The sequence below is a fragment of the Myotis nattereri genome (assembly GCF_964212035.1).
Source record: "Myotis nattereri genome assembly, chromosome: 1".
NCBI lineage: Eukaryota > Metazoa > Chordata > Mammalia > Chiroptera > Vespertilionidae > Myotis > Myotis nattereri.
The window spans coordinates 197,043,034-197,164,837 of NC_138075.1; the positions used below are offsets into that span (position 1 = coordinate 197,043,034).

A 121,804-nucleotide genomic window follows, 5' to 3' on the forward strand; every position below is an offset into this window, starting at 1 on the left:
GTAGCTATCATCAAAAGAGAGCACACGAATTATATAGTTATTTTACTTTACTTACATTTTCTCTTCCTGTGTTAATTAATACAAGTGTAGCTTCGGGGAAGTTGGTTGTTTTACATTTTATTAATGGTGAGATCAGATTCTTTAAAATTGTGCCTAATAGGATGAATAGGCAGTCACACATTGCACTGAGTTTCCACATTTTCAATACTGTAGAATCCCATACCGTTTGCAACTCCAAGTCCACTTGGCGTGGCAGTGGCATGTGCTGTGATGTACTAAGTGAACTACTATCTAAGTTTAACGAACTCATAAAACACAGCTGTTTTGTGGACTGGAATCTGTAAGTCACTCCTTTTAGAAAGCAGATATGATAAGCCAGGGGTTCAGAGAGCACAGCCAGCAAGAGCCAAGAATGTAGCCTGGTTAGGAAGTGGCGGAACCTGAAGGCAGTGCCCAGGTTAGCTCTGGGGCAGGACGATGGCCTTGGGCAGTAGGAATAAGGACCTGGGCGCGTTGGGCACGATGCCAGGGTGTGGGCTCTTTCCCTGCTTGCCATATGCTGCATTCGGCTGAGAGTGTGTGGGGAATATGTGACCAAACTCTGATCACAAAATACGTAGCTAATGTTCAGTAGAAACAAGAGCATTTCAAGAAAACAGAAAATTTGAGTACAATGCTTCATCTTGTCAGCAGCTACTCAAGCCAGCTGTTCCCTTTTTTTTTTTTTTTTTTTTTTACTCACTCACTCTTGCAGACTTACAGACAGAGGGAAACCAGCACACCAGAGTCCCCTGTTCATGATTTGGATCGCCTCCAGGCACCCTGTCTCAGAGAAGTGCCTGCTTAGGCACTTCTGTCAGGCGAGTGAATTCTTCCCAGCCATCAGGAAAACCTACACAGTCAGATCCCAGGTGTCTTCACTCCCTTGCTTTTCTCAGAGTCCCCATGAGCTGAATCACTTTTGGTGAAGAATTATTTTATTATACAGTTGACCCTTGAACAATGCAGGGGTTAGGGGCGCCAACCCCCATGCAACTGAACATCCACACATAACTTCTGATTTTCCCAAAACGTAACTACTTATAGCCTACTCTTGACCAGAAGCCTTACCAGTCACATAAACTGATTATCAACACACATTTGTATGTCTTATGTATTATATACTGTATTCTTACAATAAAGGAATCTAGAGAAAATATTAAGAAAATCATGAGAAATACATTTACAGTATTTATTGAAAAAAAAATCTGAGCATAAGTGGACCCATGCTGTTCAAACCCTCACTGTTAAAGGGTCAACTGTACTTCCATGATTAAGGAGTTACCACCTGAGTTAATTTTATGTGGAAAACTGCCCAGCTCTGCAGCTGAACAGGGGTGGGGTGGGGTGCCCCAAGAGCTTCCCAGTATTCCTGAGGCCAGGTGGCTCGGGGGAGCCAGATTTATGCGCACAACAGAGTAAGAGGCTCAGCATTCACGCTCCAAGCAGGGAGGCTTGGAGAGTGAACACTTGCTGTGCAAACCATCCACAGACAGTCAGCCCTGAACTTGGGGATTATGGCCAACACTTCACGGTTAATGACTCCTCCCATCCGAGTCATGCAGCTTCTCTGGGGTACCTGTCCTCGTAATGCCCACTCAACACGGAGGGAACAGTTTGAGAGAACAGGAGAAGGGGTGTTATGAAGGTGGGTACAACGGTGACAATGTACCTCTCACAGGGGACAGAAGGCTTAGAGAACTGATTCCAGTTACAAAAAAAAAAAGGCGAAAATTCTCCCCAGGAGCTCCCGCTGGACTTCCCCATCCATCACTCAGGGCTAAGCTGGGCATCTCCCCACTCCCTCCACAGCCAGGCCCTCCTGCGGCTCTAACCTTCCAGTCTCAAGCTGTCTTACCTGAAGAGTTTTGACTTTGCCCAGGATGTTGTCCTGTGACATTGCTTGAACTGTCTGCTCACTTTCTGCTCCCCCATCAGGGATAAAAATACTGTCATGGGAAAACGCCCGGGCTCCCATAGAATAGTTGAAGGACCTGGAATGCAAATCATGTGCTTCGTTTTATTAGGATGATAAAATTTCTTTTGGCAACTAGCGTCCTGTTCCTTCTGAGGCGGGGACTCCACCCACATCCCTGCCTCGCCCAGCTCTGGGTCTTTTTCTGCTATGGGTCAGCCAAGTCGCTGGGCAGACGGAAGGGTCCCACAGGAGTAAGGGAGCCTGCCTCCAACACAGCAGCGTTCCAGGGCCGCTCACGGAGAACGCAGGCAGCTCTGTATTTGTCGAGGGCCCGGCAGAAGGCACCGCCAAAACCTTAACTGGAGGGGCCTTCCCCTGAGGAGCCATCACTATCGGTTCTGCCCCAGCAGGTCCTGTCAACCAGCACTTTTTAAGTAACATTCAGATCTAGAAGAAGGAAGAGACACGCATTCCTTTCTTTCAGATTACAATAAAATTAGAAGACAGCTCTATACATCTAAACCAGTGGTTCTCAACCTTCCTAATGCCGCGACCCTTTAATACAGTTCCTCATGTTGTGGTGACTCCCAACCATAAAATTATTTTCGTTGCTACTTCATAACTGTAAACTTTGCTACTGTTATGAATCGTAATGTAAATATCTGATATGCAGGATGTATTTTCATTGTTACAAATTGAACATAATTAAAGCATAGGGATTAGTCACAAAAACAATAGGTAATTACATATGTGTTTTCCGATGGTCTTAGGCGACCCCTGTGAAAGGGTCGTTCGACCCCCAAAGGGGTCGTGACCCACAGGTTGAGAACCGCTGATCTAAACCAAGGACTAGAATTGCTGATAGGGTCTACAGGAATAAAGAATCTCTCTTGTAACTGCCTAGAAATTCAGAGACAGGGGAGAGAATGTGGATGGGGCAATCCTGATGGGCCTCCTGCACTGATCAGCTTACAGGAGGCAGGTGGCCAACAATAAACACTTCAGGTGAAGGCTTGGGGTTCAAGAAGTCCGGACTTCTACCTGACAGGGAAGTAGAGGCAGGGTGACCTGTAGGAACGGGAAGCAGCAAAAGCCAACTGCTCTTCCTTGATCTGGGAAACAAACTTATTTCTGGGGAATCCACATCCAGGCTGTTCACAGGGCAGGCAGAATCGCATACCCTTCAGGAGGCAAGGCAGGCACTCTTCCATGCCCCCCAGGGTGAGAGAATGCCACTCCCCTCCCTCCTCCCCTCCCCGGAAAGGGGCCCATTGGAGGTTGTATCAGGGACCAAGTGCTAAATGCAGTGGGCAGGGTCCCAACCAAGGGTAGACCTAGTTGGGCAGACTGAGCACCAAATCTAATTTGCCAAACCACAGGCAGCATGGTGAGAAAGCATATGAGGCCAAGAAACAAAAGACCTGGATGTGAGCCTCCTGGCTATGTAACAACGATGAGGTCCGGAAAGGTGAAGAGGGAGAATTGATCAAGATAGAGCTGAAACAGAACTCAGGCTCCTCACTCACAGCTGACAGGGTCTTCCATTTGAACACAGTGTTCATAGATGTCTGGATGTCTTTGGGAGCAAAGATGCTATATGAACAACAGCTGCTGGACCATGACAAGACAGTAATGCTACGAGAGTCCCAGTTCACCCACAACTGCAAATCTTACACAAAATAAGGTAAACCGATTTTATTGCTTAAACACCAAATCTGTTAATAGCAAATAGGATTCCAGCATCCATGAATTTTTTTCATATTTACATAATACTGACTGAGACTTTTTTACTGTGGTAAAATACAATATATAGAACATAAAATTTACCATTTTAATTATTTTTTAAAATTTTGTTTTATTGCTTAAAATATTACAAAGAGTAGTACATATGTCTCCTTTCCACCACCCCCCTTGACCTTCCCCCGGCCTCCCCTACCCCCAGTGTATTGTGTCCACTGGTTATGCTTATATGCATGCTTACAAGTCCTTTGGTTGATCTCTCCCCCCCCCCGCCCAACCCCCAACCCTCCCCGGCCTTCCTGCCATTTTAATTATTTTTAAGTGTACAGTTTAGTACCATTAAGTACATTCATATTGTTATTCAACTATCACGACCATCCGTCATCCTAAACTGAAACGCCCATACTCATTCAACAATAACTCTTCATTCTCCCTTCCTCCAGCCCCTAATAACCATTATTCTCCTTTCTATCTCTATGAAATTAGACTCTCCCATGTACCTCATATAAGTGGAATCATATAATATTTGTGCTTTTGTGTCTGGTTTATTTCACTTAGCATAATAGCCTCAGGGTTCATTCATGTTGTAGCATGTGTCAGAATTTCATTCCTTTCTAAGGCTGAATAATTCTGGGATATATATATATATATATATATATATATATATATATATATATACATATATATATATATACACATATACACATACATATACATACATACACACACATATCTATATATCACATTTTGTTTATACATGTACATTTGAGTTGTTTCTACCTTTTGGATATTGTGAACAATGCTGCTGTGAACACTGATGTTTTAATCAAGATTTTAAAAAATGTATGAATGAAGCATTATGACGCATAACTATGTGTAGGCATGGCTGAAAGAGAAGGTAGGTGTTCCATAAGTCCTCATTTCACACCAAAGGTTTGATATCACTTCCATATGCTCTACCCACATTAAACAGTCACTATCTATAAAGATTAGTAGAGACTATGGGACAAAAGAAGAAAAAGGAGGAGGAGGAGGAGGAGGAGACTGAGGAGGAAGAGAAAGAAGAAAAGCAGAGAGGTGGCAGGAGGCGGAGGAAAATGAGAAGAGTAAAGAAGAGGAAGAGAATCCTTCGTGTCTGCCTAAAATCCTGGGAAATTCTGAAATGCAGAACTAGTACCTGAAAAGCTGATCTGGGTGTCTGATTCTCAGAGCAGCAGCCCCTGGGTTCCATCCCCACCCCTCCGCCATGGAGGCTTAGACACCAGGAACAGGACCTACTGACTGGAGAACAGAGGCTTCTAAATCTAAGAGAAAGTGTATGAGCACTAAGACGACTTGGAGTGGCTTAGGGGGTCCTACGTCCTGGTACATTTAAGCCCTCGCACCTAAGTCAATGTGGCTTTGGAAGGACAGGAGCAAAGAGACGCTGCTGTTTCTGCCCTCCTCCAACTCCTCCTCTTTTACTTCCCCAGAGATCGAAGAACTGTCATAATTCTACCTAGAAGCTATAAGAAAGCGTCTTAAAAATCAAGAATACAGTACTTATGAGCACACTTTGGCAGCACATAGACCAAAACACAGGGTTGTTTGAAGGGCCTAAAAGTTGTGAGTGATCTCAGGAAACCCAGCTGAGGCCCCGATGGGTTATCCCACTCTGCTCTAACGCACAGACATTATTATGCTAATGATCATGCCAAACCAGTGGTTGGCACACCGCGGCTCTCTCGAGTCACATGCGGCTCTTTGGCCCCGAGTGTGGCTCTTCCACAAAATACCACGTGCGGGTGCGCACGTACAGTGCGACTGAAACTTCGTGGCCCATGCGCAGAAGTCGGTTTTTGGCCTGGGCGAGTCTGTTTTGAAGAAGAGGCGTTAGAAGAAGTGGGGGTATGTTCACTGAGGTCGACCCCTCAGATTGAGGACTTTTTTGCAAAGGCCAGCTTAGGAGTACCCTAATTAAGTTAATAACAATGTACCTACCTATATAGTTTAAGTTTAAAAAATTTGGCTCTCAAAAGAAATTTCAATTGTTGTACTGTTGATATTTGGCTCTGTTGACTAATGAGTTTGCTGACCACTGTGCCAAATGCAACATAAAGCTCATACTCTTTAAGCTTTTATTTTCATTATTATTTTCTATGTTGAAAGCATTTAAGACTTACAAAAACACTGCAAGTGTAGTGTGAAGAACTTTTGTTTTCCTAGCCCAAGCTGCTGGCATGATGCTCTCCCTCCTGAGCCAGGCAGGCAGTGGTGGCTCATACACTGGAAGATGTGAGAAACCGCAGGGAAAAGTGGAGCAATCTCTGAGGGCAACTGAAGGGCCAGTGAGTGTATCATTGGTCCTGTTGCCTTGGCTTTACCCTGAGCCGACTGTAACATGACTGACATCTATAGATGATCTTCAACTGAGGTCCTCTCCAATTCTGCTCTCTAAACATGAGTTCATCTTAAAGCAGTTAACTTGCCAGCTCAGAAACCTCCATTGGTTCCCTGTTGCCCAAACCCTACCAGATGAAGCTGCCATGGTGGCTTACCCGCTCAGGCTCTTCATAGTGGGGCTCTAACCTACTCTGGGCAGGCCAGTTTCCTTACCTGTAAAGGGGGATGACAAGAGGTCCTACCTCATCGATTTTTTAGGATTTAAATGAATCCTGATATGTAAAGCACTTAGAACAGTGTAAATGCTTACGTGTTACCCATTATTATCAAATGTCACCCTACTTCAACCCCCACCGCTCAGTTCCCCAATATCCTCTCTGGGCTCTATCAGTGCACAGGCTCTTCCTCTCCAGGGACAGCCCAAGGCCAGTCTCTCAGTTCAGGTCCTACACCCCCTTCAAGGTCCGGCTCAAGCATATCAACTCCACACAACCTTTTCTGCTTCCCTGGAAGAAAGGGATCGCTTCTGTCCCCCAAAGCCCCATGCATGTATTTCTTGCTGTTTCATGTTATGGTTACTATAATCATGCCTTAAATGAGAGGGAAAACAAAAGTGCTCTGCATATTGTAAAGTGCTATGCAGATGTGACTCTAATAATAATGGCATCATCATATCTCCACCACACTAGGAGCTGTATGAGGGCAGGGATCAAATGTATGATCTTTCTTTCTCCCAAAATCCTTCATACAATAAAATTTGTGATGAGTAAATGATTAATTGCAGGGAGCGGCTATAGCAGGGGTGGGCAAACTTTTTGACTCGAGGGCCACAATGGGTTCTTAAACTGAACCGGAGGGCCGGAACAAAAGCATGGATGGAGTGTTTGTGTGAACTAATATAAATTCAAAGTAAACATAAAAGGGTACGGTCTTTTTTTTTTTTTTTTTAGTTTTATTCATTTCAAACTGGCCGGATCTGGCCCGCCGGCCGTAGTTTGCCCACGGCTGGGCTATAGGGTTAAGCCTCAGACTGACCTGTTGGCAAAGCCACAAAACAAGTCCCAGCATAGAGAACACAGCCCTCTTAGCATAATTAGGCTTGACCTTATGAGGCTCCCTAGATCTTATCTGGGAAGCTAATGGGCTGTGGGAGGTGTAGCAAGTGCTGCCAAAACAAGTGAAAACTCACAAGAACATTGTAACTATGGTGACCACTACCTTGTTTACCTCTGGCTATAAACTAAAGGCTCGGCTTGCTGTCTGGATCCCCTCTCTGTGGCCTCAGCCAGGCAGAGGAGATCCACCCAGACCCAGCTTATTCTCTTCGTCTGTCTTCTCTTTAATCCTTCGATGCCCCCCGTCAGGCTCACCAAACCCTTGGCTGAGCTGGCCTGGCACAATTAATATTGTAGGGTAGTTAGTTTATCAGATGGGCTTCTCCCATTGAGAGGTCACTGAGGGGATGCAAAGCTTGATGCAAACATGTTGATAGGAGGATGGGACTGTTTTGAGATCATGAGTATATTTCAGGTAGGGCAGGCCTATATAGGAGGCCATTGTGGAAATCTCCGAGAAGCCAAGGGATGGGCAATTCAGGAGAATGTTCAGCATCTCTTCTTAAAAGGTTTCTTCTGAGCCTTCTTTTCAACCCAAATCAGGAAACTGCTCCAGGCTTTGCTTCCCACCTCCTACTTCAAACCTCCCTCTCACCAAGTTTTCCTGGTTCCATTCTGGGTCAGCTACAGCTCTTGAGTCGCAAGCAACAGAAACTATGTCTCACTCAACCAAAAGAATATTTACTGGAAGAACAATGGGGGCTCAAAGAACAACGGAAGCTAGCGATGAGGCTTGGAAAAAGGCTCTTGGAAGAGAACTCTAGCAGTCTAGGCAGTAGGACCCACAACAATTGCCTCGACCCACCTGTCAAGTCAAAGCCCAGGAGAGAGACTGATTGGCCAGGCTAGGTCATGTGCTCAGGCCAGGCTGCAGTGGGGAGGAAGTGGCCCTTTGGCTTCTGTCATAGGAAGCTGGTACTATGTCCTAGCAGAGGTAGGTGGAGTGAGGCAAGTTTGATTCCCAGAAAGGAAATTTGGGTGCTGCCGAGAAGGGGAACCAAATGGTAACAGCTCAGTTACTAAAAATAGCCACCAGTCACCACACTGTGCGTTGGGATCTGTGCCTCGATTCTTTCCCATCTAGCCCAACTGGATGCACAACTATTTGTACAGCTCTCCCATGTTTTGATTCTCTTTGAAGCGGTTGCCTTTCTTCCCTGGTGGCAAGTGATGCTGCCTGAGAGCAAAGGATGCCATACTCCATGCTACTGGGATGTCCGAGCCCAGGTCCACTGTCCCATGTCCATGCCTATCAGCAGGCAAGACGGAGATCAGACAGGGTGCTTGATGGCCTGTGGCCTAGAGCTCAGGGCACTAGAAAGTCACAGGAGAGAGAAGGTGAGAAGCAAAACACAACGAAGTTAGCCCTGTAGTCATGCTATCCCTCCACTCCTCAGTCCCTGTCACTTAGTGCTGAGGAGAGCAGGGCGGAGCCGAGAAGAGCCACCTCCACTTCAAGCCCTGTGATCTAGAAGTACCGTCTGCAGCAGGGTCTGTGTGCAAGGAACAGTGGAAAATTGGGAGGTGTTTCTAGGAAAGTCCTCCTCATTCGCAAACCATGACACAAGACAGGGATGGTCCCCTTTCAATGGTGTTTGTCAACTGGAATATAGGCCATCCTGGGCTATAACGGGCAAGCCTGGGGAGAGCCTGCTCCCCGAGGAGCCTGCTCCCCAAGGATAAGAAATCAGACTGGATCTTGATGCTGCTGCTGGGCTGCTTCATTAAGGAACTTTGGAACTTGGACAGTTCTCCAGACTTTCAGATACAGCAGGTAGTGTAGGGCACAACTGTTGAAGGTACCAGTAGCTGTGTTTTCTGTTTCCGACACAGCCTTTTGGCCACTACTGCAGGCTTTGGGCGCATTCTAAGACCCACCGACACCGTCTAACCTGGCGCCTATGGAGGGGAATTCTCCCCACCCAGAAAAGAAGCTTTCTGCAGCTGCCACCTTACCACGTGTCTCAGGCCAGCCCCCCCCCGCCCCCCACCTCTTCCTTTATCCTTTGTCTTTTTTGGAGAAGCATCATGTAATTTGGCGCCATAGATATTGGGTAATTACCATGGCAATGATTAGGGATTCACTTCAGGAATAAAGAAATATAATTATAGTCCCACTGCAGCCTGTTTCCATGGCAACGGGGGCAATTGCAATTGATCAGCAGTTTTCTTCCTAAACAGATCCGTGAGTCTCATTCAAATGAAATGCTGAAGAGCAATTAACTGTCCTCATCAAACAAACTGGAAGTGCTGAAAGAGACTGGAGTCAGATTACATTTTGTGTAGCATCTTTGAGGCTCATCCCCAACTTGAGTATTCCATGAATTTATAAGGAAACCAGTAGGCTACAGCATACTCAAATACATCATAATTACAACAGAAACAGGATGCATCATTAAACATTCAAGGAAGAGGAGAGAAGTTTAGAATCTTAGAACACAGACACTTAGACCTGGAAGTTGAAGGTTCACCTACTCCAGCCACAGGACAAGCCATCACCTCACCTGCCTCCAAGGCTCTCGAGGGACTCCGGGGCTTCACCCTGACTATTCCACTCCCCATTTGCCCCAGCTGGAGAAAGACCTTCTCATAAACATCTGAGCCATCAGCTAAGTCAACTGAGTCTTGGTCTATGCTCTGGAAACAGGAAACTAGTTATCAACCTCCTCTTTGTCTCCGTAATAATATTACCCTGCATTGGTAAAATGCTATTTCGGAGCAGACAGTAAGATGTCACACGCATTTTTTAAAATAATAAAAATATCATCCTGGGAGAGAGCACATCCCTGTCACCGATGAAGGAGCTGGCTTGGTTGAGGGCACACAGCTCAGAAGGGAAGGCCCCACCTTCACAAGAGGACCCTGGCTCCTGATCTGCTCTCTCCCACACACTGTATCTCCAGTAACTGCTGTAACCGATTCATCCGCTCTCTTTGCCCCTAGACCCGTGGCCGGCAAACTGCGCCTCTTTGGCCCCTTGAGCGTGGCTCTTTCACAAAATACCACATGTGGGCGCGCACGTACAGTGCGATTGAAACTTCGTGGCCCATGCGCAGAAGTCGATATTTTGTGGAAGAGCCACACTCAAGGGGCCAAAGAGCCGCATGTGGCTCGTGAGCCGCAGTTTGCCGATCGCTGCCCTAGACTTTATCAGCTCAGCTTCATTAATCCCCCTGCTTAGTCCCTAATTTTTATTCATTTAAGGGTTTTTGCACCTCTTCTCTAACGCCTGTTCAATTTCAGCACATGCCAGGTTCCTATGGGCCGAGGATAAATGGCCAAGTGAAATCAGTCTTTCCCGACTTCATCTTCTGAAAAGCACAAGGCCAGGTGGCCTGCGGCACCCACTAACCAGGGAGCCCGAGCTTCACGGGAGTTCACTGGGGACATGTTGTCTCATCACGCCAGCTGTGTAATTTTCCTTCTCCGGCTCGTCAGAGGGACAGTGATACTCTTTACCACGTGGGAAACTGAAGGATAAATCAGATGAACATTGACTTGTCCAATGGGAAGAATCCAGTGGTAAAAAGGGCAGCATTCGTGAATGCCTGCTGTGTGCCAGGCACCGTTCTGGAGGCGAGAAGTACAGTGAAAGGCAAGCTTACAGGCCCATCCTTAGGGAAAGGGAAAAGAAGCTGTGAGAACGGTGACCTCAGGCTTCATCTAGGCTGAGGAGGACATAGAAAGCTGGCTCTACGGAGGAAGGCACATTTGTACAAAAAAAAAAAAAAAAAGAAGGATGGAGAGCAATTAGCTGAAGGAGGATATAAGAATGGGGGATTGGGTTGTTCCAGACAAAAGGATTACTAGTACTCTGTGCAAAATCAGCTGACAGATTCTAGTCACACCTCTACCATTAACACTGGTAGGGGCAGAAATAGAATGTTAGGGAACCAGCTAGAATTGTAAGAAATATTAATCATGCTCTGTTAACCGTGATTGTCTTATTCTGATTAAAGAAGGCACATTCCCACCTGGCTGGAAGCCGCACTCCACTGGGGACCTGGGAGCTCACCTGGAAATGCAGCCCTTTCTTCCTATTATCATGGAAAGACTAACAACCTTGTTGCAGAACCAGAGCCAGAAACCGGAATCGCCAGCCCTTTGAAGACCCCAGGCTTTGCATAACACCAAGCCCTTTGAAGACCCCCAACCCTCTGCTCACCTGTTAACTGCCCATTTGGCCTACCCTTGGCTGCTATTTCCCCATGTAACCCCAGACCTTTGTGCATACCTGTGGACTGCCCATTTGCCCTTTTGCCTACTTTCCCATGTAATGCCAATATAAGCAGCCGGCTTATGGTGGGGGCAGAGCAGATTTCTGTGGACGACCTGCTGCTCCCCCATTCTGCCAGCACTATTGGAATAAACACTCATATATGATTCGACCCTGTCTCTGCTTATAAATCAGTGGATTTTAATTGAGAGTCAATTGGCTTGAGTAGTGACAGGCAGCACGGACCCATTGATTGTCCGGTTACAACAGCACTGTCATCTCTTTCAGCCTCAGTTTCCCCATTTGTAAAGTGAAGTTATTAGGTCAGAACTAAAAAGTACCTTAAACCTTTAACATTGATATGTGTGTGTGTGTCCACTGAATAAGGTTATCATGTAAGTAGAGAGCAGGGTTTATATTAACTTTGGGGAGGGGTGTGGAGTGCATGGGGTGAAACCATAGGCATACAGTTTAAGTAGACAGTTTCAAACATGACCTGCATATCACTTTCCCCATCTCTTCTCTCCCATCAAGTATCGCCTCCCCATCTCATTCCAAAGCAGGGACTCAACGCCCTCAACACACGGGAAAGCTGTCTGCCTTCCAAGCCAGCCTGCTCTGCTCTGCACATGAGCCCTCTTTGTTCCGTTCCAAATATCAACCTCCTATTTTAGGGTTTTAGGGAAGGAAATAGGCCCCTACTCTCTCCTGCCAACATGAACTTATCGCCTCAGCTAGACCTGACCGTTTTAATGCCATGTTCATTCCCCTTTTTAAAAACAACTCTGAGATATAATTCACATATCATATCAGCCTTTTATAAAAGTACATTTCAGTGATTTTTACACATTCAAAGAATTGTGCAACCATCAACGCCATTTAAGTTTAGAAGATTTTTATCACTCCCAAAAGAAACCCCATACCCATGAACAGTCACCCCCATCCTACCTCGCGCCTGGCAACCACTAATCCTTCTGTTCTACCGGTAAGCCTATTTGGTCTTTTGTATAAATGGAATCATACAATAGGTAGTCTTTTGTAACTGGCATCTTTCAACTAGCATAATATATTAAAAGTTTATTCACGTCATGGCATGGATCAGTATTTCACTCTTTTTTATTTCCAAATAATACTCCATTGTATGAATATACACCACATTTTATTCATCCATTCATCTTTTGATGGATATTTGGGCTGTTTCAACTTTATGGCTATTATGAATAATTCTGCTGTGAGCATTTGTGTGCAAGTGTTCGTGTGGACATTGCTTTCATTTCTTTTGGGTTTATATCTAGTTTAACATTTTGAGGAACCGTCAACCTGTTTTCCAAGGCGGCTGTACCATTTTACATTACCACCTGCAATGTATGAGGGTTCCACTTTCTCCACTTCCTCACTAGCACTTGTTATTCTCTCTTTTATATTATAGCCTTCCTAATGGGTATGAAGTGATACCGCATTGTGGCTTTGATATGCATTTCTTTGATGGCGAACGATGTTGGCCAAGTGTGTTTTCATATGTTAATGGACATTTTTATATCTTTCGAGAAATGTCTATTCAAATCCTTTGCCCATTTTTTTAAACTGCTCTGTTTTTGGGATCTTTATATTAAGTTATAAGAGTGCTTTACTTATTCTGAATATAGTCTTATCAGATAAGTGATATGCAAATGTTTTCTTCCATCCTGAGGATTTTTTTCACTTTCTTGATATTTTTTATTTATTTTTCTTTTAAAAAAATGTTTTTATTGATTTTTAAATAGAGAGGAAGGTAGAGAGAGAGAGGGAGAGAGAAATATTGATGAGAAAGACACATCAATTGCTGCCTCCTGCATGCTCCCTACTGGGGATCAAGCCCACAACTTGGGCACGTGCCCTTACAGGGAATAAAGCCCAGGACCTCTTGGTCCATGGGAAGCATTCAATCCACTGAGCCACACCAGCCAGGCCACAAAATTCTATGTTTGGTGAAGTCAAATTTACCAATTTTCCTTTTATCACTTGTGTTTTTTGGTACCTAAAAAAATCACTGACTAATCCAAGGTCATGGATTTACTCCTTGGTTTTCTCCTAAGAGTATTACAATTTTAGATCTTCATTTAGATCTATCATCCATTTTGAGTTCATTTTTGTGAATGGTATAAGAAAAGAGTCCAACTTTATTCTCTTGTATGTGGCTATTCAGTTGTCCCAGCACCATTTGTTGAAAAGACTATTCTTTATCCGCTGACTTGTCTTGGCACTCTTATTGAAAATCACCTGACCACAAGTGTGAAGATTTATTTCTGGACTCTCAATTAAAACTCACTGATTTATACAGTCAGTACCACACTATTTCAATACATTTTTATTGGTTTCAGAGAGGAAGAGAGAGGAAGAGAGAGGAAGAGAGAGATAGAAACATCTATAATGAGAGAAAATCATTGGTGAGCTGCTTCCTGCATGCTCCCTACTGGGTCCGCAGCCTGGGCATGTTCCCTGACCGGAAATCGAACTGTGACCCCTGGTTCATAGTCTATGCTCAACCACTGAGCCACACTGGCTGGGCAACTTATATCACATTATTTAAATTACTGTAGCTTCGTAGCCAGTTTTCAACTCAGGAAGTGTGAGCCCTTCAAGACTGTTTCGGCTATTTTAGGTCCCTTGCGTTTCCATGTGAATTTTAGGACCCACTTGTCAATTTTAGGACACAGGTTTTGATAGGGATTGCAATGAATCTGTAGCTCAATTTGGAGAGTATTGCCATCTTAACAATATTAAGTTTTCTGATCCATAAATATGAGATGCCTTTCCATCTACTTAGATTCTTTTTGTTGTTGTTAATCTTCACCTGAGGATATTGTTTCCACTGATTTTTTTTCTTTTGAGAGAGAGCAGAAGGGAGGGAGGAAGGGAGAGCAAGAGAGAAACAAGATGTGAGAGGCAATCGATTGGTTGCCTCCCACATCCACCCTAATTAGGGCGGGGATCCTGCAACCCAGGTACTTGTCCTTGACCAGGAATCAACCATTGAGCAAAACTGGCCAGGGCTATTTAAATCTTCTCTAATTTCTTTTTTTGAGTATATGCTTAAGTAACTTATTTTATTGAATTTATTGGGCTGGCATTGGTTAGTAAGACTATACTAGGCTTCACGTGCACAATTCCGTAATACATCACCGGTACGCTGGATTTTTTGTAGCTGCCCTTTATTAAGCTACAGAAATTCCCTCCAATTCTATTTGCCATATTCATTTGAACGTGGAAGTCTCTGCTGCGGTCATTCGGGATCTGAGATGTCTGTGCCTTGTCTCTTAGCCACTCCAAATCCCGCCCATCTCCTGGAGCCAGCTCAGGGCTCCTCATTCCTGACCCTTCCCTGACAGCTCCAGTCCCAGAGTGCGCTCACCCTCCTTGGAGCCCCTTCAGTTCTCACTGCGGCCTACAGCTGGCACTCACTATAGAGTGCTGTAGCTGTGCATGGCACGGCAGTAAATGCTGCATGTTAGGCAGAAACTGGAAGCAGGACAAGTGGAGTCCCAGTGAGGAGGAGAGCCTTGGGCAGGCAGCTAAGGGCAGGAAAACACCTGAGCACGGTGCCTCAGGGCCACGTGACTAGCTCCCCAGGAAGGCTGCAGCAGAACAGCGGATGGTTCAGAACGGACACTTCACACTGGAGCAGTGGCTCAGCAACTTACCAGCAGTCACTCTCTGGCCTTCGTTTCCTCATCTTTGAAATGGGGACGAGAATGTCAATCTCAGAGTGCCTTGGTAAGTATTACATGAGTTTATCTATACAAAGCACATTGTACTGCGTTCAATAAGTGGCAGCTGTAATCTATGCTACAGGATAGTCTCCATGAGAGAAGGGTTTGTGGCTAAAGCAATGTTGGGAATGCTCGATACCAGTGGTTCTCAACCTTGGCTGCACATTAGAATCACCTGGGAATCTTTTTAAAATCCTGTTTTCTGGGCCTCATCCCCCGGAAATTCTGTTTCTTTGTTACTAATGTTGTGGCCCCCACCCCATCACAAAGAAACAGAATTTCCGGAGGATGAGGCCCAGAAATCAGGATTTTAAAAAGATTCCCAGGTGTTTCTAATGTGCAGCCAAGGTTGAGAACCACTGCTCTATACTCTATTCTTTTTGCAGATTCTAAGAGTAAATCAGCATAGTGAAGGAAGGCTCTCTGAAGTCCTATGTAAAGGATCCTATTTAATTTGTTTTGGCCCAGAATTTCCCAAACCTGTTCATCAAAATGACCCTTTCTCCCCTTTTAACATCCACGTAGTTGTATTTAATTAATAAAGGGAGTCACGTTAAGTTGTTAAAAACGGGTCATGTTTTACTGTTTTGCTTTTCCCACAGGCATGTATAATTTAAAAGCAGCAGCCTAGGAAAAATGAAGGCTTCTCACCTAGAGAAAGAATAGAATGCTGTAAGAGCCCAAAGGAAATGAGAAATTTCAGACAGAAGGAGCAGATCAATAATGAGCTATTTTTGGGCATGGAGACATTTCTAAAATTGCAGCTTTTCGGAGTTAAAGTTCAGCTCCTTTAAATTCCCACCAGTGCCGAAATTCCCCTTCATCAGTCCCGGCCCCTGCTGGCACACACTCAGCCTCCCCAATTTTAGGCAGCTCTCGTAATTAGGAAATCCTCCCTCACGTCGGGCTGAAATCCGCCTCCTGGGAACCTCCACCCAAGACGAGGTTAACAGAATTTTGTGTTTTAGTGAGAGCGGCCTATTTTGGAGACGGCAAATAAAAGGCGCAGAAATGTTGTGAATCATTACACAGTGCAACGTCACACACCCACTGACGGAGCTGTGAACTGAAAATCAGAATGACTGGAAACAGCACCTTTCACCTTCTGCATCTGTGAACGGGACAAATAACCAGCAGTTTAGCTGTACTGTAAGCAATGAACACTCTGTGGGTGGACTTATATGGCAATTGGCAATTGCTGAGAAGAAAAGGGGGTACATGTTTTAAAAGACGTCTATATTCCCATCCTTTTTAATTTTTAAAATCTGTAAGGAGACATTTTAGAAAACTCTTTATCCAGAGCTTATCCTTCCAGCTTCATTATAAAGAAAAGGGTCAATTAAATATAGCATTTGTCTCACAAATGTGGGTTTAACAAGAGTCGATAATAAGAACAGGTGATGTGACCTGTATTTTATCGCTGTTTGATCCAGTGTGGAATTTTACAAGGCTCTGTAATACCTCAAACCTAAGGGAAACTTCACGGGGTGAAGGAACAGAACCTGAGTGAGAAGAGAACAAGCAGGGTCCAGGCACAGTTCAATAAGAGGTCGGGGACTTGGCAAAACCACGGAAAGGACCAGCTGCGTCTTCATAGGACCGTCCTCCCAAAGGAGAACTCCCTAGCCCAGCTCAGTGGTTGAGCATCAGGCCATGAACCAGGAGGTCACAGTTCGATCCCTGGTCAGGGCACATGCCCAGGTTGCAGGACCCCCTCAGTAGGGGGCGAGCAGGAGGCAACCCATCAATGATTCTCTCTCTTCACTGATGTTGCTCTTTCTCCCTCTCCCTTCCTCTCTGTAATCAATAAAACTATATTTTACCCCTTCTCCCCCCCACAAAAAAAAACACACACACAACAAAGGAGAACTTTCTAGATTCAGTCCCATGTTGCATTGCACAACTATTTGGTACCATTTTGGTATCTGTACCTCATTCTGACACTGAGAGGCAAAAAGGCTCACATGCCTAATTTACAACTGAGGGATTCGTCCTGGACAGTCCTCAACAAGGATCCGTACTGACATTCCAACAGCTGGGTGAGGTCAGTCTAGCTGTGTTCACCTTCCAGTAAAATCATTTCCTCCAGTTACAGTCAAGTTTTCTTACTATAGTCAACGGAAAGCTAACATGGCCTGTGCAAGAAGAGAGGCAGCACTGAGACCAACAAGCACTGTCGGTGAGCACGTGTGGGACTTCAGCACAAGGCTTGCCTGCGGATTCTGTAATTTGTGCTCCACTGTGGTGTCTATTCGAATTTGCTCACTGACACACACCACAGAGGATGCTTCTGTCCCTGTCTTTGAAATACAGTAAGAATATCACACATCACAGCACTTCCACGTGCACTAGTAGGACATCATTCTTGTTGAGAGGTTCTTAGAAGCGGCAACTTTAAGTGAAACGACACATAATGAAACCAATTTTACTACAGGTGGCTACAAAAAAGAGTTAAGATCCATATTTCTGGACACAAAAACATCACTAAATTCTTGTGTAATAAAGAGGCAATATTTAATTAGATTGGACGGCAGACTGACCTTCTGGAACGACCTTCCTGAATGACCAGTGGGTGGGGCCGCGAGGGCTGGGCCCCTTGCATGAATTTCATGCATCGGGCCTCTAGTTTCTAAATCAAGTCCCCAAACACTTCTAATATTAAACGTTAACATAAATGTGAGTTATACATCCATTTAAAAAAGACTAATAAAAACGAGTAAAATCATTCTTTTCCAACCCGTTTATTCCATTTCATGGTGACAGGTGGCTGGAGCCTATCCCTGCAGCTCAGGGCACAAAGCAGGACCCAACCCTTCCTGGAAGGGCCACTCACACTCACACCCACACCCACACTCCACCCATATCCACACTCAGCCTGGGACAATGTAGACACACCAGCTCAACTCACGTGCACGTCTTTGGGATGGGGCTTAGAAACCAGAGAAAATCCACACAGACTTGGGGAGAAGGTGCAAACTCCACACAGATAGTGGCCTGGCGGGGAATCACATTTTCTCATCAGTGTTATAATGAAACGATGTAGAAGGAAACGTTAGTCAAGGTCCAGCTGAACTACATCAGTGCCAGGCACTCATAGGAAACACCTTTTGAGCACCTAAGATGAGGCCAAATAAAACCTGGTCCCTGACTTCCTGGACACTAGCAGTCGAGTGAGAGAGACAACCAAGCAAATCAATGACTTCCATACGAAGTGACAAGTGCCAGCTGGAGGCAGGCAAGTCTCGGAGGGACTGACTTCTAAGCTGTCAGCAGCAACATCTCTGACTTGACTCCAATTCCCAGCACTCAGGTGAGAACAGACCTTCTGACCCTGCCTTTCTGAGTTCCTTACGCTATCACGGCCAGATTTAGCGCCTGTGTTTGTTCTGAGAGAGACGGGGAGAGGCAGAGAAGAACACAGAAAACAAAGAACAGAATCTGAAAGCTCATCGCACCCAGACAGGTTCTGGAAGTTGCTAGAGATGGCCAGGGGTAGGAAGGGCGACCACCCTGTGCCTGGGCAGCCCGCATCCTCGATCTGGGTGCAAAATCTAATCTAGGACCCACCTTTCTCCTTGCAGAACAATGAGACAGAGAAAGGAGGTCTTCCTCCATCCAAGGACACTTGTGGAGCCAAGCCCATTATAGGCTGCCTGCCACGACCAGCGAGGGCGGCAAGAGGAAGGCGCGGAGCCCAGGGCTCTCCCAGGGGGCGAGGCCACACTCCTCTACCAGCTCCCTAAGGCGACTCCTCCACAGGGCACACCAAGCACCGCAAGTCTCCCACCTTCCCGGCGGCGATGGAACACACCCTGTGGGATCCACTCCCCACCCGGGCCCCACAGGAGATCTACAAACAGGAAAGGTGAGTCGTTACCTTAGGCTGTCCTCCAGGGTCTCCTCATCGGAAGAGAAGGTGCCATTGCTGACGCTCTGGGGAGAGTGGCTCTTCCTTCCTGCCTCCGCCTCCCGCGAAATCGAAGTGTCTTTCTTTTTCCTTTTGCCAAACAACTTCTTAAAAGGCTGGAATTTGCCTCCCTTCTTCTTGTCTGCGGATTACAGGATAAACACTCGCTGCGGTTTGACAGGGCTGCACCCCGGAGCCTCAGAGCAAATTACAGCTGAGCTGCCTCGGCCCAGGGAGCTGGGGCAAAGGGCAGCCATCACAGGAAAGGGGCGGCCAAGCCTGTGCCAGGAATGCCAGGGCCTGCCCTGTCCACGCACAGTCAGGCGGAGACAAGCAGGAGCGCAGCGCGCGTCGGCCTCAGGCTCCCAGGAAGCACCTGGGACAGCACGAGGGGGTTCTAAGCCTCCAGGCGCAGCACCCCTCGCACAGGCCACACACCGGTGGCGTCTGCTTTCTTAAACAAAGCAGGTGGCCCGTGCCCTTCTCCCCGGGAGAAGCTGAGATAACGCATAAGCCACACGGCTGTTTAAGAAAAAGTGTGTATGTGTATCATCTCGTCTGAGAAGCACTCGTTCAGCCTTCGCACACAGAACAAAACCGCTAATGCTTGGTATAAGCGTTGCCCCCTATCCCCTCCATCCCCATATAGTTCTAGTTTCTCTCTCTTGTCTCCTTTTAAAACTACTGCGAAGAGCCCCACAGGAATCGTTATGAACATTTTTCCATTCATTGCTTCATCCAGGCACAACCCAGGCTCACAGCCAGCATTGCCTACAGGTATTGTAGGTAATACCTTCCAGTTCAGTTTCAGATACAAATTCCTCACATCACTCCACTCCCACCTCGGCAAAGGAAGTATAAATCACCCCATGCCAGGGCATCTTCTCAGATCTTCCCTTTAAGAAGTTTAAAGAAAAGAAAAAAAAAGTTTAAAGAACACGTATCCAGTGATCAGGCACTCTTTTTCTTAAATTATTTAACCCTTACTATGCATCACTGCTCTAAGAACTTTACAAACATGAACTCAGTCCTCACCACAATTCTGTAAGGTTGGTAGCATTGACATCCCCATTTTACAGATGAGAAGCCTGAGGTACAGAGAGATGAGCTAACTTATCTATGTCATGGGAAACATCGTTAAAGCTGGAGTCAGGAGCTTTGAGGGAAAAGGAAAGTTGAAACATTTCTATACACAACGTGTATAGAAAAACATTGGTATAAAACACAAAGGTATAGGGCCCTCAAGTTAGTATCAGAGCCCCCAGAACTTTGCTCGACAGAGAGTCTACAGAGAGATCTGGGTATAAAAATGAGGTTACTGATGTTCAAAGGTAGTTGCCTCATCTCTTCTGGTGATCTTCAGCTCTGGCTTTTCTGAGAGAAAATCTGAAGGGTGGAAGAAGTGGTTTAAGTCACTTTGCCCTAAGCAGTGGCATCAGACAGTGAGGAAGCAGATACAATAATCACCAATTACAAAAAGACATATACTGGGATCCTTAGTACAGATGCAAACAGACCTTCAAGCGTCAGCGGTCCCTGAAACAACACTGTATCATTTTACATTGAAATGGAAGGCAGATTTCTAACACACGAGATGCCTTCCACACCCAAGGATTTGTGCTAGGCATGTAGTCCTCAAAAAAGTTAAAATTTCACTCTGTATTATTTAAAAGACGATAAAGTGTGCAATACAATTGAGATAATATCGGTAAAAAATAATTAGAAGGTTTGATTTCAGAATGTTTGTATGCTTTCAGTGGTCACTTATTCAGGAGTATAGGCCAGAGATTTTCATGACATCTACTTTTGGTATCCATGAGCAAAATCTCCAGTGGATAATTTTAAAAAATTACCACCAGAGGATTTTGAAGACCAGCAAAGAAATTGGGCAAGTGTTAAAAAAATTGGCCTTATATAAAATGAGTCAATTAAGTATCTTAAATTTTAAAAAATTCTATAAGGCACTACAGGTATCATTACATTATTATATAATTGGTCTTTGGCACTGACTGATAAGTCAACATTTTCTTTTTGACTAACCAAGGCTCAAAACATGTAAATGACACCATTATTGTGAATGGTCACCATGATAAATGGTCAAACAGCCACTTTCACTTATTTCTGAGATAAATTCTTCCTTCTTCCCTTTTTATCAATTGCCTTTTTCTCACTGCAGAAATATCTAACCCTAAATTGTCTAAACAGGAATATTCTCAAAGACCATAGCAACAACCTAAAAACATCAGTTATGAATCATTCCTCCCAGCCTGGGCCCACTGATCCAGCTTTTAAGTTAACTAGAGAATTTTTTTATTATGTCAGAATTTATTGATAGAAAAAAAGATCATCATTTGCTCTTAAGTCAAGGTGGATGTGGTGGCGTTCAGTTGAGCTGGAACCAAGGGAGTGAACGATCATCAGAGACAAATTACAGTTTCTTGAACAGGTTACTTGTGTATTTAACTAACGGGTGACTCGGTCAGTCAAGAAGGCGGATGGGGTCCTCTGTGTGGCCTCCATGTCCAGAACGGTGGCAGCCACCATATACAATCTTTGTTGCATTGGTCACATTGCTGGGGGAGACAGAGAGTAAACAGAACCTGGAAAGAGCTAGAAGGATGGGACAGAAACAGCCTTGGGGAGATGCCAGGATGAGGAGCCTCAGCTCGGAGAACCTGCTGGGCTGCAAGCAAGCAGAGAGTGGCCTCCCTCAGGGGGTCTCGTCTGCAGAGCTGGCCCGTTGAGGACTGTTTGTGAACCAAGCACTCCAGCACTTTGTGCTGCACTTTAGATGGGCAATGACTTGGCATGAGTACACACGTATTATCCTGGAAGACGTGTCAAAGTCCAAATGTCAGGGAGCACACAGCTCAGAAGTACTCGGGAAAGGCTGTTTCAGCAATCCCTTGGTTATTATCAGGAAGGTAAGAGGACAATAAAACCTACCTGAACTACCCATCCGACAACCACTCCTTCCTGCTACGAGGAAAAGAGCGTCTAAGTCCTAAGAATGCCATTCTCTCTTGGGAGGAGGGGTCAGAACACGGAAGCTTACAGTCTGCTCCGAAGACTTAGTGTTTGGTCACATCTCGGCTATAAAAAGTAATTTCCATCGTCCTCATTTGCAAAATTAGTAACATACTTTCTGTCAAGATATCTTTACATTTTAAATACAATTTAAATGTGTATTTTAAATGCTATTTTTACTAATGACTGTGGCAATTAATTAATGTTCCAGGGCTAACTTTATGGAAAGTCCCAGTAACTACATTTGGGCCCCCCCTACCTTCAGACAGCAAACTGTGATTAAGCAACACCAATAGGAAATGAGCCTATAAGTCAGAGGAGGAATTATACTCTTTCTGAGTTGATTCCCCATATTCTCAAAGTTCAGTATAAGATTTCTCACATCCAAAAAACAAGTACCTAATTTTGTTGTTGTTGTTGTTAATACTCACCCTAGGATATTTTTTCCATTGCTTTTCAGAGAGAGAGTGGAATGGAGGGAGGGAGGAAGAGAGAGTGAAAGAGAGAGAAACATCAATGTGAGAGAGACACACCAATTGGTTGCCTCCCACATACGCCCCGACCGGGTGTGGGTAGCAAGCCCACAATGCGGGTACATGCCCTTGACTGGGAATCAAACCCTTGACCCTTCAGATGCAAACAGACACAATAATGGTGTCATTTAACACTTGCCTAATGTTCTTTGTGAGGGCCAGTGCTCTAACCACTTAGCACACTAGCCAGGACAACAAGTACTTACATTTTAGGAAACATTTGCAATTCTATGCCACAACACCCATTATGAAAACCTGAGATGAGCCTATAAATATGCATTAAATGAACTATTTTATGATCGATTTATGATTTGGGGGCTGTATTAACAGTCTGTCTCCACAGAATCAACTGGCTAAGTGCATGGTCATCAGCAGCGGCTCTTTTCTTGACAGATGACACCGACTGTTGCCATGAATATTTTTTGTACAGATGGGGCCTAAGAGATCAAAGCAATTTTAACGATGTAGTAAGGCAATGCTGCAATGCTGATGCGAAATATTCCCACAGACAAATGCCATAGAGCCGGAGAACAGGTTAGCCATGTTTTCTCCAATAGAGTATTTAAGATGGCATTTTAGAATTTTACAACACAAATTTAATTTGGTTGGGTGGTTGGGGTAGTGGGGAGAAGGAGAGAGGGAGAAGGAAGAAATATTCCCTCTACTAAATTGTGTCTTTTTAAAAATTGCCTACAGCTCTAGTTAAGGGTTATGTACATGGGCCCCAGAGATAAGAAGAGTTGGCTCAAATCCTGATTCCATTTCTTACTAGCTATGAAACATCTGCTTGCCAGCCTCTCTGGAAATGTACCATCCTAAGATGTAAGACTGAATTTATTGGGGAAAAGACAGTGGGTGCCACATTGTCTTAACATCTCACCATTTTTGTGTTATCATTTTTCACATGAAAGAATGTACATATGCATATACACTACCCTCAGGGATCATGGTAATTTTCATTCTTTTTAAGCACTGAATTAATGTATTGTCATCATCTAACAATTATATTAGGGATTTTTTTCCATTTAAAAAAAGTGCTCATTATCCATTACTTCATAGATATAATTATGTACTGGCTGCATCATCATAATTGTTAGTTTACATAGACGTTTCTAAAAATTAAAAATCACTGGGCAAGTCAAGCAAATCTGATTCGTTTTCCATTTGTCATAAGGATGCAATTCTTACATTTCATTTCTAAACCTAAAATAATAGAAGCATACAATTTCTCTGCATTGGATTATTCATATGGTACGCTTTCAAATGAGAAACAAAATTTCCTATCATAGTTCACTTGGAGATCATAAATGTTTTCGTCTGGGGCTTCTCAGACTGGGCTGTGTGTGTCGGTACCAGGTTCTTATCCAAAGACCAGTTCATTTGAGAACCCGGGTAAAATAAAGTTAAATATGTTTCTTTACCAGGGACCTTCCAGGGTCTTTAATATCCTATATCATGATTGCTCTCCAAAGGAGCAGAGAATATGCAGTGCTTCCCAAAACTTGTTGGCTATGGAGACTGGGCTATTTAGACATCCATCATGGCTAGTGTTCTTCTGAACATTCTCTGGGAAACACTTGCCTTCCATATTTCTTACCAACAATTTTTAGTTTCTTTAGGTACCATATATTTCATGCACATACCTCCCTCAAACTCCAGAGCACCCTGCTCAGGAGACCCAAGTGAGCTGACTGACACACATTTTGGTTAAATAAACCTACCATTTGGGGCCAAGTTCTGATTTCAAACATGTATACTTAACACATGTGAATAGCATTTATTAAAACACAGAACACAGACAACTGCCTGGACTGTATAATTTTACTATGTAAGCCGGGGAACTTCAGAACCTTTCCTTAGCTCTGGAACACTGGATACTTTGGAGAGGGAACTATCTAATTAAACAAGATTACTTACTGAAGGACACGGTGATACACAAATACTCGGTGGCTATCACGTTTTTACTGGACTCCTGGAACATTTTACAATCCTGGAACATTTCAGTAAAGACTAGGAGTTGGCAACATGGCCGATGGGCTGTGCTCCCTGGGACGATGCAATGACAAGACTGCGATTCTCCTTCCGGAGAGAAGGGAAGGGGGGCCATGGCCTCCTGTCAGGTTACGTGGGTGGAGAAGGAACAGTTTGCTCCTTTACTGGGGAAGCACAGAGGGAGGAAGATATTTGCTGCTGTGCTAATTCAGACAACGAAGAGACAGGATCAATAATTCATTCTCATTCTCTCTCTCTCTCTCTCTCTCTCTCTCTCTCTCTCTCTCTCTTTCTCTTTCTCTCTCTCTCTCCCCTCAGACATCTGCAATTTGGGCAGGGCTTGTCAGGGAAAGCTTGTTTCTGCTCTAGCACATCAGCTGGGGTGGCTTGACGGAGGGCAAAAGGACTCATTTCCAAGATGGTGCAATCAACTGGTTGGCATTGGCTGTCAGTTGGGAGCTCAGATGGAGTCGAAGGGTAGGAACCCTGGGTTTCTCCCTGCACGGATCTTTCCATGGGGCCTGAGCTTCCTCGTGGCATGATACTCGGATTCCAGAGGCAAGGACAGAGGTACAGCTAGACATACGCTATATGGCCTTTATGACCTAGCCTCAAAAGTCTCATAGCGGTCCATCTTTTTTCTATTGTTAACCCTAAACTGAGGATATTTCCCCGCTGAATTAACACTCCTTTAGAAGAGGGCAGGGGCTCTGGAACAAACGGCAAGAGGCCCAGGGTGGCAGTGACTATAGCTTTCACCAGTGGAGAATGTGGTAACCAGCCCATATCCAAACCCTAGGTCCTGGCACCGGGGTGGATGGGCTATGGCATACATTGGAGACTTCTAAGGAAGGCGTAGAGCTTGGATTTGTGTTGTTTCCTCATCCAGAAATGTCATTTTCATTTTTTTTTTCCAATGGGATAAAATCCTATTCAAAGACCCAGGTCCTCGAGGCTGTTCCCAAGTCCCCAAAGCCCAGTGATAACTAATCACACCTCCCTCTGGCTTCCGTGCACTTTCTCATACTTCTGCTGTGCCACTCCACGTATCAGGAGCTGACCTGTGCCCCCCAACATTCTTATGTTGAAGTCCTAACCCCCAAGCACCTCAGCATGTGACTATTTGGAGAAAAGGTCTTTAAAGAGAGAATTATGGTTAAAATGAGGTCATTAGGTGAGCCCTCATCCAATAGGACTGGTGTCCTTGTAAGAAGAGATTAGGACACAGACACAGGCGGGGGGAGGGGGGGTCATGTGGGGCACAGGGAGAAGAAGGCCATCTACAATCCAAGGGAAGAGGCCTCAGAAGACGCTGATGACACCTTGATCTTGGACTTCTAGGTCCCAGAATCATGAGAAAATCCTTGTGTTGTGTAAGCCGCCCTGTCTGTGGTCCTTTGTTATGTAGCCCCAGCAAACTAATATGATTTTGTGACTTTACACTTTTAAACATGGTCTTCTTCTACCTAGAATGCCTTTCTCCATTGGCCCAGAGAACTCCTAACCATCTCCCCTAATACATCCTTGGTGTCACATTCTCTTGAAAGCCATCCCTGAGCTCTCCAGCCCAAGAGAATGATACCTCCTCAGTTCTCTGTGCATGGAACAGACGTCTATTACAATACCACAAAGTGTGCCACAGCCCTTCGCCGGCAAGTTCCCTGGGTGCAGGGCCTGAGCCTTGTTTATTCTGCACCCACAGCACCCATCCTGATGCCTGGCACAACGCAGCACACATCAATATGGATCTAATGTTCGCTGCCCCCTCAGGGCCAGATGTGTTTAGAAATCAGAAATGTTCAGATTGTAAAAAGGTACATTTAGACCCCAGTGGAGTCTATGACAGCACTTTATAACAAATGCAATACTTCTGGAACACATCTATATTCACCTTGGGTTTTGCTACCAAATGAATTTGTTACAAAGAACTCTGGGGATGGTGATATCTTTACATAGTACAGACAGTCCTGCAATCACACTTGCTTTGAAAATGCAAATCTGTTCCAATGTGATTGATCTATCTTATCCCTGAGAAACACTAGGTGAATGCAGAATACTGCACCCAGCTGAAATGAGGTGTGCAGGAATACACATTCACACACACACCCCTCAAATATTTACCCACTACCCCAGATTGTCGCCCCGTGTCATATGTACCTACACATGTGGTGTTACAGTTTTCTATCCAATTTTGGATAACCTTCCTCCCCCACCTCACAATAACTCACAGCTGTCGCCTTCCAACCATTCCCCAGGCCACAAGCAAACTTCAGGTCTTTTGCAAGGTAAAATGCTATACTTATTGAAGTATTTATGAATTTCATTACCATTTATGTAAATATAAAGAAAAAACTGCTGTATTTTTAAAGTTAGGTTGCTATCCTTTTAAAATGTCACAGATACATTTAAAAAATGTTTTCATTGATTTTAGAGAAAGAGGAAGGAAGAGAGGGAGAGAAAGAGAAACAATGATGTGAGAAACATTGATTGGTTGTCTCTTGTACACACCTCAACCCGTTATCGAACCCACAACCTGGGTATGTGCCCTGATCGGAAATCCAACTAATGACCTTTTGATGCATGGGACAATGCTCAACTAACTGAGTCACACCAGCTAAGGCAGTCACTGATAAATGTTTTTGTGTTGTGTTCCTACCCCATTTTTTCCCATTAGCTATTGGTTTCATTTTGCGGTTTTCCATAACATGCTGATGTTTAGCAACGTATATGTTATGTTATGGCAGAATTGACTGTGCATTTCTAAACAGAACCTACTGGAATATGTTTATACTTACCTAGGTCTACGCAAGGACCTGTCAATTTAAATTACTTGCCTGTTTCTTAGGCTCCCTATTTCTTGAAACCACATCAATTTTTAATTTTTCTAGTTTTTCCCATTGGTCTGTCTCAGAACCCCTTTTATATGTTTCACAGCAATTCAAAAGAGATAGTATTTAGAAACAGCAACAGAGGCAGATCCGATTGTTAATGTGCAGTCTTAGTGTTTGGCCACATTGCTCCCACGTACTAGAAGATGTGTGGGTGCTGATTCTACTCACTGCCAAGTTCTGCCACTTGAGTTTCAGAGCCGCTCCCATTTCTAGCCCTTGATTCCTGGAACCACTGGCTGGGAATCAATGCCAACTCTGAGTGGAAAATAATGGTTGGGGAGCTGCCTGCTACCTTGACCTGCATAGTTCCTTAGTGCAGTAGCAAACTACCTCAACAAAGAGCACCTCCGCACGAGGGCTGAACACACTAGATTCATTTCATCTCAACACACTGAGCTCCCAGCACCTGCAGGTTTGGTGAGGGCCCGGCTGATGGCACTGACAGATAAAGCTTTAGGGACATCAAGGCTATACTGATCAGGTTTAATCAGAGAAGCAGAACTAGTAGATGTGTAGGCATGTGTAAGATATATTAGGAAATTAATTGCCAGGAGTTGGTTAAGCAAGGTGGGGACTGGCCAAGCAAGTCTGAAATCCATAGGGCGAGTCATCGGAAAGGGCAGGCTGAAATTCATAGGTACAGGTTGAAGCTGCTGTTCCCAAGTGGAATTTCTTCTTTTAGGGAAGCCTCAGCTCTGTTTTTAAGGCCTTTAAATTTACTGAATCAGCCCCACCTAGATTATCTTGAAAATCTCCCTTACTTAAACCAACTAATATGGACTTTAATTACATCTACAAAATGCCTTCCAAGCAACAGCTCAAGTAAATAATATTTGTGTTTGATTTAAAAAACTGGGAGCCCTGGCTGGGTGGCTCAGTTGGTTGGAGCATTGCCCCATACATTGATTTCCTCCCCCCCCCCCCCATCAATAAACATATCTTCAGGTGAGGATTAAAAAACAAACAAAACTGGGGGCTACAGCCTAGCCAAACTGACCCATCATAATGACCATCCCACTCCATCCTTTGTCCACTTGGCACCCATACATATCTCCTTAAACCATACTTAATTTCTAAAAAAAAGTCAACAAAATAATATAACTTCTATTGACATGATACAAATACCCTATGTACATCTGAAAACACACTGACATGTTTCCCAGATGAGGATGCAAAGTCCCTGGGTGATTGATGGTTAGGCTTCTCCTGTCGTGTATATACTGAGATACAAAGTTCTTATTTAATACATCTGCTGTCAGGTTAGAAGGAGATAAGAGATGGAAGAAAACAAAATATTTGTGTGATATATATATATATATATATATATATATATATATGAACATATTAAAAACAAAATAAAGAAGAAATACCCTTAACTATTATGGTCCTTGTTTCTACAGCTGGTCATGTGGTCATAGCTGGTCTTAATAGCCATCTTCTCCCTCTACCTATTCCACATTCCTTTTGCCCTCAGCAAGGACCTCAGCTGGTTGTGGATTCCTGAAGAACCTGGCCACTAGCTGTCCTTAATTGGGTTGTCACAGCTTTTGATTACCTCACAGAACGTGGGAGCACTAGAGATGCCCTAAGGGATCTCCTGTTTTCCAGACACACTCTTTCTGACATCCGCTGCGTGGGAGCAGCCCAACTTTCCCTTGGTAGTCAGGTCAATCACTCTGGTGAGTACAGTAACCCTCCTTGCCTGTTGACTGAGAGGCATGAAGAGCTAAAAGCGGCTTGCTGGCTGCCTCAACTACCAGCTCAATGGAATGAATCACTGTTGTGCCTCCTGGTGAAAAAATTCTTCCCATTGGAACTAAGAACTCTAGACAAGCAGAACCTAAAATCAAGGGGATGGGAAGCAAATGTGTTCCCAGGAAGTCACTAAGGTTAATTAATAGTGAATGGAGCCACTCCCATTTCTACCCCTTGATTCCTGGACCCATGAAGCCTGGTGATGAGAGAAATAGCACCATAGCTTGGATACTGACTTATACTGCATCCTAGAGGGCACAGTCCCAGCCCGACAAAATAGCCAGCACTGTCACTGAGTCTTCTAAAGGCCATTCCACTATTTTATGAAGCCAGCAGCTCCAGGATGATGGCGAGTGTGGTGAGACCAGTGAATTCCATGAGCATGGCCTATCAACTTCCTAGACCAGAAGTGATGTCTGTGTGAAATACCATTACAGTGGATAAGGTATTCCATAAGTCCATGGATGACAGTTTTGGCAGAAGCACTGCATGCAGAAAAGGTAAATCCATATCCAGAGTAAGTATCTGTTTTAATAAGAACAAAGGCCTGCTCCTTTCACGATGGGAGTGGTCCAATGTAATCAATCTGCATCAGGGAGGTAGCTGATCACCCCAGGGGATGATGCTATGGAGGACTCAGTGCTGGTCTCTGTTGGCCATGGCGAGTGGGTCAGCATTGCTGAGCTCATGAATAAATTCTATCCCTCCACCAGAGCCATTCTTCATTGGGCCATTGACAAGTGGCTGGGTAAAGAGGCTGCCAAGCAGCCACAGAATGGGTCCCCTTATGGACTTATTAAAATCCTCCTGAAATCCTACTTTGGTGATCATTCACATGAGACACAAATATCTTTAAATCCTTTGTCCATTCAGAAAGGTCTATCCACACACCTCTACCCCAGACCCCTCTGTCAACAGATTTTCTAATCATATTCTTTCCAAGTCCATGACCATCTGCCAAACCACTGGCCACTACCTATGAATTGTTCTAGACTTGTACCTCTGGCTATTTCTCCTAATATGCAAAATGAACAATCAGATGTACTGATTGATGTTCTGGCCACTGGGAGAATTTCCCATCACCACTGTCCTTCAGCGATATCCCAGAATGGGGCTAAAGCATTACAGCTTTCAAGCGGTGCCTGAATATTATGCAAAACCATCCATAAACCAGGCCTGAGCTTGCTCTTCCTCAATCAACTAGTCACAGGGAATTCTCCATGAGGACACAGGTGCAGACCGGGAGAGAGAAGGGAGTGCAGCAGGAGTGGGGACCATGGGTATTCATGCAACTTACCTGTGCCTTCAGGGCCTGCTCAAACCTGATCTCATAGATATCACTGCTTTCTTTTTTTAATGTCGTAAGTTTCACTTAAAAAACTTCAGTGTACAATACAGAATGAAAATGCCGTAAACTGGTCATAGTTCAAATAAAAAAGACTTGGGATTATAGCTGATTCCAGGAAAGTAAGTTTCCTAGAGTTGCTGTTAAAAACTACCACAAATTGGGTGGCTTTAAACAACAAAAGTGTATTCTCTCACAGGTCTGGAGTCTAGAAGTCCAAAGTCAAGGTATCAGCAGGGCCGCAGTCACTCTGAAGGCTGCAGGAGGATCTCCCTGGCCTCTTGTTATTTCTGGTGTTCATTGTATACCACTTCCTTTTGATAAGGGAGTGCTGCTAAGCACACCCAGCTTTATGGCTTGGTGGGTCAGACAACACCCAGTTCATGATGGGCAGCTCAGGTCATGTGGTAACTTGGTGGCCCATGGTAAGCCGTCAGTTTCTACTAAAACCCATTAGCAAGACAAAAGTTGTTTCTCAAAAAGTGAGTAGCTATCTGAAAAGGATGGTAGGGTTTTCCCCCAAAACTGAAAGGGCCAGTGCTATGATGAACAGATAGGGACCTGCCAAAGGCTCCGCATAGCATCCCTCTCTGTCAGTGACACCTCAAGCACCATTGGATCTGCTGGATCATATGGCCCAAATGGCAGAGCAGTTTGCTCAGCAGCCTGGACCTATGGCAGAACCTTCTCTTACTCTGGGCACTACTTCTTAACAACAGTGAGAAATGGTCTTCTTTTTTTTTTATTAAATATATTTTATTGATTTTTTACAGAGAGGAAGGGAGAGAGATAGAGAGTTAGAAACAACGATGAGAGAGAAACATCGACCAGCTGCCTCCTGCACATCTTCCACCGGGGATATGCCCGCAACCCAGGTACATGCCCCTGACCGGAATCGAACCTGGGACCCCTCAGTCCGCAGGCCGACGCTCTATCCACTGAGCCAAACTGGTTTCGGCAATGCTCTTCATTTTAACTGGTCATGTGAAGGTGGGGAAAGGAGCCCCAGAATCTTACAGATCTGTGTTTCTTTAGTCACCCCTGCCATTTTCTAGCTTCTTGGGACCTCAGTTTCCATACCTGTAAAATGGGGCGACTAAAGTTCATACTATCAAAAGTCCCTCCCCAATTCTAAAGTTCTATGAACTGTTTCTTTAAAAAGCTAGGCAAGTTTTCAATATACAGGGTGTCCCCCCCTCAAAAAAAATGTATACACACTTTGAATAATTATTAATGCCAATGGGTTAAATCTGAAAAGAAAGAAACATCAATTGAGCTATCAGTTATTAAGTGTGATACTACATTTTTTGGGACACCCTGTATATTGGCTCATAAAACTTATTACTCTTTTCATAAATTTCTATTAATTATGTCCATTATGCTTTCTCCATTCCTGTTTGGTCTCCAAATTATGCTGGTTCTGTTACTATCATACTTATTTAGCAAAGGTAAGGACCTTCAGGGCTTGGGAGAGGCAGTAACGTAGTCTGCAAGTCCGTAAAGGGGGGCCAAGCCATTCCATATCTTCATGTCAAGATCCAGGTCCCTATTCCTAGGAATGACAATGCGGATGGAGAAGGTCCTAGAACTGAATCCCCAAGCCCCACCTCTCACTGCCATCCTTGGGTCTGACTCAGTGATTTTTTGAGAAAGGTGACTAACGTGTGAGCCTCAAATCTGGGCAATACATGTGGACCTGCCTTCAGACACACTTCTAGGATATCAGTGACATTAGCCACTCAGGGTTCCTTTTAAGTTCTGAGGGACAAAGTCAGATGGCCTCGGACAGCCTCTGACTTATGGACCAATGATACACATGAAGACAGCTTTAGTTGCTGATCAATTCTGCCCCAGTAGATTCAGATTTGCTAGCCCTGCATTGGCCTGTCTGCTTTTCTTGGTGTCTTGTATATCCAGGAATGTGCGCTCTACCTGGACTCTTATTCCACCTAATAATCCTACAACTTCATATCCTGTCTATTAAACTCAACCCATCTATGGCGAAGCAGTGTTTTTCTGTGCAGCACAGATCAGCACTACCTCTGCAAGAGCCATGTCCATAGTGCTCAGCACAGATCTGGGACTATGACAGATGAACAAATATTTACTGCAGTCCTACTGTGTGCAGAGCACTGAACTAGCACTGGCACATCACAGGAATTATTGAGTTCCTGATGCCAGCTAAGAGGAAGAATTAGTAAATTTAGTACAAAATAAATTAATAACTTGACTTTCAAATTCACAAAGTTTTCAGGATTCTGGCCTCCTATGAGAAAAAGCGGAGTTTTGCTGGGTGAAAAAAGCCCTGGTAGCAGCTGATAGGGCCCTCTCTACCTGAAGGTCTAAGGCAGTGATGGCGAACCTATGACACGCGTGTCAGAGGTGACACGCGAACTCATTTTTTTGGTTGATTTTTCTTTGTTAAATGGCATTTAAATATATAAAATAAATATCAAAAATATAAGTCTTTGTTTTACTATGGTTGCAAATATCAAAAAATTTCTATATGTGACACGGCACCAGAGTTAAGTTAGGGTTTTTCAAAATGCTGACGCACCGAGCTCAAAAGTTCGCCATCACTGGTCTAAGGGCTTAGGGGTAGGGGTAAAGGTCATGATGGTGTATGTGTGTATATGGGTGCAGGTGAGCTAGAAAGATGGTATAATGTCTTCCCTCAAGGGCATGTGAAGCCCAGGGCAGGTTTGGACTAAAGGCAATCCTAGGATCAGTGCTCTCCAAATACTGCGTGACAGTCCCTTTAGTGCACCCTGCAATCAATGTAGTGGCCCACGACCAAGAGTCCTTGAAAACAAAGTAGAAAAGAATAGAGTGGAATACAAAACCGAGTACTAGTTCATGAAATTTCTGTTTCTAGCCACTCAGGTTTTTAGTTTATATGTGTGTTTGTGTGTGTGTGTATACACAACTTCATACACACATATGTTCCAATCTAAAACATGTCTTGCTCTAGATCCAAGACACAAAATATTTGAGAAACGCCAATCAAGGAAAATGACCACATTTCCCAGTAAGTTGGGCATTTCGATGCAAGAGTCAACAACTGTTTATCAACACAAGCCATTGCATATGTGGCAGTTGCTTTGGCTTAATGAAGATGAGAAAGCACTGCACGCAAAAACAAGCTGAGAGCTGCCAAAGCCATTAACTAAGCTCCCAGACACTGCCAAAGCCAGAGCCAACGTTCGTGCTGCTGAAGTCTCTATTTTGGCTTTGATCATTTGGCTTCTCAAGTACGGAAACTCTATCTTCAGAGAGCAACATCATCTTCCATTTCCTAATGGAAGAAGGAAGAAAGCGCTATTAAACTCAAGACATTGTGGCTGACGAGCTTGGTGTTGAAGCATAACTTAAAAACTCATAATTTGTGGCGTAACCTTAAAAAAGGATTATGCTTTACCTTTTGTATATACTCTCTTTCAATAAAAAAATGCCTTCACTATAAAATTTCATGCAGTCCATCAAATCTGCACGCACCAGATTCATTTCTGCTGAATTGTATAACTTGATATTTCTCAAGCGCCTTCCCTAGGACAATTTCAAAGACATGGGAGTGGCGGTGAAGTCACTACTTGCTTTCTGCATCAGACTAGAGACGCTAACTTAGCTGAACAAGGTCAGATGCCCAGTGAAGAAACCAGGTCTCTGAACCCATCTCCAGCCACCTAACGAGACAGGTGCTCGGATCCAAAGGCAGGCAGCTGAGGAACACTCTATTCCTCTCCCTCAGAATCTCAGGGTTCCTCCCCTAGACCAGTGGTCGGCAAACTGCGGCCCCTTGAGTGTGGCTCTTCCACAAAATACCACGTACAGTGCGATTGAAACTTCGTGGCCACACTCAAGGAGCCAAAGAGCCGCATGTGGCTCGCAAGCCGCAGTTTGCCGACCACTGCCCTAGACCAATAGCCACAGTATTGATGAAGCCTTAGGGCAGTGGTCAGCAAACCTTGGCTCACGAGCCACATGCGGCTCTTTGGCCCCTTGAGTGTGGCTTTTCCACAAAATATCACGTGTAGGTACACACGTACAGTGCGATTGAAATTTTGTGGCCCATGCACAGAAGTCGGTATTTTGTGGAAGAGCCACACTCAATGGGGCCAAAGAGCCGCATGTGACTCGCGAGCTGCGTTTGCCGAGCCGCAGTTTGCCGACCACTGCCCTAGGGTATCAGGCAAAAGACTGGAAAAGATCATTCTGGAACCGTTAAGTGGAAGTGCTGTATAATGCTCCTTCACACATCGTGTGGAAAATTTTGGAACTTGTCATTAACCTCCAAAACTCACAGAATGAAGACATGAGTAGATTCAAGAAAACTTTAGACCTATTAATTAATGATAAATTCCCAATGTTTACAGAGGACACAAAGATATTTCATAATATGTTTGTAATTAAATAAAGTTGATAGCAGAGGGGGCAAATACTATTTTTCCCCATAAATAGTAACGCTAGCAAACTTTATTAAACTTTGGGTATGTGCTAGGCATAAAGTTTTACATGCAATATCTCACAATCACTCTGTTAAGTTCTTTCCCACGTTTTAGAGATAAGGAAACGGAGGCTCAGAGACGTGAAATTTTGTGCCCCTAAATAATTTGCTGAGCCTTGATTGAACTTTAATATTTAAAAATCCATGCGCATGTTGTCTCTCCAAGCTTAGTGGAAGCTCCACGAGGGCAGCGTTCCTATCCTCTGCTTCCCTGCACCCTTGACGCAACTAACCCAGCTGTGGTGGAAGCAGAGTCTTCACAACTACTTCCTGGCTGAGTGGTGGTTCTAGCTCTTTTTTTTTTTTTTTTGGTTCTAGCTCATTTAAAGTGAGCAGATTGTCAAAAGTTTCAAAGACAGTCTTTCTGTTTTGTTAATCCTCACCAGAGGATGTTTTTTCCATTGGTATTTAGAGAGAGCGGGTGGGACAGAGGGTAAGAGGGAGAGAAAGAGAAAGATCGATGTGAGAGAGACACGGGAAACCCTTCGGTGCGTAGGCCGTTGCTCTAACCACTGAGAACACCGGCCAGCAAGACACAGCCGTCTGAGCGCCACTAGTTCCCGCAAATGTGCACTTTTCCTAGGACAACACCAGTGCTGACTCAGGACAGGTTATTTCGAGAAATATCCTCTAATAGCTTGAGTGGAGGAAGCTCTCTGAAAAGCAAGTTGCGCTCCCCAAGGCCCCCAACTTTTCAGTGGGAAACACGTCACGCTCCTGGTCTGTCTGCAAGAAGAGCCTGCATCAGGGCGATAAGCAGAGTATTCCCTGACGGGTCCCACAGCCTTGCCACTTGAAAGATTAACTCCACATTCTGGCCCTGCCGTGATGTTTTATTCATTTGCTTATTTATTTTGGGGGGTGTAGCACACAGAGTCCTCAGCCTCGCCGAATCCACGCTCCCTGCGCTGGCCTGTGTAAGTACAAAGTGTCCATGCAAACCCAACCGAATCTCTGGGCGAGTCTCCCTCTCCCACTTGCTCACTGAAAGGCTTCCCACTAGGGGGGAGAGGAAAGGAGCTGAGATCCCTCATGTGACTCTGAAAGCCAAAATGAGCTTTCCTTTATTTTATTTTTAAAAAATATATTTTTATTGATTTCAGAGAATAAGGGAGAGGGAGGTAGAAGCATCAATGATGAGAGAGAATCATTGGTTGGCTGCCTCCTGCACCCTCTCCCCACACTGGGGATCAAGCCTGCAACAGGGAATTGAACTGTGACCTCCTGGTTCAGAGGTCGACACTTAACCACTGAGCCATGCCAGTCGGGCCAAATGGGCTTTCCTTTAGATTCCAGAGTTACTGTCAGCTGCCACTCAACAACTGCTAGGTCACACAACTGCCAAAGTAGCTCACAACACAGGAAATAAGGCCAGGTGAGAAAAGGCTATCAGTCATCGTGTAGGACGGATCTAGCAGAGAGACTCAAAAGCTTCAAAAGACACTGATGGCATCTGTGCCTCAACTCTTAGCTTATGAGGCAGCAAGAGAAACTATAGTTTGCAAAAGCGTCTCATGCCACTGTGGCTTTTAGCCTTACTTTTCGCACAAGCCCCATGACAAATCGCCAGAGTACTGTGCTACATGCAATTCCCTTGCCAGAGTGACAATGCACCCCTTTCTCTCATATTCAACAAAGCTTATTAAAAGGCATGTTAATGAGAAGGACTTATAGGGGGCTAACTCTGACTGCATTCTAACTCTTTTGAGAATTTAAGTACTTTACTAAATAATCACAGAGTACTTGGGGGATACACCTTTGTAGAAAATGGCCATAGAGGCAAGGAGCTGGAGGTCACCCTCTGATGTCATTATTAAGGGTAATATGGCTGCCTATTTCACACACGCACACACCCCTCCTCCCATTTCCCAATTTCAGAGGATGAGGCCAGGGCCTTTCTTCACATTTCACGCGCTTACCTTTTGCACTGACGGAAGCCTAAAATTTCCCAATCAAACAAGAGACTCTTCCATGTGGTACTTTACCCCAAAGACAATGCCAGATGGGAGGATGCGTGACTGGCCCACCTGATGAGCTCAGCAGGGCATTTGGTATGTGACTATAAAAACGTCTACAGTGTGACTCAGGGTAAGTCCAGGCACCGTTGGGTTGGCTCTTGGTGTAGTTCTATTCCAGTAAGGAGAAAACCGCCAGTGGAGTCTTCAGCTCAGGATTCTGCCTCTGACAGTTGCTCTGAGAAGTGGTGTGTGCAACGGCGTAACTGCCCTCCATGCACCCTGCCTGCTCTCCTTCCTGCCCCAGGTTATCTATACCTCTACTCACTTCATTTACATTCACCTCCCACATGTGGCCCCAGGTGAAGAGACATAATCTTTCATTACAAGAGATCAATAAAAAAGGAAGGGAAGTGAGAGGGAAGATATTAGATAGCTAAATTCCATTCAGCATTTTCTAGCTTCAGAGGATAGGAAAATCGCATATCAGAGAAGTTTTATTTCCCCTCCGACAAAATAAAGCTTTGCTGAGAACTGCACTGCAGAGCATGGGTGCTCAGGCAGGCAGGGTGGGGCTGGCAATCAAAGCCTTATGGGCCCTGCAGACCTTGGCCAAGGCCTTCTGCCCATCCCCCTCTCCATCAGAATGCCCGTAGGGCGCATGCCAGACACTGATTCCAGGAAAAATAGACTGAGTCAGAGTCATCACCTGAGGAACCTATCTATCACAGCCAACATTTTGCCTGAATCTCATTTACAAGAAGAGAGAAAAAGCAATCAGATGCAAGCCAGGAAAAGAAAATCTGTCCAGATACCAAAGACTCCAGTGCAAATTATTTGCAATCTCAACCAAACATTGCAAGTTGATTTTTACTTCACTTCTCTGAAGGGCAACGGGAGAGCGAGTGTTAGAGAGAGATTATCAGCAGCAAGGCACCACTCTGCTCCTGCTCCTGACTCGGGGGCACACTTGTCCCAGCCAAAGCCGTGACTCATCCTCCGCTGCCAGTCACAATAGGAGCTCGATTTGCTGCAGTTCCGCACACCGCGCAGCACTCCTTACAAGAAAGAGCTGTGCTCTAGCATTTCGGAAAGATTAAAGTCCGCACAGAAAATGGAAAATTACTATCACCGTTTTACGCTAAAGAGAGATGACCAAGACACAATTTGAAAGCACCCAAAGCTTTAGTCCAGAAAATCAGCAAACATTTCTGCATTTGTTTATTTTTATTTTTTTGGTATGCAGTGGATATTATATAATAGGAATCAGACCCAGAGAGATTATTGGTTATCTAAGATTATTCTACATAGCCATTCAAGGGAAGTGAATAGAACTGCTAGCAAGTGTATTCCAAAGATAATTGATAGAGTCCTTTAATTTACATTCATACTTCCATTTGCTCAGCAATTATTTATTGCCTGTCCGCTATGAAAAAGACTTGATACGAAGCACTAGGATACCCCTAACATGAGGTAAGAAGTAGTATGTTCCACTACTACATCCAGAAGGGGATGGTTGTTTCAAGGAGGGGATTATCATTTCAAGATGAGGAAGGCTTTCTGGTACAAGGGGAAAATGAACGGATGAAGGAAGGATGAATAATACTTGAGACATTCAGAAATCAGGGAAATCTCTTTCCGAGTAACGTGCACAAAGACATGAAGGCGAGAAGCGGAGGGAATCTGGGAGCGGTGAGTAGATCCAGTGTCAGAGCAAGTTGCCGGGGCCTCAGCAGGGAGTGGCACTGGATCTGTGGGAAATGTGTGCTGGCTTCAGGAGCCGCAAACGGGAGTCAAGTGAACAGTTGTAAGAGTCAGACCAGCCAGGATAGCTACAGGCCTGCGAGGGGGAGCTGGAGGCCCATTTCTGGGCCAGGTGTTAACTGTTAGTTGCTGGACTGTCGGGGTTGTCAAGGAAGACTTACCACAGTAGGGTGCTGGGGGAGGGAAGCATTCAGGGGGTTGGGAGATGTGAGTACAGAGTATTTCTGAATTTTACCAACCAATACAGCCATACTGGTGGATGGCAGCTGAATTTCAGTTCTGTCTATTGTTAAAACATAAAAAGTCAAAAGTTAATAAAAACTTTTGACTTTCTAGTCAACTTAGATACACATGGGGGCAAAAGTAGGTTTACATTGTGCATATGGAAAATAATACAATAAACAATAAATAATAATACAAGAATAAACTCTGTGTTTCGCATACTCACAATTGTAAACCTACTTTTGCCCTACCCTGTATAATACTTTAGGGATTTAGTTGAAATACAGTCAAATGTGGTCCTAGCCAGTTTGGCTCAGTGGATAGAGCATCGGCCCTCAGACTGAAAGGTCCTGGGTTTGATTCCAGTCAAGGGCACCTGCCTTGGTTTTAAGCTTGATCCCCTGCCAGTTGGGGGCATGTGTGTGGGAGGCAACCAATTGGTGTGTCTCTTTCACATCGATGTTTCTCTCTCTCCTGTCTCTCCCCCTTCCTTTCACTCTCTCTAAAAATGGAAAAAACATCCTCAGATGAGAATTAAAAAAAAGAAGAAAAAAAAATACAGTCAAATGTGTTCTTAAAATGTATTAATTTAAAATATTACATTAATTTAATAATGCCTATACTTTTGTTAGGTAATATATCAACTTGGAAATACCATGCTATTCAATTCTGATATTTTATAAATAAAAAAATATTCAAATTGTCTTAGATAATTATCCTTACTATTTTCTCTTCTCACTCTTTCTGAAACTCATATTAGTAATATATCAGACTCAATGTAATATTCTCCACTTTTTTTATTTCTCTCACCATTGCCCATCGTTTTGTTCTTTAATTTTATTTTTTGGGGGGAAATTTCTGCAACTTTATCTTCCAACAGTTTTATGGAACTACTTGACTCTTAAATGATTAATTTCCAAGAGTTCTTTTTTATCCTCTGAGTGAGTAGCAATCTGCTTTTTTCATGTGCCTAGTATCTTTCTCCAATCTCTGAGGACATTTTCTTTGCAGTCCTCTTCCACTTCCTGCATTACTTCTAAGTCCTCTGAGTTCCCTTTTTCTGCTTCATCACTTGGGTTGCTGCCTTTCATGCTGGGTGCTTTAATCAAATGTCTACTGATTCTTAGCTGTCCGTTCGTATTTAATAACTAGAGGCCTGGTGCACAGGATTCGTGCACTGGTGGGGGGTGTGGCCTATGTGGATTGGCCCGCTGTGGGAGCACCGCTCATCCTGGTCAGCTGAGCGATTGTGGACCCGTCCTCTGAGCCGCTGCTCCCTGGCCCAGCATATTCCATGGAGCCGGAGCACTTGCCTCTCCAGGGGACCCGGTCGGGGCTGGGCCCAAGGACAATAGTACCGAGAGTCGGCAGAGTAGGCCTCAGTCCCGTGGCAGCCACGGACTCTGCTCCCAGCCTCCGGGGTCAGCTCTGGGAGCCCGGTGGTGGCACTGTGCGGCCTGCGGGCAACGGGAGGAGGCAGCAGGGAGTGAGGAGGAGAAGCCTGAGGCAAGGAGGCGATGATCGCAGCCTGGGTTCCTGCCTGTTGGCCCGGGGTTCACAGTGGGAGTAGCCCCTCATCCCGGTCAGCCGAGCGGCGCTCCCACTGTGGTAGCGCACTGACCACCAGGGGACAGCTCCTGCATTGAGCATCTGCCTTTGGTGGTCTGTGCGCATCATAGCGACTGGTCCACAGACTGTTCTGGTTGTTCCGCCGTTCGGTCACTGGGCTTTTATCATATAGGATGAAGCACTAAATGTGAACTGGTAGGCTTCACTATAGAGTATTCAGACAAAATACCACGTTTGTTTTAAAAAAAATGAAGCACATTAGTTAGGTTATAGGCTAAGTTGCTACATTAAAGAGGCCCCCCCCCCCCAATAGAACAACTCAAACAAGTTAAGATTTTGTTTCTTTCTCTTTTAACATTCCATAGTTGATGTGTGATGCTTCATAAGTGGATGCTGCTGCTCTTTCTATTCTAATTTTCTGCTCCACTATCCCCAGGGTCCTGTCCTTGCCTCACCAGCACCACACCCACACCCTACCCTTGAAGGGTACAGAGAAAGGGGAAGACAAGCAAGTTTGTTTTAAAGCAGTGATGTAGAAGCTGCTCATACCACTGATAAGAATTTAGTTAGTAGTCTAACCCAGTGGTCAGCAAACTGCGGCTCACGAGCCACATGTGAGTGAGGCCACGAAGTTTCAATCGCACCGTAAGTGCGCGCCCGCACGTAGTATTTTGTGGAAGAGCCACACTCAAGGGGCTGCAGTTTGCCGACCACTGGTCTAACCTCACTACAGGGGAACCTGGGAAATATAGTCCTATCTAGGCAGCCAGGTTCCTTCCAAACTTGGGGGTATTCTATTAGTTAAAAGGATAAAAGGCAGAATAGAATGGGGAACATTAGCTTCTTCCCCAACTTAGGGCCTCTCAAATGCCAGTATCTCCAGGTTTTTCTCGGGGGTGGTTCATTTTCTCTAGAGATAGATCCTTCAACTTCTTCTGCACATCCAGGTTGCTGGTATTCACTGTCTGGTCTCCAAGCTCTGGCTCCTCACTCCCACCTCCTTTGTGCCTGAAATCTCAGAGTCTGCTGACCTCTGGTTTACCTCCTCCAAAGAATAAACTTCTGATTATATGTGGGGGTGGAGGAGGCCTGATTACCTGTGTGCAATGGGGTACAACTGCTCCTTGGACAGACTTTCTCCTGAACTCCCTATTCTCGGCTTTCCACCCCAGCCCTGTCTCCATTGGTCTCCGATGCCTTTTTTTTTTAAGCTGTTCACGGGTTCTTTGGGTACCTGCATTGTGGGAACGTTGCTCTCTTAGAATTCCTGTCACTTTTCAATCATCACAAATCCTAGCATCCTCCAAGGTGACATCTGCCTTTCTGTTTCTTGTTCTCTTTACCCTTTAGGGGATTTGAATAAAGAGAAGGAAGTGAAAATGGCTTTACTATCTTGAAACTAAAAATATGTTTTCATCTGTACATGATGCTATCAATGGAAATTTTATCTCATGCCACAAACATCCATTTGCTTAAAATAAGAACAGTTTTATTTTTCCGTTTATCCTGTGGGTATATACTCATGATTCTCCACAAAGTAACCACTAATTGTATTTCATTTTAAAGTGATTTTTAAAAGGCTTATTTGTAATGATATCTAAGACTTGCAATTGTGAAGTCATTTCCCACTCCCTCCCCCCAAAATATTTACTACATCTATATTGAATTTCTTTGCTTCTTTTGTCAAGCAACCTCTATAAACATAGAAACCAGTGGTGACAGAGGTAATCATGGGCCATTGTATCTCTCTTAAACAATTCTATGTGGTCCAAAATAAAGTAATTTGAGAGAATGCTCTGTAAAATAAAAGGTTTTTAAAGACCTGCAGATAAGCCAACTCTCTTTGTTCTGAAAGATAATTTTTAGAAACAAAACTTTATATAAAAACTACAATTGGGCTTAAAAAAAAAACAACTGCACTCTCTTTCACTTCCTTATTTTTGCCCACGGCCGGCCATGTTCATGGTACACCTTCCTCAGCTTCTCCCTCTGGCTACCTCCTACTCATCCTTCAAAACTAATTTCCGGGGTCAGCTCCTACAGGAGCCTTCCTTGACCATCTCTCAGAGCTCCCCCAAATGCTGATCAGGTGCCGCACCCGGCGTTCCCTTTAAATATCATTTATTATATAGTAATCACCAGTTTATTTGCTAAACTGTGGGCTCCTGGAGGACAAGGTCCGTGTCTTATTTATCTTTACATTCCTGGCATCTATAAAATCATGCCTGCAACACAGCAGTTGCTAGTTACATATTCACTTATTGAATGAAAAAGAGAAATGCTAGTTTTCAACTGGAAGTAAAAATCCCTCAATGAAGTCAGAAGCAGAGAAATCAGGAGGGATAATTCACCTTGGTTAGTTTTAATCCCTCCTTCCCTCAGCGGCTATTAACTGAGCCAAGAAATAGAAAACTCAAGTAAATGGAATTTCAGAACTAGACATACCTGGGAGATTTAAGCCACTGGCTTGCTGGCCAGATAAAAAGATGCATACACTTGTACTTTTGGTATCTGTATCAGTCAAGGCCTTTTGGTTGTGATAGATGGAAATCCACCAGGTTAAAAATGGGGGTTAATGAAACCAGAAGACACAAAAGTTCTATACTGAGCAGCCACTCTGAGGAGAAGAGCCACAGAGGGTGAGCATTTCAGTCTGTCCTTTTCCATATGTCAACTGGGTACATGGAAGAAAACGGCAGCTGCTCTAATAGCTGGACTTTGACCTGTAGATTGCTTTGTTTTTGTTTGGGGGGAGGCAGCAAAAGTTATACTCAGAGACTCTTTCTGTTGTTGCCAGTGGTTCATTGTGGAAATTGTAATACTTTCACAAATGTACAGGATAATCTCTCTTACTAAGCCAAATAAAGAGATACACCAAACAAATGACAGATTAATCATACTATTGTTCCAGGCACGGGGAGGTGAAGGAATAAAGTCCAAATTTCATGAGGTGCACCTTTTTTTTTAAAAATATTTTTTTTTATTGTTTTTTTTTACAGAGAGGAAGGGAGAGGGATAGAGAGTTAGAAACATCGATAAGAGAGAAACATTGATCAGCTGCCTCCTGCACACCCCCTACGGGGGATGTGCCTGCAACCAAGGTACATGCCCTTGACCGGAATTGAACCCGGGATCCTTCAGTCCACAGGCCGACGCTCTATCCACTGAGCCAAACCAGTCAGGGCGAGGTGCACCTTTTTATACGAGGAGCACTCAGGCTACTTGGCAACCAACCAAAGAGCTGATTTCCACTGTTGGTAGGTGGTCAAGATGAGGAGGGCCTCGCCAGGATAGACGTGAATGCCCCGAGGGCCCTCAGAGAGTTTTGAGGTCAGCAAAGAGTTGCCCTACCCAAACTCAAATTCTCAAACAGTCCTCACAAACTCTTGGTACTTATAGTCCAAACGTTCCCTTGTTTCGCCACCTGCTTCTCTTAATACGCCCCTCCGCAGCTGGGCGGGCCCATTTACTGACAAGATAGTGAGTCATGAATCCAAAATTATAATGAATCCAGTTCTTGCACCTAAGATCCCTTTCTCTGATACGTTGTTCTAGCACCTTATGTGCAAATAAATGAACATTAGGTGCAAACACACAGACTAATCACACTCATCGTTGGTTCGCGCCTGGCTCCCTTTATTTATTCATACAAAAAAACCACAATTGTTCTTTCTTTTTTAATAAAAAGGAATTGGACTAAAAAAGGGAATTAGACTCTACAAATAACTCTTCAATTTGCCTTTTTTATTTTATAACGTGTCATAGATGTATTACATTTAATATAGCATATCCCTCCACGTGACAGTTTGGCTTTGACTCATTCTTTCTAATAGCTGTACTATAATTTAACTTTTCTCCCATTAATGAACCCTCAGGTTGTTCCAGTTTCTTCTTTTACATCACTACAAGCAACACTCAAATAAATATTTTGGCTCATTTATCTTCGGGTGCTGATGCTTTTATTTCTATAACAAATTCCAAAGAAGAATGGCATTGCTGGGAGAGTGTTCTTACATTTTAATGTAAAGGCCATAGCAATTCATATTTCCACCAGCAATGTTTGAGATTTCCCTGCACCCTGAACAGCAACAAATCCCCCGTCCCCAATGGGTAGAAAATGGTCTCAATATTCTGCACTTTTTATGTTTAAGATATAAACTACGTATCATATGTTGCAATTTTTTTTTTTTTGCCTTTACACTAATGGCATACTTTGCAGCACAAAAGCTTTAAATTTGAGATGGTCAAATGTATCAACCTTTTCCTTTGTTTTAAAATCTGAATATACTGTCAGTGGATTAGCACCTGTGGGCATGGGAGTGGTCAGAGAGACTCCTCGGGACAGGTTGTCCTTTCAGCACTGAGTGCCTGACGTATGACCCTCAGGTAGTACCGGGCTGCCACTGTCCGGGAGACTGCACACTGTGTGACTGAGTTCTAGGGGTGGTTTGCCTGATACCGTTGTTCAAAATGAGCAATTCCATTCCTCAAAGAACTTAGCTGTGCTGATGGAGATGTGAGCTGGTATTTAATGAGTCTGCAGCACTACAAAACATGCTCATCTATTTCTTGTTCCTCTAAGGAAATAGAAATAATCTTTCCATAGACACCTCACAAAATGCAAGTTTCTAAGTTCTATCATTTCTTTTTTCCTAAACAGAATCCTTTAGTGGTTTATGCAAATCCAGGCAGCTTCAGCTTTAGAGGTCTTATCTGTTTTTGATGAAAGCCATGACTTGACAAATGCCCCATGATTTATTGCTTTATGGCATCTGGTCAGATATGAATTAATAAGAGCTTTTATAATTTCTTACCCTACTCCCATTTTATCTTTTCAAGGCCATAATCTTGCATATATTTTCCTTTTTTTTCCTTTTCTCTCATTTCCCATCCTTTGTATTTTATGTAGATTTTAAGTTAACTGATATAGGGCCCATATTAATTATATATGACCAATATATATGACCAGATTATATAACTCAGTTATATATAATTAGTGGATGAGCTGATTCAAGACATAAAAGATTATCAACGTATAGGGTAGTGTGTTAGTCTGTTATGATTCCAACTGCAATTCTTACAGCACTATTTTAAATGTGATTTAGAGCATATTGCTTTATCTGCAGTTTTCTCCCATATAAACTGTGCGCAAACTTAGGAAGATGGCATCAACTTGGCAGAACATCAGAAATAAACACCAGGATGACCATCAGGAACCCAGGACAGTGTAGGAGTGATTGATTGTCATTAAGTGGAGGATCTATTAGCAGATTTTTTCCCTACTTTTCTATATTTTCTAGGGTGTCTGACCATAGTATATTGAACATGCATTTTGATGTGAATCCAAACAGCACCTAACTGAAGATGCCTATGATGTTTAGAAGGTATGACCGTCTCCAATTTGCAAGGCATTTAGTGACTGTTGAATGACAGGTGACAGAATTCTATGTCACACCTCTAGCACATGCTTATATGTATTCTTATATTTTGTAGCAAAGTCTTAGGCTCATGGAAATCAGAATTGGAGGAGATGTTAGGACTCATTAGGTCCACTTGCTTGCAAATACTTTTAGTTCTGGAAGCCTTTATCTGGAATTTTATATAGAAACCTACTCCATCAAAGTAAGAGACTTAGAGCACGGGAAGAGGCCTGGGAGCCAGAGCCCTACCTACTTAGCCCTGCGAGGTAAGCAGGTCCTAAATGTCAAAAATCTTTAAGAGACACTGTTTGAAAACCATTGATTGGATTCAACCCATTCATTTTTCCAGAAAAAAGCAGCTCAAGCGAGGTCATGAAGCCTGTTAGCTGCAGAATCAGATCTTCTGATTTGGAGTCTAATCTTTTCCAACACAACACCGCTTTTCCAGTGGCCCAATGCTCTCCAGACACAGGAACAATGCCTCAGGCCTCTGTCTCCCGCCCAGGCCAGCCCAGAGAGCAGTGCTGAGAGCATCTTTTTTAACCAAATAATTGACATATACCTGTTATTCAACTGGAAAAGGAGAGATGACCACCCAAGGTTAATTATATACAGAAAGAGCTATGCATGCTTTTTAAAAAAGGAGCTAAGGATCCTTTCAGTCTCCATACCTAACCTCCTCAGTTGGCACCAAGGACATTTCCCAGTACCAATAAGAGGAAGATTAAGAAGTTAAACAACAAAGCAGCTGAGGTATGTAATAGACTTTAAAACCAAAAGCAGGAACAAGATGTATATTGAAGAAACTTCTTCCTGCCCAGAGCAATTAATGTGGTGAACACATGGGAGGGGAAGCAAATTATTTTCAAGCTTTAAAGGGAAGATAAAAGACATGAAGAAATAATAAGCAGTGAGCCCACAGGGCAAGGGCAAACAGGAGGGCATGTTTTTCTTTCTTCCAAAAGATATTTTTATTGCTTGTAGTAATTGCCCAAAGTTTTACACTGTTCCTTGTCTTCCATCAATTACGGAGAGGCAGAATAAGACATCCAGAGGGAAACTGCATAGCAGAGACATCAATGCAAGCAATGGGGATGAAAACGAGCTCCCGAAATCTGGTACATGCCTTAGCCCTAGCTAAGGTTACAAAAAGGCAAGCTTCCCTTTATTCAGAAGGTAGCATATAGTTCTCTTAGAAATGACGACTATAATGAGGATCATGAAGTGGCATGTGTATCGGTGAAGAAACCACAGGGTATATGTTCACTTAAGTTTGATTTGGAATTTTCTGCTGTGTTGCAGCTATTTCTGCAGCCCATACACAGCATAGCACAGGTTCTCTTAGGTCCATTCATGTGCTACTGGGACAGGCTTGCCTCCTATGTCTAGTTTCTCCCATACAATTCATTTTGCTCATGCATATTCATCCCGATTTACCACTGTCATAATGCCACTGTGATTTCTGACATACGTAGAGAACTTTTTTGTATGACTTACAGAACATTTTCTCATTTTACCTTCATGACATCTCTGTGATGGGTGCTTGCATGTGACAGATAAGAAAATTGAAACTGCAGGGATAACAATGATGACTCCAAGGCTTAATGGTTAATAAGCGGCAGGATAAAAATACAAACCTTGAACTTTTGGTTTTTATTCTTCTACTAGAAGCCCGGTTTCCTGCACTCGGGGAGTCCCTCAGCCCGGCCTGTGCCCTCTTGCAGTCCGGGAACCCTTACGGGATGTCCGACTGATGGCTTAGGCCTGCTCCCCACAGGCAGCAGGCCTAAGCCAGCAGTCAGACATCCTTAGCACTGCTGTAGAAGCAGGGGAGACTCCCACAACTGCCGCTGCACTTGCCAGCTGTAATCCTTTCTTAAATGGATTTCATAAATTTTCTCTTATCAAACCGGTTTGGCTCAGTGGATAGAGCGTCGGCCTGCGGACTGAAGGGTCTCAGGTTCGATTCCGGTCAAGGGCATGTACCTTGGTTGCGGGCACATCCCCAGTAGGGGATGTGCAAGAGGCAGCTGATCGATGTTTCTCTCTCATCGATGTTTCTAACTCTCTATCCCTCTCCCTTCCTTTCTGTAAAAAAATCAATAAAATATTTTAAAAATATTTTCTCTTATCAACAGAGTATATAAAATATAATTTAATCTTTAACAATTTTTTTTTTCTGACTCAAAATCATCATAATGAAATTATCGCATTACAGCCCTCTGGGGCTGCTAAGGAATGGAGGTTAACTGAGCTAACACAAAGGAGCCAAGAAAATTGATTTCATAGTTTTTTTTATCTGCTTTTCTCTTGCCTTCACTCTTAGGAGCCATTCTGCAGTGGATTGACAAGATTGGGAAGATGTGATCTAAATCAATTATCAATCTCATGCTGAAATTCCTCGATTTAAAAAAAAGTGCCCATCTAATGGAATGGTCTTTGTCTTGGTCTGTTCAGGTTGCTATAACAAAATACCATAAACCAGGCATCCTCAAACTACGGCCCGCGGGCCACATGCGGCCCGACGAAACATTTATCCGGCCCGCCGGGTGTTTTTGCCGCCGCTGCCTGTCCTGCTTAGCAGCCGACTCATCCCGGGCCTGCAGTGCGCATGTGTGGAATGTCTGAGGGACAGTGAACTGGCCCCCTGCTTAAAAAGTTTGAGGACCTCTGCCATAAACTGTGTGGCCTATAAACAACAGAAATTTATTTCTCTCATTTCTAAAGGCTATAAATTAGAGATCAGGATGCCAGCATAGTTGGGTGAGGGCCCTCCCGTTTTAGTCTCACATAGTGGAAGGGGCAAGGGATCTCTCTAGGGTCTCGTTTATGAAGGCACAATAATCCCATTTATGAAGGCTCTGCCTCATGACCGAATCATCTCCTAAAGGCCCTGCTTCCCTAAACCATTACCTTGGGCATTAGGATTTCAACATATGGATTTTGGGAGAAGACACAAACATTCAGACCACAGCAGTCTGGTCTAGTTTAATTAACCAAATCATAAAATAGTTACATTATGACTCCTCTGGGCCAGTCATAATGATATTCAAAGATGATCAAGACATGGTTTCTGTGCTTATGAAGCGTAAGATTCCAATATTGGTAGAAAGCCCAATGTTGTTCTCATATAAGATTGTATGTGAATAAGAAGGGCCCACCTCTCATAGCTTCACATTTTGCTCATTCAACTCTATCTGATAAAGCCATTTTGTTTTCAGGCTCCATCATATATATATATATATATATATATATATATATATATATATATATATATATATATGGCTAATATGCAAAGTATCCCCTCGGGAGTTTGACTGGGAGACTGGGAGTTCCATTGCTTGCTATGACGTGTGCTGACCACCAGGGGAGGGCGCGGAACGAAGGAAGGTCCCCGGCCGGCAGCCTAGGAAGGGAGGGTTCTGCTGGCAGCCGGGAGGCCCTGATGGGGCCTGATCGCCAGCCAGGCCTAGGGACCCCACCTATGCATGAATTTCATGCACCGGGCCTCTAATTTGTTGTATTTTCTAATGACTTTGAGCAATGTCTAAATAGGTAAGAAGAAAGTTCATAAAAATATAAATAAATAAACCTGGGGGGGGGGGGGCGGGGAGCAGAAGGAAGTTCATGAGCGGTCAGCACACTTGCTTTCCAGGATCAGGATTTTGCCTCATAAAAGCTTTGCAATGTGGTTTCCAAGCGTAAGTACTAGCTAAAAATGAAGACTTCTTTGTGTTATAGAGTAATACCTCAAAGAGTCGTTTTACAAAAACTAATATCCTCATCTTGAATTACTTGCTAAAGGTCCAAGAGGACATTAGGTAGACTTCGACATGACACTCCCACTGCACCAATTTAAAATTTCTGTCTCCATTTCACAATAATGAGCTGAAATATTTTTATTACCTAATAAAGTATGGTAAGCCCAGCTGTAAGATTTTTCCTTTATAAGAAGAATTTACCACATCATGATTCAAAATCAAATATAACACAAAGAATATGGGGTTCCTGGGAAAGAGAAAGATGGAAGGGAGAGAAGAGAAACATAAATGAAAAGAGAGTTAAGAAAGGGTTCAGGAAGGCAGAGAAAAATAGAGGCAAGAAAAAAAAAGGATAGGATCAAGAGGAGAAAGACATAAGAGATAAATATTTAATCAAGGTGTCTTTATTCAAAAACTTACAGTGTTGTGAGATCACAAATGAAGAACTATTTACTTAATTTCCTTACAAGAATAAGGGTGTGAAGAGCCTAAGGTTTACCCTCAAACACCCAACCCTCCGTAGATCTGATACCAACTGATCACACCTGGCTCCCAGCTCCAGGGCAAAGGAAGCAGGTATGTCATCTGCTGCCAGGTAGTGCTGGAAAAGTTGGACTCAAGCCAAAAGCAACCATGTGGTAAAACAGTCCTAGCAACTGAGGAAATAACAGGTTTGAACCAGGATTAGGTAAGTGGAAGTTTAGCCAACACAATAGAAAAGGAATTAGATGGATAAAAGACTGGGATAGAGTAGGTTAAATCATCACTATTTACAGATGATATGATAAAAAACCCAAGAAAGTCAATGAGAAACTACTAAAACAGAACAGAATTTAGCAAGTCTGATGTAGTATGAATCAAGGCCATTCATAAATAACAAACAGATGTAATAGATGAAAACACCTCAGTTATAATAGCCAAAACAACAAGACACATCGGAATAAACTTAATGAGAATCTGAAGGAAATATATGAGGAAAACTTCAAGACACTTCTAAAGGACAGGCAAGTGACCAAAAGGAAAGACATACTGTGGTCTTGGGTAGGAAAACCTGACATCAGAAAGATATCATTCTCCTTAATTAGAAGTCAAATGCCAATCACAATAAATAAGAATAGTAAGGGAAAGCGCTGGGAAAAAAGAGTAATAAATGGAAACTAGCCCTATCAGATATTAAGATGTTTTATAGATTCTCAATAATCATAACATTATTGCATGAATTATAGATAAATCAATAGAACAGAATAGAAAGCCCCAAAATAAATCCGAATGCATTTGGGGTTTTAATATATGATATGAATGGCATCTTAAATCAGTGAGGAAGACAGGCCAGTCAAAATAACTTGTTGGGATACCTAAATAGACAACTGGAAATAGATAAGTTTTCCTATACACACGGTACACCAGGTTAAAATCCAAGTGGAGCAACGATTAAAGTGTTAAGAATGGAAGAACACACCATCTATGAAGTAATCTTGAAACAAAATCGAATCTAAATTTGATAGCACTTGGCTTGATCCAACTACCAATTTAAAGAAAATATAGAGGACAGTGGAACATACAAACTACACTGCAGGCATGCAAACAGCAAAATCCAGACTGTGGGAGACTCTATGGATACACTCATGGTGTAATTCTCCAGTAAAAAAAAAAAAACAACAAGAAGAGTATGTCTGGTAGACGTATTTGTTATAAGGAGGGAAATATAGATGAATATACTCTTGTATATTCATAAAGATATTTCTAGAGAGATTCACAGAAAATTAAAGCTGTGGTATCTTGGAATGGGAGAAATTGTCATGAGAAATATGGTAGGAAGAAGAATTCAGTTTATAATTTAAAAACTTTTGAATTTTTGACCTATAGAAATTCATTACCTATTAAAAAAAAAACACTGAAAGAAACCAATGAACTTCAAAAAAGCAGCAGCTCTTACCCTTGTAATGACCATGAAAAAGCTCCTGTGTAGAAGTTACTGAAGAGGTTAACAGCAGCCAAGGAATAGTGAGCACCTGAACTAAGGTAATATATCTTGCTTTTTTCACTGGAATATCTCAACAATTTCCAAACTTATTTTCTTGACTGAAGTCTTGTACCTTCCAAACCATACTCCATGTGGTTATTGGGATGACCTTCCTAAAATGAAGTTCTAATCATGTTTAAAAACTTTTGAGGGTTTCCTAAAAAAATTAAAAATAGAACTCCATATGAGCCAGCTTTCTATTTCTGAAACTGACAACAAAATTCCACTTCTGAAGAAAATGAAAACACTAACCCAAAAAGACATCTGCATCTCCATGTTCACTGTAGCATTACTCACAACAGTCAAGATATGGAAACAACGTAAGTGTCCACTGATGGCAAATGGAGGAAGAAAATGTGGTGTGCACACACACACGAACACACACACATATGCAATGGAATATTATTCAGCCAAAACAAAAGAAGAAAATCTTGCCATTTGCAACAACACGGATGAACCTTGAGGGCATTATGCTAAGGAAAATACGCCAGACAGAGAAGACACATACTGCATGATTCCACTTACATGTGGAATCTAAAAAAGAAAAAAAAGCACAAGTTCATAGATACAGAGAACAGACTGGATGCTGTCAGAGGTGGGGGATAAGTGAAATGGGTGAAGGGGGTCAAAGGTATGAACTGCCAGTTATAAAATAAGTAAGTTATAAGGATGTAATGTACAGCATGGTGACTATAGTTAATAATACTGTATTGTATGAAAGTTGCTATGAGAGGAGATATTAAAAGTTCTCATTATAAGAAAAAAATTATAACTATGGTGACAGACATTAACCAGACATTGTGGTGATCATTTCATAATACATAAAAATACTGAATCATTATGTTGTACACTAGAAACTAATATAATGTTATATGCCAATTATTCCTCAATAAAAAAAAAATGTCTCTCTCTCTTACCCTACAGGACTAAATTCAACTCCCTAGCAAGGTGTAACACTCAACATCTTTCATAATCTAGCCTTAACCTACAGGCTTTCCAGAGATTTGCCTTGTCACTTCTCACTACCAACCCTACCTCCCACATCCTCTGAATTACTGATACAGCTAAAATGCTACATCCCTTTTATCCCAGCAGAAGTTTCAGGAACCATGCTCATGCCCCCTACAAGAACTAATTTCCCTTTTCTATAAGGCTCACAGAATGCTTTGTTCAAACCTATAATATAGTGCATGTTGTAACAATTATTTGTTCTAGTTGGTATTTAATACATGAATAATCATGCCTTATGACCAACCCAACTCCTTTTTTAAAGGTCCTAAGTTCAAAGAAAAGGATGCCCCAAAAAAGAATGTCAAAAGCCAGGCTTACAAAAAAAATTTACTAGTCCACTGAAATGAATTTATTGGCTTGTCTTCATTCCAGATGGCCCTTGAAATCAACATCCTGTACTATTCACACAGCATACCAAGAGCTGTATCCAGGCTGTGTTCTTCAACAGGCTCCAGCAGGCTCTCCGACTCCTTCAAATAAGAACAAGTTTCCCTCAGGCATTTACCAATGAAAAGCCCACCATCTGTTTCCTAGGGAGCAGAGTGAAGCTCAGAGAGCGTGTTTATAAAGAGTCAAGTTGGTCACAAGCGCAGAAACTAGACATCACAAGTGCTCCTAATTAGGCAGATCCCTGTGCTAAACTAGAAAGCAACGGAAGCTTGCAATCTTATTATTATTTTTCTTGCATGTCCAGGATATCTTTGCCTATGGAGAAAGTATGAATTTGGCTGCAGAAACACACTTGAAAGGTGGTCATGATACAGGTGTGGAAGCTGTTCCAAGTGCTGGAGTAGGAGGAGGCCCCTCACACCAGTACCTGCCTACTGTTCCTATACATAGGTTTCTGAGCACTTTTACTCCTCTTTCTGTCGCTGAAATATCATCCTTCAGTCTTCTTTCTCACATTTCTTACAACCAAATTTCCCTAGCTAGTTTTCTCATTTTACCTCCCTGTGGTGTTACACTGTGAGCTTCAATGCACTGAATAATCATTTATGTCTTCACAGATTATGTTGAATCTCTTACCTAACACCTTCTAAGACTTCACCCAATCCATATCTGAGCACTGACCTAAATCATCACTATCTGTCTGCAGAAGAGCCTTACGCAATAGTAACCATGGAATCGCAGGGCTTTAAGCTGGAAGCGCTCTGACAGATGCCTAGTGATCCAAAGCTCAAACTGCTCGGTTAGTAAACAGAAAGAGGAACTGACTTGCCTGAGATCCGGTTGCTAATATCTAGTTCAGCTATTTCTACCCCACCAAGCAATCCGCATTCCTTCCATTTATTTCCTTAATGTTAGATATGGTTTTTAAATTTGTTTCATAACAAACTGTGGTTTAGATACCAGAATCTTCCAAGGAATTTCCTGGTACCAGGAGCATCTTCTTGAATTATATCCAAACTCCTTCATGCAACAAGTAAGTAGGAGTGGATGGAGAAAGAACATGAATTCATCTTTAATTCGTCTACCAGGTAAACAGTTCTGAGGTGGCCTGCCAGTATTGATTTTCCCTAGTATCTTGCATTCCGTGAGTTGTATTCAGGGCAGTGAAGGTCACAAAGCAAACCAAGCTGCACCACAAGTGCTTGGCCAAATATGAGGGCAGACTGTAGATTTCATTGCTCTATGTTACAGCCCAAAATAAATGAAAGGAACACTATCATTACAAAATAAATAATTCTTGTGAAAGTCTCCTTGTAATTATCCAAAAGCATTTTTTTAATATTTTATTTTAAAATATATTTTATTGATTTTTTACAGAGAGGAAGGGAGAGAGATAGTTAGAAACATCGATGAGAGAGAAACATCGATCAGCTGCCTCCTGCACATCTCCTACTGGGGATATGCCCGCAACCCAGGCACATGCCCTTGACCGGAATCGAACCTGGGACCTTTCAGTCCGCAGGCCGACGCTCTATTCACTGAGCCAAACCGGTTTCGGCTATCCAAAAGCATTTTAGGGCACCAATTCTTTGCAACCATTGTAAGAAACAATTTCCTGCATGTTCAAGTAGACATTTGTTCTGGGTTGAATTGTGTACCCCTTGAAAAGATGTGTTGAAGTATTAACCCTCAGCACCTCAGAATGTGACCTCATTTGACAGAGCCTTTACAGATATAATAATCAAGTTAAAATAAGGTCATTAGGGTGGGCCCTAACCCAGTGAATCCAGTGTGACTGATGTCCATGTAAAAAGGGGAAATTTGGACAGAGATACACACGGAGGGAGGGCATTCTGAAGACACAGGGAAAACATCACGTACAAGTCAGGGAACACTTAAGGGTATCAGAAGCGAGGAAAGAGGAATGAGACAGATTCTCCCTCATAGCACTCAAAAGGCATCAACCCTGCCGGCGCCTGATTTTGAACTTTTATCCCCCAGAACAGTGAGACAATCAATATCCGTGGTTTCAGCCACTCGAGTCCATGGTACCTTCTTATGGCAGCCCTAGCAAACCAATACAATATCTGATGACCAACGGCTCTCCAATACCTCCTAGCCAATGCTGGCAGGAATCTTCAGATTAACAAAGGGTCTGCCTCTGAAATGTTAATAGAAAGTATATAGCTTATCGTAGAAAAGAAATCCAAGAGATTTTTCCACTTTAGAATAATTGACTAATTTATGCAAAGGCCAATAAATACCACACCGCCACTTTTGGCAAACCAGAGTACAAAAAGTGGCCACACACACACACACACACACAGAATATCCCTATATTTGGCCTTGAATAGATCGGAAGTTCCCATAGTTGCTGTGACTATGATTCCAATAATGCCTGTCAGTTCGGCAGATGAGACTGAAGCAGCTGCATCTTCAATACATGTCATTGTCTTAAAAAGATGCTCAGTGATTTACAATTAAATTACAGAGCTGTCAAAAAGGGTTATAATTATAGCATATATTCACCACATTTACAAGGCTAGACATACACAAAAAGAACTAGAAGCTGAAGAAGAAGAAAAAACCTACTCCACATTACTTACCTCAGCAGGAAATTTGGTTGAGGGAAAAGAGGAGCTAGTTATCATGCAAAGAGCCCATTTATCGCAACAACAATGCTTTGTGCTTCCAGAGGGTCTTCCATTCCAGAAGTCAGAGGCACTTTAAAACATCTGCTGGTAGCAACTCATTTCTCTTTTACAACTGGGAAAAGGAGGGCCAGTAAGGTGGCCGTGACTCACCCACAGTTACAGACAAGCAAGGGAGGGGCTGGGACCTGAACCAAGAGCAAGGGCAACTCCCGCCAGTAGGCTGACCAAGGAAAGCGAAATCAGGACAGCAGATCCCTGCTCTCATCTAGAAGAGGGTGTTAATTCATCCAGAAATTATTTATCTCATAATAAATACATTATTTATTGTGCGCCTCTTAGCGAGGCCTGAAAATTGTCCTTCACTTCTCCTGCCAAAACAACGCAAGGGAAAAGAGAGGAAGAAAATCTTCAACTGACATTTGTGCTAGTCAATTCTGCACCTAATCAATAATGCATTCAGAATCACCGGAAGAATGGTACAATTCACTTAGTCACCTTCAACCTCAGCATCCGAAAAATAAATTGAGGATAGTAATGCTTATGCAGTCAGCAAACTCCTTGAATACAAAAAAAAAAAAAGAAAAAGAAAAAAAAAGCTAATTTGATCACCACGCATAGTTGCAATCCAGCAACCAACGAATATCTATTGCACTCCCCCTTTGTGTGTGCCAGAGACTGTCAGGGTCCAGAGAGGTGTCATATTTAGACTAGTTTCTCAAGAGCTGATAGCTAAAGGGACACACAAAGAGAGAAAGCAAAACAAGGCAATAAATACACAGTATTTTAATTCAGTCATATAAACAGGTTCAGAGCAAGGAGGAAATGAACTAATTCTTTCCAATTTGTTTCTTACCCTCTCTTCCCTGAATATGACCATATATAAGGGTGGTTTTCTGGTGTCTTCAGGTAAATGCACCTGAGTGTTCTAAAAATTTATTTCAATTGGTCATTTAATTAATCCGTCCTTCCCACGACGTGTGCTACGTGCCACTGAGTGGGTTCTGACCCCCGGTGACCCTCTGAGAGAGTGATGTCTGCAATGTCCTGTCCTCAGCAGCCCTGCTCCGCTCCTATGGCCTCTTTTATGGAATCAATCTGTCTCAGATTCTGTGTTCGTCTTTCCCTGCTGCCTTCTATTTTTTGCAGCATTACTGTCTTTGCCAAAGAACCCTGCCTTCTGAAGATGTGCCCAAAGTAGGACAGCTTCAGTTTCATCATTTTTCCCCCCAGCGATGTTTCAGGCTTCAATTCGTCTTTCTGGCGGTCTGCGTATCCACAGATCTCTCCTCCACCGCCATGCTTCAAATGAATCAATTTGTTTCCTATCAGCCCTCTTCACTGTCCAAATTTCACATCTGTACATAGTAATTGGGAATATGAGGATGTCAGTGATCTTAGCCTTGGTCTCTAGTGACATATCTTTGCTCTTGGGGATCTTTCCTGATTCTCCCATTGCTGCCCTCCGACTCTCAACCTTCTCTTGGTTTCTTGGCAACAGTCTCCATTTGAAATGATGACTGAACCAAAGTAAACAAAATCTTTAACAATGTAAAAGTCTTCATTGTCTATGTTAAAGCTGTGTGTTTTTTTCCTGTGGTCATCATTGTTGACTTCTTGATGTTCAAGTGCAGCCCTGCTTTGGCACTTTCTTCTTTCACCTTCATCAGAAATCATTCCAAATCATTGCTACTTTCTGCCAGGAAGATGGTGTCATCTACATAGCTTAAGCTATTGATATTTCTTCCACCAATTTCCACTTCTTCCTCTGAGTCTAGCCCAGCTTTTCGTATGATACAATCTATGTACAGATGAAACAAAAGGGAGATAACATGCATCCTTGTCTGATGCCTTCACCTACAGGAAAACATTCTCTCTCCCCATATTCTGTCCTGACAGTGGCTTCCTGTCCACAGCACAGGTTACTCACCAGGGCAGCCAATGCTGAGGCACACCCATTTCAGAGCGAGCCTCAGGATTTCATGATCACAGTCAAAGGCTTTACTCTAGTCTATAAGACATTGACTAAACTTCTGAAATTCTTTGGTATCCTATATAATAAAAGGGTAATATGCAAATAGACCAAACAGCAGAACAACCAACCAATCAAAGGGTAATATGCTAATGATATGCTAAGGCTGCTCAACTGCTTGCTATGACATGCACTGACCACCAGAGGGCAGATGCTCCAACTGGTAGGTTAGCTTACTGCTGGGTTCCAGTGGATTGGGACTGAGCGAGATGGGCTGGACACACCCTGGAGCCCTCCCACGGTCTCCCCTCCCTCCCCCCCTCATCCCGGCCCAATCCTGCACTGGTGGGGTCCCTCAGCCTGGCCTGTGCCCTCTTGAAATCTGGGACCCCTTGGGGGATGTCAGAGAGCTGGTTTCAGCCTGATCCAGCAGGCCACTCCCCTTGGGAGGACGTCAGATGCAGGGCTCACGGCTGCTGAGCACTGCTGTGGCAGTGAGAGCCTCTCCCAATCGGGACTGATTGGGCCGAGCCCGCAGCAGGCACAGTGGGGCCAGGATGAGCAGGAGCGGCAGGGAGGAGCTGCAGGTGACATTCGACTGTGGGTTTCGGCTTGATCCCTGCAGGCCACCCAGAGGGACCCCATCTGTGCACGAATTTGTGCACTGGGCCTCTAGTTTCCATATAAATCCCCAACTCATCCCTCATTTTAAACCCTTGTTTGGTGGCAGTGGAATGAATCACTGAGGGAAAAAGAAAACATCTCTCAACAGTGAGGCTAATAAGTTTTTCTCTGAATTAAGACTAAGTATAGCAAATAGATGACCTTATTCTCCTATCCTATGTCCAGGACAGGCATCACTAAAAAGTTTATGGCTCAATTCTGGCTAATGGGATAAAGGCAATTTCCAAAATATGTGTTTTTAAAGAAAAGGCATATGCTGTTTTCTCCCCCTTCCCCCATCTGGGTGCCCAGGATATGGACATGGTAACAGGCCATATGGGTGAACACACACTAGGGATGACCAAGCAGCAAGCAGAAGGAACTCAGGCCCCTTATGGAGTGGACCCAGTACTATATTGTCCCTGGACAGTCTAGCTCTGAGCAGTTATGAGAGAGAAATAAATTTCTGCCATATTTAAGTTACAGTTATTTTGGCCCTGCTCTTCATGGAAAAAGCTTAAATCTTAACTAGTAAAATGAGCACATGTTAATTTATACTAACCTAAAGATCCAATTCCTTTGATCAGTAACAAAGGAAGAGTAAAAGGCAGTTTCTAACTGATAATAAAGGAAAATATTCTTCTAGTTTTCCTTAGATATTTTTAGTGGTAAGAATCTCATATTCCTATAAATTCTAGATTTATCTAGAGAAAAGATGAGCAAGCACACATGCGCATATTATGTATCATTGTTTATAAATCTGTATAAGTTCGTAGGTACAATACTGAGCCATGGGAGTACTGAAGTCTGCTTCAAAGCCATAGACCCTTAATTTTCGCTGCCAAAAATGACAGGCAAATCTGAAACAAATCTGAGAATCTAAGTACGTAAATAAAATAAAGTATTTTTTTTCTATAATGAGCACTGGATTTTAATTTCTAGCCCTCCCCCCCCACACACACACACATGCAAACACATATGCATACATCTTGTACACACACACAAGCATATTCACATACATATGCACACTCAAAAACATTTAAATGTGTTACAAAAGAAAAGTTTAGAAAAGTTCATGGGAGCTCAGTAGTCAATTTTGGATGATTTCGGCTCTTTTAAAGTACATCCTTATTAGTCCCTGTCCCACCTCAATCTACTCTTTGGTGCTTCTGCAGTCTGAATACTAGGCAAGCGGGTTGTGTAGCCACTCAGCATGGCCCTTCTGCTCCTCCAATACCATTTCATGGTAGGTTTATGCATGGAGTTTAAAAGGCCAATATAAACAGAATTCCATCTCCCACAACTGCTTCTGGGTGTGTGCATGATTTATTTTTGGTGGGTGTGAAAAAGGAAGGGATTCTGATGACTTTTTAATTTTTAACCTCAGAACTCAGTTATAAAAGCCGCTCAAGAGCCTGACTTTGCTTGCTCTTTTCTTCTCTCACCCCAGTCCTCGCCTTGCCCTGACTTATTTTTAGGCAAAGCTGGCCAGGAATTACAGAAGCTATAAAGATTATAGTAATTCATTTTCCTCTTTTTATATTTCATTAATTTCTTTTCTTTTTTAAAAAAAAATACATTTGTCATTTTAGGAGTGAGACTTAAAACCCCACCAACTTAGAACAGAAAGATGACAGAAGAGTCTAATGCAGGGGTGAGCAAACTTTTTGACTCGAGGGCCACAATGGGTTCTTAAACTGGACCGGAGGGCCGGAACAAAAGCATGGATGGAGTGTTTGTGTGAACTAATATAAATTCAAAGTAAACATCATTACATAAAAGGGTACGGTCTTTTTTTTTTTTTTTTTTTTTTTAGTTTTATCCATTTCAAACGGGCCGGATGCGGCCCGCGGGCCGTAGTTTGCCCACGGCTGGTCTAATGGCTCTGTTTGCCTGCTCTCAAGAAACTCATCTAGTGAAGCTAGGCATATGGACTGCCGGATCCCTATTTTTCATCACAAGGAAAGGAATTTTAAGAATAAGTAAGCAAAACAACCAATAAAAAGGGTGAAGAGCTATAGCCTCAAGAGCAAACCAGAACAGCCTAGGTACTCAAGGACCCCAGATCAAGGGATTGGATTGTCATGCGGGAACCATTAAGGAGAAAGGGCGTTCAGCCTGGCGATCTTGCCACTCTGTGGGCAAGGGAGAAGCCAGGTTGTCCCCGAGGCAAGGTGGCTGTGTAGGACTATGCAGGCTGTTTCCTACATGAGGATGCCCAGCCAAGCATGCTGGAGGTGAATGAAATCCGGCCTCCCTGCCAGTCACCGCGTGCCAGGCTAGGTGCCCAGCTAGGGTTCTGTCTGTCTGAAGGAAGGGCAGTCTTTTTTTAAAAAATTATTATTATGCACAAGGTTTCAAGTCATGGGCCCATAGGCTGCATCTGTCCAGAGAGGACACAGTAGGATAACAGAAAATGCCACCCCAGAACACACCCCTTTAGCATAAGGATTATTTTGAGCTGAAAGCAATTGAGAAGCAAATTCAAGAAAAACTCTCTGTCCTCCCCCTATTTGCCTAAGAGTAGGACATAATTTACAAAGGTGGTCACTCCCCCGGCCACACACACACCAGAAAGGACAAAAGTTAACTGTTGGAGACAACTTTAGACCCTCATGAGCCTCGAGATGGCATCAGAAGAAACTATATAACGAACCTTACTAACCAGCTCTGACCTTCCATTAGTTTCCCCACAGATTTGCCTTCCAACAATTTGCTGCCCCTAGAAACTCAGTCCTTGTCCTCTGGCTTCTGTAAACGTTACAGTTCTTTTGCTAAGATGCTATATAAGCCCAAGTTCTACCCACGTCTTGAAGATACTCATATCTGCATATTCCCAAGTGTTACGCACAATGCATGTGTTAATAAACTTGTTTGCTTTTCTCTTTTAATCTGTCTTTTGTCAGTCTAATTTATAGGGCCCAGACACAGAACCTAGGAGGGAAGTAGAAAAAATAGTTTTTTTCCTCCCCTACAACATCTGTCCCTCATTCTCAAATAGTAGTTTTGTCCCTAATTTAAAAGGCAGTCGCCCCATTGGGAGGTAAGTACTAGATGACATCAAAACAGGAAAAGAGGAGGGTAGGGATACTACCTATGTGCCCTCTCTCAGTAAAAGAATTCCCCTGGTCAGGATGTGAGGCGAAGGTGACCAGAGCCAGATTCTTGGGCATACGATGTGTATTTTGGGTTTGAAAGACACAGGCAGAAGAAAAAGCCGAAATCATTCATAATGTAATCAAATGAAAAATCATGTAAAATAAAAAATAAATTATCTCCCAACCCCAGTTTTCCTACACATCTGTGCTAGAAAGTACATATATATTATGTACTTTAAGTATTAAGTACATTATTCTTTTAATGTCAGTCAAAACCAGTGGTTCTCAACCTGTGGGTCGCGACCCCTTTGGGGGTCGAATGACCCTTTCACAGGGGTCGCCTAAGACCATCAGAAAACACATATATAATTACATATTGTTTTTGTGATTAATCACTATGCTTTAATTATGTTCAATTTGTAACAATGAAAATACATCCTGCATATCAGATATTTACATTACGATTCATAACAGTAGCAAAATTACAGTTATGAAGTAGCAACGAAAATAATTTTATGGTTGGGGGTCACCACAACATGAGGAACTGTATTAAAGGGCCGCGGCATTAGGAAGGTTGAGAACCACTGGTCTAAACCATGATTTATTTAGCCAAATTTCCTATTGCTGAGCAATAGATTGTTTCCAATTTCTTGCTATTGCAAACATGGCTTCAATGAATATATTTGTACATGTCTTTTTTACATAATATTATAATATCACTGCTGCACAATTCTTAAGAGTGCTATTCTTCAATTAAAGAGGATAGACGTCTTAAGTCTTAAAAGCCATCAAATTAGCCTCTTAAAGGTTGATTAATTATACTCTTAGAGCATATAAGTACCCCATTTTCCATATCTTTTATTGCACTTAACATCAATTTTTCAAACATTCTTAATTTAATTCTGGAAAAAAATGTTTTCATTCACATCTTCAGAGCACCTTCTCACATATTTTTTGGCCATCTGTGACACTTCCGTAAATGTGTTCAGACCTGTGGTCTATGTTTCTACGGACTGGCTTTCTCTTGTTCACTCCTACACGCTCAGTGCTCAGTTCCTCCCCTTGATGCTAGTTGAAATCACTCCTGCAACATGTCCAGTGCTGAGCCTGCCCTTCGTCTGAGGGGACAGCATCACCTAAGGAAACTCCAGCTTTATCAATTAATATAAGCTTTCAATGTGTTCACACCTTAGCACAAAGGAGTAAAAGATATCTACCCACTACTAATGAGCAAAAGTCTAAAGCTGTAACAGTATTCTGGAATATTCAAATACCAAGAGAGATGGCTTAATAAAAAGCAACACACCACAGCACACACGGCCATGAAGTTATTTTCTGTACTTGAATAATTTCATGTGTATACACAGCAGTAAGAATCACCGCACACCTCATTACACTGTGAGTTCCGTTAAAGAGACAGAGCCATTGATTGTAAAATAAGGGCACAGGACACTCTCTGTAAAATTATCTGGATGCAAAAAATAAATAAAATGTACAAAAAATGACAAGAGTTTGGTTTGAATGGTGACTTTGGGGGATATTTGTTTTTCTTTCCATTTTCTAAATGGCATTTTAATTTCCTCATTTAAAAGTAAATTTTAATTCTGAAATTAGAGAGTGGTGATGGTTGCATAACTCTATGAATATACTAAAACACACAGGATCATGTACTTTAAAATGGCGTATTACATCTCAATAAAGTTGTTATTTTTCTAAAAGTAAACTTTTTAAGTTAAAATATTACCCTACGAGGGCAAGAGATGCATGTTTTGCTCATCTTTGTTGTGAACTCAAAATTGCTCTAAAAAGTGTCTTTTTAAAAAAATTATAGTCCATTCTTTGTTAATTTTCCATTAATTTTATGTTGAAAAACTCTGGAAGGCAGTGGAATACATAAAAGCTACAGTATGGTAAGCCTACTTGCAACCCCTTGTTCTTGGCAACTCTATGTGATGAATTTAAATTGATTTTTAGAGAGGGAGGAAGGAGGAGGGTGGAGGGGCGGGAGGGAGGGAGAAACAGGGACAGACAGAGACAGAGAGAGAGAGACATCAATGAGAGTGAAACATTGATTGGTTACCTCCTGCAGTCCCTTACCAGGGCTCAAGCCCAAAACCAGGGCATGTGCCCCGACTGGGCATTAAACCGGCAACCTTTTGTTGCACGGGACAGCACCCAACCAACTGAGCCACACCAGCCCGGGTAAAAGTGACTTCTTGAAGTATCAGTGAAATGACCGTCGGCATATTCAAAAACTGCTGGGTGACATTTACCCTGGAACAACTTGGAGACCCTGTGTAGAGTGATATATGCTCCCCCTCTGCTTATTTGTATTAACATTGTTAATGTTGGAAGGGACTATCCATTCCTTCTCTTCCTATTCTGTCTTAGCTCTGGGGTCCCAGCTGATAATTAATGAAAATTTTATTGTGTAGAACTATTTCACATAAAAAATGTTCTAGGTTAATTAAAAACCCACAGAGAGTAAATTAGCTCCATTTATCACTTGTGTGATGTGATGGATGAGGGCGCTCTGGGCTGGCTTTCTCTTTGAGTGCTGAGCCAAAAAGTAAGGGAGAACGTGCAACAAATAGGGCATGTAGGATGCTAGACAAGAAGCCAGAGTAATACCAAGATGCAGGCAAAACTGTTTCATTATAATGGTTTCGGTAAAATGAGAAATAGACTTCTGAGTGTTTTAAAGTTTCTTACTCTTTGAAAGGAAGTAAAAAGAAAATCCATTTTTATTCCCAAATGATGAATGAGAAGAGAAGAATATTACTGTGTTACGGCAGGTGTGGTCCATGGAAAGAGCCCCTACCCCAACTTGGGATCGTAAAAGTCACAAGTTTAAATTAACTTTCAGTGATGTGAAATCTGTTCTTGGAAGCTCAGTGGAGAGAAAACTTCTTTCTGGGAGGGAACCTGAGAAGCTCTGAGGGAGCGAGGAATAAATCGCACCAATACGGTTAGTCTTCAAAGGAAGGGCAGAAAGAAATGTCAGGGTCTCTCTAAAGGAGCCTGTCGCTCACACCCACATCAACATACCGCTCAAAGCATGAAAAAGACCTTAACAGTATTTGCCACAAAATGTTAGCATTTCTCCTACTTTCAGTTTGCGACCTTGATAGTCGTGTTTTGGATTAATTCTCATCCACATCTCTGCTTTTTAAGATTGTCTTCCCTTGCCAGTGTAACTTAGGGGGAGCATCAGACTGGAGACAGCCCTCTTTAGGATTTGTCTTATCGGCTGTGCACCAAGCTGTGCAGGCTGACCTCCCCCAAAAGCCACTCTGCTCTGGAAAAACTGAGGAGGAGCCCACCAAAACGCAAACAAAAATCCAGAAGCTGATAAAATACAAGGTAACCCACTGGATGAGTGAAAAACGTAGGAAACGTTTGACTGAACCTAAGCAATCTATGGCTGCTCAGGTGACCCTAACTTTGAATCACCAATCACCAAGACAAAAACTGGTACCCTAAGTTTAATACGCTGGTATAATTTTGAAGTATATTATTGTTTCTATGCCATTTATTTTCCCCTTTGACTTTTAGGGCACAAATCTTCTGCCTTTTTGTTTTTTGCGTCATCACTGGGACAAATTTTCTTTTCTATTCTGCGGACACTAAAAGAACGTGGCTGTAAGAAAAATACCTGTGAAACAGCGCTAGCGCACAGACCCTGGCGCACTGTAGGTAATTAAAAACTCATACGCAGAGAACCAGGGCTCTGCTTATGAAGGTTTTATGTACCTACTTCTTCTCAGGTGCTAAGCAGTTCAGCTCTTTCTTCCTTCCTTTTCTCCCTTCCTTCCTACTTCCATTCTAAGTACTACCTTTTACTCCATCCAAGAAACAGATAGAAATTTCTTGCTGTATTAAAAATGAGATCATTATGAATCTGTTTCTTCCCCAATCAAATAGTAGCGGCAACTTCTAATATCAAAGACCTATACTAACGCAAATTCCCTCAGGAAAAAGTGGCCAATGAGCTGCACAATTTCTCGTATCTCAAAGAAATGGCAGCTGAAAATATGTGGCAGGTGTACTGCTATATGGCAGTATGTATACTTTTTTTTTCCTAACCCAAAATGAAATTGGGTTTGTTTGGGGTTCAAGTAACAGAAACTTGAGGAATAATCCCTATATATTCCAAATGACAACAAATAACTGTGTAGAAAAATCCCACAGCAAAGTAAATTTGTGATTTCCAATAAGGAAAGATAAGAAGTAATGTAGTCAAGGGAATCATCTAAACAAGACAAATAAAATACATTTCTTTAAAAAATCTCAACCTGCACAATAAGGAAGTAAGGAGACCTAATAGACTTTGTAACCTCCCTAGAGAGGTAGTAAAAGCTTCATAGCCTGAGTCACATAAGCTGTTCTGGGGCTAGGCTTTCACAAACACACTGTCACGTCATGCTGGCCGGGGTGCATGATGGTGAGTGGAGGGTAAGGAGGGAGGGGGAGAAGTTTACTGCGAGCATAATGCAGACTGTCTTCCAAAGTTCTCATTTGCTCTAATTTTGATATCTACTTTCCAAAAGAGAAAAGTGTATATAACATCCAAATAAGCTAATTTCAACCTGCTATTTTTTTTTTAAAGGGAGAGAAACTGTTCTGCATAAAATAAAACAAAAACATATAACAGCCAGGAAATTAGCTAGCAAGAACGAACTAGTATATGCATATCTTTTTTATCTCTGCCAAGAAAGGTAGGGTAAGCCCAATCATTGGTGGTTTCCATGTAACTCATTTGAAGGAATTAAAAAAAAATTGAAATGGGAGTTTAAAATCAAAATGTTCTGATCAGTAGTAATAAGAATAAATGTATTTTAGGGCTCACCCAATGCATTATATTATGATAATTCTCATTTATATGGTAATAGAGGCCCAGTGCATGAAATTTGTGCGGGGGGGGGGGTGTCCCTCAGCCCGCCTGCACCCTCTCGCAATCCAGGACCCCTTGGGGGATGTCTGACTGCCGGTTTAGGCCCGATTCCTAGCTGTCCCTCAGCCCAGCAGACATCCCTTTCGCAATCTGGCTCCTAACCGCTCACCTGCCTACCTGATTGCTCCTAACCACTCACCTGCCTCCCTTATTTCCCCTAACCACTCTGCCCGCCTGCCTGCCTGATTGCCCCTAACCACTCATCTGCCTGCCTGATCACCCCTAACCAGTTGCCTGCCTGCCTGATCGCCCCCTAACCGCCTCTGCCTTGGCCCCTGCTGCAGCAGCTTCATCTGGAAGGATGTCCAGAAGGTCGTTCGGCTGTCCAGTCTAATTAGCATATTACACTTTTATTATTATAGATTACTGAAGGATGAGGGTAACTAAATGTTATCCCTATTAGTATAAAAAATTTTAAAACAAAAGCATTTTTACCAGAAATTTTTCTATAACAGATCATACAGTGAACAGAATATAAACTGTACTTGATATTTTGGGGCTTTTCCTATGAAGCTTAGATGTAATAAAATGGTATCTTGGGGAGAAATTGAAGAAGACAGGATAGTCTGTGCCAATGCATGGTCCTTCTGCCTTGAACATATCTGTGCCTATTTTAAAATAAGTACTCTGGGGTGGAGGCCACCCAGTCTCAAACTTGTGAGCAGACTTAAAGCTCACCTCGCACAATCACCATCAGCCTTCCCCCACATCACCTACCAACCCTTCCACAAAACAAAATAAAATAATAAATAAATAATGAATAATAAGTATTCTGCCCCCTTTGACGTTTCTGTCACTTCTTATGAGGCTGGTGACTCTGATTCTCATAATCCCTTCTCCTTTCTAATTCAGCACAGGCTTATTACGCCTGTGAAACAGGAAACTGGATCACCAAGCAGGACAGGATTATTTGTGGAGAGAGACTCTAAGTGCAGAACAAAAGCCTAAGAAGCTTTCCCCTGGGTTGGAGGACGCATGAACACCTGTTCTGGCTGTCTCTGTTTTGCTTTGCTTATCCTTCTGGGTACCTCTGCTGTGCCCCAGGCAGTGGAGATTAATGGACAAGTCAGTGATGGTTAAATCTGGATATTTTGGAAGCTGCAAACAGGAAAAAGACGGCTTCTGTCTCTTTAATGTGCAACTCAGAGTTTGTACCATACCTGAAACATCAGCACTCAGAGCCTCATTATGGACATTCTGTATGAGTTTAATTTCCTCCATGGCCATGGTTTTGTTAAATGTTACTGAAATAAAAAGCACAGCATGCAATCTATGAGCACAAAGCTTACGAAAATGCGGGGGAAGTGCCCCACACTTACACGGTCAATTCTGCCCTACATCTTCCACTTGAGTGAAAGAAAGCACTCTGTCTTTCAGCATGTTGATGCATACAATATGTCACACACAATGGAAGAGATGGAGGAAACGCAACGATACCTGTAATAAAACACTGGAATGATGATTACATTTCACAGTCTCTAACAACTGCACATTCACCCAATTACAGTCCCCATCAAAATTGCTGGCCCCCGCCCTAGCTGATTTGGCTCAGTGGATAGAGTGTCAGCCTGGGGGCTGAAGGGTCCCAGGTTCGATTCCAGTCAAGGGCACATGCCTGGGTTGCGGGCTCGATCCCCAGTAGGGGGCATGCAGGAGTCAGCCAATCAATGATTCTCTCTCATCACTGATGTTTCTATCTCTCTCCCCCTCTCCCTTCCTCTCTGAAATCAATAAAAATGTATTTAAAAATAGATATAAGTTGCTGACCCCTGCACTGGGGGGAAATTGATTATATTCCTAATACCTGGAAAGGAAAGGCCAGATTAGAAGGGACCCTCTCCTTTTTATTATTAATAGAGTCAATGTTTATACTGGAAGAAACGACATAATTCCCAAACTATGCATAAGAAAAATACATCTCGCCAGATTGACAATCCTCTTGCATCTCATCTCTTCTGTTTCAAAATGCCCTCTAATATCCAAAGATTTGTATTGTTATTAAGATCTAATGTTTCATAACATTTTAGAATAGCATAATAGGTTTATATCACCATCATAATTCTTTTGTTCCTGCATTATTTTCCACGTACTTCAAGATTCTGTTCAGATATTTATTCTCATCAAGGTTGTTTATTAGAGAAAAAATATCCTGCACTGACAAACTAAGGCAAACATTTCAACTATATAAGGCCAATTTTCACCCTCCTGCTTTGCCAGGTATAACATTTCCATTTTAAGTTTTGTTTCTTTAGAGAAATTAAATTCCATGTGCTTTCCTAGCTCATGTCTATATGTTCCTTTGGCATCCATCTTCCTACTTGGTATAAATAATCATCTAAATTGTCTTAATACCACAATGCTATCTTTTAACCTTACTTACACTTTTTCAAGTACATTTTTGAAGCATTCATTTCTCTGAATTTTCAAGTTTTGCTCTTTATAATTTGTATAGCTGTTGTCATCTGTACGACATTTTGCCAGTAAGTATTTGTGCATCTTTTCCCTACAGACTCATAGCCATTGTTGACTATGCTCCCCTCTGTGCCCTGAAATGCCTCTACCCTGGCACAGTGGCTGGATTAAGCAAGCTGTATATGCCCCCTACTTCTGCATCATAGTATGAAGTATTTCCTTAAACTCAAAATATCCTTTTCGTGACCTGTTCCTTTCCAAGGTTGGTCTTACCATTGGAATCACACCACTTACAAAAAATCTCAAATAGAAAGGTGCAAATGAATACCTTTCTTATACCTTCTATCAGCAAAGTCTCTTCCTTTAATAATCTCTAAATTTATTACTTCCATCCTTCTCTTAATGTTACTGAATTTATTGCTATGACAATTAACAGTCTCAACACAAATGTCATCTCTCCATTTAGACTTGGCCAGATGTATCCAAGAAATTCAACCCACTGGAGGCGGTCAGTCAATCTTCAGAGAATTATCCCTTTTCCCCATGTTTTCACTTTTCGTTTTGAAACATAAGCTATAATATTAATGGATCCTTATTCAATTTTGATTCCTTTTATGTATCTCTTAGTTTCTTCTTTAGCTTGATTACTCTGTTAGGGGTAACCTGAAATCCCATTATCACTGAAGAACTGGAGAGTCTGAAGCTTCAATGTTCTTTTTAAAATTTGTTACCACTGTCATATTGCAGTGAATGTTACAACATTACTCTTGAATGCAATTTCCTGGGCTTGACTTACAAATGTCCTTTATTAGATTGGCCTGAAATCAGTTACATTTTCCTATTATTGGATCTATTGTCACTGTATTCTGCAAAGTATTGCCTATAGGTTGGCCTTTTATAATTTACAGATCTGATCATGGAATGTTAGCAAAGAGTTGGGAAAATATATCAACAAAGTTCATTGTATATGGGAATGTGTTTCTAATTATTTTATGCTTATCCACACTGACTTTTACAGTGTTCATATTGGTACATTTTTCTACCTAATCCAAGTCATCAACTACTTACTGAATGCCCATAAAGTCCACAATATTAAACTATGCAAATTGAGGATAAAAAAAGAAAGGTATGCCCTGGTTGGGTGGCTCAGTTGGTTGGAGCATTGTCCCATATACCAAAAGGTTGCGGGCTCAATTCCCAGTGAGAGCACATACCTAGGTTGCAGGTTCGATCCCTAGTCAGGGTACGTATGAGAGACAACTAATTGATGTTTCTCACATCAATGTTTCTCTCTCTCTCTTTTTCTCTCTCTCTCATAAAACAACAACAACAACACACATACATGCCCTCAGATTAAAAAAGAAGTGTAAGTCATATCTGTCCTCAGGAAATTTATAATCTCAACAGAGGCAGGACAGAAAATGCTCTAATACTAGAATAAAAAAAAAAATCTTCTTCCTAATCTTCTAAATAAAACATAGTAGCCTATAAACATTCATGTTTTAGTATTTGCCAATCTGATTATATTCAAACTAGAGGCCAGGTGCACAAAAATTTGTGCACTCGGGGGGGGGGGGGGAAGAGGAGGTCCCTCAGCCCGGCCTGTGCCCTCTTGCAGTCTGGGACCCCTCAGGAGACAACGACCTGCTAGCTTAGGCCTGCTCCTGGGCGGCAGAGAGCAGGCCCAATCCCTAGGTGCAGCCCCTGGTCGGGCTCAGAGCAGGGCCGATTGGGAAGTTGGGGCGCCGCCCCTGTCATGCACAGAGCAGGGTAGATCGGGAGGTTGTGATGCCACCCCTAGTCATGCTCAGGGTAGGGTCGATTGGGGGGTTGGGGCACCGCCCCCTGTCACACTCAAGGAAGGGTCGATAGGGAGGTTGCGGCACCACCCCCTATCACTCACAGAGCAGGGCCTATCAGGAGGTTGGGGCACTGCCCCCTATCACGCACAGAGCAGGGCCCATCAGGGGGGTTGGGGCTCCGTACCCTGTCACACACAGAGCCGCAGGGCGATCAGGGGGTTGGGGAGCTCCCCCCCCGTCACGCACAGAGCAGGGCCGATCAGGGGGTTGAGGAGCTCCCCCCTGTCAGGAACAGAGCAGGGCGGATAGGAAGGTTGTGGCCCCGCCCCCTGTCACACACAGAGCCGCAGGGCGATCAGGGGGTTTGGTCACTGCCCCCTGTTACTCTGATCCCGGTGCTGGGAGGCCTCGCTGCTCCGCTGATCCCGGTGCTGGGAGGCATATTACCCTTTTACTATATAGGATAGAAGCCTGGTGCACAGGTGGGGGCTGGCTGGTTTGCCCTGAAGGGTGTCCTGGATCAGGGTGGGGGTCCTGCTTGGGTGCCTGGCCAGCCTGGGTGAGGGGATGATGGCTATTTGCATCTGGTCACACCCCCTTCAGGGTGGGGGTCCCGCTTGGGTGCCTCGCCAGCCTGGGTGAGGGGCTGAGGGCCATTTTCAGGCTGGCGGGTGACTGAAGCTCCCAACCTGTCCCTTTTTCCTTTTTTTTTTATTCTGGGCCAGCTTTAGCTCTGAGGCTCGGCTCCAGCTATGAGAACTCTGCTGCTGAAAGCAGGTTTCTGGCCTTTGTTTACCCTTCTGTATTTGAAACAATGTTGCAGTCCTGCTGGCTGAAGCCCGGGGTTTTGTTTAGCTTCTATATTTGTTACAATGTTGCTTAGAGTGCAGCTGAGAGGCCGGCAAGGCAGGCAGGGAAGCTTGGCTCCCTCCATCACTGAAGCAAGCAAGCCTCCCTGTTCAAGTCAGCTGCCTGGCTACTTGCCGCCATCTTGGCTGGCAGTTAATTTGCATATCTCCCTGATTAGCCAATGGGAAGGGTAGAGGTCGTATGCCAATTACCATGTTTCTCTTTTATTAGATAGGATGATTTCCTGAGATTATGTATACAATAGCAGTCAAGAAGTTAGCAATTTGCAATTTAGTTGAAGAATGATTCTCATTACTTAATATCAACATCTGAATCTCAATATACTCTTGTTGTTCTCTACTCATAGTGCATATGTTTTTTTGTGTGTGGAAAATTATATGATGTAGTGAAATGAACAATTTGGGAATGAAGAAAAATTTCGAGATGTGTCCTTTGAAAACCTCAATCGTCTACTTCATATCACACTCCTTCTCTTGTCAGTTACTTTCAAATAATTTCTTCCAACTGAATTAGTGCTGTGATGTGCAGGAAGGGACTAACTCTGTAATCATTTTACTTGTTAAAAAAAAATAATGGCAATACACCAAACGATGTGCTAAGGTTGGGGACTCCAAGATTAATAGATGTTGTCTCTGCCCTGGAGGGACTCAGTTTTCTGAGACACTGCTGTCTGTGTTGGTGAAGGAAGGCTGATATTAATCAACCTGATACCACTCCCCTTTGATGTCTGATATCAAGTTCTATGTGGAATTTCAAAGGTCTTTTATGCTTCTATTGTGTAAAATAAAGTTCAGTTGTTTTTTAAAAAATCCTTACCCAAGAACATGCTCAGAGAGAGGAAGGGAGAGAGAGACACAGAGAGACAGAGACATCGATGTGAGAAAGAAACATTGATCGGCTGCCCTCTGTACATGTCCCGATAGGGAATAGAACCCACAACCTAGGTATGTACCCTGACCAGGAATCGAACCTGCAACCTTTTGGAGCACAGGACCACGCTCAGCCAACCGAGCCACTCTGGCTGGGCAAAGTTCACTTTTTTGAGACCGGAGAAAATTCATCTCACTCTACTTATCTGAAATAAAATATCTTCCTTAAATTACTTGGTTTCTTCCGGAAAGGGCATGGTTTATGTTTTTTATTTTTCCCAAAGCTTTTCAAAACATGACATGTTAGATTTTAAGGCATTTTTCCATCCCTTGATTAGCTCCCTTTTCTTCTCTCGTTCATTTCTCTCCTCTTCCTTATAGTCAACCTCTTCCCACAAGTCTTCACAACACTATATTTTAACACTTGTCTCATGCCCTCCTCACAGACTGGAGAATGGGGGAGGGAGGGAGGGAGGGAGGGAGGGAGGGAGGGAGGGAGGGAGAGAGAGAGAAGAAGAAGAAGAAGAAGAAGGAGGAGGAGGAGGAGGAGGAGGAGGAGGAGGAGGAGGAGGAGGAGAAGGAGGAGGAGGAGGAGAGGAGGAAAAGTAGGAGGAGAGGCGAGGAGAGGGGAGGGGAGGGGAAAGGAGAGGTGGGAAGGGGAAGAGAGGAAGGCCATTCTGAAATCATAGCATCAGGATGAGCAATTTTACCTATTATAGGCACTACTCAACTCAAGAACTTAGTTGCATCTAGATGCAGAAAGCAAGACAAGCCTTGGCAAAACGCATCCTTATTTGTGTGACAATCAGAATTCTAAATTGGAAATTATGAAGTCCCACAAAACACCAATATCCATCACAAATAAAAACAAATACACAGATACTTTTGAAATATATAAGTCTATATAACCAGATACTTAACATAAAATTTAGGTTCAGTCTTAAATGCTCCTTTTGGGAATATTTTTCTGCATGGAATGGACTTTCTAAGGTTTCTTAAAATATGTGTCCAATAAAGTTTAGACTAAATATGTTTTTTCCTTTTCCTGATAAATCTTCCAGTGGTGAGTAATACAGCCTTCTTCATTATTCCTTGGACCTCTGAATGTCAGTTTAGAAACGAAGTCATCTACTTATTTATTTTTTTCAAAATTGAAAACATTTGTGTTTCTTTTTTTCTTTCTTCCATCACCGTCATCTATTTTTAAAAGTTTCAGTGCCAATTCTGTGTGCATGGATGTAACCGAAAGACTTTGCTTTCAGAGTAAACGGTAGAGGAGCTGTGCTGACATTCGTTTGGGGTCAACTTGAGTCTCCTTGGGAGCAGAAACTGTCTCACTGTTTGTTCTCTGTGCGCCTAGGCCCTAGACTCAGAGCGGAGCCTTTTTTGCGGGAGGCATTCAGTGTACGCCTGCCAGCGGGAGGGGTGAAAGGCTCATGGACGCTGAAGGGATTTCGGCAGCCGGCTCCAGAATGTGCCATTTTGACGGGTGGATTGTTTCCAGCTGAAGACGATCAGGCCCAGCAGACTCAGGAAGAGCCTTTTACCTTTCCCTTAACTGCCCCAAAGAATTTAGATAGGGGGGCCTGTTACCATAGAAAACATATCGAAAAGATTTACCTGCGTGCATGGCAAACAATCACTGTTTACCACACATTTGCTCTTCCCACCTTCCTGTGAACCACTTTCCTGCCCTCTGAAGTCCCAGACGCGGCCCCTTCTCCAGTGCTAGGAGGGCAGACACGCCTCCATAGCCTCACTGTCTGCGAGCCCTTCATGTCTCCGTGGGCTCCTGGACGTACACAATTAAATTTGCTTTTCTCCTGCGAATCTGTTTAATGTCTATTTAATTATTAGGCCAGCCACAGAACCCAGAAGGGGGAAAGGGAGAAGTTTTTCTCCCTCCAAAGTGAAATTTCTCCCTCCAATTTAAAAAAGAAAATATCTTCTTTTCCTACTTATTTCAATGAGGAAAAGGAAGCTTAGAGGAGGTGGCATTTTGGCGGTAAAGAACTCAGTAGAATTCTTTGCGCAGGAGGGGCTTTGGTCCCTAGAAAAAACAAAGCTATGACTTTCAGGAGAGATGCCTGTGCTGTCCCTGGGCTCGATCCACAGCTACTGGCAAATCAAGCGGTTATTTCCCAAAGTTTCATTAAAGAAAGAAAGGGCGGGATTTAGAGGATCAAAGGGCCCCTCCCAACAAAACATTTGTGTAGGTGTGACCTCGAGATTGTGCGCCCCCCTTGCTTGTCTGGCAAACACTTTCTCATCTTTCAAGACAGCTCAAATGACACCTCTGGGAGGCCCTGGCTCCCGGTGGCAGTAGTTACTCTGCCCCTCGTGCTTCCCGGCACTCTGTGTAAAACTCTCTCAAATATCACTAATCGCATTTTATCCGGTTATCTGTTTACATATCTGAATTCAACTCAGTGAAGTTCTGCTAGGGCAATGCCAGATCCAACGGCTCAAAGCAGGGCCAACGCTGGCCTTGGGAAGCCACTTCCTACTCTGGGAGTCAGACAAGTACACAACTACAGTTCACGGTAACAGCAGGGAAACACAATGCAGTAGGACAGAGAACGGGAAGCAGGGCGTGACCACGACCTCCTGGATGGCAGGGTCTTTATATATATTGACTTCAGAGAGGGAGGGAGAGGGAGAGAGAGATAGAAACATCAAAGATGAGAGAGACCACTGATGGGCTGCCTCCTGAACGCCCCAACTGGGGATTAAGCTCGCAACCCAGCCATGTGCCCTGCCCAGGAATCGAACCTTGACTTCCTGGTTCATAGGTCAATGCTCAACCACTGAGCCCTGACAGCCAGGCCACGGATGGCAGGGTCTTACTGCATATCCTTAACCTTTAGGAGGTGTCTGGCACATAACAAGTTCCATACATAGAAATGGAGAGAGGGAGAGATGAGAAAAGGAAAGGGAGAGAGGGATGGAGAGAGAGGAAAAGAATAAAAAAGGCCCCACCCCATCTCCTCCACTCTATGTTGTCAAACCCATTAATTACCCTAAAGGTGCTATTTTCAGGCTCCTGGAAGAGGTATTTTGGAGCAGATAGCTGATGATTAAGTCCCACCTAGCACATGATACAGTACCTGATCATCACCATGGGAAGGAGACAGGCCATAATGTGCCCTGTATTTAACTATCATTCCACAGCACATGCTAATAACACTCCTGGGGGGGCCTGGAGAGACTCACAGAGGTTGCATTGGCTGACACCACTAGCACAGCACCAACTTTATTCTTGGGTTTTGCAATATTAGATCAGCAGGCTCTTTTGCTCCTGCAAAAGGTTTTAACTAGGATTTCGGTCCCTTCATAACCTTGTTTGCCATCCAGTTCCCTGTTTCTCTGCCAGCTTCATCTGTGCAACTCATCTTGGGTTACGTCTGGCAGATGGAAAGAGGAATCTCATTTCAATGCCTCTTCTGTCTGCATCCCAGAGCCCTCCCTGAGCAGCCTCTATTTCACCCGGGAGGGAAGAGAAGAGGGGGGGATGATCAGCCTCCCCAAGAGATGAGAGTGTAAAGTATTTCTCAAATTTTCATCTTCAACGGTTGGTATCATTTAACTCCCCTGGCTGGGGGGTTGCGGGGGGGGGGGGGAAGACTATGCTTTGTTGCTTAGGCTAGCAATATAATCTCTGGCTATCCCAATGCCAAAATATCAATTACAGGTTCATTTGGATGATGGCATAAACTAGTGCTCCGACCACTAGACAAAGACATAAACTGGAGGTGGGGGGAGAAGGTGCTGGAGGAGGTTGAGTCTCAGGACAGAAATGAAACTCGGTAAAGATGAAGTCTTTAGATCCTTGCAAACGAAGGAACTCAATTCTAAACTGCTGTTTGTCTCATGAAGAGAACCCCACCAGCAACAAACCTGAAGCAGGTATTCCTGAAGCAGGTTTCTTGCTGGAGGCTTTAATGAGAAAGAAGTGAACGCTCCCATAGCACCCACCTTGCCCTGAGTAAACCATAACGGAAGACGGAAAACATACATGACTTGCAATTAAAAATAAGTATCTCACCAAGCACAGCGAGTCAGAGAGTGTTTGATTCCATTTATATAAAATGGCTAGGGGAGAATCCATAGAGACAGAAAGCAGACTGGGAGCTGGCAGGGTCTGTGAGGGGAAGGAGAAATGGGGAGTAACTGCTTAATGGGTACGGCGTTCTATCCTGGGTTGACGAAAATGTTATGGGATGAGATGGAGGTGGTAGTTGTGCAACATTACGAATGTATTAAATGCCAGTGAATTGTTCAACTTTAAGATGGTTACTTTCATGTTATATGAATTTTACCTGAACAAAAAATAACCAACAAATATTTTATAATGGTTTCTACCTAAAGGCCTCACTATTTCTCATTGCTCAACAATCTACCACTACTGGGAGATAAGGAGGATTTTATTCCTATTCCACAGTGATAAGAGGGATTAAGTAGGTTTCTAAGTTCTAATATTTGTCACCTTTTGGCATTTCCTGTGAAAAGCCTGGTATTTGCCCAGAATGTCTGCAGCTGGGAAGCAATTCAAACCAGTGACCCTGCCTTGCTTGGCCAATCCCAGTCAGCAGCAGCACCACCGGTTTACCTGCAGTTGCAAAGTGCCGGCCAGATAATCCAAAGTGGACAGCGTACATCTGTGTTTACTGGCCTCTGAACCCCGGACAGGCCCTTGGAATCGAACTGTGTTCTCAGGAGGGGTGGTGGCCTCAGACAATAGAAAGAGGGGAGGTCTTTTAATTCAGTAGAAAAATATAAAGGCTTTGCTCTTTGCACACACTTTCAGGATTAAAAAAAAAATCGATTTCCACAAAGAGTAGAAGCATCTTTGGAAGAGAGGCAGCTTTCCCCCCTCCTTCCTTTTGATACTAAAGAACATTTGCTCCAACACACAGATCCAAAGCCGTCAGCTGTCAAGTGGAAAGAGAAGCCCAAGAACTTAGGGGGAATAAAAACATATTGAGAACAGAGATCAAAAGAAGGGACCTTGAGAAGAAACTATAAGACCATGTAACAACAAAAATGGCTAACAACCCTGTCTAGGAAAAGCTGGTAGGGGACTGGCCAGGTTTACCCAACACCTTCCACTCCAACCCCCACACTTTACAGTCAGAGACAGAGACAAACAGGTCTCCCCCACCTTCTTCCCCATTTTTAGAACCATTCGATTTATCCCTCACACCTCCTCTTCATGGAGCTCTGATCTTTCCAGTTTTGTTTTGTTTTCCAACCACTGTTTGGTCTCATCTCCCAGACTTAGGACTTGACGGAGACGCTGATGTTCCTGTGGGACTACAGCCTTTGGTGGCTGCGCCCACTTTCCTCCTGGTAAAGTGTTCCGTATGTTTTGGGGTGTCCTTCCTTTTCTCAGGTATACACCTCAAGACAAAGTCTAAAATAAGGCTCTCCTGTTGATTTCAGGCTCACAAATAGCTAGCCAGATTTCCTGTTAAGAAGGAATTGCTAAATATAATGAGAAAACAAAACATGTTCAATGCTTCCAAAATCCCCTGTTTCTACTGCTGTATTCCAACTGACTCAGAGCCATATATTTTTTCCCCCATTTCATGTGAGAAAAAAAACATGTGGTCCTGTCACAAAATGCTCACACGCCACAGACGCTGCTTATTTTTCTGGAAAAATTCCTAAAGCAGGGAAAAAGCATCTGTTTCCTATGCTGGTCATGCCATGGAATGAAAAGTAAAATGGGGGGCGGGTTATGGAGGGGCCCTCCGTTTCCCTTTTAAAGGAATGCTGAAACAGAGCACCCGTTTTGAGCTCTGTTGGGATTAGGCTGTATGATGCGGATGGGGACTGCGATGTTGTATGTGTGCAGGGCCTGTCCTGAGCCACGGCAATTCCGTCCCCTCCATCCTCACACGCAGGAGCAGCATGGTAACACTGCCCTGGCCTGACTCTTCTGCTTCCTGACTCTGACCGTGGGCATGTCATTTAAGCGTCTGAGCCTGTGTCTCCACTTGTAAGATGGAAATAGTAATGCGTATTGTTCCCTATTTAAGGTGGCTGTTAGGCATTGAGCTGTGTCCCCCAAAATGCATCCCGAAATCCTAACTCCCGGTACCTGCAGGGTTGTTGCAGATGGAAGAGGTGAAGTGAGGTTGGACTGAAGGAACGTGGGCCCTTCAACCTACATGTCTGGTATCTTTGTAAGACGAGGGAAGATGGCCATTAAAGACACAAACACACAGGGATGATGCCCTGTGACCAGAGAGGCAGACGCCGAGTGATGCAGCTGCAAACCAAGGAACGCCAAGGACTGATGGCCACCACCAGACGCCAGGGAGAGGCGAGGAAGGATTCCTCCCTACGCGGCTCAGAGGGAGCATGGCCCTACCTTGACTTTGTACTCCGAGCCTGCAGAACTGTGAGACAATACATTTCTGTTGTTTTAAGCTCCCCAGTCCGGGGTACTTCCTTACAGAAGCCGAAGGACACTAATACAGTGGTCATTTAGTAATTTATTTAGGGTGCGTGTGCGCTCGTGTGTTTTAATTGTAGAGGAAACACACTAAGAATAAACCAGGTAGACAAAAAAACAACCAAGGTAACTTTTCCTCCTTATCTAAAACTAGGAAATGGCATTATTTCCTCGAGAGCCAACACTGCCTCTCCAACTCACCCCCTAACACTCCTTCCCATGTAACCTGCTCCAAGACGCGGGCCTTCAGTCTGTACTGTCCTTAGGGCCTCTGCATCAGCTTCTTCTTCTGCCTGGACCACGCCCAGGGCGAATCCCTGACCTCCTGTCTTTCCCCAATGAGGCCAAGCCTGGCCACTCCTTTTAAAACTGCAATTTGTACTCCTGCCCACCCAGCACCCCCAAATCCTCTTACTCAGCTCTACTTTTTCTTTTTCCCATGTTCTTATTGGCTTCTAATATCCTAACAATTTACTTATTTCTTTAGTATGTGCGTTATTTACTATCTGCCTCCCTCCACGCTACAGCATAACCTCCATGAGGGAACAAGCATTCAGAACAGTACCCAGGTCATAATATGTGCTCAACAAGGGTTTTAAAAATACATTATTTATTTTTAATGAACCAATGCCTGCCATGACAATGCATACAGTTGTTGTTTTTCCTTTGATCTTGTCCTTTACTTCTATCCTGCCCCCTAACTTCCAAAAGTACTTAGCAGGTATCTGCAGCCCAAAGAATGGTATGAGTTATACTTAGAGGGCCGGCAGGTGGGGAACAAGATGAAGCTCTCCAATTCACAGCACCAAGTTCTATGGTACAAACACACCATGAGGCACAGGCCACTAACTATTCCACAGAATTTTATAACAGCAGTAAAAATACTAAACAATGATAACTGCATTTTTGTATTACTCTGTCCCATCTGTAAAACATTTTCTTATGAAATTTCCCTTTACAGATGGAAGAAGTGGGGTTTAGAAAAAAATAAGTGACTTGTCCAAGTTTACTTAGCTGGTAGGGGAAGAGCTGGGAATGAAATCTAGAATTAGAAGATCTTCAGTGATAAAGACCTTTTTCTCTTTTTTAAAAATTAAAATTTTACTTTTATTGATTTCAGAGAGGAAGGGAGAGAGGGAAAGAGAGAGAGATAAAAACATCAATGATGAGAGTGAATCATTGATTAGCTGCCTCTTGCACCCCCCACTCCAGGAAGCCCACAATCCAGGCATGTGCCCTTGACTGGAATCAAACCTGGGACCCTTCAGTGCACAGGCCAACGCTCTATCCACTGAGCCAAAACAGCTGGGGCGATAAGGCCTTTTAACTTGGTATTTAGTGAAATGTGTACTATCCATTTCTGGAGTCCCACTCACAATAAGGAAACGCTCTTTAGTGTTTTCTCTACAAGTTACTTCTCTTCTTTCCCCATCCTCTAAACAAATGACTTACCTACCGTAACAGCCACACGTCCTTCCCTTGTTGGGTAGCTCTCCACCAGAATTTTCTTCTTGTTAAAAGGAGAATTCACCCTCAGTGGTAAGTGTGCCAGAAAATGAGGTACATTTCGAGAAAGCCTGGGAATCACCACCCTCGTGAACTGTTCAGAAAAAAAACAAAAACAAAAAGCCACAATTCAGCAAGAGTTTTATATCTTCAATTCTCTCTGGGAATGCCTTCAACATGAATGTCTTTCCCATTCTTTGGCAAGTCAAAAGAGGTTTTTGCTGAGACTTCCAATTAAATTTACTAACCGTAAATTCAAGAAATGTGCATTCCTTGCCTAAATTTATTTTAGTGCCTTAATAACATTTATTATTAACTGCCTCCACTTTTGAAGGGATTGAAAGAATCATATCCATGAATATTGAGCTTCCATCCTTCTTTACAGAATTCTCACATTTATTCTTCATAGCAGTTTAGCTAAAATTCAAGGAACTATCAGACACATATTCAGCCCAGCAGAAGTGAAGGCAGTAATCATTCGATTATCTCTTCTCCTACAGATACCGAAGGCACCTTTTTATTCAAATGCTAATCACATTCAAACTAGGCTAATAGGCTCCCCCTCTATGTAGGGTATGCACAACCCTTCCAAACATGCTGGGATGCCAACCCTGACGTCATGACTGGAGACTGTAACTGGATGGAGGTGGAAATGGCTGATTTGCAAAAGGTCATTCTGCCTTTGCAAAACCCAGGAGAAGGCGGCGACTTTCTGGGGTAACGATACAGGAAGAAATCACTTCTAATCTCAGGATGACAATGGTTGTCGGCCTTTGTGGGGAGATCCCTGTGTGGGTTTAGAGAAGAAGATCCTGTCCTAGCTTGTGTCAGACCACCTTCCCATTGAACACAACTGGAAAAGCTGGATAAAGATTATGTTAAAAACCTGTTTAAAATACTGGAGTACTACACCAAGGCAGCCAGGACATAAGAGGCCAAGATCTTAGGGAGAAGAGAAATGAAACTGAGGCAACACCTGGTACCACTTTTCTTCTCAGGACACCTACTGATCTTTAAGAGGCCCAGCGCAGAACTGCTGAGAAGCCAAGCAGAAAGCAGCTGTGCAGAGGCACCCGAAGTGAGCCATTCTTTGGCAGAGCAAGGGAATCCCAGAGAGAAGGGACATGTAGAGAAGTGAGCTCAACATTCTGCTTCTCTAAGCATTTGCTAATTGAGAAATGGGATAAACCAAGCAGAAAGCAGCACCAACAGGTTTGGGAATTAAACAGAGCTTTGGGCAGTTTCATGATGTTGGAGGAATTCATATTGGAGTTCAGGGCCCCCCAGAAAGGGAAAAGCTCAGGTACATTTCCTTAGGACCCCTGAAGGGCACCACCTACCATGAAAGCCTAAAATAATACCAGAACTGAGTCTTCAAGCAGCTCAGTTCCTTGTCGGATTAATGTGGTCTGCCCTACCCTAACCACCTCTCAGAAGCAAAAGTAGCATCTGGAGAAAGATACCATCATCTACAGTGTTTATGACTCTTTATACAAAATGTCTGCATTCAATCAACAATTGCTAGGCATTCCAGGGCATGGATTCAAGAAAGAGAGACAGCAGAAAGACCCAGACATGACCCAAATAGAGTCATAGGACATGGTCTTTAATCCTATATCATAAACCCCTAATACGTAAATAGACTGAACAGTAGAATGACCAGCAGAACGACCGGTTGCTATCATGCACACTGACCACCAGGGGGCAGACGCTCAATGCAGGGGGCAGCTCCTGTGTTGAGCGTCTGCCACCCCCTCCCCCAGAGGGAGGTGACAGGCAGTGGCAATCAGGGGACAGGGTGGGGCCGGCCAGTGGGAGGTGCCAGGCCGCCAGCCAAGGTGGGTCCCTGGGGGGCTCCCCAATCACCCTGCCCGCTGGTCGCCCCACTGATGGCCCTGATCGCCAGCCAGACCTAGGGACCCTACCCTATATATTGGGAACAGTCTCTTAGATTTAAAAATTAAAACCTGGCAAGGCTACTCTAACACTGAAAAAACAGGATGATGCAGCGATGACATGCATGGACTCTGGCTTGCACATTTTGTGGTCAGCCCTGATTCTGACCCTTATAATTGTGTGGCAAAGCCAATTACTTAACTTCTCTCTGCTTCAGTTTTTCCACCCATAAGATGGGGAAAATGGTACTTCTGCCTCAGAAGGATCATGTTCTGTACTACTTTTTATAATCAGAGCAAAAAAATGTAGCTGCCCATACAACAGCAAGATGCCTTTCACCTGTATGAAAAGTATGGTTACTGGTGCATGCAGCATCCCCAATTGTGAGAGGGATGTCCGACTGCTGGTTTAGGCCCAACATCCCCCGAGGGGTCCCAGATTGCAAGAGGATGCAGGCTGGGCTGGGGACTACACCCTACTGTTCATGAATTTTGGGCACCGGGCCTCTAGTATAACTATAGTTAATATGTTCAAAATTATAAAGATTGTAAAATATTTAAACTCACAGAACAAGCCAGAAAAAATTAAGTAGGGATACAAAAGATTTGAATAGCATAATTAACGAACTCAACTGTAGTAACAGATATAGAATACTGTACCCAACACTGGTACTACACATTTTTTTAAGGTGCACATGAAACATTTACAGAAATTAACCACATATGGGTCATAAAGTATGCCCCCAGATATTAAACAAATGGAAATTATAGTGTACTTTTTTGTACTTATGACTTTGAAATAATATAGATTAGATTCATAAAAAATTTAAAAAATAGTATTTTTTAGACAGTCACTTGGCCTGGAGGTCAAATCCCCCCTAGTATTAGCTACAACAATCAAGGCTTAACTACAAGACTGCACACAAAGACCACTAGGGGGTGCACCAAGAAAGCATAACAAAATGCGGAGACAAAGAAACAGGACAAAATTGTCAATGGAAGATATAGAGTTCAGAACCACACTTTTAAGGTCTCTCAAGAACTGTCTAGAAGCCGCCGATAAACTTAATGAGATCCTCGAGAAATCTAATGAGACCCTCGATGTTGTGATAAAGAACCAACTAGAAATTAAGCATACACCGACTGAAATAAAGAATACTATACAGACTCCCAACAGCAGACCAGAGGAGCGCAAGAATCAAGTCAAAGATTTGAAATGCGAAGAAGCAATAAACACCCAACTGGAAAAGCAAAATGAAAAAAGAATCTGAAAATACGAAGATAGTGTAAGGAGCCTCTGGGACAACTTCAAGCGTACCAACCTCAGAATTATAGGGGTGCCAGAAGATGAGAGAGAGAAAGATATTGAAAACCTATTTGAAGAAATAATGACAGAAAACTTCCCCCACCTGGTGAAAGAAATAGACTTACAAGTCCAGGATGCACAGAGAACCCCAAACAAAAGGAACCCAAAGAGGACCACATCAAGACACATCATAATTAAAATGCCAAGAGCAAAAGACAAAGAGAGAATCTTAAAAGCAGCAAGAGAAAGAAACTCAGTTACCTACAAGGGAATACCCATACGACTGTCAGCTGATTTCTCAACAGAAACTTTGCAGGCCAGAAGGGAGTGGCAAGAAATATTCAAAGTGATGAATACCAAGAACCTACAACCAAGATTACTTTATCCAGCAAAGCTATCATTCAGAATTGAAGGTCAGATAAAGAGCTTCACAGATAAGGAAAAGCTAAAGGAGTTCATCACCACCAAACCAGGATTATATGAAATGCTGAAAGGTATCCTTTAAGAAGAGGAAGAGGAAGAAAAAGGTAAAGATACAAATTATGAACAAATATGCATCTATCAACAAGTGAATCTAAGAATCAAGTGAATAAATAATCTGATGAACAGAATGAACTGGTGATTATAATAGAATCAGGGACATAGAAAGGTAATGGACTGACTATTCTTGGGGAGGAAAGAGGTATGGGAGATGTGGGAAGAGACTGGACAAAATCGTGCACCTATGGATGAGGACAGTGGGTGGGGAGTGAGGGTGGAGGGTGGGGTGGGAACTGGGAGGAGGGGAGTTATGGGGGGGAAAAAGAGGAACAAATGTAATAATCTGAACAATAAAGATTTAATTAAAAAAATAGTATTTTTTAAATTGAGGGGAAATTAACATACTGTACAATACATACTGCTCTAAAATGTACAATTTGATAAGCTTTTTTTGTTTTTTAAATATATTTTTATTGATTTCAGAAAGGAAGGGAGAGGGAGAAAGAGAGAGAAACATCAATGATGAGAGAGAATCACTGACTGGCTGCCTCCTGCACACCCACTACTGGGGATCAAGCCCGCAACCCCAGGCATGTGCCCTTGATGGGAATCCAACCCAGGACCCGTCAGTACACAGGCTGACACTCTATCCACTGAGCTAAACCAGCTAGGGCCAATTTGATACATTTTGATAAAGAAACCCAACTGTGTAACCACCAACAAAATAAAAATATAGAGCATTTCCATCACTCCAGAAAGTTCCCTCATGCTCCATTTGGTAAATCCCCAAATCTCAAAGACAACCACTGTTCTCATTTCTATTTCCATAGATTAATTTTGCCTGTTCCTAAGCTTCATACAAATTGGCTCATATAGTATGTCTGTGTCTGGCTTTATTCACTCAGCGTGTCTCTGAGATTCACCTACACTGTTGGGTGTATAAATACTTTACTCCTCTTTATTCCTGAGCAATAAATAGTCCATTGTATGAAAATAGCACAACTTATTACATATTCTTCTGTGGATGGAAATTTGGTTGTTTCCATTTCAGGGCTATTATAAACAAAGCTATTATAAATATTTTCATACAAGTCTACTTGTGAACATATATTTTTATTTCTCTTAGGTAAATACTTGGGTGTGGAACTGCTAGGTTATAGGATGGAAAGCATTTAACTTTCTAAGAAACTGCCAAACAATTTCCCACAATCTATGTGTGGCTGCCACTGGGACTTCAGTAGAGTTACATACTGCAATTAATACAAAGACCACTGTCTGAATGACCGCCCTCTCTCCAGACACGGTCAGCTTTGGTCTCTGTTCCGTAGCAGCTCTCAGAGATGCTGCTCTAAGTGGTGGTTCCCGCCCAGTAACAGCCGAGAGGAAATGTGACCACAGTTGACTTTTCATATTCTAGAAGTGTCAATTACACAGTCCGCCATTCCTTAATAAACACCTTTAAAGCAATAAATACATAAATACATAAATAAATACATACATACATACATACATAAATAAATAAATAAAGTGTTACAAGCATTGATTTTAGGGTTATAAATAAATTTAGCCAGCAGGCAAACTGGTAAATATAGAATCTAGGAACAATGAGAACTGACTGTTCCAGGTCTGAAATCTGGTTATACTCTTTCAAATTTCTTCCCATTTAGATAAAGGAGGCCTGGTGAAGCCCCAGGTACGTTTCATGACTCCCAGGAAGGTGTTGGCTCAACTAAACTATCCTCATGGAAGCTCACTTACTGTCGAGGTAGCGATTTACAACTTGTCCCAGGTTGACCACTTCGCCCCATCTCTGCTTATTTCTTTTCTCAGATGCTCGGGGGGAACATTACAGAACACTGGAAATGTTGTTTGTCTATAAATCACGCATAACTATCTGGGCACTCATTTCAGACACAAGAACACAAGCAGCAATAATGGGGCCACCTGTGCTTGGTACTACACTCTGGAGACTGACAGGAAGAGAAGGAGAGGGAAGAAACGTGACCCTCCGTGGGCCCAGAGTATGCATACCCAGGTAAAGAAGTTAGAAAGTGGACTCTTCCTATTTGCCATGGCCACGTATGGGATGTTTCACAGCCCCTCCTGTCTGTGGGCCCACCCTAAAACCAGGTGCTAGGAATCAGTCCAGCAGTCAGGAAGACCTGGTGCCAGGACCACGTCTCCGGGATTCACTTACTTCTGCAAGTCATGATGCCTGTGACCTGCCACTTGAGAACAGACTGTAACAGAAACTACAGCTGCATTACTCAGAGGGTTTCTGTCTGGAGTAGAAACTGTGCTGCGGGGCTGGCCAGCTGGAGTTGGGTTTCCATCTGGGTGACTTGGACTTTGCAGACCGACACAACCTGGTCACCTTGAGCACTATATTCTCAGCCCCTTCTCAATAGCAACTGGCAGGAGGAGCTCTGACACCAGTTTTGGTGGCTCTCAGTGAATAGCAGGACCCAGGTAGTCCTCCCTTCCTCCTCTAAGGCGCCCAACCTGACAGCAGGGTGCAGAAATGATCTGGACTTCGGGCCAGGAGACTCATATTCCGGCTGGATATGAAATTATACTGTGAAGTTGGGAAAAAAAAAGATATAAATTACCTCCTTCCCATTCTCCTCTACTTCCATGCACTAGTGAGAAGAGTAGTAAAAATCTGCTCCTTCATCCCTACCTCCCCAACCTCTTACCCAACAGAACTTCAGGGACCACATAAGTGCAAAAGATCTACTTAATACTGTGTGACTGCATCAAAAAGGAGGGAAATCTAAGCCATTAGTATTTAGAAACATCTTCACAGATGTCTTATACACGGGAGTCAGGCTCAACAGTTGAAATCCACCCCTACTGACCCCACCCTACCCCCCGGATCTTATAATTTCTACTATTCCTCTACACACACACACACTTCTTAGCCAAACTACAAGTTTTGGTTTTCTGTAAAGTTGCTGCTGTTAATTTCATTTCTCTTCTTCCTCTTACCGTTAAACTTCAGAGGCATCTTCTCTCCAACATCTCAACTGTTCTCTGCTTAACCCTCTAATCACTCCTGATCTCACCATTCTACCCAAATTGCACTTCTGAGAGTTACCAATGACCTCTGAATCCCAAAGAAAAGTCTTTGCTCGGTTCCCATTTGTCTTGACTTTCACCGCCGTCCCACCTACAGTCCCCTAATATGTGATGCTGCTGGGTAGGCACAGCTAGCTGAAATTGTCTGTTTCTTTAGTTGCCTTGATAACTGTCTTCCTGGTTGCCTTTAACCCTCTATGTACTCTTATTCCCCTCCACACATAAATCTTTAAAGCAAAGCTAATATCTAGTCCTTACAGCTGTAATGATAGTTTTTCTAAGACTGATAACTGTCATTTTACTTTTTCATTCTCTCTCTCCATGCCTGGTTAGTGTTCTTTTTTCACTTGTTTCATTCTTTGTCTCTTTAATCCAAGCATGTCAAACTCAAAGGCTAACACAGGCCAAAGAAACAAGATTTAAGTTTATGTGGGCCACAAAAAAACCAAAAGCTTCAATTTTCATAGAAACGTAGGTTTATTTCAATAGAGACATGCTGAATACAAAGGGCTGAAATAAATGAGTAATCGTTAACATAAAATAATAGAACATTTTAATAAAAATTAATATTTTTTCTTGAACATTAACTTACCAGACACTGAATAACTACACAAATTAATAAGCGTAATGCATATAAGCCTATTTTTCTTGTTCTCCGAAAGCGAAATATTTCCTGTTGTGCACACCAAACAAGTCAGCCCAAGACTAATGACGTGGCAATCGGCTGCTAAAATATCCGCTGCTAGTATTAGTGGAGAGAAATGGTGTGCCTGTGCGTAAGGCGCATAAGGGAAATGAATGCAACACGATTATAGTAATCAGTCATTAGCAAACATCAAAGTTAGTTACTAATAATTATGTATAACAGGATATTGTAAAAATTAAGTTACTAAATTTTTATTAAAACGTTTCTTACATACCGTTATATTGGCTGGCCCGCAAAAATATTTGTTGTGGGCCACATGCGGCCCGTGGGCCGTGAGTTTGACATGCTTGCTTTAATCTGTTCTCTCTGCCACCATTCTGACCCAGGTTCTCACCTACTCATGTCTGTCCTGCTGCAATAATATCCCATCATTCAATTAGTCTGCCTCTGCTGTGCCCTAAATATTACTGCCAGACTAATTCAGCAAATTCTGCTTGCATTAAGTTACTCCCACGCTACAAAACTTGCAATGACTCCACATTATTCACAGAATAAATTTCTAACTGATTCTGGCAATCAAGGCCCTCCTCCCCCAATCCCACTCAATGCATCTGAGCTTTTTCCATTCCCTAACAGCTACCACCCCCAATGCAAATTCTCTACTCTGGACAAATCAATGTCTTTGCACCCCATCGCTATCCAGGATGAGTCTCAACTCCAAGCCTTCCTTAGTGTCAATGAGCAGCATCGAATAAAACTTGGTTGTTCCTGGACATTGCCCTTAACATCCCCACTGCCAATGCGATTCACGTTCCCAACAGAGCAGCAGCACATGCAGGATCCCCACAAAGAGCGTGTACTCTTCCCGGCTAAGGGGATTCTACCAGGAACTCTTACTCCACTCAAACCAGAGAGCATGTGACGGGCAGGGAGCTGCCCGCCAAGAAATGAAGAGTCCTCTGCGCTCGTAACACTGATACCAATGGGAGGTTATTCCATTACAGAGGGTGGAGAAGGAAGAGCAGGGGACAAGGAGGATTTTTTCTTCTGCTGGCCAGTGAAAGTACAAACAGAACCTGAGCATCATGAACTGAATTCATTCAATTCTTTGCAGCAAAGTAGCTCACCAGGTAAATACCTCTGCTGGTTGTTTGAATTACAGATGAGTAAACTAATCTGTTCCTTTATTTTCAACTTCTCAAAGGCAACTGTTTGCAGGCACCTCTTAGGAAATAAATTGCATCCCCCTCTCCCTTTGCCCCCCTCCCCATACTTGGCTGGAGAATAAATGATGAGTAATTTCCTATATTCTTAAAAGAAAATCTAAGGTTCAGGCTTGAAAGGACAGACCTGGTGTGGGATCATGAACCTGTTCACCAATTGAGACAGATGGCCAACAATCCCTACCTTTTGAGAGTACTACTCCCTACACTAATGCTAGGATCACCTGGTTCTTGAACAGATGATAAAAATTATTCACACTTTAGAGATGACGCCCAGACAACAGCCCTCAAATCTGAAACCTTCCCGAAGGCTCTCCTGAATTTCCATTCTACTTTCATTTCCCCTCTTTTTTCCACCTTGCTTTATCTTGTACTTTTGAACTCAACCCAGGTCTGGTCTTCTTCTCTGCGATTTGAGAATACAGTGGAGGAGCCTCCCTGACTTAGCTACAAAGAAACTACATACTCCCGCTCTGTCTGTTTGCTCTCGGGCATAGCAATAGACTCCCACTATTCCACCCACACCCCAGCCCCTCAGGACTCTTCCCAGTTTCAGTAATGCCTTCATCGTGTGTACCGTCAACATAGTCTTTAATCAAAAAAAATATGGTTTGTTCTTTGTGCTGGTTTGTAAAGTCAGTTGCTGAAACGCTGATGGTCTTTTCCTAAAGAAACTATGTGATAAATGACGATTTATTAATTATAAATGGTTAGGTCCCAGGGCTAGCTCTCACTCCTAATTATACCTTTTACTGCAGTAGTAAGAGAGGGATCCCAAATCTTTCTGTGTTCCTGGAAAGGGAGATAGGATGGTTCCAGCTTCTTCTGTGTCTTACCAGGGACCCTTTGTATATACATATAAACTATATATGGGTATGTCTTCAACCCTTTCTCCCTTTCTGCTTCTTAATGTAAAAATTAGATATAATCAAGACACACTGTCCTACACATCCCTGTTTTCCCTTAACAAGAGATTCTGGAAGTCATTGCATATTAGTACAACAGATCAGCTCTGTGGATATAACAACTTACTTAAAAAAATTAAAATAACTTATAAATGTATTCATAATGTAATAAGTTGGATTATTACGGTAAATTTAAAATTTCCTTTTTTTATTGTAAAAGCAGTAAATAAAATCACCACCACAAAAGAAAAATCAAGAAGTGAAAAAATTTACCCACAATCCCATTAAAACTATGTTGATGTACTTCTTTTTTTCCCCAAAAAAAAATAAAAACGGTTTTTTATATAATGAAAGCTCCCAAATGATACCAAGACTGCTGCTCTGTGGACCACAGCAGAGAATCAAGAGGGGCTCTCCATGCGGGCCAAGGAGCAAAGGTTAGAGGATCTGCTGCAAAGCTATACGGGCACAACATTAGCTAAAGCTTTAATACCATCTTGAGAAGAATCAATAAGTGACAGCATATCTTACAGCAGAAAACTATGGAGCATGGATAATTAATAAAATGGAGCTACATATATCAAGTCAATATTATCAAGACACATAAAACTCTGTTAAGCATAAAAATTAAGTCCCAGGATGTTGTATACAGTGTAAGAGCATTTACATAAAATCTAAAACATGTGAAGTAATATTAAATATTGCTTAAGAATGTGCACATATATTGTAAAAGAAAAAATTATACTGGAGAATGATAGCACCACATTCTGAACAGTTTTTTTTCTCCCCCCAAAAGGAAATAGAGAACTTTAAGGCAAAATGTTACTACTTTACAAAGATAGAATGGTGGGTCCATGGGCATTTTTTTACATCATTCATTACGTATTTCAGAATGCAAAAATGCTTATTTAACTTAGTGATTTCAAATACCTGTGTTAAAATGAAATCATACTTGCAAAAGCTCTGTATAAAAGTAAAATCTGCTCTAAATATTAAGGTGTTTTTTTAAAAAAAATAAACTTTTTTTCAATCCCAGTTTATATTCCATATTTTAAAAATATATTTTTATTTATTTCAGAGAGGGAGGGAGAGGGAGAGAGAGAGAAACATCGATGAGGAGAATCATCTGCCTCATGCACGCCCCCTACTGGGGAATCAAACCCGCAACCAGGGCATGTGCCCTGACTGGGAATGGAACCATGTGTTCAAGAACCTTGTGACCCGAGCATTAACTTAGGGAATAATACTCTCAAAAGGTATGGATTGTGGCCATCTGTCTCACCTTTACCTTAAGCAAGCTCCTAGTTTATAGGCTGATGCTCAACCACTGAGCCCACCTGCCTGGCCAATCCATTTTTTTTTTTTGGTATTGGTTTCAGGTGTACAGCATAGTGGTTAGACAATCATATACTTTACACAGTGATCCCCCGGATGTTTCAGTACACCCCTGGCATCATAGTTATTACAGTACTGCTAAATGTATTTATGCTGTACTTTACATCTCCATAACCATTTTGTAACTACCAATCTGTACTTTTTAAAAAATTAATTTTTTCCATCACCATTTATCCCCTCTATGCCCTCTTCCCCACCCACCCCACAACTCCCCAGCAATCACCACACTGTTGTCCATGTCATGAATTCTTTTTTTTCCTGTTTTATAATCAATACTAGCAGAGTAGTATTCCATTCTGTAAACATACCATGGCTTTTTAAAAAATTAAATCTTTATTGTTCAGATTATTACAGTTGTTCCTCTTTTTCCCCCCATAGTTCCCCTCCACCCGGTTCCCACCCCACCCTCTGCCTTTACCGCCCTCCCCTCCCCACTGTCCTCATCCATAGGTGCAGGATTTTTGTACAGCCTCTTCCCACACCCCCCACACTCCTTTCCCTCCCCGAGAATAGTCAGTCCACTCCCTTTCTATGTAGGATGGCTTTTTTTATCCACTCATCTACTGATGGACACTTGGGCTGCTTCCAAATATTAGTTTCTGTAAATAATGCTACAATGGCCCTAGCCGGTTTGGCTCAGTGGATAGAGCATCAGCCTGCGGACTGAAGGGTCCCAGGTTCTATTCCGGTCAAGGGCATGTACCTTGGGCACATCCCCAGTGGGGGGAGTGCAGGAGGCAGCTGATTGATGTTTCTCTCTCATTGATGTTTCTGACTCTCTATCTCTTTCCCTTCCTCTCTGTTAAAAATCAATAAAATATTTTTTAAAAATAATGCTACAGTGAACCTAGGAGTGCATATATTCTTTTGGATTATGTTTTGGGTTTCTTCAGCTACATTCCCAGAAATAGAATCACTGAGTCATAAAGCAGTTCCACTTTTAATTTTTTGAGGAAAATTCATACAGTTTTCCACAGTGGTTGCACCAATCTGCATTCTCACCACATCCTCGCCAGCACTTGTTGTTTGTTGATTTATTGATAGCCAATCTGACAGGTGTGATGTGATATCTCATTGTGATTTTAATTTGCATTTCTCTAATGATAGTGACATTGAGTATCTTTTGGAGAAGTGTCTATTCAGGTCTTTTTCCTTATACAACATGGTTGTTGTGAAGACTAATGGACAGTTTATGTACTGTGATTTCCTCATTTGAATGTCTTTTGTTGTTGTTGTTGTTAATCCTCACCCTAGGATATTTTCCCATTTTTGATTTATTTAACTTTTTAAAGAGAGAATGGAAGGGAGGGGGAGAGACACAGAGAGAGAAACATTGATGTGAGAGGAACACATCAATTGGTTGCCTCCTGCATGCGCCCTGACCAGGGCCTGCAAACGAGGTATGTGCCTTTGACCAGAATCAAACCCAGGACCCTTCTGTCTGTGGGCCGATGCTCTATCCACTGAGCCAAACTGGCAATTTTTATAAACTAGCAATTTTTATCCAGTTTGATTGCTATTCACTTTATATTTATGAAGCACTTTTAAAATCTGCTATATTAAATTCTCTATTGGGACCAAACAGCTTTGAAAATTTTATTTAACACAATGGGAAAAAAATCTTTATAATGCAAAAACACTGCCATATGTACTCGGAAAGTTACATATCCACAGCATCTTCCTGTTATTCAGATTTTCCGAGTTACAAAAATTCTTCACCTGTGTCTCATAAGCATTCTGACACTCATGGAGTTTTTGGAAAAACAGGCAGGAAGCGTCAGACATTTACTTTTAGGGGGTAAAGGGGATGATTTCTAAATTGCTCAAAAATTATACAAATAGAAGAAATGAGCTCCTGATCCATGCAACAATGTGGATGGATCTCAAAAGCAAAAGGAAAGAAGTACAGACGAATAGGTGCTGTATGATTCCATTTATGACACCCGGGAAAACACAAAACTACAGGGACATATTTCAGATTGGGCTGCCAGGACGGGGGACAGGAGGAAGGGATTCATGGCAAATGGACACGAGGGACTTTCTGGAGTGGTGGACATGTTCTATACTCTTACTGCGGTATGGTCTCATGACGATACCTATGTCTAAACTACCTTAAAAAGGGTCAAGTTTACTGTAGGTAAATTAGATCTCAATCAACCTGTCCAAAACTGGTACAGAGTTCCTTGGGCAAAGATAAATGGTGAACAGTTTAAAAGGTCCCATTAAGTTAGTAATACTGTGATTTGGGTCAGATGCATGCCATTTGTTTCCTCTCGCAGACAGACCCAGGGAGCACGTGGGTGGTCTGGTCTCTGAGAGCAAGTGGGAGGAAAGAGAAACAGCTTAGGCAGCTGGAAAGTCCTGACCCAGATGGCAGTTTCTGACCATCCTTCCCAGATTCCTCGGACGCTCCCGTTTCACTGTGTTAAGGAAGTGGAGGTAAATCACATCACTGTCCGCTGTGCTCAGTCTGACCCACATCTTGACCTCAAACTGTCCCAGAAAGTGCAAGTGCCGACGGCAGCCACTTTAGCGGTCCTATCACCGCTGTCAGTGAGGTTGCTAGGGCTAGTCATGTCAAGAAGATCCACTGAGAGTCTACTATCTGCTGGGCACCGACAGCAGCAAACAGGACCCACATCCCCATTCCCCTGCCATTTGAACCCCCTGCAGATGGTCAAATAAGCCAGAATACCTTATGCCTATTTCCTCATCAAATAATAAAATAAAAATTCTTTATCCAGTTTAAAAATCCAAGCTTAAAACTAAAATAAAACATAAACACCTCTGATTCAAAATTATACTTTTCAACAAAGAAGGTATTTATAGTCTCACTTGCCCTGGTTAGGCTGTGGTTAATATCAGCTACAAAGAATGCATAAGTAGAAATGTGCCAAAACGCAAACTAGATATCAAGGGTTTAAAAAGGAAGAGATTTCATTTGTCAGAAAAGTGAAGATCTGGTGGGCATATGTAACATAATCATTCTCAGGCCCCAAATCACATCAATATGTGTGGCTCTCTCTCTCTCTCTCTCTCTTTTTTTTTTTCTCTTCATCCTCAAAGGCCAGAAGAAAATAGTTTTTTCCTTTCCACAGTCCCTCCTCACTTTGCACACTGTCTAAACATGTAAATTTATGGAAAAGCAAAGTGCTATTTTAGTCCTGATAGACTCACTCTCATTGAATGATCTTCCTATAAAAAACAAACATCTCATGCTGAGTTAGCCCTACAACTGAGAAAGACTGAGGACTGGTCATTACAATTACCAGGCATAACGAACATTTTTAGCTAATTATTTCCTTTATAGACATTAATAGTGTTGTTGTTTTTTAAACTACAGATCTCATTTAGGATGAGGAATATCTGCAGGTTTCTCACAGAGATATTCTTATATCCAGAACCTCCAGGGGAGGGCTCTGACTGGAGTTCTTTATCTTTCCCTACATCTTCCTCCCGCAACAGAGCCCATCTTTGGGGTAACAGACAATGAGGAAATATGCACGAGGTATTCTGGTCTATTTGACAAACTGCAGGAGGGTCAAATGACAGGAGCACTCACAGGGCAATGAGTACTGAGAATGAAGCCGGACAGGTAGGCAGAGGTGATCAGACTCAAACTTATGGAATAGATGCCTGTATGTGCATCAGATCATTTCCATTTTAGAGTGCCTGGAAAGGCAGGAAGACTTGTCCTCCTTTCACTGATGGAGAAACTGAGGCTTCCGAGGTTTAAGCAACTGGCCCAAGTCATAGAGCTGCCAAGGGGCAAAAGCAGAATTCAAACCTGGATTCAGTGCATAGTCTCTCTCTTTTTTTATTTTTATTTGGTGCCCTTCATGATCCGTCAGAGCAGCACCTGCCTTCTGCAGAGGGGGTATGTCTTCTGTACAGTCTGTTCCTATTATGTAATATGAACTTTATACGTAGATTTTTGGAAAAAGCAGGTAGTAAAACAGTATAAACCTCCTTCCCCCTCAAAATATGAGGTGGTTAAAATATCAAAATATGGGAGCGACTTAGCTATGAGTTTTCTGGTATGGCTGCTTTTGCTAGATGTTCTACAATAAACCTGCATAAACTTCTACTAGTATACAAAGGAAAATTCCAATAAAAGTTACTTTTAAAATTGTAAGACTTTTGAAGTCCAGGATAAGGGCACAGGTATTATGGAGCACTGTGCCCAGCAAGCTGGAGAAGGGGCTAGCTACTAGGGTTAGTTAGCACTGGTGATGGCAGCATTCGGACAGGGCGACCACGTTTAGAAAGATGTTATATAAGCTTTACCAAAGAGACCATCTCAAAAACAGCAGAAAATGTACCATAGATATGGCAGTAAGTGCTAGAATTTTTTCTCCTCCATGGATACTAATGACAATTTTCTTCCTTTGCATGATAACTCCATAACAAGACTTTAAGAATGATTCTTCCCTAAACGGGCGAGGTGCCACAACACTATAAAGTAATAACTGCCACCACATAACATTCACTGTGCAACGACTTCTGCGTAGAGCAGGTGGGAAGTGTTCCACAGAGAACATGCCTTTGGGCTGGATATGAAGAAGGAGTCAGGTTTTTGCCAGATGGGGAAGCAAGAAAGAAAAAAGAAGAGCACTGAAAAGTTCAGGAGCAAAAACGCAAGCCTGTGTGTCTCTGGAATTCACAAAACAATACTGGAAAAGGACGCTGTGCTCCTAAGACCTGTCCTGACAGCTCTCTATCTTCCATCAATATCCGAATTGAGGATTCAGCCAGAATCCTTAAAGGGCTGACTGATGGCCGTGCCAGCTTAGTGACATGGCCCTGATGGATGTGGGAGTTTGCTGTCACCTTGTGATACACATTCTTCTCTCTCCGTGTTGACACATCATCGCACAGGTGACAGCCAGCCATAAAGATAAGGCATTATTTTCTCTTAAATCAAATACCAACTAGACATATTGTGGGTTTTATGCAGAGATTTATCACCGTCTACAAAATACTAATAAAACAGTTGCCAACTGAGCTGAAATGATTACAATTCCTAAAAAAAATGTCCTTTTTTGAGAGTAACAGGCAGAGCACTAACGATATCTACCTTTACCCAAGAAAGTAAGAACTTACTGCATAATCTCTGTTCTTGCCTTTGAGGGAGTGATGAAAACATTCACTTATTTACAGGATTTTCTGTGAAGGGCCAAGAGACCTTCAGGCAAAGGTACTCTCTTGGCAAACTAAAAGAACACAAAAGTGGGCCGCTCCTTTTAGAAAGCTACACTTGCACAGTACAAACATGTTAAAGAACATATTTGTCCCCTAGAAGCCACAGGGACCCAGAGAACAGTACTTGATCTATGGAAATGAGGTTCTTCCTACTAAATGTAAGCCACTGAATTTAGAGGCCTTTTTTATGAGCTGATTTAGGATTGTAGGAATGCATGCATGCATGTGTATTTATTTATAATTTGCCTCATTCCATAGGGATCTGAAGTGACTTTCAGGAAGTACAAGTACATGTGTAACCAAGTAACAGTAAAATATTACAGTGAAACCTTGATAAAACGGACTAATTCAGGTGAGGGGGTGTCCATTAAAGCCAAAAGTCCATCTATATATATAAAAGCCTAAGTGGCCGATCGACCAGATGACCAGCCGGTAGCTATGACGTGCACTGACCACCAGGGGGCAGGTGCTCAACTCAGGAGCTGTCCCCTGGTGGTCAGTGTGCTCCCACAGCAGGAGTGTTGCTCAGCTGACCAACAGGGCACCAGACACCAGGCTCACGGCTGGCAAGCACAGCCTCAACAGCGGGATGAGCAGGAGCGGCGCCCCGCTGCCTGCCACTTCGTGCACTACTACATCCCACAAGGGGTCCCAGATTGCGAGAGGGCACAGGCCAGGCTGAGGGATCGCACCGGTGCACGAATCCGTGCACTGGACCTCTAGGTATATAACAAAGTAGATATTCTGAATGCATACAGTAAAAAATTGACAAATTAGTTAGTTTACCTGTTTCTACTTATGTAGACATGTTTGTGCAATTAAAATTAAGTATGTATAAAAAGTTAAATTTCACAGAAAAGTGTTCTGTATGTTTTACAGTAACTTTAAATTATAATGAATAGGTCTAATAAATGCATGCATTCACCAGTCACCTGGAGTAAAATGCACATGGCAGGGGTATGGCTTAGTGCATGTGGGAACATCTGCAGGCATGAGTTAAACCTGCTTCAGAAAGTCATGCCACAGGACAACAGAACCAAGAACCCCAGGCAATGTGGTATGATCTCTGAACATTGTTTATGAGTGTGACTCTTGGATTTAAATATGTAGACTATAGTTGCAGATACATGATATTTATTTATATCAGTGACATCACTACAGTGTTTTTTCCAACATATGGCCTATTTGCTAAAATTTGTTAAAAATAACAGTGAATTAATAACAAAAATAATCTGTTAATTTAATTATAAGCAAATCTTGGTTTAAAGCATTTAAAAATTGTAACAGAGTGTTAATTTTCACATATGACATATGGACCGGAAACTGTTCATTAAATCAAAGTCTTCAAAATTGAGGATTTACTGCAATAGAAACTTTAAATTCCAGACAGAGAAAATATAAGTGAGAGTAGAAATCCAAGACCATGGAAATGAAAGACACAAATATGCATGTCATGATCAAATTTCCAGTTTGGCTTTGGGGCTCCAGGCAGTCAAAATGAAGAAATGCAACTAGGCACATCATGCTGATTAGCAGAAAGGAGGAGGCATGCAACACCTCAGAAAAGATTTCCTAGTCCTGGATTTTAGAAGGAAATTCCCAAAAGGAGCATTCTTTGGGAGGCACTAAATTGAGATGGTAGACACTGTCCTCAAAACTTCTGTAATAACTGCAGTTACTAATTCCATGTCCCCACCCCCCTTCTATCATCCTTTGACTAAAATTTTTTTTTAAAGGATAAAACATCAAAACCCAACTCTGGATTTTTTAAAAAAGATTTTAAATAGATATTTAGAGAGAGGAAGGGAGAAGGAGAAAGAGAGACAAACATCAATGTGAGAGTGAAACACTGATTGGCTGCCTCCTGCCTTCCAGGGATCAAGACTACAACCCAGGCATGTGCCCCCCACCCTCCCTCCCCGCTCAACACCGGATCAGGTATTGAACCAACGGACTCTGCAGTGCACAGGACAACACTCAACAGGCCAGGGCAGTACCAGAAAGAGTTCTAAGCTAACTCCATATATTAATTCATTTGATCCTCATAATAAGCCAAGGATAAAGTACTATTACTATTTTACAGATTAGAAAACTGAGACTGGGTAAGGTTAAATACCAAAGTTACAAGGCTAGTAAATGGTAGAGCAGGGATTTATATTCAGGCAGTCTGGCCCCAGAATCCATGTCCCTAAGCCCTGCAGTGACTGTCCCTAATAGCAGATGCTCAGGAAATACCTGTTGAGTAGATGAACAGAAGAGAGGAGGACAAAAAAGTCAGAGATGAAGTCAGGAAAACTACTGTAAAGGTTAACCAAATCCTTACACTTTGCAGCAATCCTTAATGATCACAAAGTACATTCAAATTAAATGTCATTGAAGTTTCAACACCACTCTATGAAGTATTTATTCTGATCCTCTTTATTCAGAGGAGCAGAACCTGTCCCAGATCACATGGTTGGCAAGTGGTGAAGTTGGGTCTCCTGCCATCTTTCTAAGGTACCTCAGAGGGAAGGAGGCAGGAGAGGCAAACTCATCTTGGGTGCCAAGAAAAGCTTCCCAGATGAACAGGCATCAAACAGACATGTGCCTTTAAATGAGCAAGTGGAATTTTAAAGTCACATTTCCAGAAGATTAAGGAAATCAAGAAAGCCTAGTGCTAGGCAAATAGTAATAACTTAATAAATATTTGAACCAAAATGTTGGCCAATGTGGTGCACTGAGCCAAAATGAACCAAATGTTTGCCAGTGCATCACACTGTACTACTGTTTCCAAATACTCAGTTCCCTTCCTGTTTCCTCAGGAACCCCCCGGATATCCCTGGTACCTCCACTGGTTCCATATGGTCTGCAGGATTCTGCAGGAGGATTATTTATCCCCAACCCATTGGCAATGGGTTTGGCCCTGTGACTTGTCTTGGCCATAGATCATGTCTGAGCAGAAGTTTTAATAGCCAAGGTACGCTTCCACTGGCTGTCTTTTCCTCTGCGACAAGGGCACCCTGCCCCAAACAGTGGCTGCCCCTTCAGCCTGGATCATGAAATGAAAATGCACAGGGAGCAGGAGACCCAATGCCAATCTGTCAAAGACATGTGATGTGGTCAAGAAATAAACCTTCTGTTCTTTTTTAAAAAAATATATATATTTTATTGATTTTTTACAAAGAGGAAGGGAGAGGGATAGAGAGTCAGAAACATCGATCAGCTGCCTCCTGCACACCTCCCACTGGGGATGTGCCCGCAACCAAGGTACATGCCCCTGACCGGAATCGAACCTGGGACCTCACAGTCTGCAGGCCGATGCTCTATCCACTGAGCCAAACCGGTTAGGGTAAACCTTCTCTGTTCTTGCAAGCCACTGAAACTTGGGGAGGACTTGCTACCTCAGAACAGCTGACTGAAACAGCTATTATAATTATTACTATTATTATTGAGCTAAATTTCTATTTTATCCCCCAAAAAGTTTTGAAAAACTTTAAAATCAACCAAAAATTCCCAATTGTCACAACAGATTTCTCACGACAGACCTGAATGGGTTTAATTCTTACAAATACCTCATAGAAATATTTCATATTCCTAGTCTGTATTGATGCTTCTTTTTTTCCTTTACCTACTAACTCTGTCCCCTGACAAACTCACAGGTAATGACAGCATCTCTGCTGAGATCATTTTTCTGCCCTCCATACACAGCCTCTGGGGGAGCCATGAGGCTCAAAAAGAAAGTCAGGAGACTGGTTTTGAAGGCCTCTCTTATAAGCTCTATAGCCTTGTCAAACAAGCTGTGTTTCATTTTAAAGATAAAATAATTAACTGATGCAGATTTCATCATGGTTTATTAATAGATTCTCATAGATTCTATTTTCCTATCTCAGTCTTTTGTGGTTTTTAGGAACATTAGCTTCTAAAAATCATTTTATTTTCTTACATCAACAATAGTATTTACTCTTCTTTTAGGCAGATGCACTGCGTTCATTTCTGGTGGCGTTAAGTACTGAACCCCTGCCACTCTCTTCTAACACATGGGCACAAGCTGCTGTTCTCACGAGCCTGGAGTCTACTGGGGAAAACAGGACAATAAGCAAATACATTACCAAATGCCTTCAATCCTGTTAAATATTATGAAGAAAAGGGAGTGTTTTAATAGAGAATCATGAGGTATCGGATGAGATGAACTTAACTGGTAACCAGGGAAGACCATCCGATTGGGGACAATTGTCCTTTTCTACCCTGAGTAGCACAGGAAAAGCGTGGCGGTGGAAAGGGCAGGGGGACATGTGTTCAGGCGAGACCCTGAGGTAGAAAAGAGCGTAGAGTGGGTGAGAACTGAAAGAAGAGTGTGCTTCCCTTGCTCTCCACGTCTCAGCAAGAGGAAGAGGAACACGAGGTGGAACCGAAGAGCAAAGCACAGCTCAGGTCAGGTGGCGCTTTATCGCTTTGGGTTTTATTCTGAGAGGAATGAGAAGACATTGCAGGGTCTCTGGTGAGGATGTGACATGATCGGATTTACACTGATAAAAGATGTGTGGAAATGGACTAGGGCGACGCAAGAGTGAAGTGGAGGCCACTGTAAATATCCAAGGGAAGGAGAGCATGGGGCTAGAGGAAATGGAGAGAAGTGGAAAGACATGAGGCCTATTTTGGAGGTAAACATACAAAATCTGCTGACAGACTATAGCTCAGAGTGGGGAAGGCTGACATCTAGGCTTCTGGCCTGAGAAAGGAAGAAGATGGTGATGTAATTGAATGAGATGGAGAGGACAATGGGTAGAATCCATTTAATGGATGAAGTCAGAAATTCCATTTTGAACAAATGAAATTTAAGATGCCTGTGAGATATCAGAAAGCATTTTCTGATTTCCCCAAATCTGGGATAGAGGCTACTCCTATTTTCCCCCATATCCTATTGCAAACTGTTGTTCTGTTTTGTTTTTACAATATGTTTTTGTTGATTTTATTTTATTTACTTTTTTTATTTTATTTACTTTTTAAAAAATATATTTTATTGATATTTTTTTACAGAGAGGAAGGGAGAGGAATAGAGAGTTAGAAACACCGATGAGAGAGAAACATCGATCAGCTGCCTCCTGCACACTCCCTACTGGGGATGTGCCTGCAACCAAGGTACATGCCCTTGACCGGAATCAAACCTGGGACCTTTCAGTCCACAGGCCGATGCTCTATCCATTGAGCCAAACCGGTTAGGGCTGTTTTTGTTGATTTTAGAAAGAGAGAAAGGGAGAGGGATAGAGAGACAGAAACATCGATGAGAGAGAAACATCATCAATCGGCTGCCTCCTGCACGCTCCCTATTGGGTATCTAGCCCACAACCTGAGTACGTGTCCTGACCAGGAATCGAACCAATAATCTCTTGGTTCATGGGTCAACACTCAACCACTGAGTCACATCAGCCGGGCAACACTGTTTTAATATCCTGTTTTCTGAACTCCATCCTTTAACAGACTAAAGCTCCAAGATGGCAGATATTTTATTGTCTTGTTCACCAATTAATCCCCAGTACCTAATAGCATTACAGCCACATAATAGATATTCAACATAAGTTATTAAAGTTCTTTTTAAAGGTCTATCAGGAAAAGATTTGATACTTTCCAAATTTCTGCAGGATATGGGGAAGTTATTTTTTTTTATAAGGTTGATAGTACAAATGATAAAACTTTCAGAATGGTACTCTGGAAATGTTTCCACAAAAAAATAAAGAGCAAGAAATTAAATAAGCCTAAATGCCATCATTAGAGAAATGACTAATTAAATTATGGTTTGCAATAGAATACTATCTACTCATTAAATATTGGTATAGAACTATATTTCTTGTTATAGAAAGGTACTTATGATATATTAAAAAAAGATTCAAGAAATAATCTTTGTAGCATAATCCCTTTGTTGCAAAAAATTTACATATATATAAAAATATACAATAAAATGTTAAGAATTGTTATTCCTAGGTATAGGAAAATGGAAGATTTTTTTCTTTTAAGAAACTTTTCTTATATTCTGATTTTTTCAGTGAATACCTATTACTTTCATAATGAATGAAAGGTATTAAAGCAAATTCAATCAAAACAAAAAGCTGAAATTCGAAACATAGCTCATAAATGAAAGTAAATATCTACACTGAAAAAGAATGGTCTTTAAGGAAATTTTATGTCAAGTTCTGGAGTATCTCTTGAAAGCGTTAGTGACAGGTCAATCACTGTTAAATGACAGGTAACCACAACAAAATATTTCCAATATGTTTTACAATCCTCTGTCTAGCATTTCAAGATGCCCATCAACTGGCCCAACTTTACCTTCCAGTCCCCGTTACTCCCTATATAAACTTTCTGTCAAGTCAGTCTTTGTTTCTTTAGAGCAGCGGTTCTCAACCTGTGGGTCGTGACCCCTTTGGGGGTCGAACGACTCTTTCACAGGGGTTGCCTAAGACCATTGGAAAACACATATATAATTACATATTGTTTTTGTGATTAATCACTATGCTTTAATTATGTTCAATTTGTAACAATGAAAATACATCCTGCATATCAGATATTTACATTACGATTCATAACAGTAGCAAAATTACAGTTATGAATTAGCAACGAAAATAATTTTATGGTTGGGGGTCACCACAACATGAGGAACTGTATTAAGGGGTTGAGGCATTAGGAAGGTTGAGAACCACTGCTTTAGAGGGAAACCCAAAAAAATCTGTTTGGTGTTTATCTCTGGTATGTAAGGTTTAAACAGTTTTAGTTTTGTTGTTAAATGTTTGGGTTTGGCTCTTCATAAAATCCCACTTGGTAGCAGTTACGAGAAATAATGGCAGAAAACTGAGAAGAATTTAAACCTCATCCCTTCTGTGATTATCCCGATCCACAATCACCTCCCCTTTCTCTGACCTCTAGAACAATTGTGCTGTGCCATCACAACTTTTTACTTGTTCACATACTGGTGAATAGAACACTTCCCTCACTCATTCATTTATTCATTCATTCATGGTTGTATGACTTTTTGATTTTCAGATAAACTCGGCATCCCGAGAACAGGTATGGAAAAGGCAAATAGCTGGGATGCATCCAGGGTTTTATTTTTGCTGGGCTTGCGTTCTGGAAGGGCAAGTAAGTTCAGGATATTGCCAAGGGAGTAGCTGTTAGAATGGACTATGGATTCAATATGGATAGATAAAAAGGAGGACAAGAGAACTGACAGAGAAAGAGAAAGTGAATATTTCAAAGAACCAGCCCTATGAACTAGCTCTAGCTAACTAGGCTTTTCAGAATCGCTTTTCATTTACTGCTCATTTTCTGGGAGTGCAAATACACATTGTCAGATAATAAGTTTGTTTGTGGGCACAAGAAGTTATATAAAATAGGAATACTTATGTCATTCTATTAGGAATAAAAATATAGAAAATCAAGAGTAGAGAGAAGTTCCTTCAATTGCACTCATTAAGGAAATATTTGTTTCTCTTCTACTGATGTGAATGTGCATGCTTCGGAGACTGAGGTCATTAGAATAGCCAAACAAACACAAACAGCAAAGGACAGCTACAGCAGAAGGGGCACAGGACACAAAAAGAACATGCTAGTAAAGTGTCCCTTCCCCAACCCCACCCAGAATCATCTGCAGTCTCTGCCATGACCCAGAGTGCAAACTGAAGAACCGGGCAGGCTGGAAGCACAGTGACAGTGCCTGAGAGACTTCCGGCCCTTCCCAGGCTCAGGGAGCATGAACCTGGAGAGCATCTCTGGACAGAAGGGATAAAGGGCAAGAGAAGAAAACTGATTCATACCTTATAAACTTTAGTGAGAAAAAAACAACAAATTTACAGTAATCAAGAAAAAATTATCGAACACATAGAAAATGTATGCTATGTGAAGCTGACTTAAGAAACCTGAATACCAAGTTGTATTTCTGTTACAAATTTTTATTTCAAAATCATTAAGTAGATGGGCAAATACTGAAAGGGAATAGCAAAGTTAAAATATGTGGGGATGGCTATGGACTTTTCCCTTTTTTATTTCATTTAAGTATAATTATATTGGGGCCAAGAAATGCAAAAACACCATATTTTTTTCTTATACAAAAATTTTCACATGTACTATATTCCCAGGGACACATTCTACCTGCATGTTAATCACCTCAACATAACTGAAGCACTTCCCTTCTTCTTGCACAGACACTATCTCATTTGCAAGCATTCCTTCTGAGGTAGTCTGGGGATTCAAGGGCTATGACATAAATTGAAAAGCTGAGTGGGCAATGTCTCAGCATTCCTTTCAGAACCTCCTCTTTCTTTCATTATCTATTCAAAACAAAGTGAGCTCTAAACTTTCCAGGTAGAAGATTGTGAAAGGATCGCTTTTCTCCTCCACGTCCTTGTCTCTGGAGACCTAGTAAAAAGGAAAGAACAAGGCTCTTTCTCAAGTAGTCATCAAAAAGACAGAGAGAGATGGGGGTGGAGAGGAGAGAACTTTATTTCCAGACTCAAAAAGAAGGAAAAAGGTAAAGCAAGGTATTTTCTTTCTAGCTAAGAAAGCTTTAGAAGCATGACTGTAATCTTATGACACATGATGATTATTAAATAGTGAAGCAGTCTCACAAATCAAGAACCATAGGGGAAAAAAATCACTTAAAGATATCTGTAAATGAGTATATGACAGCACCCTGTGGTGAAAACAAAAGTAAAAATGAATTTCCTAGCTTAATTTGGACCCACTGATACATGGACGCCAGCAACAATTTCATTAGCACTTTACTTCATGTCATTAGCAAGCCTTTCATCAGAGGAATTACACAAACTAGCCTGATTCTGACACTACTAAAGTTATTACTGGAGGCTCTAGTAATCAGAGCTCTTTTGAAGTCTTCTGAGAAAAGGGAAGATAATCTTTAAGAAAGGATGGGAAACAAGAATCATCAAATGTGTTTTCTTTATTGATTAAAAGAGGAACAAGTTATTTTCGGTTTCCAGGTTAAAAGGTTTGAAATGAGAAGAGGCAATTCTAGTCTTAAGTGGGGTCAAACCTTTTCAAATCTCATGTTTCAGACTCTTCTGATAGAAGATGATAAACTGTCCTTTTACACACAGAGTTCAAGGGCAGTTACATGGTACAGGACAGTGAATAGAGTCTGAATGTAGAATTAGAGAACTGGAGTGTTAGTGATTTAATATCATTCCTTCATCACCTCACCTGTCCTTCAAGTCAATTATTTAAACATTTAGGTCATAATCTCAGAGAAAGTCACCAAGGAAAATGTAGGACAATTGGGGGTCACTGTCACCTAAACCTGGACTGCAACGTCTAATCCTCTGGAACATATATTCGAAAGAAAGGCTTAATCAGTTAAAGTGGGCTTAATGCAAAACCTTTCCATTGAAGTTCATTGGAAAAAGGAGCCTTATCCAATTTGTTAACCCTACCCTTAAATCGAAAAGATCAGAATACCTGAAATAACACTCTTTAAATTCTTGTTTTAATTTTTTTCAGTCTTTAAAATGTTACCTGAACGGTGGCCATTATGAAGTAAGAGGAACCATACTGTTTTGTTTTTTTTAGAGTAAACAACTAAAAAACTAGGCAAAATATATGAAGCAATGTTTTTCTGACCGTAGATGACAGTCAATGCAGGCCAGTGCCTTAAGAAAAGGGAAATAAAAGGGGTGAGCCCAGTTTACTGACTGGAGAGAATCTATAGCCTACAGTGCAGGTGGAAGGGGGCCAAGTGCAGCCCAGTGATGTCTCTGAGTTGAGGAGATAATTAGGGGAAACTCTCAAAGTCAGGGAAACAAGGCAGCTGGAATTCAGGGACAGGACAGTCATAAGGACAGGGCTACACAGAGAGAAGGGTCTCAGGATTTGCAGAGGACTCCCCTTGAGGCCGTAGCTGAGTACTGACTGGCACAGGCATGTGAGGAAACTACCTGTACCATGGATTCGAGGGCACAATAAGTGGAGTTCACGTAGGACCATGAATGGTTCATGTTCCCACCAGCCAGAATGGAAAGACCTTCTAACACATAGCAAGGAGTACCGTCCTTAGAAGGGTAGTGCCTGAGTAGAGAAGTGGGGATGATTGAGACCAAAGGCTGTTAATTAGATCCCATAACAAAGGTCAACTGGAAAACTTGAACAGATCAACTGTTTCCCCATAAGATCAAATTGTTCTCTAGCTAATTGCATAATGGTACAAAGTCTAAACCTATTTCAAAGAATTTTTTAAAAATCCAGGACTCAATAACATAAAACTCCGAATGCTCAGTATCCAATAAAATTCCAGACATGCAAACAAGCAAAAATATGGCCAATTATGATGTACACTGACCACCAAGAGGCAGACACTCAACGCAGGAGCATCCGAGCTGAGGTGACTTGGCAGCTGTGGCTCTCCGTGATGCATCCAGAACCAGAGAGGAGGGAGCCCGATTCTGGGATGTGTCACCCAAGAACTGCCCTCTCGCAATTCGGGACCCCTTGGGGGGATGTCAGAGAGCCGATTTCGGCCTAATCCCCTCAGGCCAGGCTGAGGGACCCCACCAGTGCACGAATCCATGCACTGGACCTGTAGTACTATTATAAGATTCTAATAGTATATGTGAGGTGGTACAATGTTACTTGGGTATGGTGTGTGATAGTTAAATATACTGTATATTCTAAAGCAACCACAAAAATATAACTAATAAGTCAATAGTGGAAATAACTGGAATCATAAAAAACACTTATTTCTTCCCAAGAGGAAAAAAAAATGAAAAAGAATAAAAAACAAGCAGATGATAGCTTTAAACTCAACCATATCAGTAATCAAATTAATTCCAACCGAAGGAGAGATTGTCATGTTATATAAAAAAGAAAAGAAACTAATTTCAAATATAAATACAAAGACAGGCTAAAAGTAAAAGTGTAGAAATATAGACCATTATAACACTAATCAAAAGAAAGCTAGACTGGATTTGTTAACATCAGACAAAGTAGAATTCATAGCAATAAATATTACCAGAGCTAAAGAGGGCCGTTTCATAATGATAAATACTTAAGTACTTAATAACAGAGCTTCAAAAAACATGAAGCAAAAACTGACAAAAGTGAAAGGAGAAATAGACAAATTTGACCATTAGAATCAGAGATTTTAAATACTTCTTTCAATAATTAATAGAATGAGCAGAAAGAAAATCAATAAGAACACAGAAGACTTGTACAACATTAGCAACAAACTAGTCTAATTGGCATTTGCAGGACACTCAACTCAGTGATGGAAAAATACAACATATTCTTCTCAAGTGACCACAGAAACAAGGCCAAATAAATTTAAAAGGACTGAAAACATACAAAGTATGCTCTCGGACAACAGTGAAATTAGATGTCAATAGGAGAAAGATGTCTGGAATATCTAAAAAGTAAAAAAAAAGTAAAAAAATAAAAATAAAATGCCCTTCTAACTAACCCAAGGCAAAGAAGACGTCAACAGGGAAATTAGAAAATGTTTTGAATGGAATAAAAATGAAAACATGATATATCAGAATTTTGAAGATGCTGGTAAAGTCTTGGGTAAAGGTAAATTTCAGGTCACGCATATGTTAAATCTCATCAAATTGCACACTTTAAATATGTGCAGTGTACTCAACAAAACTGCTAAAAAATACTCTGAGCATTCAAACGTTCACTGTTTCTTAAACCAACAATTTCACATTTCTTCATTCCCAACTCACTCAACACCTTTTAAAGGAGTTCGGAAAGTCTGTCTTCATGGTGTTGGCATCCATCCATGAAATATATTTAAAATAAGGTACCTATTTTCCTTTACCAGAAACGTAGGTGGAAGTGAAGGGCTCAGGAAACAAGAGAGCAGATACTTGAGCAACACTAATTTGGAGGGTAGATGGAGTGCAGTAAGCCACGGACATTTCCATGTTCCTTTTTATGCTACCTGGGTACCCCCTTACCTGAAATTGCTTTGGAGCTCTCAAAGTCAACCCGTGTTTTTTTGCCAAATAATGCACTGCTCCAAGAAACTGCTTGAGCTGCCACATGGCTTTTAGCAAAAAAAAACATATACCTCAGCTTGTTTACATGCTACTCAGAAAAGAAAAACCAGGATGCATCTGTTCTTCCCATCTGAATCGCAGATACTGCTCAAGTTCTACCCTCTCCAAGGCAACCAGCCTTTCCCGTCCCCTCTAGGACCTGCTGACATCCTTCTCCCTGACCTCTGATCTCTGTACAATTCTCAGATTGAATCATGCAATTTATCATTAAAACTGTCTGTGTGTGGAGATTTTTTCCCATTCTTCCCCCCAAATTTTCAGCATTGCCTATAGCATGGGGACTTCTGCCCATAGTTCTTCTCTCTTAGGGAAGTAATGAGGAAGCTTTCACTCTTAAGTATTCATATTTCCTCTTCTCAACAGACAGCAATCTGACTGGGGAGGCCAGTGCTCAGGCACACCCAGCTCCTGGATAGCCCCTCTCGCCGAGAGCTGCTGACCCTTCAGCAGACCACATCCTACTCTTGAAGGCAGCATGCAGTTTCCAATTGCCTCCAAGGGAGCAGACACGTGGTCTTGAGGAGAAGGGAGGAATGCTGTAGGCCTCATTCTGGCCTGGGGTCCAAGCCCCATTCCTCAGTCCAGCTGGATCAGCAGTAGAGCTGATACTACCCCGCCACCAATAGGAGTGGATGAGACGTATGCTTAATATCACTCACTTCCAAATGCCTTTCTTTTCTTAATTTGACCGTCAAAATGCCTACCACTCTAGGCTGACTTTTTATTCAGGGAGTCTTTCATAATTCTCAGGGTCCCGATGAATCATTTCCTAGTCTTTGTCCCCAAGTACTATTTTTGTGCCCTTTCTACACTATTTACTCTGCTTGGCATTCTGGTTAGTTGTATATATCTTTCTTGACATTTAAATTATAAGCTCTTTAAGAGAAGAGAGTGGCTATGTCATGCTTACCTTTGTATTAATTCCATTTAACTTTTAAAGACATTTCATTTGGATCACCTTTGCAATTACTTGTTTACTGGTTGGTTTTGGGCAGACTGTAAATTCAATGAGGCAGTCAATTCTCGTAAATTGTTGTATCTCTTCCACACGGGCATGGGGCTTGACACAGATTAAATGCTCTGTAGATATTTACTGAATTGTACATATTCTTTTACACATTTATAAAATATGTGTTGATTGAACCATTTATTAATTGATAGAAGAGGATAAGATGTGGAAGATGAATCTAAAATCAGTGACATCTTATTTAATTCCAGAATAACGAAAAGCAAAACATCACCAACAACAAATATGTACTTCCTCTGAAGGTAACGGTACAGTGACAACAATCATTCCTTTACCCACACAACACATTGTCCTTTGGAGTTTTTGTGCCTATAAATTACTAAGCTATTTAGTGTACTCAATACAAAGGGTAAAATCCAATTTGCATTATCACTGATTGCTCTGGTTTCTAAATGATCACTTTCTAATGAATAGGTTTTTCACATGGCAGATATAAGGAAATCTTGGACACAGAATCCAGCCAATCTGTTCGTTCAAAAATAGTGACTCAGCGGAAGAGTGCAAGCTCCAAGGGCAATCTGACCTCTAACAGTTTTTTGCTATGTTGTTTGCTATTGCAAAATGGGTCAGATATTCGAGTGCTCTGCTATCCAGGGCCAATGGCAATTGGTGCATCTTGGCCTCAGAGTGGCCCCTTGACTTTTTTTTTCAACAACTCAGTAGCACTAGAGCAAATCTAATCAAATTTAGATTTATTAGCTAATTGATTAGAAAGGGAAGGGAGAAAATAAAGTCCAAGAAAGTGCCTAATAAACAAAAAAAGTATGCATCTAGTATGTGACTATTGATTGTCCAATCTTATGCTAGATCCTTTGGGAAGCAAATGTCTGTCCTCTAGAAGCCAACAGTATGTTTGATTTATGCTGAAATAGTATAGCCTATAGTATGTTTGACTTATAGAGAAATATTTATACTGAAGTTATTATAGAACAATGTGAAACAGAATATAAGGAAGTGTGAGAGTTTATGGTTTGGCCAATCAGAACAGAGAAGAAGGATACGAGGGATGTTTCACGGTGAGTCTTGAAGAAAAAAGTAACGTAGCAGTTAAGTTGATAGAGATGAACAGGGATGCTCAGGAAAGCGGGAACATCCCAAGAGTTACCATGAGAATACTTCACAATGAGAATATGTTGAATCTGATGTCCCTCAGAGGAGGTAACAATCCACTAACTGATCTGGGTGGAAAATTCAAACCTGATTAAGACTCTTGAGGGGCTTCTGAGTGGGTCCAGTTTTGCTGCAAGTACTAACGTCCAGGAAAGGGACATCCCACAGGGGATACACATCTGATGGGACATTTATTATGACCATCCGATGATTATTTTACTGCAGCTTTTCTGGAGGAAGATGTCAACAACTATACCGGCAAACCCGGTCCCCCGGGTGACAGGTCTACACAGACTGTCCATAGCTAAGCTCGTCCTCTAGTGCTGTAGTTCCCAACTTGTAGGAAACATGGAGCTATTTCAAGGATCCCAATACATTCATAGGAGCACCAAGCATTGTCTGAACACCATATAGAATATGCTTCACACAAAGATACTGGCGTGTTCCAAATGTAGGTAATTACTATTGTTTTTAATTTTTAAACATATATTTTAAAATGCATAGCTAGTTTATTAACTACAATCATCTGGGACTCCTCAAGGAGCTTGAAGATAATTACCGGACAAATGAAAGTCCTCAGGAAAGAAGCACAGAAAAGAGGTTCGTGCCACAGAGTGGTGGGGTGTGGCGGGGTGGAGGTGCCAGCGAAGGCTTTCCAGAGGAATGTTTGAGTTGGTGTTTCTCAAGAGGGAAGGCGATTCAAAAGTCGGAACATTTTCTGTAAGAAATTTTTAGCTTATATTTTTATTCTAGTAAGATTCTTTAAAATACATGCATACATTTTGGATTACCTGGATGCCCACCTTGTAACTGAGCATGTAGCAAGGTGAGAGGAGGATTTGTAGTTGTGAAGTGGTCAGGTGCCCAATCACCTAAGCTGAATTATATACTAAGCCACTGGAGGGTCTGAAATCAAAGTGACACTATTTGAATTATATTTTTGAGATTCTTGTGAATGTGTGCAGAATGGATTACGCAGAGGGGCAAGAGTAGCAGCAGAGACACCAAGTAGGGAGCTTTTAGAGTAGCCCTGACATGTAATAATGACTAGAGGGGCTGGAACTGAGATTGAAGGAAGTGGAAGGATTTTTAAGGACATGACTAGGCTTTTGTTCCTTTGAAAGGAAAGCCGAAGTCTGAACTGAGGCCTAAAGGATGAGCAGTTGGCCAGCAAAGGGTAGAGAAAGGAGGAGGGTGGGAACAGCAAATCCCGGAGGTGAGAGACAGCATGCGACATTCAAAAGAGTGAAAGAAAGAAGGTTAATTGTTTGGGATCTGGAGTGGAGAAGCATGTAAGAGACAAGCCTCCAGGCATGAGCGGGGTCAGATGTGGCCACAGTAAGGAGTCTGAACTTCATTCCTAAAAGCAACAAGGAAACAATGGCTTTAAGCAAAGAGGTGACATAACCCTTTCAAGAAGGATGTGCACTGAGAAATTAGATTGAGTTACAAGGAGTAACTTGGCAAAGGGAGCCTCGCGGGGTGGAGTGCAAGTTAAGTGGGCAGCCAACCAATTTTGTCTCAGGCAAAGAAACAGAAAACAACTGTGCTATCACTGTGTACTAACAACGAGAGGGAAAGAACATTCACTAGAATGCAGTCTTATTTTTTATTCCAAGCTACCTGAAAGTCCTTAATTCTGTACTAAAACATAGACAGATTAGACACATAGACAGAGAGCAAATAAAATATACACAAAGAGGTAAGGAAGGGAGGATCCATTGCATCTTGATCCTAATATTTTTATCTGCAAGTTTAAGGTGGTTTTAAACCAGGATCAGAATAAAATTGGTTGTTACCAATGGGAGATTAACCAGAAGATAATTAAATATATTAAGACATTTATGTTCTTTTAAATCTTGCTCTAAATAATTTTGCTACATGGATTCTATTAGTGATTTTTTTTTTTTTTTTTTTTTTTTTTTAGCAATCAGAGATTTAGAGTTTTTTTATTTTACAGTTTTACAGAAAAAACACAACTGACTTAAGTCTTGGAATCAGTTATGTGCAAGACATCCTCACTTTAACTTAATTCATAGTCGTCCCTCAAGGTGCAGCTCAGATGGAGGTTCCTTGCGGGACATCTTCCATAGCATAACGGTTAGTCATGTTTTTGCTTTGTCCTTCTGTGGCACTGTGTGCATCATTCTATCAGTTTACTGGGTTTGTGTCTGTCTCTCACGGGCAGGGATTCTTTCTCGTTCATCTTTGAATAAGACCTTTGCATCCCCAGTGTCTACCCCAGTGCTTGAGTCCTGGTAAGTTCAATAAATGCTTGTTAAACTGGTCCATCGCTGAGATACCTTCCAGTCTGGACCCGTGTAGCCACGCCCGGGCACCAGCAACCACCTGGTGGCAGCAGCCCCACAGGGCAGCATACCCAGGAGGCAGGAAACCGTTTATGGAGAGTTCCTCTAACAATCTACAAAGTCATAGCAAATCTGCCTATACTCCACACTCCCCCACTTCCCTTCCAACTCTTCCCCTACCTAAATATCTAAACCAGCAATTCTCAACCTGTGGGTCGCGACCCCTTTGGCGGTCGAATGACCCTTTCACAGGGGTTGCCTAAGGCCATCCTGCATATCAGATATTTAAATTATAATTCATAACAGGAGCAACATTACAGTTATGAAGTAGCAACGAAAATAATTTTATGGTTGGGTCACAACATGAGGAACTGTATTTAAAGGGCCAGAAGGTTGAGAACCACTGATCTAAACTCATATAGCAAAAAGTCAGTTCATACAAAGTTTTAATCCTTTATCTTTGTTTTCTCAGAATCAGATACTTACAATGAACAAAGAAAAAAGTTTTATAAGTAGGTAAAAAAAAGAAAAGAAAAAGTCAGTAGTACTGTTAGATTTTTAACAAATTCCTAAAATACTATTTCAAGAAATTTTACCTCAGAAATACTTTCTGTTGGTTCAAACAATATTGGCCAATATAGCCAAGTGCACTATTTACTTTAAAGGTTCTTTAGCACTTGTCCAGTTATCATAGAATATGGTCTTTGTGTTTAACAGAGAAGAGAAATTTTATGCGGCAGTTTTAAAAACAAGAAATATTTTTATTTGTATCTTATTTGAACTATTATTTTTATCCATCTCGTTCATAAAAAGCAAAATTGAAACACTTTCCTAACTGCTTTGCCAGTTTGGCTGCATGTTGAAACAGCAGAAAATGATCCAAACATCCTTGTCCAAAGCGTTCCCAGTGGTGCAGTGAGGGATCTGCCCAGCAAACCAATTAATAAGACCGAGCACCGGGCTAAAGAATTCCCGAGTCAGCAGTGACTAAGGACTCCTTTACACACAAGGAGAAACAGGAACTGTTTCATCATGATAAAACCCTGCGATCAGTGTTCTTAGAGGTCTGTAGGTAACGCTTTGAAAAACAGTAAGTTAAAATCACGTTATTTTACAGACTCTCAGTCACGCCGGTTTGGGTTGAAATCACTCCCTGGTTTGCTACATTTTAAGTGGCTATATTTCCCCAGCATTATGTAATGTCCAGCCCTCTCTACACCAGCACCACCCCTTTTTCACACAGACACACATTCATATTCATTCTCTCTCTCTCTCTCTCTCTCTCTCTCTCTCTCTCTCTCTCTCTCGTAACTATTGATACTGTGGGACATAGTGACAACTCCCATCTGATTTTGCTCAAATTCTAGTGCCTCCCTGTACTATCCCCTTCACAACAAGAAAACACTAGAGAACACGGTAACATTTCCCTCTTCCACCCATTGTGGTCCAAGGACAATGTAATAGAAGTCTCCCTTTGTGCAAACAAAGCCCACAGACAGCTTGGAGATGTGCTGCCTTGGAGCTGGCGTGGCTCTCTGGAGCAAGGCGGAGGTTTAATGAGGCTTCCCAGACTGAAGGTCATGGTGTGCCAAATAACAGTTTCTGCAGAGAATCATACATTAGTCCCAAAGAACTGCATATGGCTCATGCTAACAGAAGACTCCTGATGACTGATGACAGCATCTCATAAAGTCAGCCACGCCCCTCCCCCCCCCCCAATATCTATCTTATGAGACCCTAAGGCAACAGGTGCTGTAATTCAGGGAAAGTTCTTGATCATAGGAAGAAAAGTTCCATAATCTGTTCATTTCCCAAAATATCATGTTTGGCCTCTGCCTTGAAATTTTTCATGTTAAATATTAGGGTGGAGACAGCAAGAAAAGAAATTCTAGAAAACATAATTTCAATAACAAAGGAGTCTATTATTTTTAAACTGGAGAACTAAGGTGCCCTGCTTCTACCAATTCTTGTTCTTAAAATAAAAATCTCCTACTCTTTGCACAAGGCCATTCTTTTTATTTGAAGGTCTTTTTCTCATTACATTCCAGGACTATTGTGAGATATAAGTGGGTGTAAACTAGTTCTTTTCATGACAATAAAAAACAAACAAAAAACCCCTATTTCTAATTTGTTCCTTAAGGAAGTACCTAAGCCTTCACTGATCCCAAGCTTCCTTATATATAACTGGAGGCCGGTGCACAAATTCATGCACATGTGGGGTTTCTCGGGGATCAGGGCTGATTGAAGCTGATTAGGGCAGGTCGGCGAGGGAGATGTTGGCAGGGCATGGGAGGTTGGCCGTGGGAGCACACTGACCACCAGGGGACAGCTCCCGCGTTGAGCATCTGCCCCCTGGTGGTCAGTGCACGTCATAGCGACCGGCCTTTCAGTTGACCAATCATAACGGTTGCTCAGGCTTTTATATATATAGACTAGAGGCCCAGTGCACAAAAATTTGTGCACTCGGGGGGCAGGGGGGCCCCTCAGCCCAGCCTGTGCCCTCTCACAGTCTGGGACCCCTCGGGAGATAATGCCCTGCTGGCTTAGGCCTGCTCCCAGGTGGCAGAGGGCAGGCCCAATCCCTAGGTGCAGCCCCTGGTCGGGCTCAGAGCAGGGACGATTGGGAAGTTGGAGCGCCGCCCCCTGTCATGCACAGAGCAGGGCGGATTGGGAGGTTGCGATGCCACCCTCAGTCACACTCAGGGTAGGGCTGATTGGGGGGTTGGGGCACCGTCCCCTGTCACACTCAAGGCAGGGTCGATGGGGAGGTTGCGGCGCCACCCCGTCACGCACAGAGCAGGGCCCATCAGGGGGTTGGGGAGCTCCCCCTTGTCAAGCACAGAGCAGGGCCGATCAGGTGGTTGAGGAGCTCCCCCCTGTCACTCACAGAGTAGGGCCGATAGGGGAGTTGGGGCGCCACCCCGTCACACACAGAGCAGGGCGGATCAGGGGGTTGGGGCGCCGCCACTGTCACACACAGGGCAGGGCCGATGGGGAGGTTATGGCTCTACCCCGTCACACACAGAGCAGGGCCGATCAGGGGGTTGGGGCGCCGCACCCTGTCACACAGAGAGCCACAGGGCAATCAGGGGGTTGGGAGCTCCACCCTATCAGGCACAGAGCAGGGCTGATCAGGGGGTTGGGGCGCCTTCCCCTGTCACGAACAGAGCAGGGCGGGTAGGGAGGTTGTGGCCCCGCCCCCTGTCACACACAGAGCCGCAGGGCGATCAGGGGGTTTGGGCGCTGCCCCCTGTCACATTGATCCCGGTGCCGGGAGGCCTTGTGGCTCCGTTGATCCTGGTGCTGGGAGGCATATTACCCTTTTACTATATAGGATAGAGGCCTGGTGCACAGTCGGGGGCCGGCTGGTTTGCCCTGAAGGGTGTCCTGGATCAGGGTGGGGGTCCCCACTGGGGTGCCTGGCCAGCCTGGGTGAGGGGATGATGGCTGTTTGCAGCTGCTCACACACCCTTCAGGGTGGGGATCCCCACTGGGGTGCCTGGCCAGTTTGGGTGAGGGGCTGAGGGCTGTTTTCAGGCTGGCGGGTGACGGAAGCTCCCAACCGCTCCTTTTTTTCTTTTTTTTAATTCTGGGCCAGCTTTAGCTTTGAGGCTTGGCTCCAGCTCTTAGGCCTCCGCTGCTGAAAGCAGGTTTCTGGCCTTTATTTGCCTTCTGTATTTGAAACAATGTTGCGATCCTGCTGGCTGAAGCCCGGCGGAGTAAAGCACATTTCTGGGGTTTTGTTTAGCTTCTATATTTGTAACATAGTTGCTTAGAGTTGCAGCTCAGAGGCCTGCAGTGGCAGGCGGGGAACACTGGAGTCCTCCGTCACTGAAGCAAGCAAGCCTCATGTTAGTTTCAAGCTGCCTGGCTGCCGGCGGCCATCTTGGCTGGCAGTTAATTTGCATATTGCCCTGATTAGCCAATGGGAAGGGTAGCGGTCATACGCTAATTACCATGTTTCTCTTTTATTAGATAGGACTAGAGGCCCAGTGCACAAAAATTTGTGCACTGGAGGGGGGGATCCCTCAGCCCATCTTGCCCCCTATCACATACTGGGAGCCCTCAGGGGATGCCCTACTCCCTGCTCCCCTTGGGGAGTGGGCCTAAGCCACAGTCTAGCCTCCCTTTGTGGGAGGCGACTGGGCTGATCAGGGGCAGGCACCAGCCCCATCACCCCGCTGCTGCAGCCACTGCCAGTCACCACAGCCACCAAGGTGTTTTCATCAACACAGACTCCAGTCCCTTCACCATGAAAAAAATGACAACTTTCTTTAGGCATTTTCAAGATGTGTCTTTCATAGGATATGACATTTCTTTCTTCTTTCTTTCTTTCTTTCTTTCTTTCTTTCTTTCTTTCTTTCTCTCTCTCTCTCTCTCTCTCTCTCTCTCTCTCTCTCTCTCTCTCTTTCCTTTTGTCCTTCCTCCCTTCCTTTCTTTCTTCCTTCCCTCCCTCCCTCCCTCCCTCCCTCCTTCCTTCCTTCCTTCCTTCCTTCCTTCCTTCCTTCCTTCCTTCCTTCCTTCCTTTCTTTCTCCTCACCTGAGGATATGTTTCCATTGATTTTTTAGAGAATGTGGAAGAGAAAGGGAAAGACAGAGAAACATCAAAGTGAGAGGAACACTTTGATTGGTTGCCTCCTGGATGAGCCCTGACCTGGGCCCGGGCCAGGGAGAAGCCTGCAACCTAGGTACATGCCCTTAGTCAGAATTGAACCCAGACCCAGCAGTGGGCAGGCCAAGGCATTATCCACTGAGCAAAACCAGCTAGGACAGGATATGACATTTCTTAACCCTCCAGCAGCAGACCTTCCTTTTTTTCTCCAGGAGTGTGGTGAAAACCCTAGATCACCTATTTGGATTCTCATTACCCAAGTTACTAAGAATATTACCAGTGACATACAGGGAGCTAAGCCAATGAGAGGTCAGAAAAGGTGTTTCCTCTGTAGTTCATACCAATTGCTGGCTTGGCCCCTGCCCAGGCCTAACGCCTCTGGCTGAGTCATTAGCCCTGGGCAGCGGACCTCCAGCTCCCTCAATCGTCGGCTCAGCCCCTGCTCCCCATGATCACTGGCTCTGCCCCAGCTCCCCGCGATTGCTGGCTCTGCCCCTGCCCAGGCCTAAGACCTGTGGCCCAGGCATTAGGCCTGGGCAGGGGACCCCAGCTCCCTGCGATTGTCAGCTCCACACCTGACCAGGCCTAATGCCATGGGCTGGGGATCCCCTGCTCCCCGCAATCGCAGGCTCCTCCCCTACCCAGGCCTAACGCCTCTGGCAAAGGCATTAGGCCTGGGCAGAGGACCCCCAGCTCCCACCATCACCAGCTCCGCCCCTGCTACCCGTGATCGTTGGCACTGGCCCTGCCCAGACCTAACACCTCTGGCCAAAGTGTTAGGCCTGGGCAGGGGACCCCCAGCTACCTACGATCACCGACTCCACCCCTGCTCACGATTGCTGGCTCCGCCCATGCCCAGGCCTAACGCCTCTGGCCAAGGCATTAGGCCTGGGCAGGGGACCCCCAGCTCCCCACGATTGCTGGCACCGCCCCTACCCAGGCCTAATGCCTCTGGCCAAGGCGTTAGGCCTGGGCAGGGGACCCCCAGCTACCTACGATCACTGACTCCACCCCTGCTCACGATTGCTGGCTCCGCCCATGCCCAGGCCTAACACCTCTAGCCAAGGCATTAGACCTGGGCAGAGGACCCCCAGCTCCCACCATCGCCGGCTCCACCCCTGCTACCCGTGATTGCTGGCAGCGCCCCTGCCCAGGCCTAATGCCTCTGGCCGAGGCATTAGGCCTGGGCAGGGGACCCCCAGCTCCCTACAATTGCCGACTCCGCCCCTGCTCCCTGCGATTGCCGGCTCCACCCCTGCTCCCATCGCTGACTCCGCCCCTGCTTCCCACGATCACTGGCCGGGGGGCGGGCAAAGGCTTCCGGTTCTCCGATCACGGGTTTGGGGGGCAGGGCAAAGGCGGCCACCAGGGCCGCTTTTGCCCTGCCACCCGGCTCTTGGCTGCCGCCTCGGTTTCCAATCACCATCAGCATTGGGGGCTTCTTCTGTCCTTCCCCTTTCGCCTCCCAGCATTGCACCTACGTATGCAAATTAACCGCCATATTTGTTGGCAGTTAATTTGCATATCGCCCTGATTAGCCATGGGAAGCATAGCGAAGGTACGGTCAATTACCATGTTTGTCTTTTATTAGTGTAGATAAGACAAGGTTGAAACATAACCTGGGAGCATAAGCAGGGTTTCATATAGAAGACTTGGCTTTAGAAGTCCAAGAACTCAAACAAATTGTATGTAAAAAATTTTTGTATAAATAACATTTTTCTAGGACTAGAGTCAACTTTCATCAAATTTTCAAAATGGGCTGAGACTCAAAATTGGTAGAGAACTACTAGCTAAGACAATTTCTAAGTAAAAAGTTATAAACTCCAAAGAGTCTACAACCCCATGATTCTTTGAGAACTAAAGAAAAGGTAAAATTTTAAGTTAATGAGAATAGTAAAGAGCCTACAATTTTTATCCTTAGAGAAGAAAAAAACTAGAAATACTGTTCATTCAACCACTGACAATCCTAAGGGATCTAGGGGTTATCTCAGGAAGGATGAAGGACCTGGCATCTCCCCTCCATTCTCAGCCCAAGATTTGAGGCCATGTCAAAAGGGGCGTGGAAAGAAGCAGAGAGGACACCTAGTGCCCCGATCATGGGTTTTGAATATCACTGCCCACTACAGAGGTGGAATGCTTAAGCAAACGGCTGAGTTCTCATCTGGGGAAGAGAAAATACAAGGTAACACGGGGATAACTCGTTGGACTTGAAAGCAAGGAGATGCTCAGAGATGAATCGATTATGGTAAAGGTTGAAAGGAACTAGTTTGAAGGGGATCCCACTGGTCAAATTTAGGCAATATACGCATGAAAAGAATGACAATAAAATACTGTGAATAATAAATTTAAAATCCATGAGTATAAAATTATAAAAGAAATACAGAGAGTGTAATCAGAGAGCAAATAAAAGAAGAAAAATGAGGAAAGTTTTTCTTTACAGAAGGATGCCAACTAATAAGTATAGAAAAAACAATAAAATTCAAAAAAATCACCATTTGTAACCTCCATATAATAACTTATTTAGGCAAGAATTATCAGTGTATATAAAAATCACTGGGTAATATTTACAGGGTGTCAAAAAAATCACTCAATATATTCTAACTACCAAGAATTCCATTCCCTGAATCTAGATTTTTAAGAATAAACATAGCACCGCATATTCTAATTAAAGGATATTTGTGTTCATTGAGGTTAATTTTATTGAACATCTGTAAACATACCAGTTTTCAAAGAATTAAAACATATCACTTCATATATACTCAGCATCATTTGATAAATATTTAAGGATTCATAAGGCATTCCTGGTACCTTTCTATGCCTCCTTATTATCAATGTGAACATAAAAGATAAAAGAATCACTGCCCAGAAAGAGGTCTCCAATGACACACTGGAACTGTCAAGTGGCTGTTGTCCCCCTTGGCTTCCCAGTGGCCAGTGGTTCCACGCAGTGGTTCTCAACCTTCCTAATGCCGCGACCCTTTAACACAGTCCCTCATGTTGTGGTGACCCCCAACCATAAAATTATTTTTGTTGCTACTTCATAACTGTAATTTTGCTACTGTTATGAATTGTAATATAAATATCTGATATGCAGGATGTATTTTCAGGGGTCATGACCCACAGGTTGAGAACTGCTGAGGGATCTCACAGTCCACAATTATTCTATAATCCTCTCCTTGGCTTTAGGGAAATAAAAAGCAACTCTTTCGCACCCAAGGGTAGGGTGAAACAACATAGAAAATTTTTCAAACAATGACCATGTTTCTTGAACAAATGGAAAGAGGGAAAGAAAAGGGAGAGGAAATGATTATATATTAAAAGATACTTAAGAAACATATCAACCAAATAAATGCAATCTTATTTGAATCCTGATTCTAACTAACCAACTATAAAAATACATTTATAAAATAGGGAAATTTGAAATACTTCATAAAAAAAACTACTAAATATAATGAATTTGGCAAAGTATCAGAATACAAAAGTAATATCCAGAAATCTGTGGCATTTTTATATACCAATAACAAGTTATCTGAAAGAAAAACTAAGAAAACAATCCCATTTACTATTACAAAAACAAAAATAAGGAACCTAGGAATAAACTTAACCCAGGAGGTAAAAGACCTGTACTTGAAAAACTATAGGACATTGAAGAAAGAAATGGAGGAAGATGCAAACCAGTGGAAGCATATGTCATGTTCATGGATTGGAAGAATTAACATCTTTAAAATGTTCATACTACCCAAAGCAACCTACAGATTCAACACAATTCCTATTAAAATGCCGATGGCATAATTCACAGATCTAGAACAAATACTCCAAAAATTTATATGGAGCCAAAAAAGACCTCAAATGGCCTCAACAATCTTGAGAAAGAACGAAGTTGGAGAATCATAATACCAGATATCAAACTAAACTACAAAGCCACTGTAATTAAAACAGCCTGTTACTAGCATAAGAACAGGCATGTAGATCAATGGTACAGAACAGAGAGCCCAGAACTATATAGTCAATTAATATTTAATAAAGAAAGCAAGAACATACAATGGAGTAAAAACAGTCTCTTCGATAAATGGTTTGGGGAAAATTGGACAGGTAC

At 42.8% G+C, this 121,804-nt stretch overlaps 1 protein-coding gene across 1 annotated transcript; it reads right to left on the reverse strand.

Moving 5' to 3' along the window:
• Window positions 1–742: 742 nt before the first annotated feature.
• Window positions 743–86,376, reverse strand: LOC308536306 (CRACD-like protein; the record flags this gene model as incomplete). Its single annotated transcript, XM_081115434.1, has 4 exons — window positions 743–2,033; window positions 19,037–19,208; window positions 80,436–80,489; window positions 86,364–86,376. 4 exons carry the CDS (start codon window positions 86,374–86,376, stop codon window positions 1,820–1,822), a joined length of 453 nt encoding a protein of 150 aa, XP_080971560.1. The 3' UTR covers window positions 743–1,819.
• Between the last annotated feature and the right edge of the window lie 35,428 nt (window positions 86,377–121,804).